Raw genomic sequence first — 110,756 nt, 5'->3', positions numbered from 1 at the left:
GAGGCAGCAATATCATTACAAAAAAGCCTCCACTTCTTGCATTTTCAATGGCACATTTCTGCAATCAACCAAACTCACACGACTGGAAATTGCCCATAGACCAGTGAATATCTCATTAAAAATAAAACCAGGACCACTTCAAAATGACTATGCATGTTTTTAAAGAGCACATTCTATTGTCTGCATTACATCATATTTATTGAGATGATGAACAGGCATTGGACTGCAACACTTGCTGTGCTCTAAACAAAACAAATTATTTGCGTGTGCTGAACGATTCCTGGCTGTAAGGTTCATTTTGTCCTGTTTCATGAGGTGCAGCTGTCCACAGGAGGCGATGCATTTCAGACATACAGTATCATCGCACTTCAGTTCAATCCAGTTCAACTCAATTAAATACTCTGTTCATACTCCGTTCTCATGTCCATCAAACAAGTCTTTGATGTAGCAAGCAAACAAGACTAAATAAAACAGTTACATAATAACAAGCAAATGGGCTCATTAAGCTTTTAAAAGTTGGCTCCTCAGAAAATTGGAGCATGAAGTGATTTTGCTGCAACAACCAGAGGAAGATAAAACTTAATGGGCTTTTTACACAAGGAAACTGGAATTTGTCTTTGTACAAGCCTCTCCTAGATACACACATACATCGACCCATATATATATACAGTATATATCTGGATTTCCTCACAGAGGTCAGAGTGCAGGGTCAGAGGCCGCGCTGCGCCCCTGGAGCAGTTTGGGATTCAGTTCCTTGTTTAAGGGTGTAGTTCAGCAGGGAGGGTGAACAATGTGGATGTAATTCCTGCCTCCCTCGGCCCCTCGTGCAGCCTGAACACTCCCACCATTGAAGCAGAAACCTTCTGGTTGGTGGTCTGTGTCTCTACCTCCAGGCCGACCTGCTGCACCAGAATGTCTATTCCCAGTAGTGACTCAGGCCCACTCTGACTTGCCCTTATTGAACACACTCTGTTATACATTTCACTTCCATGTGTTATACAATCAGCTCAGAAGAAAGCCACCTCTGCTTTCTTAGATCACTGGACTTTCATTCTATCTTCCCGCAATAACTTTGCTTCAACAGAGGACAATATTAACTTCCATCCTCTTACAGGATTGTTGACATTCTGCAAATGCAATGTCAGTAAAGCTGATTAAATGAGTACTTGTACCCTATTGTTTACACTTGTAAAATGGATTCGCACTGCACAGGAGAAAGATGGCAATGGAAAGATGTCAAGTTTGGCCGGTACAGCTAACCTCTGGAAATTATTGTTTTTAGTCCAAATCTTTCTGGCACAGTAAAATTTGCCTTTTTCTATGTATCCGCTCTCTCCCTCTCTCTCTGTATCAATCTCTCTCTCTCTCCCTCTCTGTATCAATCTCTCTCTCTCTGGTGGCACACAGGCTGCTCTCATTGTAGGTGTGGGACTCTTGGCACTGGTTGTGCTGAATCATGTGGATATCGAACAATGAGCGGCTGGACAAAATTGACAACTAATGGAATAACTTAGTGGGGTTGTGAGACCGGGGGGGCGAGCTGCACGGTGACCCCTCACTTCGGTCTGCTGGGCCTATTGCAGGCCGATCTGCAGGCTGGCTCGGACACAGGGGTCTGTTGGCAGAGTTTCCACCCCTGGGCGTCCTGTATATATTGAGCTCAGCATGCCATCGCAAACACACTGGCACAGACAGGTACTGGTAAGGGATTCATGTCCGTCACTCTCTATTTTATTTTATAAAGTATATACTTCGTAGTTTTATCAACATTTATTTGTTATCTTTTATTTGAGGTTTACTCTCTGTGCTCAGAGGGCTTCAAAAATCAGGAGCGTGTTTTGAAGGGAGAGGGATGGGCACTTTTGTTTACATGCATATGAGGAAAAAAAATTGAAAAAAAAAAATCTATAACAAAGGTATTAACAATAGCATGATTTTTACACACTTTAAAAAAAAAAAAAAAAAGTTTTATGTGGACATTCATAGATATTTCTCAGGTACTATATAATTATAATTAATCTCAGTTTTGATTTAGAGTTTTGTCTGTGTTTCCTTTCAGTTGCATCGTTACCCATCCATTCACTATGGCCACAGACCACCAGAACCCTGCATCCAAGCAGCAGCAGCCAGGGACCAGTGCGTTTAAGGTGAGAGGGAAAGAGCAACACAGACAAGCAAACACTGACTCACTACAATTTCCATCTTCCTCTCTAAAGTAAGCATTTGTGCACTCCCCACTTGAATTCTGCAGTATGGTTTGTGTAGAGATTGCATCTTCCAAATATCCAATGCTTTTCTCTGAAATTAAACCGTTGCTATGTTCTTGTTAAATTGTGGTCAATAGCCCAGAAAAGCAAACAATTTCACTTACAACTGAACCTGTTTAGCTGTCCTGAATACTCAAGTTCTTTTTCTTTCCTCCCGTTGACCCACAGCTAATCATCTATGAGCAGGAAAATTTCCAGGGACGCTGCCATGAGCTGACTGGTCCCTGTAACAACCTCCAGGAAGCAGGCGTGGAGAAAGTGGGCTCTATACTGGTGCTGTGTGGACCGTGAGTGTGGGCCAGGAACAGGCAGCACACTAGAGAGAGAGAACTATCGACACCTGACACAGAGAACTGAGAGAGAGAGCTAGTGACAGAGAGAGTGAGCGAGTGAGAGAGAGAGAGAGAGAGAGAGAGAGAGAGAGAGAGAAAGAGAGAGAGAGAGAGCGTGACTGACTGGCGCAGGGAGTGAGCAGGGGAGGGAAAGGAAGAGAAGGGGAGGAAGAAACATGTACATAGGAGAACAAACATCTCTGCGTAAATGATATGTGACAGAGCATTCAACCTTAATTCTGTCTCTATACCCCCCCCCTCCCCCTCCTCCTCCTCCTGTGCCCTCTCAGATGGGTGGGATATGAACAGGCCAACTGTAAGGGGGAGCAGTATGTGTTTGAGAAGGGGGAGTATCCTCGCTGGGATTCCTGGACCAACAGCCGGCGCAGTGACAACATCTTTGCATTCCGCCCCATTAAAGTGGTAACCAAGTGCACTTCACCCTTATACACCCCGCCCCCCCCCCTCTCCTCATTATCCAGTGATCGGTCGCTTACGTTTGGCAAGCCACCCACTGTATTATCATTTCTTTGCTCCTTTCTCAGGACAGCCAGGAGCACAAGATTGTCCTTTATGAAAACCCCAGCTTTGCGGGGAAGAAGATCGAGATCATAGATGACGACGTCCCCAGCTTCCACGCACACGGCTACCAAGAGAAGGTCTCCTCTGTCAGAGTTCAGAGCGGCACGTGAGTCAATCCTCCCAGCACATCTCTCATCAGTTTCATTTCTTGTTGCATGGCTGGCTCTCTCATCACCATCCCTCCACCTCTAAATGCCTCTCATTTTCCCCCCCTCCCTCCCCCTCACTGTGCTCCCTGTGCACCAGTTGGGTGGGCTATCAGTATCCAGGCTACAGAGGCTTTCAGTACCTGTTTGAAAAGGGGGAGTACAAGGACAGCTCTGAGTTTGGAGCCCAGATCCCTCAGATCCAGTCGGTTCGGCGCATCAGAGACATGCAGTGGCATCAGAGGGGCGCTTTCCACCCCACCACCTAAGCTTGTGACTCATTCCTCTAATTGAACCCTGACCTCTGCAACCTCGCTCCTTTCCAACACCCCTTTCCCCCTCATCTACATCAAACTGCATTTTGATACCTACTGCAGTTGTCGCAGTAGTGACATCCTTTGAAGCAAATTAATAAATCCTTATTGCTTACATTTCACTTGGTCATGTGATTCACTTCTGTCTTGCCCACTTCTCAAGTTCTTCCTCTGACTTCTAAGGACTGTTCACAGTTTCAATAAGGGACGTCACAAGTGGCTGACTAAAAGCAGGAATTAAAGTTATGTCAGTAATGCTGGATGACATAGATAGGCTATGAATGTATAGAATCCTGAGGAATAAGATCTGGACTGGCTCTAGCTACCCAATTACCACAGGAAATATTGCATACAACATACCTCAGAGTTATTTATTCCATGACTGACCGATAGGCAGCGCTATATAGGCTTCTATTAGTTGACGCCATTTCCGGTTTTGCAGTCGCTGGTGAAGAAGAGCAAGCAACACATGATAGAGCCAATATGCTACTTTATTATTATTAAACAAGTGAAGTTATGATTTAAAGGGGGTTCTACTGATCAACTTGAGTACTCCTTGACATCCAGGCATCGTGTACTTGGAACTTTTGGTATGAAAATGAGAATACATTGTGGGTGGATTTGACTAGCCTACCTAGCTTAGTAGCTAGCCACACTTGGAAACACGTTTTATAATGTTGGCCGTTTGATGTCTTATGTTGAGTTATATGGCAGCAACTCATCTTAACTGTCTGCTTAACTTGATAATTAACTGCAGTTTCTACTTGTGGCTGTAATAATAGAAAGTATAACGCTAGAGACCTCAGTGAAAAGTTTCAGTGGGTGTCCCAGTATCCAAATTAGCTCCGATATGTGCCGGTTACTTGAATAGAGAGAACGTCTCGACTAACTCCATTCAAAACTGTGGTAATTTAATGTCCCTTGCTCGTTGGCAAACGAACATACATGTTAGAAGATGATGTAAGACGTTTTATGAATCGTTAGGCTTAACTGTTCAATTCGGCATGCATCCTATAGAACAGTTTCAACCCAGTCCTCCTGTCCCCCCTGTCCTGCAAGTTTTTGTCCCAGCTCTGCTCTTGCACACCTGATCTAATTAAGGGTTACAAGCTGTCATGAGAGCCCTGTTCAGGTAGATCTGTTTCTACTGCTCAACCAATCAGCATTAAGCCCTTATTTGTATCAGGTGTGCAAGAGAGTAACGATGGTACAAAAACTTGCAGGATGGGGTAAAGGAGGACTGGGTTGGGAAATGCTGCAATACAGCAGTTGGTTCACCTCCTATACTCACTGCCTTCCTCCAAATACACCACAGTGGGCATGCTGGCATTTTATAGAAACAAGTGCTGCTTTGGGTATCGGATGTATGCAGAATTCGCCATTAGATCCTAAAGATTCAGAAGAGATCTGAAGTTATGTTTTACAAGATATGTATGTTTGTCCATGAGAAAAGCATTATCTAAACAGCCAGCCAACTGTATTAAATCATATAGAACAAACATCTTCTCACGTGGGGGTTTGTGGCTCAATGTGCATCTGTTTTGGAGGGCCTTGACATGAAAAGGTTTGGTAACTCCTGTTCTGATCTATAAGGGACTCCTACTGTTTTTATAATGTTCTTTTGTCTATTCAACAAACTGTTTCTCCAACAGTCAGGATGCCTGTCCTGTGCAGCAGTTGTGCTGTGAAGCGTGCCGTGCTAAAACGGCCAAAGACCGGCCACTCGCTGTGTAAGGAGTGCTTCTTCTGGGCCTTCGAGGAGGAGGTGCATCAGACGATCGTGACAGCGCAGCTCTTCAAACCCGGAGAGACCGTAGGGATCGGTGCCTCTGGGGGCAAGGACTCCACAGTGCTTGCACATGTAATGAAGGTCCTGAATGAGCGATACGACTATGGCCTTAAACTTATGCTGCTGTCCGTGGATGAGGGAATCACAGGCTACCGGGACGACTCCTTGGAGACCGTGAAGAGGAACCAGCAGCAGTATGAGCTGCCGCTGAAGATTGTGTCTTACGAGGAGCTGTACGGCTGGACTATGGATGCTATAGTGAAGCAGGTTGGGCTGAAAAACAACTGCACTTTCTGCGGAGTGTTCAGAAGGCAGGCGCTAGACAGAGGAGCCATGATGCTGAAAGTGGATAAGATATGTACAGGTAAGAAATATCAAAGTATGAATACATGAATTTCAACCATTAAGTATGATCAAGCAGCCTTGGTCTAATGGTAAAGAATGACGTGGTATTTTGTTATCATTTGTTACAATCGCTGTGATATGCGTTTGCACAGGTCACAACGCTGACGACGTGGCGGAGACGGTTTTGATGAACGTCTTGCGAGGGGACATCGCTCGCCTGCGCCGCTGCACCGCCATCTCCACGGCCAGCGAGGGGGAAGGGGTTGTGCCGCGCTGCAAGCCCCTCAAATATGCCTACGAAAAAGAGATTGTGCTCTATGCTTACTTCAAAAAGTTGGACTACTTTTCCACAGAGTGTATCTACTCCCCTAATGCCTATCGCGGCTACGCGCGGACCTTCCTAAAGGACCTGGAGAGCGTGCGGCCCAGCTCCATCATAGATGTGATCCACTCTGGGGAGAACCTGTCAGTGCGGGAGGGCGTGAAGATGCCTGTGCAGGGCAGCTGCAGCCGGTGTGGCTACATCTCCAGCCAGACACTCTGTAAATCCTGCGTGCTGCTGGAGGGGCTGAACCGAGGCCTGCCCAAGCTGGGCATCGGGAAACACCACCGCCTGCATGACAAAATCCTCTCCCAGCAGCCTCTTACCAAAGAGGAGGAGAGGAAGCTCAAACCTGTAGACTTCTGAGAATTATTAGGAATGTTTTTATTCACTATTCTGGGGAAATTATATTGAAATTTAAGAGTAAAATCAAATTTGTTGTCTTTGACACAGGGAAATGTAAAATCAGAGAGTTGCTAATTTTGAAATCAGAAAGTTGCTGAGACTTTAAGACATGAAATCTGGCACTGATTCAGTATTTATTTTGTAAGAACATGTTTCCCAAAGGTATTATGAACATTGTAGTTTCCTTAAGCTGCGATTCAATAATACCTAAATGTTAAATGTGCCTAGTTTTCTTTGTCATAATTGGCTGTCTATACAGCACACACAAAGACTCCCCATTTTTGGCAAAGTTTTGTATGAAATGTATTCATATTGTCCCAACATGAGGTTGCTAACATTCTGTTTATTACAGAGTTATTGGATCATGGGAGTTACAACATGTTTGGGTTTTAAAGTACTGCACACTGAGACACACACATGCCTACCTTTTGACCCTGTCTTAGTGACAAGATTATTTATTTTTTGATTTATTTTTTGCTACCTCTGCTGTCCCCAGATTTGGACAGCAGAGGTAGATAATTCTGTATTGTGTGCTATATATTATAATAAATATATTCCCCTGCATGTTACCGTGTTTTTTTTTCTTGATTTCCTTTATTCTGATGAGGAGTGGGTGAAAGTTTTTAGGTTTTGGTATGTATTTACTAACTAACTATTCTGAAGTTAGGCTCAGTGTTCTTGTGAAAGCAAGGGTTGTTACTATACCTGCATTACGTGTAAGTAAATTTGTTGCCAAATTATAAAGTTACCTCATGCAAATATGCATACTATGTGGGACCCATAGCAGGATAATGCAGGCATGGTTGTAAATCTGTTTTCCTTGTAACGTGCCAGTGACGTCATTGGCCGCTAGAGGTCGCTCATCACTGAGCTTCGGTCGGGATGCGCGCACTCGTGAAGTACACATGCACACATCGGCGCGCGTTCTCGAGAGCTACTCCTGACCAACTTCCAGAACAGCAGTGCGGTGAAGTTTGGAAAGGAAACCCCAGACTTTGAAAGCAGCCGAAAAGATTAAGAAAAACACATTTGGCACAGCCTAAAGCCAGTCCCCCATTATGGACGATTTAGGTAAGTAAGCTTTTTTTTTTAACCCATCTGTTTTTCTACAGCCCACAGTCAATAGCCGAAAGCAGGGTGGAGGAGTAAACGATACGACGAAGCTACAATTATGTTAAAAAGGCCGTTTCTGGTTCAGTTTAGTCACCTTGCTGCGGAACAGGTCGCCAAATTCTGCCATAAATGTTTCAGTACAGTGTAGTTGAGTGCACGTTGAATACGTTTGACATTTTACCCGCTTTGATTTACATAAGCATCAGCGTAGCAGCTGGAACTCGCTAGCCTGACTACCATCTCCTTTTAAACAGTTTCAGTCTGTCCATAATGAAACTCTTGATTAGAAACGCAGCCTGTTACAGCTTCTTATCAACTTCTTTTGAACAATGTGTGTACCAGAGGGTGAAAATGGTTAGCTGGCATTTTGACATCGAGCTTTAACGTTACCTCCTCAACTTTTGCCCCCAAGCTATTCATTCCAGCTTTGAAGTGGAAGACTCACAGGCCTCCTCAATTAGACTGCTCAATGCAGCACAATGTGGCTTGGTTGCCTTTCTAGTGTATTATGCTCTATAGTGTATTATGCTCTAACCTATATCTCCAGTCTAACAGGGAAGCCTACAGAGCATACTTTGTCAATGACACTAACGTACTGACCATACCATGCACTTGGTTGGCCTCATTTGTGATAGTAAGCCTTGATACACAGCCAAGGATGTGATTAGGGCAACACAAAAAACAGGAAATAGTGCTGGTAAGGGAAGCAGGAAAATGGGAATATCTGATTACACATGAATGGGGGTTGTGTGTCTGAATAAACTGAAATCCTGAAAAAATCACATCTCTAAGCAGACTGAACATCCCTCTGTGCCAATGGTGCTGACCACAGTTTGCCCTTAATGTGAAACAATAAGCCAGTAGTTACTGGTAGGCTCCGGACCCTGTGCTGTGATCCTGTTGATCCCTGCTACAGGACAAGTTGTTCTTAGGATACATACTAGATTGCTGTAGCTGTGATGGTCTATACAAAAGGCAAGGTCATTTTTTCCATTCCTTGTAATATTAATGACTGATCTTGAATCAGTGGAACATATGAAGCAGGGAATTCAAAACCTTCATGCTGCATAATGGCTTTGTTTATTATTATTGTACATAAACATTTAGAGGTGCCCTAAAACCACATAGATATGATGATAAGGCAAGAAACTAACTTTAATCCACCGGTAAATCTCACTTTCACTATTTAATCAGCTAGATGTTTGGACTAGAACATGATCTCCAAATCATTGCTGGTTACCTGCCAAAGTGGCAAGTAGAATAGACAAACTTACCAGCCACCACCAACATTTATAGAATGTTGGTGGTGGCTAGTTTTCATTTTCACTAATTTTTTTTAGTAGTGATTGATGTTAAAGTCAGTTTGCTATAATTTCTTACATGTTATGTGTGACTTGTGTTATGGGGGAAATTCTCATGTAGGCTACCAAAGACCCATTAGCCTGTTATCAGCCCGATATCCAATACTAGCATTGGTGTCAATTCATCCCTGTCTCCTACTAGATATGTGAAAAGTTGTGGTTCCATGCAGCCTTTCAGCCCTCAGTCTATTTTTTGTGCCTCACTAACTAGTCAACTCTTCAATTCACTGGCCCTTGACCTGTGGCACTGAACTTTGAACTCCTAATTTTGTTTTCACAGTTTTCATCAGCTGCTTGGTTTGCTATATTTGCCTCGGCTGCATAAAGCTACCTCTGAATAAATCACTGCCTTTGCTTCTATCAGTTATGTGTAGGAATGCTCCAGTTGCATGCTACAGATCTCCCAAAGAAGAAAGGCAATAAAATGGGTTTCTGAATTGTTTAAGTGGAGAGACGATGAGCCACATTTTGAGTTTGGCCCGCTCTGAGAATACCTCCAGGGCACATTAGATGCTGTAGCTGCCATGGGCCAGTGAAAGGGCTGATTGTTGGTGGAGAGGCAGCCTGCAGTCTCACTTAAGCAGAGCGAGCAGCAGGCTGAAGGAGGGGGCGAGGCTGCTGTGGAATGTCTAACATCACTGTGTGTCAGGGTCCAAGGCCAGATACTCACCGGGTCATGACTCACCTCCTACTACTACTCTCAGCCCCATGCACGCTGCCCCTGGAGCGAGCACTGTCAGTCACCGGGTCAAATAGTATATTCAAACACTTAGAGTTTGTTTTAATCTTCTCCAAGTACCAGATAGGCGGTGTTTTCACTGCACCTGGATAATTCACACAGTATCTTGTAAGTTGGCAATCACAGAAATGTGTACTTAACTGACTTTAAAATACTTTGCTTTGATTGTCTAAACCTTCTGGTGCACATCGTCCTATGTGGCAAATAGACAAAACAAACCATATTAAATATTTGCAAATACTTTTTGGCTGAGGTCGTCCATCCTTCCAGTAAACCCCCCAGCTATCCCGCCCCTGCAGGGTCCTGTCTCTAGGTTCACTGATGACTGGCAAGTCTACATAGAACTGTTTGGAAACCTGATCAGACCCCACAACGCTGATCCCATCCTCTCCTCTTCCTGTTCCAGTCTGCGTGTATTGATCCGCCCACATCGCTAACTACTCAAGAGGAAGGGAATTCCCTTGGAGCAGTATGGGAGCAGCTAGTCCAGTTGTTCCTCTGAGTCAGATTTTTCCAGAGGTTTTGTTTGATCAGTCGTTCACAGTGCAGACCAGGTGGCAGCCAGGCCTGGGCTCTCCATCATTATACTGGTGTGGCCTCGGGGCCGAGTCCTCTCCCAGATGTGGCTCTTAACCACATGTGCCACAGTGTCAGTGTCAGTTGGCCTGTTCTGCTGCTGTGTTTGATGTCTGTGGGGTGTGAAGCCACCGCTGTCCTCTCTGTGTAAATTTCTCAGGAGCTTGTGAGATTCAGGCAGACTCGGTGGTGACTGACCCCGCTGGGCTGTGGAGGCCCTGGTCCATGTCTTCAGGTTAACACTGAAGAAAAGGGATTACAGATATTAGAGTCACGGCCAAGTGAGACTAGCACTCAAGCTAGGTACAGACTTGTACATTCCCACCAAGCAGGCTGCTTGTAGATCACTGGTGAATCAAATCTCAACATTTTGTATGACATTAGTTAGGTCAGCTAGCTTTTACATATTTGTCTCCGTCCTCTGTCAACAGATTAATTAATATCATTATAATGCTAAGATGCATAAAGAGACTGATAGCAGTTAGCTCTACCTTGCAAGTACCCTGAGACCCAAGTGTAGGAAGTCGCTATGTGGGCTGAAAAAACAGCAAAGGAGACCACTGCTAACATCTGATTAACATGCCCTTCACAGACATACAGCAATCCTCTTTTAGATTTGAATGCATCAGTTGATCACCTTGCAGAGGATGGCCCTATTCCCCAGGCAGGAAGAAGACTGCGAGTTGAAGTGGAAGTGGCGTGGTCTTAAATGTTTACAGCGTTTGCACAGCATACCAAAAGATCTTAGAAAGTCTTCAGTGAGTTCTGTGTCTCAGTGTGTCGGCAGCACGGAGTTAGTGTTACTAGACTAGCTATCGTCACTCCTCGAGAGCTGCAGGGTTAGTGCATGCTTACCGCCCCTAACCCAGTGTGTAGCAGTGGGCTTGCCTGCTAGGCTGAAGGGAGGCTGCTAACTGTAAATCAGTCTTGTTTCTGAGCTCCACACCCATCCTGTTCTGGGACTGGGGAAGAGAGAGCTGCATGGCTGACCTCATCGCTTAGGCAACAGACCCTGCCCCACATCCTGAGGAAACAGAGGAGAAAAACAATGAGCAGAGTCAGTGTTGGAAGCCAGCAAACACGGGGGGGGGTCTGGGGCCTCAGTCTGTGATCCTGCTGTTGGGACGGTGTTTTCACCGTTAAAAGCTGCACCACACAGTTGCCTCACTTGCGGTGCCCTCCGCTCTCTTCCTTTTGCCATGCTGTTTCCACTCCTCCCTTGTTCTCTGGCCTTGTTTCTTGGATCAGAGAACAGTGCTGATTATTTTCCTGACGGGTCAGGGTAATGGAGTAGGAATCTGAGTCCCTGCTGGATTCTTCCCACATTACTCAAGCTGGGATACCCCAGGGCACGTTCAAAGGCCTCAGTGTGGACGACAGGCAGGGACACTGCTTGTCTATGACCAGGGCAGGAAACCCCCCCCACCAGCCACCAGCCACCGTGGCTGTTAAATCCCAAAATTCATACAGATTCACTATTTTACCAGAAACGTAGATTTTAGAATAGAAACTCCTGGTGTGTGGTTATGTGCCAAAGCAGGTGGTGCAGTAGATAAACTTAGCATCCCCAGCCAAAATGTAGCAGGAGGTGGTAATTTCCAACCCTCCTATAAGATGGCTGCCAGTTGGGAGGACGGGTGGGTGTTGTCAGTCGGTGTTTTTGCACAAAAGAGACAAGACGGCCCTTCTTTGAGCGTGTTCAGCACGTCCCTATTACACTCTCTTCTGGCACAATAGGCTACTCACTGACATACCCTCCTCACACATGCATGGGTGTGAGCGTGTCCTCAGTGACTGTGCGTTAGATGAGTCTTTAGACTTTCCCCTGTCATCTGATTTACTGGTCTGTGGGGAAGTGCTTTTATTTTGGTCCAGCGTTCTCTCGAGGGGAGTGTCATCTTTCGGATATGGGGCTGCTTGGGAGGGTATTTTTAGGTATGTTTATTTTGAAGTCATCGCCCCAAGATGCTTCTGTCTTTCTGATACTATGTTTTAACACTCATTCATCCTTTATGTGTGTGAAGGTCTATCTCGTTGGTTACTGTACACACAGGGAGCCTGTATCTTAGATCAAGCTTAACATTAATTTAAACTTTGCCCTCTCTCCCTCCCTTTCCTTGTTAGCTGTTTGTCCATCTTTCTCTCATTCCCTTGCACTCTTTAATTTTTCTGTCACTGGTTTCCACCCAGCCTTCCCTATCTGTCTCACTGGCATCTCACCCTCCACCCCTCTCCCTGGCCCCTTCCTCTCTTGTTTGATATAAATATCATGTCGGGGTGGCCTGATGGGGTAGGGTTTCGGCGTGGGGCTGCGGCCAGCTCTGCTCTTTTGCTCCCTAGCTATAAACAGGTGAGCTGTGGACCCTGGTGGCCCATCGCCATATCCCACATGTTAATAGAAAAGATTTAACAGCCCTGCTTGTGTCCCTGCCGGGGTTGCACTGCCTGCTCTCTGGGAACTGTGCAGTAAAAACATTGACATCTCCCTTATCCTGGAATTTAAAGCATGCTGTAGTTTGTGGAATGGGTCCTGTAATTGTCCACGCATTATTTTCATTTTCTGGACTGACAGATGGCGGTTTGTATTCAAGCACATTCCTCACTGGCTTTCTACCTAGAATCCTGTGGTATTGGTGGAATGTGTTCTGCTTGAGTAAATTTTATCACAACACATTGTTTTGAATGTTTTCTTTGTATGTTTGCCAGTTTCATGACAGGTTGGATGTTAAGTGATATGTTGCTTGCACCGGGTTAGGCCAGCCATACTTTCCCTTCCACCTCCATCTCATGTCCCCCCCTCCCCTATGCCACCTTCCTCATGTCCCTGCCTGGTTGCTTTCTTTCTCCGAGGCGGACAGAGGAATGTCTGGAATTCCCCATGCACCTTCCCGCCCATCAGATAAAGACTGCAGGACTGTGGCAGGGCCTGGAGGGGAGGGGGAACACAGGCAAGACTGTACATGTACCCACTGCCACAAGAATGTGTACAGTATCCACATAACTTCATAGTTGTTTATTGAACATCATGCATATTATTTTTGCCACAGATGCTTGCCCTGAAAGTGTAGGTTACTGTTACAGCCACATATTGTTTGCCTGTCAAAGAGCCACTAAGTCTGATGAATTTGTCTTTGAATTATTAGCGTAGAGGTCCGGTCATGTCCTTTTTGATGACAGTTTTATTCCTCTAAATATGGTATAATAGACCATTGAGTCAGGATGCTGTCAGAGCAGAACTGGACTTTGCCCCTCGCAGCTCCTACCCCCCGTCTGGAATGGAAAAGATTAGCCTGTTACTTGGCTTACAGTGCATGTTTGCATTCTTAATGCTTTTAACTCCCCATGGACCGAATTGCCTCAGACCACAGCCCCTCGTCCATCCTCATGTCAGACTCAACGCTGCCCTCCTCAGGCAAGCAAATCAGTCAGGAACATTTCAGTGCTATCTTCAATCTTCAGTCTTTATGCCCTGCAGTACATGATATCAAAGTGATGCACCTAATGTTCACCTAGAATGGTATGTGTTTAATTCAGGCTGCATAGTCAGAGCCACACAAGAATGTGAGGGATTCAGCAATACCACTTTTTCACTGTTTCTGATACCAGTTCTGAGTACTAAATGTAACTACACACAATATTTGACAATACTTTGACTGATATTTTATCTAGAAAACCATCATCAAAAAAGCCCCAAAATAAAGTCACTGCTTTGTTGTCTGACACATTGTACACATTGCTGGTACACATTGCTCTTTGTTCCAGCTCTTAGTATTGGGGAAATTTCCTGATGCCCAATTGAAGCCTATTATTATCTCAATCTATGATAAGCAGAACTGATGTTGGAGCATCCCCCGCTGTTATCCATATCCTCTTCAGGAACAGCAGTCTATTTCCCACCAAGGAATGAATACAGGCTTATTGCATTAGCCATTAATGGTTTGATTTAAACACTTAATCTGATTTTGATGGAAGTCCCCTGTAGACGTCTTATTCTGTCCATGGGCCTGTGCCTATGTCGCAGATGTAGTATCAGCAGGGGGGTCGGGGGGCTATAATGAGTGGAGAGATCCCACTATAGGAAGAGCAGGTTCTCAGAAACTTGGCTCTGTCTACAAGTGTTTTGGACAGGCTCAGGCAATACAGCTGTCCTCACTGTCAGGAGTAGGGCCATGAAGTAGCCTTCTTTCCAGGAATACATCACCATAATTAGTAAGTCTTGAGACATAATTTATTTTATAGCATTTGCCAAGATGAAGTGGGTCTAAATCTAAATTTAATATTTGATATGACTTACCTTTGTCCCAAAACAATTGTGGTATTTTTCTTTCTGGAGGCTTTGTTTTATGAGTGACAAAGTCAACTTTAGTAAGGCCTTGTTTAGCATGTCAGCACCAGGTGCAGATTATTTTGAGCTGGTCGTGATATTTCAGCACATTTGCACAGACTTGGGCTACTTGCTGAGCTTACAGCTTTAAATAGGCTTGTGCTCCCATGTGGGTTTATGTCAAACTGCATGACTTAAACATTTAGTAGAAGTAGAAGTAAGAATGTAATGATGTAGAAAGTTGTGACACACTAGTTTAATGGACACTTTTCTTGTAAAGATCAAAGCCTGCCCTGTACACTTATCTTATACTTGTCTTATTTGATTTGAACTTTCAAACTTTGGTCACATTTTTGTTTTAAAAATTGTCTTTCAGCAATTTAAGCTACCATCTCAAGATCGTTTAACAGATGAGATACAAGCCTGTTGGCTGTAGTCATATGGTAATGGGAATTTGTAGGGTGAAGGCACTTCACCCTAGTAGATGCTCAAGAGCTAGAATAGCCTAAGTGTCAGTGAGGTAGATTCCCAGTGAGTATGTTGTTAGATATTGGTACGTTGAAAGGAGTGAGTTCTTATATCGTCACCCAGGTTTCGCTCTCAGACCACACCCCCAACAGACTGGCAGCATGTTATCGCTCCCTGTCCCTCAAACTAGACCTTGTCTGTACTGCTGTCTGCTTCACACACACTCATACTTGCATACTGGCCAGTGGATACAGCTACGTCAGGTGGAATAATGTGAGTACAGACATTGGACTTTCTATGTAAAGACTGAATCCTGAATATTTTGAATGCTGAAAGTTTTTGGTCTAATTGTGATGTTAAGGGAACCTTGGTATCACTGTTATCAGAGTCTAGACACAGGCAAAGGAGCAACTTGTATAGTCTATCCCACGCCTAAACAGTGACTTGATTTACCAGATATTTTGTGTATTGTATTTATCGTTTACTGATCGTGATGAGGAAGCAGTGTCTACCATTTTCACCAAGTGATAAGGCGGCCTTAAGAGTAGTCCATACTGGCAGTTACAGAGGATCCTAGCCTCTAAGGATATGTGGACTGTACCTAACCTAAACGTAATCTCTTAGGCTGAGTCTCACATATATATTTACCTTGTTTCCGATTTAGGATTGATTGATAACTTATTGTTTGAACGAACAGTGGAGTATTTGGGGAAGCAGGATTACTCAGTTAGCCAGATGACTGTTAAAGCGATCATAAAAAGACTCAAGTCATTTTAGTGATCATGAATGAAGAACTTTAATCTGAACATTATTAGGCCTATTATTTTTATTCAACACGTCAATAATTTATTTCTTTTTCAGTCATTTTGCTTGTTGAAATACCTCCCGGCATTACAGGAAATAAAATTTTCATCCATTGGCGGATTCCAAAATTCTAGAGCCACTCTTTACTATTTTATAAATTGTGTTTTAGAATAGGTTAGGAATAAGTTGGGGGTAGAGTAGGCAACCTTCACATCTACAATGAAAATTCACATGCTTTTGATGGGCAGCTTGATCAAATTTCCACCCTGCTCTCTGGTCTCATGAGTTTAAAGGCGAAGTGTTTCCTTGAAACAGATTGTAATGGTTCCAAGCTACTGTAGTGTAACAGTATGCAGGCTGTCTCTGCAGGCTATTCTGGACTGGCTGAGGATGGATGGATTGTGTGATGTAAGAGTCTATTTTGTTCCTGCGTTCCAGTGGCCACTCAGCAGGGTAACACTGTACCCCCTCAACCCTGGACGGGACTCAGACATGCTCTGTCTGTCTGATTTCTGCCTGGCTGTCTGTGTGTTTGTTCTTATCAGTCTGTCTTGTTATGTTCACACTCATGCTCATGAAACAGAGATGTAACCAAAGAGATGAATGGATTCTTCACAGAGGTGAAAGACAACTAGAATGACAGATGGGGCCTATAGACAGGTAGCAACTTACTGACAGCAGAGTTGTATTTATAGAGGAGGACTGCTGGAAAATAAAGTTAGGGATTTCAAAGGGATATGTTAACCAGGCCTAATGGGTTTAGGCATGACAGTTGGGCTTAGTGTGCCACGCTGTGCCTTGCTGTGATGATGATAGAGCCTAACCTTGGTGTTGGAGCGTTTCTGTGACTGTACCCTGGGAAGAAAGCCTTTTTTGGTACGAGGAGGTTGAGTGACAGGTTGGAACGAGAGACTGACTCACACACACAGGCATTGTCAGTTTACAGACTGACATCGCGTTCAGCCGTCGCCTCAGAGCACCCAAAAACCCTGGCAAAGAATTTATAGGTCCCAAGCCAGCCATGTTTGCAGGTCACAGTTGAAACCTCTTGTAAAAACAGGTCAAGCATTTGTCTGTGATGTATTTGTTCTGATGGTAAGACATGACATGATATTAATGATGCTTGTTATTTAAAAGGAAGTGAAAGATTGCCAACTGCAGTGATCTGTTTTTTTTTTGTTTTTTTTACCAGGACCTGTTTTTTTGGACATACACCTCCCATTCATTTCTACAGGGAGATACCACTTTTCTCTTAGCTTTCTGTGCTCCCTGCAACTAATTGTAGTTAACTTGTATCTGTCAAATCTTCTCTTTCAGACGCGTTGTTGGCGGACCTGGAATCTACAACGTCGCACATCTCAAAGCGGCCGGTGTTCTTGCCCGACGAGACGCCCTACTCCATCCCTACCGGAGGACACTCCTACCAGGATGTGTCGGTCCCACCCCCGGTCCCTCCCCCTCCCTCAGCCGAGGCTCTGAACGGTTCCCTGATAGATACCCCGGACTCCCACCACTCCTCTCAGCAGGTAAGTCACATTAGATCTCTGTAGCACCACCATACACTCGCTTAACTCACCTTAGTCAAATTAAATTTCTCTGTGAAGCCCTTTAACAAACAGGTTTGTCATGAAGTGCTTTACAGAGTAAGTCAAAATCCACTTTGGGAATGTCCTGGCATGATCGGGTGTTAAAAGTCACATTAAGAAGCCAAGTGTCACTGCAGCAATAGATACTTATATTTCTTTATGTTTATTATGCTGTCTCTCAGTGGGTCAGTATGACTGATGTATGTATCCTCTGCAGTCTTTAGGTTCAGCCCAGAAGAGCTCATGGTCCAGAGACAGTAGCAGCCCTCCCTTGTCTCACATTGAAGAGGACCACGTCTACAGGTGAGCTGCCAGGAGACTCTCATATCATATAGTATTCAGCTGATCTCATCACCTGTCATTGTTTGGGTTTTTTTTACTGCAATTGCTACTGACATTTGTCTCTGTCTCTTTCTGTCTCTCCTTCAGTTTTCCAAACAAACAGAAGTCGTCAGACTCGTCTACGGCAGCCATGACCTCCGCCCTGGGCAGTAACCTATCAGAGCTGGACAGGCTGCTGCTGGAACTCAACGCGGTGCAACAAAACTCCCCTTCCTTCCCCACCACAGGTAGAAACAAGGCTTGCTGCCCTATCAGTGGCACTTGCATTGAGCAGAATTAGTGGCTTCATGTAGCAGGGCTTGTATCATCACACTTATATGTCACATAGCAGATATTGTGAACTGTGCACATTACAAGACAGATACAGTAGTAGTCCAAGCCATAAACGGCTACACAACTAGACACGCTTCCCATTTTTTTGCCATCTATCACTGTGCTGCTACAATCATCACTGCATCAGATAGCAACGTTAACTTTACAGTTTGATAATCACTGTCACATCAGTATGTTTTTTTCACTGTGTTAGTTCAAAACCTTTGTTAAAGGAGAACTGTTATGTGCCCTCAGAGGAGACGGCTCCACCCCTACCATCCTGCAGCATCACCCACTATGATAACGGCAGTGCTCCTGACATCATGGTGAGCCCTCCCCCTCTGGAGAAACCCAAGAGGAATGGAACGAGGCTGGATGAGGGCCGACCCACTGTGGAGAGTCTGCTGGATGAGCTGGAGGGCTCTGTGCCTTCACCCAGGTAAACACGGTCCATCCACCACAGCTGAGCTCTCAAAGAACATGCATTTATATGGAAGACCCTGGGGTTCTAGGACTCTTTGTAGCCTAAAAAGAAATAAGAGGTCTTTCACTGGGACTTAAGCTGATGAAAAGATTTTGCTACCCTTGTCATATGGGGAAACACCAGAACGGCACCTGCTATCTATTTTCGAGCCCAAATCATAGACTATAGACTGTTTGAGTCCCTCTGTTAGTAAGGTCTCAGTGGTTCACATGTGATTACATATCTTAATTTGTGTTTTCCAGCCCCACCCCCTCCGCTCTCCACAGTGATTTGGACACACCCTCTCAGCAACAAGCCAGAATTTCAGCTTCCTGTGCCACAAGAGAGCTTGATGAGCTCATGGCCTCTCTGTCTGACTTCAAGGTACCAAGCAGTATGTGTGAATGCTGAAAAAGGTTCACTTTATCAACACATCTCAAGCTAAGAGGTCTTCTCTAGCCTTTTCCTCTTGTTCTGTCTGTTTCCCTTATAAGCAGCTTCCTCTTGTTCTGTCTGTTTCCCCTATAATACTTTCATATTCTGGTCGTTTCTCTGCCCTCTTCCTGTGGTTTCTCTTACTCTGCCGTTTCTCTGTTTTCTAGCCCAGTTCTTTGGGCTCTCTACTAGACCCAGCAGGAGCCTCTTCCACCTCTCCTCATCCTCCAGTCTCTTCCTCCGTCACTCCTGTGGCTTCCCCCTTCCTTAGACTGTCCCACCCACCTGCCTGTGACTCTCCACTCTTCTCTCTGCCTGCTGGTCTGGAGCTGCACATAGACGAGGATGGAGGGGACAGTGGCATGTCACTGCCCCGTCCAAACCCTCTCCCACCCCACAGCCCTATATCCTCACTCTCTGCAGCCAGTGACCCAGACTTGGACTCTGTCATAGATGTCTCTGCCACCCTGCTGTCATCCCAACTCAAGTCTCTGATAGTCCTCTCTCATTCTGCTAGCCCTAACTCCAACCTGCTGAGAAATAGCCCAAGTCCTTCCAATACCACCACCCCCTCACTCACCTCAGTTAACACCGTCCTGGACCACAAGTCCTCCAAGTCCCCTAGTCCTTCGATAGAACGGGTTTCACCCTCACCTGCTGTTGGTAAACTCTCCTATGCACCTGAGACTATGGCCCTCAATTTGAATTTCTCCACTCCACCTTCTACCAAAAACCTCACTCCTCCTGTCTCTGCCCCTAAGACTCCTTCACCTCTGCCTGCTGCTGTCCCTATGTCTTCTTCCCCTGCTCTCGCTCCCTCAAAAACATCCTCACCATCCCCAGTCTCCTCAGCGAAGGCACCCTCTTCCCCGGCTTTCACCAGCCCCAGGATCTCCAGCAAAGAGCTACTGGAGCCGGCTCCCCCAGCCCAGAGAGCCAGCCCCTTCACTCGGCAGCATTCCCCCATGATGGAGCCCTCTCTGGATGAAGCTCTAGATAAGTTGCTGGCTATGAGTTTTGCGCAGAATAACACAACAGCACATGTGGAGGAACCACAGTTGAATATGGACGCCACGTGTCTGAGCAGAGAGGTGCAGGAGGAGCCCATCCTGCCTGTAGATAGATGCAGCATGCAGCCTGACACTTTTACCAGCACCACCAACACCACCACAGACGGCTCTGTGGACGGAGGCACCGACGGGAACGGGGATCTTGACTGGGCCGACGAGGAACTGTCCGTGTCCCTCCACGATGGACTGGATGGCACCATGACGCCTTACACTGAGAGGCCTTACACAGACGGCAGCATGACCCCGCTGACCGAAGCCAGCTGGATGGACGAGTCCATGACCCCGTCTTCATGCCCTGGGACCCCCGACATTGCCCTGGACCTGCCCCTTCTGCAGCCTGCCACATTGGACAGAGTCTCAGCATCTGGACATGTACGCATCTCCATTCCTTGGCCTGCTTGACACGGGATGGGGTTTCTTTGCTAGAGTTTTGCTTCTGCACCCTCTGGTTTATAAGATTGATGTTTTCTTGAGTCGAGCTGGCTATTAATCAAGCGTTTTTGCTTACACGCTATCACTTCAAAATAGTCACATTGTATATACAGTATTGCAGTATTGCAGCAACAAATGACTCACTGATTGGTCGTGTTGGTCTTCAGCATGTCATATGTTGTTAAAATTTGATTCTCAGCCAGAATCCCCCAACCCCTAATCACCTGTTGCACCAGTTTGGCATGATGCCCGTAAAGGACCCTAGAGGTCTTTACAGGCATCATGGTAGGCATGTCTGGAGGGGGTGGGGGGGTGGAAAGGGTTTGAAGCCTTTTGACCTAAGCATGTAAGCAGTGCATGGAGTGTGACTCTTAGCCCACTGACCCTCACAGGACATACCATAACCTTCCACTGCATTCTGGCCTGTCAATAATTTGGAAGTGATGGTTCATTGGGTAATGGTTGACAAGAACATATGATGAGGTGCTCACGGTTCCCTTTAGATAAAATCAGTCATTAGGCGCACGAAGGAGACTCCTAACGTGCATCCTATGTACCGAGATGGTCACCTGCGAAGGAAAATGGGCCCCATCATCGTCAATAAGACCAATTCCCAGGATCGCCTCATAGAGGAGCTGCAAGGCAAACTTGGGATCGGCCGCGCAGAGCGACGACGAAAACAGCCTGATGACTGGCTGACCGAGGGTGTCATCGTCATGTCCAAACCCCAGCGCTTCCGTCCCGAGGGGGCTGGCATTGAGGTCGACAAGGTTGGCTTCAGTATACAGCACAGTACTGAATCTTCCCAAATATTAATTTCTGATTCATTCATCTTTAGTGTTCTATTCTACACATTTCCTCTTCAGTGTCTCCTCCCTCTCTGTGTTTTTCTCTCCTCTTTCTTCCTCAGATCATAATTCCCCCAGAGTCGCCTGTCCCTCAGAGGAAGGTGCTCCCACCTCTTTCTCCTCCTCCCCCTCGCCGCCCCCCTATCATAGAAGAGCCTAAGAGGCCGCTCCCTATAAAGCAGCTCCCTATTCCCATACCGCCACCTCCTCCACCTCCTCCCTCTCCCCCTCGACTACCCCCCCATGTCCAGGAGCACATTCCCTCTCCACCTCGGCAGACTGTAAAACCTTCACCTCCACCAGCCCCAGTGCAGCAACCTCCTCCCCCCAAACCAGAGCCCCCTCCCCCCGTCCTCAAAGTCCCAACCCGGCCTCCACCAGTGGAGCCAATGCCACCAGTTGCCCCCAAAGTCCTGGTGTCAGTTGGCTGCCAAACAGAGTACGACCCCATCTTCCCTCCAATGCAGGCAGGAACCTCTGTCTCTTTTCCTTTCTGTTTCTCACACACCTAAAAACATTACCCTGTTTTCTGATTTTTTTTTTTTCTTTTTACCTCTTTTAGTGACCTCAGAGTTGAATATTATATAATCAGTAGTGCTTTTTGTGTTTTAAAATATTTCTGTGCAAGAGACTTTCAACACTTTCAACCCTTTTCATCGTTCAACCATTTGCAGATTATGGCCCAAGGGAAGGGTGGAGTTCCTGGTGGCCCCCCAACACAGGTCAACAAGCTGGACAACATGCTCGGTAGCCTGCAGTCTGATCTCAACAAGCTGGGTGTGCAGACGGTGGCCAAAGGAGTGTGTGGGGCCTGCTGTAAGCCCATTGTGGGGCAGGTGAGAGGCTAAGCTCCTTAAGCTCCTCTTAAGATCATATCTGTACAAATACAGTAGATTTGGGGGCAGAGATGGCCAAATGGTTTTAGAAGCAAGTCTTAGACTGTAAGATCACTGGTTTTGAACCCCAACTGGGCAAATCTGGGTGACGTTAACTGAATGACAAATGTTTCCCCTCCTTGAACTGCTGTTGATGTGCCCCTGAGCAAGGCACTTAATCCCCAGCTGCTCTAGTAGAGCTGTACAGTGGCCAGTAGTAGAAGAGTGTGGTAATACTGGGAAGCCCTGTGATTGTGTATGCATGTAACATCTCCCCAAGGCCGTTACAGTCTTTAAGAATGTCCTTTGAATCAACTTGCCTTGTTAAATAAGGGTTAAAAAAGATTCAGTTTCACACAGTTCTCGTATTTGCACGCCAAATGTACATACCATCTGTCTGTACATAAAGGTGGTGACTGCCATGGGACGCACATGGCACCCTGAGCACTTTGTGTGCACACACTGTCAAGAGGAGATAGGCTCCAGGAACTTCTTTGAGCGCGACGGACAGCCCTACTGTGAGAAAGACTACCATAACCTGTTCTCCCCACGATGCTACTACTGCAATGGACCTATACTGGATGTTAGTGAAACACATGAACACTTAGTATTCACATATTTTTTCTGCATAGTATAAATATTCTCTCTTGCTGTTTTACATATATAATTATGTCAATTATAGCTCACAGTCAGCCAGCACTAAATGTTCTCATGTTGTGTGTTCAGAAAGTTGTGACGGCGTTGGATAGGACATGGCATCCTGAACACTTCTTCTGCGCTCAGTGTGGATCCTTCTTCGGCCCAGAAGGTATTGTATTTTTCTGCATTAAGTATTTTTGCAATGACCCCTATATATACATACCAGGGTAGAGGTCAATTCACATTCAGTTGAGGAAGTGAAAACCTTGTGGCATTAGAAGGTTGCCACATCCAATCGATTAAGAGAGCATTAAAAATGAATTCCATCATTGTCTAATGAATTGTAGTTTCTATTTACATAGTGAATTAACCTCAACCTTAATACATACCCAATCTTCAGTAAAATAATCTTGTAACATTTCCATCATCTCATGGTGAACTCTTTCTCTCTCTCTTGTGTTTTTCGACGTGTCCTATGAAGGTTTCCATGAGAAGGATGGAAAAGCTTATTGCAGGAAGGATTACTTTGACATGTTTGCACCTAAATGTGGTGGCTGTGCCAGAGCCATTCTGGAGAACTACATCTCGGCGCTGAACTGCCTTTGGCATCCTGAGTGTTTTGTTTGCAGGGTCTGTATAGTGTATTTCTGTCATGCTGGTGTTCATATGTTGCATATGTTTTAGTGTCATATAGTCTAAAGGGTCTAAAGGGCCTTTCCATTCCATTAAGAGATATATTTATGGGGCAATATGTCCGTTCTGTACAAACAATCAGACACAGGACAGTTTTCACCTTCTCATCTCCCTCTGCTCTCCCTCTTCTGGGTCTGCAGGAGTGCTTCACCCCATTTGTGAATGGAAGTTTCTTCGAGCACGACGGCCAGCCCTACTGTGAAGTGCACTACCATGAGCGCCGTGGCTCCCTCTGCTCCGGCTGTCAGAAGCCCATCACTGGCCGCTGTATCACTGCCATGTCCAAGAAGTTCCACCCGGAGCACTTTGTCTGCGCCTTCTGCCTCAAGCAACTGAACAAAGGCACCTTCAAGGAGCAAAACGACAAGCCCTACTGCCAGGGCTGCTTTGTGAAGCTGTTCAGCTAGGGAGGGGCAGGGCTTGGATACGTGTCTGAGGTTAAAGCATCTTTAGCACAGCTAGAGTGGGAATCAGATGGATTGTGTTTGTATCTAAGAAGGTTGTCTGTATCTGATGACGACATTGGAAGTGTGTATGGTTTAAGTATGTGCATGTAGTTAAGGTAGCATACTGCTGTTGTCAGGATAATCCTGTATCTTCAAAAAGTAAACTCCTTCAGGAATTTGCAACAACGTCCCTATGTTCAGATTGACAACCATTTCTTTTTGAAACTCTTACGTGTTTTGAATGGGTTTATGGGCCCATGGGTGATGCAAATTGTTCAACCTTTGAAGGACCATGACAATCTGCAGTTCTAAAAACATGAAAATCACCAAAAATTGAAGCTACAAGGTTTATCCACAACAGCAGCGACATGCAGGAGATTAAGGTTTTCCCCCAATCCCTTAGAGTGTATTGGACATTTTCTACAGGCCAAAACCTGTCATCCTTTTCTGTGATTCTCAGAATATTGTGTTTTTAAAAATTATTAGTTTTATCTTTGCTTTATAGATGGGGGTAAAATCTTACTGAACACTGTAGGAACACATGAAATACTATGCGTGTTTGAGGTTGTTGCTCACTGGTTGAGTGTGTCTGTTGGTAACCATATTAAATTCAAAATAATATAGCAGGGAGCAGGTGACCTGTTGTTTTTTAACCATACAATGCAAAGCCTTTTTACAACTGGTGAAGGAGAAAGGCTTTGGAGACTTTTTTTTTTTTTCCATTGTGTAAAGCAGAACAGATGGATAAACTCATGATGTCATTGTAGCATTGACTGGAAATGGGCTGAGTCAGCATTCACATTTATTTTTGTACGTGTGAAGTTTATGGTGGTGTCTTCAGACTTTTATGGACTTAATCACTCATTCAGCCAAAAAAAAACAGTAAACACTCCCACATAAAGATTCTGTGTTTTAACAAATATTAATGCCAGCATGTCAGAGAGAAAGCCTACTAAAGCAAAGTTACTAATTACAGACAAACAAGTAGACTCACTGAAGTTACCTGTTTTTCTGAACCAAAGTATAACCATCCCCAAATACAGCAATAACATGCATGGATGGATGCATAATCTACAATGATGGCCATTGTAGAAATCCTTTATCATGTATCCATCCAGCATCAGTACTTCAGCCTTTTCTCTCTGCAGTGTTGTGAAGAGGAACTGAGTAGGCATATTGTTGAACAAACCTCACATTTCTAAGTGTTTCACTGCCAGATCATTCCTTGTCTTTTCACAGAAGAAAAGAGAACACAATCTGAATTTGCCAAACAGTTCCTTCTGGGTGCTGAGCAGCAGAGCAGCAGTCCATCACTGTCCATGAACTGTGCCTGCATGCAGCGCAAAGTGGAACTTGTAGTATCGCTACATCTTTATATGACATTGGGAGTGTATTGTGGTAAGAACCTCACAACAAGTACGCTAGCTTTACTGTTCCTGAGGTTCCCACCAGCATTATTCCCCACTGACTACATCCTGAAACCTTCTTGTAAATATTTGATGCAACCACATTGTAAGCAAAGCGCTGGTCAGTTCAAGTTCATGCTTAGCATGTGCATCTGTTTAATAACCACTCATTCAGAGAGGGAGGGGTCCTCTGGTTAGGCATAGCTAAGATACTTTGGTGTTTTTCAAGTCTGTGTCATTACTGTATTGAGAAGCTGATGAATGTTCATTATTTTTTAAAAGAGAAATACATAATGCACAAAGAAAACCCATAAAATGTGCATGTGTATGTGATATCCCAATAATACTATGCAATTGTGGATTAACAAAGTTCAACTTTGTATTTCAGCGTCTTTTTTTAAGTAACAGGCTGTCTGTGCCATTGTATCAATGCAATGTCTTTTAACACTGGCAAAACCAGCATAATACTGATGACAGATTAGTAGTCCAGGATTATCTTTTCATATTTGTAGTCTGTGAGTCCACTGAAAAATGTAGGCTGTTTAAATGAAAGCCTGGTGGTCTTTTAGAATAAATCCAAGGACTAAGATGACTCATTTCCCTCAGCATCTGAGTAGCACCTACTGTATGACCACCGGGGTTGGGTCTGTAGGCTTAGTACATTGTTAATCATGTAATGCAATAGATATTGGGCCTTTGTCTTGTTCAGGGAATTCCAGAGCCTTAAATCTTTTCTCGTTCTATTTAAGAAATCATGTAACAATTGTCTTTTCAAATCATTTTAGTAGAATGTTATTTAACCAAAGCCATACTTTCTTTAAATTGTTCTTTTTGTGTCCGTTCACATTTTTCTCTTTTCAGTTCAAATGTCTATAGTTATGAATAGTGAGCTTCCTCACTTCTAGTCTGATTACACAAATAAATTCTGTTTTGGTACCAAAGTGTCATTGATGGACTTCATTTGTGATCTGTGTTAATCCATTTTTGCACATTCAATCAGGCAGGGGTGTTGGTATGGGAGTGAACAACCCGGCTTAATTTGACCAGACAGCAGCCTTGTGCCAGAAAAGGCAGGCCAGTGGTTCTCAAAATTGGGTCTGGGGACCGCTACAGGTCCTTCAATGGGCTCCAGGGGGTCCTCAACAAAATGAGGAATAGTTAAATTCACTTGATCTGAATTCACTAGAAATTATCCCAATTAGATAATGCATACTAAAGACTTGTCCAACCATAGGTTTCAGTCTCACATCCATTCTCTCCCCATATACAGTGTGGACAGTTAAACAATTCAAAACTAAATCAACAACAAAAAATCTTCCCATATGGGGTCCATGGGACAAAATCTGTGACATGAAAATGTTTGAAAACCCCTGAGGTAGACAAGTTTAAGGAAGGCTAAATGGTACTGGCCATCAGGGATGTAGCTAGGAACTCTGGGCCCCCTGAAAGAATATTGCTCTGGGCCCCCTTTTTTATTAAATAAATGTAAGTATTTTTAAATAAAGGGCATATTTAATGCAGTGAATTAATACTCAGCATGAATATAGAGTTCAAACCCAGTTTCCTCACTGCTCAATCTGTCTTCTCCTTCCTTTTACACATGCTGCTCTGTAAATGACTAACAGCATAATGCTGTTCAAAATCAAGACGAGACATTATTCCATATCAATACAATTGGCAGGTTGCTAACTAACATCCCAAAAACTCAAACAAACCCAGACAGCCAACAATTAAAGTCCTCAATTTCATCTTCAGTAACACTGGATTATAAATTGAACTATCTCTATATTTATGATTCATGAATCAGATTCATCAATAACTGATAAAGAAATCCAGCAGGAGACATCAGGGTCTGCAGCAGATCCTACAGTGAATCTGGGATTTTCTCAAACTCATGCATGTTTTAAAGAGTAATTGATCTACAACAGGCTATTGTTACTGACATAACAGCAAGTGTCAAGGTAGCCCAAACTGCCTTATCAATGCCACAGCTGGCAGATAGTTGGAAAAGGCGACAGCTTTGAGAGCAATCAAGCTCTCAACACAATGAAGTCACGTCCCAAAACTGAATAAGTCACCAGAACAGCAGATACTGTCACACTGAGCAAAGAAAACACAAAGAGCAGCAGTCAATACTGTAGTGAGCCTTTGTGTTATATGGATCTGTGGTTGATAGTATAAAATATGTATACTGTAGATAATATACATATTTTACTTCTGCTTGTAAAACAGCATGGGACCTCTTGTTTTACTGTGTACTATACTGGAAGAAAGTTCTATACACTGAGTATTTGACTTTTTCACGTTCTACAGTGGACCCTTTTTTTTTTTGCAAAATTACAAGATACACAAAACAAAATAGTTATGGAAACAAAACTCTGTAACCAATGAAGACACACGTTGTCACATACAGAGAGAGAGAGAGAGATGCTGGTGACCGGAGTGTTTTCTATAAAATTCTAATTATCAAACTCGTTATTATTCATTATTATTCATAATTGTGTTATTCTCACTTTCATCCCTTAAATAGAGAAATACAGAACAAATCGTAGTCCATTTTGCCTCATTAAGGAACGCAACATCTTGCTCTTCATTAGTGATGATTCCATATCATACAGAAATACATACATACAGGGTGACAGCTGACAAGTTAGTTAAATTAGCAAACGTTAGCCAGCAGCCTAACCAGCCTGTCTTAGTTAGCCTCTGTCTGCTAATGTTGCTTGATAAACCCTTTCTTAGAAAAGAATGAGGTGATGAGCTCCAGCCCTGCACTGCTCCTGGCCTCCTTCCCCTTCCTTTCTTTTCTTTTTTCACTTCCCGATTTATGTTTTTTGCCTGACGATGCAGAGGACCGAACCAATTTTTTAAGCTACTTTGCCTATTGCATAATTTGTGGGTTTATTATTTTTTCACTGAAGTATCAAGTGCCTTTGCAGGATCTATAGAATACATTAATTCATGCATCCTGCTGGAGTTGCTGTGGCCCTCTCCAGCTGTGGCCCCTAGAATCGTCACCTTTCACCCCACTAGCGACGGCGCTGGTTGTCAGGCCGACTCTGCATCGCTCTGGAAGATTTCAGTCCTCAGCTCCTCCACCTTTGAAACGCTACAGCAATGTTCACTCTGGTTCTGAAAAGAAATCTATGTTTTTATTTATTTGTTTATTCCATCATTCTGAGCACTGTGAAGGCTCCCTGCAGAATACACTCACACTGTGTTCAGCCGCTCACTGCTGACCGTCACCAGGTCTTGGTGTCCTGCTTGTGCTTTTGTGCATTGGTAACTCCACTTCCTGGATAAAACCTGATTCTCACACTGCTGAGCAACCTGGGCTTTAGGTCCAGACTAGTCTCTGGCAGACAGGAGTCTGACTGAACATGTAGGAGTGATGGAAACTGATCTTTTTACATCTTCTCCATAGTTTCAACTTCCTCTAAGTACCTTTACTTAACAAACATATCTTTCTCCAGGGGGGATTTACTATAGTTCAGGTCTTGTAAAACTACAATTTTTACACAAAGAAATTATCATTTGACCATAAGTGAAATGAATACTGCAATCCAATGACAGGGAGTGCCATATGTTATGTATGTGTGTTGTATGCTCTATAATTCTGGGCACACACAGACACAAACACACACACACACACACACACACACACACACACACACTAAAAAGCAGTTACACAATTCAATGGATCCAGTGCCATTAGAGACATAAATGCATGTTGGTGGAAACATCCAAGTTTAAAAATCACACTGTAACAGGGACGATTATATGAAATCCCCATTCATTTTCTCCATAGAGAAATTATTATCTTTAGATATTGAAGGGCAAGGCTCACACCAAAGATGATGACATCACTGAGGACAAGAATCAGTCTGTAGGCCCTTTGAGGATGGAGCTGCTAAGGTTCTATATCTCACTATGAAGTCACAACAACAGACTCCTGGATAAGTGGACACTGAGTTGGAAACACGTTATTCCACCAACACATGAAGACCAACAAACATGGAAACTTCACGTATGGATGTCGGTACAAACACTGTTGACAACAACACACGGACCATGAGGAATCCACATGGAATCCAGCAGGACTTGGAAGACCAGAGCAGGACAGGTGAGTGAGACTTAACATACACATAGACATGTTCATAAACACACAGACACACACACACACACACACACACACACACACACACACCACAGTCTATATATAAATATTCTTACAACTGTTTGATGAAGTACAGAAGTACCAAGACTGTATTTTCTTGTTCAGCTTCTGTTGCCTCTTGTATTATTCTTTGGGAATGCTCCTCATTAAAATGCTCAGAGTATCTCCTGCATTTGATACATGTATCTACTTCATATAGTCTCAGACTGATAAGCAAGTATTTAAATTCAAGGCCATAATTAATGGTTTAGTTGTGTGTTTGTATGTGTTGTGTTGACTGCATGACTCTGAATGTAACGACTGCTTTTTACAAATATTCCCCCTGGGTTCACCAGTTCTCCCACAGGAGACACTCCTGACTCCACCTTCCTCTCTGGCTCCTGGGAACTTCCAGACCCCCCCTCTCCTCCCGGCACCTGAGGAATTCCAGGTAGTCCAGGGTGAAGTGCTGTCTAGCACTTCATGTGACTACCTGGTTCAGGTGTTCAGGGGAGAGGGGTGTTTTGGCAAAGTGGCCCAGTGCCTGAAGACGGACACGGCCACAACAGTGGCTGTGAAGGTCCTCAGGAGGGGGGCCGAAGCCCTGCAGGACTTCAACGAAGAGGTAGATCATTTTATTCTTTTCGATGATAACGTTCATGAAAGTTTTGGGTAACATGTTTCAAATATTGCTTGATCTATTAAAATGTGTATCATTAAGTGTTTATACCTAGCCAATGAACCTGGCTAACTTCTCATCTTCTCTCCCCAGCGGGCCATGCTGGAAACAATCCGCATCTTGGATGCAGACAAGTGTCACTTGGTGCAGTGGCACGAGTGTTTCCTGCACCGAGGACACCCCTGTCTAGTGTTCGAGATGCTGGACAAGAGCCTCCAGGCCTTCATGGAGGAGAGAAACCAGCCCCTGTCTCTCGTTGAAATCAGACCGGTCCTGAAGCAGCTGGCCCAGGCTTTTTCAGGCTTAAAGTCAATAGGGCTGATCCATGCAGACCTCAAGCCAGACAACATCATGCTGGTGAACTGTGTGGATCAGCCCTTCAGAGTCAAACTCATTGACTTTGGTCTAGCCACTCCTGCCTCCACAGTGAGGCCTGGAGAGATCTTCCAGTCTCTGTGGTACAGGTATGTTCTACTCAGAGTTTCCTAGCACTACTGTAAATGAATAGCTGAGGTTCCGTCATTCCTCTGTAGCTTCTAGGAAAAATTTTGAATTTGACTGTAATTCACAGTTGGTGTCAATGTTTAGTGCTGATATAGTGTAGTCCTGTGTCTGGATTGGTACCATGTCAGATGTTGTATTCTTGGTCTTCAAATTTCAGTAACATTTCTTATGTTTGGCTCTTGTCTTCCACCCTCAGGGCTCCAGAGGTCCTCTTGGGCCTGCCAGCCACAGAGGCTATTGACATGTGGGCCCTCGGGTGCATCGTGGCCTACATGTTCCTGGGTCATCACCTGTATATGTCTAACAATGAATATGATGCAGTAAGTAACATAATATACCTATATTTGATTTATCTACAGTTACTCTAAGGTGGTTTCCACCACAGACAAGTCCCCACACCCATGTGGAAATGTGATGTAGAATGTAGGCTAATGTGATGCTGTATTGTCTTTCCAGATCAGATTCATTGTAGAGGCACAGGGACTCCCAGACCAGCACCTGCTGGATGCTGGTCTCTACACCCGCTGGTTCTTCAGACGTGGCCGTGGAGGGGTCTGGAGGCTGAAGGTATTGTAACACCCTCCTGCTTTGGCTCTGTCTGGACAGGGTGTTTGTTTTTTTCCAGAAGATCCAACAATCCTTTTAAAATGATTAAAAAATGTGTGAAGAAGTATCTCATATATATTCTGTGTTTCTTTAGACACCAGAGGAGTTCAACTGTGAGATGGGCATTGAGTCCATCGAGAACAGGACGAACATGTTTGATCGGCTGGGTGAATTGCTACACGTAGGTGGTCCCTGTTTTCTTGTATAAAAAAGATTTCCTTTCTTCCTTCCTTTCATTTGGCACTTGACAAGTCTTGTAACATTTGCTATGATTACCAATTAGATAGATCAATAGATAGATAGATAATAGCACTAATTAACAGTGTTATTTGCTCTGTTTCCATGAGCTGTGAAGTGAATTTGACTGAACTGTCACTGTCTTTGTTTCTAAATCCAGCTCTACCCAGACGAGGCAGTTGAGTGTAAGGATGTGTGGGCGTTCGCAGGCCTCATGGGATGGATGATGGAGGTTGATGCTGAGCGGAGAGCCACGCCCGGCGACGCTCTGCAGCATCCCTTCCTCACCATGAGCCACCTGGAGGACTCCTACGCCACCAGCTCTCAGTAAGTGTGTGTGTCTGTGTGTGTGTTAGCAGACAAAGCAAGTGGTTGGACAGGTGCTTGATTGATGGATAGAGGGAAGGATGATAGGATTGATCGATTGATGTTTTGATTGATGGATTCATTGATTGACTGTCATACTTCTTGCAGTGTCCAAGCCTCCTTCCTGGCCATGAAGGCTTTCTCCCATGGCAGCACATCAGCCACAACTGAATCAGTCACTAGTGTCCCGGTTGACAAGGCATCCACCACCTCTGTCCCGGTTGACAAGACTACGACTACTATGACTACTACCACTGACCCGGTTGACAAGGCGTCTACCACCTCTGTCCCGGTTGATATGACTACTAATACTACGACTACTACGACTACTATGACGACTGCCACTGTCCCAGCTGACGGGACTTCCACTCCCACTGTCCCAGCTGCTGAGGCTTCGACCGCTGTCCCCACTGAGGTCAAGAAAAAAAGTAAGATACAAAGAAAGTCCAAATTTCATCTGTACAGGTGTATTATTTCTGATTCATATTATATTTCCTACTGTTGAGTGAAGAGTGATCATTTTACTAAACTTCACATTTTGTTTAACTTGCAGAGTTCAGACCTCTTAAAAAGATGCGGCGATTCCTCTCCCGACTGAGGAAGGCCTTCCATCGTTGCTTTCCCCATGCTGAGGAGTAACAGAGTAACAGTAATTTACACTGCTGCTGAAGTTCCAGTTCAGATTTTTCCCACCAAACATTCACATCTGAGCAAAACATCAGAACTCAGCACTAACACCTGCAGTGTGAATGTAGCAGCTTCATGAGGGCAAAATAATAATCATAAAAAAAAAAGTCTTTGCCCCTAACAAATGGTTTAATTGTGCTGTTTTCATTCTTGTATATGTAGATCTTGTATCTTTGCTTCGGATTCACTGCAACAAATACTAACAAGCACACCCACATTTAGGATACATCTATTACAAAATAGAAGTGGTGTTAAAAATACTATTCCTTTGATCAAACAGATTTGATCAAACTCTCACTTAGGTGAAGGGATGACAACATTGGGAAACACTTTAGAGCAGAAATTGACCTTTACCTGCTTGTAATGCAAAGTTTTCCTCCCATGTGGCTCCTTGAGAAGCCCATCATGTCGAGCCATTTCCAATGTTTTCTAAATTTCCAACCAATCGTAGCCACTGTTTCCCATTATTCCATTATTATTAACATCAAAAAATCAAGGTTCAGGTCCAGGAGGTGCCACCCTGCCAGCCAAGTGACAGCATATTTTCAGCCTGTATAAAGTTCATTAAACCAAAATTAAAGTCAGAGACTGATTGAAACTGAGACTGAGAAGGATGAGATACTATGAAATGTGATGGAAAAGATCCAGATGCCAAGACAGGTGAGGGTGAGTGAACCACAAGAGGAACCAGGTGTGGTAAACTGGTCTTGCTGAAAGGAACTAAGGCAGTCTGAGAGTAAGTAAGTTAAGTAAGTAAGCTTTATTTATATAGCACTTCTTAAAAACAAGTTACAAAGTGCTTTACAAAGATATAAAAAACAAGAGAAATTACCAGATAAAAAATAAAAGTAGAATTGATACAGTAATCATGACAAGCGAGGTATGGCTTACAAAACACAATAAAACAAATAAAATAAAACGGAAGAGTAGCCTAACCGATTCAAGAGAAAGCAATTCTGAAAATGTGCATTTTTAAGAGAGATTTGAAAGAAGAAACAGAGCTAGCCTGCCTGATCTCCTCCGGCAGGACGTCCCAGAGTCGCGGGACCGTGATTCAGCCTCCTCTGGTTTTTAGACATGACCTAGGGATTACTAACAGACCTCTGCCGCAGGATCTCAGGCTGCATTTAGGCTCGTAAAGGGTTAGTAAGTCAGAGATATAATCCGGGCCCAACCCAAATGTGCTTTAAAAGTAATCATTAAAACTTTAAAATCAATTCTAAAACGTACAGGTAACCAGTGTAGAAATGCTAAAATAGGCATTATGTGGTCTCTTCTATTGGATTTTGTGAGTAGTCACCTGCTGGTCAAAGTTAAGTTTGTTATCAAACATAACACCCAGATTTCTGCACTGGGGTTTGATGCAACAGGATAGAGAACCTAAGTGAGAGGAGAAATGCTCGCTGGAGGGGTCCGGACCTATGATAATGGCTTCTGATTTATCTGAGTTTAGCTGACGAAAGTTTTGAGAGAGCCAGTGAGAGAGAGATAGAGATGAGAAACACATCGGCTTCATAGATACAACAGAGGAGAGGCCCACTGACCACACAGCAAGCCAGAAGGGAGAAAATATATTCCACCTGAATAGAAAAGACTATCTACTGATATTGGACCAGCATTCAAACTACAGAGTTCACCATCTTATCAGACATGAGAACAAAGCAGGTGATCAAATTCACTAAACTGATTTTCCAGACATGGTATGCATAAGACAGTGATATCTGCTAATGGCATTCAACTGAGGAGTATCGAGCCTTCTCAGAGAAATATGAGTTCACACAAATGTAACTTCAAGCCTGGAGTTCCCACAGTCACATGATGCAGTGGAAAGAGGGAACAAACAGTGAAAAGCTGCTGAAAGTCCTGGAATATCATGGAATTTATAGAGGAGTATTCCAGACAGGGGAAGTCAGGGAATTTATTAAATTATCTGGGGAAGTTTTAGTTGTTAACATCACAATTTGCACTTACTAGATAGTCCTGTTAACGTAATACATTTCCAATTAAAGTAATATCAATTTGCAGTTTATTTAATCTAATAATGGTTACATACCATTAATGGAATAACCTTTTTCTTGTGAATGTAATAATTATGACATTATTGAGTTTTTTTTTATTACATTAACAGGAGGGTTGACATTTTTTGAAAAGTAAGATGTTTACAATAATCACTAAAGATCTCTTCTATACATATCCATCTCTTTTTAGATGTAATACCATAGTTAAAGCACCTGCAGGGACGTAGCTAGGAACTCTGGGCCCCCTGAAAGAATATTGCTCTGCCCCCCCCCTTTTTTTTTATAAAATAAATGTAAGTATTTTTAAATAAAGGACATATTTAATGCAGTGAATTAATACTCAGCTTGAATATAGAGGTCAAAGCTATTTTGCTCGCTGCTCAATCTGTCTTCTCCTTCCTTTTCCACATGCCACTCTCTTCTGGCTCTGCACATCACTAACAGCAGAATGCTGAAATACTTCTAGCACCAAATCAAGACAAGAGACATTATTCCATATCAATGCAATTGGCAGGTTGCTAACTAACATCCCAAAATCTCACAAACAAACCCACACAGCCAACAATTAAAGTCCTCAATTCCATCTTCAGTAACATTGGATTATAAATTGAACTATCTCTATATTCATGATTCATGAGTCAGATTCATGAATAACTGATAAAGAAAACCAGCAGGAGACATCAGGGTCTGCAGCAGATCCTACAGTGAATCTGGGATTTTCACTTGTATCTTGCTTTTGCATGTGGGCTTAAAACTCAAATGCATTACTATTGATACTGACATGACAGCAAGTGTCAAGGTAGCCCAAACTGCCTTATCAATGCCACAGCTGGCAGATAGTTGGAAAAGGTCACAGCTTTGAGAGCAATCAAGCTCTCAACACAATGAAGACACGTCCCAAAACTGAATAAGTCACCAGAACAGCAGATACTGTCACACTGAGCAAAGAAAACACAAAGAGCAGCAGTCAATACTGCAGTGAGCCTTTGTGTTATATGGATCTGTGGTTGATAGTATAAAATATGTATACTGTAGATAATATGCATATTTTACTTGTAAAACAGCATGGGACCTCTTGTTTTACTATGTACTATTCTGGAAGAAAGGGTTCTACACAATAGAAATACTGCAAACACTACAGAAAAGGCTTCAGAGTATTTGACTTTTTCACATTCTACAGTGGATCCATTTTTTTGCAAACTTACAAGAAACACAAAACAAAATAGTTATGGAAACAAAAGTTCCAATACTATCATAGGCAATACATTCACAACTCTGCAACCAATGCAGACACACACATACTGTCACACACACTGTCACACACAGAGGAGAGAGAGAGATTGGAAAATTAAAACTACTTTAATTGCATATTGCATAATTTGTGGGTTTATTATTTTTTCTCTGAAGTATCAAATGCCTGTGCAGGATCTATAGAATAAATTAATTTATACGTCCTGCTGCAGTTGTTGTCTGCTGTCGTCACCTTTCACCCCACTGGCGACGGCGCTGCTGGCCATTGTTTATCTCAAGTCTGTCTTTTTCTCTGATGTGATGCAAAAAGTAACAAAAACTGCACAGATAGATCGCTGCCTATCGTTGTGCATGTGCTCAGGATCAGGTGACTGTGTGATTACATCTTCGCCCTGGAGGAGAACATAAACCAGCATCCTTGGAGGCTGGTTTAGGAGGTGCGGGACAAGCCGGAGATGCAGGCAGGGTTCATCTTCTCCTGGCTGGAGTACAGAATCTTCTGTCCCTGAACAGCCATTTATGCATCATTTTACGCATGTGGTGTGAAGATATCTCCATAGGTTGTTTAAATAATCTTCTGAGGATTATATAAGTCACAAATAACATGTAGTGTGGTTCACAGTATTGATCTGTCCTTGACCACGGGACAGAATTCACAGACTTATCAATTTGTATCTGTGTTTTATCATTACGTGCCATAAAGCAAGACATCTATAGTAGCCAATGTCAGCTACAATGTTGTGTATATGAACAGCTCAGATGATCATTTAACAATTGTGTAATTAAAGCCAACTATTTGTGCCAATGTCTCAGGTTGATTAATTGTGTTAATTATGAATTACCTACAACACCAAGTCACCATGAGGAATCAGCAATAAATAGGCTATATGTTGCAAACAAATGTGATTCATCCATTGGCAAAATGCAAGCAACTGAAGGAAATTCTCCAAGCATTGGGGTACATTTAAATTCTCTGTACATTTTGGAAGTTTTCTGTTAACATAGTTGGAAGTATTGGAGAGCATTGTGTTTTATACAAAAATAGGGTCTTGGATTAATACATATGTAATTGATTGGATGTTACATGGATTAATATGTGTTATGTTAGTGATGGTAACCAGATAGAATGTCAAAGTTGAGGAGATAAAGCATTCAGTGAGGCCAGTTTGATCAAAGGATGGTTACCCAGTTGCTGATGACCCGGAAGTGACAACAACAAATCCTTCCTGCATCAAGACCGGCAAGATGGCAGCGGACACGCAGGTCTGTGTGGCTGGCTTTTTAAAATTGTATCTTATCCGTTTACAGAGTGGCAGCCAAGCGCTGTTGAAAGCCAGCTCATAGTATACCGAGTGCTGTCCTAGAAATAACTTCGCTGTGTTTCCGCGTTCAAAAAGAGGCTGCGGCTGAATTCCACAGCAGCGAGCTAGCTAGCTAGGAGCTAACACGGTGCTACGTCGCCCCAGCCTCTCATCACACTAACCAGCTGCTAGCTACCAGCTAGCTGGGAACTTGGGACTGACGGGAGGCTTGGTTTTTGATGACAGTAGAAGGCGATGTGAACATTTAGTTGGCTAGCTTCTTGTAACTAATTAAGCTATTCGTATTACATCAAGTTACTCTTGTTAAATTCAGTTACTCTGAGTACCTTAAGCTGGACAGCTAGTTTGACAGTTAGTTAGCTAAAATGTTGTTAATGTTTTTAAATGATCTCAGCCAACCTGTTAGATACTGACAAAGCCATGCTTACAGACACATTGTATGCTATTTTGAGTAACAGCTATCCTGTAATTCCTTTGTCTCCAACCTGTTGATTTCAAAACAAGACCTCTCCAGCCTTCACTATCATTTGCTTCACCAAAATAATTAGACCAGTGCTTCTAGTCTAAGAATGATTTTTATTCCAGGTTACGGACACGCTGAAGAAATTTGCTGCGAAGGTGACTACAGCCAGTGTGAAAGAGCGCAAGGAGGTTCTGGGAGAGTTGAAGCAATGTTTAAGTGGTAAAGGTGAAGAAATTTGACATTGTTTTATTTTCTACCCTCCCTATTTTCTGCTGCTTCAGAACCAATGCTGTGATCACCACTAACCGTTGTTAACATGTCCTGTTGTAGAATTGCCAGAGCCTGCCATCAAAGGACTGTGCAAGCTCTTCTGTCTCACGCCACACAGATATAGGTAGGTGCATGTGTTCACCATTTTCAGTCTCAAGAAAAACATTTTGGTCCAGCAAAATTGCTGTAATTTAGTGTTTGTTTTTTAGTCTTTAGAGTATTTAGATGGATGTGTGTGCTTTTCAGGGATGCTGCATCTCGGAGAGAGCTGCTTTCTGTCATCGCTCTGCTGGCTGAGAGTCAGCCGGACATCCTGGCTGCCACCCTCCTCCACTGCCTTCTCAACAGTGGAATCATCAGCAAAAGTGGAGAACCCAGGTAGTGCTTGGGGTTTTATATTGCAGTTTTTTAAGTCAAGTTTGTAGAAGTGCATTTTTGAAGTAGTAGTAGAAGAAGTAGTTTTAACTGTCACTTGTTGAAGAACAATGTAGGCTATTTCTTTAGCATTAAACAACACCACACGTAGCTCCATTGATGGTGGATGTGTCCAAAGTGTGTTTAGGAACATGTGGGTCATGCATCTTGGTTATCCCCCCTCTCTCATACGGGCTTTACTTATTGTGATTTCAGTAAGAGCACAGGCTCCGCAGCCTTCACCGGCCTGTCTTGGGCCTGCCTGTTAGTCCGCACTGTGTTCTCCACTCCAGAGAAAAGAGAAGACCCTATCTGGAAGAAAACAGTGAGTGAAATATCTGACTTGTTTAATTTAATCTCTTCTGTGTCTTCTCAGTCACATAGTTCTTGTTGATGTGTTAGAATTCAGTTACTCTACCCATCGTAAATTAGTTTACCATCAGGAAAACACCTGATTAGAGCTGCAATGATTAATCGATTAGTTGTCAACTGTTAAATTAATCGCCAACTAATTTGATAATCGATTAATTGGTTTGAGTAATTTTTTAAGAAAAATAAGTCAAAATTCTCTGATTCCAGCTTCTTAAATGTGAATATTTTCTGATTTCTTTACTCCTCTATGACAGTAAACTGAATATCTTTGGGTTGTGGACAAAACAAGACATTTGAGGACGTCATCCTGGGCTTTGGGAAACACTGATTGACATTTTTCACCATTTTCTGACATTTTATAGACCAAACAACTAATCGATTAATTGAGAAAATAATCGACAGATTAATCAACAATGAAAATAATCGTTAGTTGCAGCCCTACATCTGATGGTAAACTAATTTACGATGGATCCCAAAATTCACAGACTACTTTCACTGTTTTACCAGCTGAATATTGTTTTCAAAATGTGATTTCTGAGTGATGCCAGATTATCTGCCTAAGTGGCTGATGGAGTAGACAAACCTACCAAACGCAGTCAAACACTGTTTAGAGCCAATGTCCCAGCTTGGATGTTGGTGGTGTTGTATCACCAACTCTTGTTGTCTCCTCTTATAGGTGGAGACTCAGAGTCTTCTTCTGGCTGAGGTGGTGGGAGGAGCTCAGGCCACGGCTCTGAAGTCGATTCTGAAGAACTTCAGCCAACTCTGGAAGGAGGTGAGCATGGAACAGCAGTTTTACATTGGCAATGAAAGGCATACATTTATCTTGAGGAAAAGCACGAGGAACATGGAATAGCGGCACTCCAAAAATCAGAAAAACAGCAAGACCTGGTCTCAGTTTGCCATTTTTTTAAATTTTGGCATTATTTTAGTTTGGCTTAAGTGTTTCGTTGTAAAGCTGTGTCAGATAGGATCAGATATTATTAGATTTTATATACATGTTTATCTTGTCATGAAGGAGGATCTGATGGGCCACACCCGTGGTTCTCAAACAGTTTTGCAACTGGATCCAAAATTTACCTCAGCTGTTAAGTTGCAACACAGTATACTGGATAACACAATATCCATCTGTGTGATTTGTTTGCTGTCCGTTACCCTTTCAAAACATCTAGCGACCCTCATGGGTCTTAACCCACAAACTGACAACCACTGTGCAGAGGAATGGTGGGAAACTGTTTTGACATTTTGTTGTCTTCACCAGAACCCTGGCTTGGTGGATCAGTATATCAGCACCCTGTTGAGTCTAGACCAGAGTCCCACAACTCTGGCCTTGCTAGGGGTTTGTCTGGACTTCTGCTCGGCCCAGAGAGACATGGCTACCATAGAGAAGCATAAGGTGAGTCTTTTTAACAGTTTTGATTTGTCACCTCAGGAACACATGGCGCTAAAATGGCAGCAACGTCTCAATTGTGTCTGCTGTTTTCAGAGTGCCCTGCTGGACCTGTACATGAAGTCGGTCCTTATGAGCAAGATGAGACCACAACAACACATACTGGACAAAAGCGGCTCCTTACTGCGTCATATCTCCCACTCCGAGTTCAAGGAGCTGCTGCTCCCTGCCATGCAGAAGACCATGCTCCGCAGCCCCGAGAACGCTATGCAGAGTGAGATGCTTTCAATTTCTCATGATCATATTCAATGTTAATGAGGTTGTGCTCAGGCAGCTCTCTTACAGTTGGTGAAAACATTGTCTGGTTTCTTTCCAGCCGTTTCCTGCCTGCTGGCCACAGTGACTCTTGACCTCAGTCAGTATGCCATGGATATTGGAAAGGCCATAGCAAGTAAGACCTTTATGGATGCTAGATCTATTTAGATGTGTGTGTGTGTTTATTTGCCAACCTGCATATATGAAAGGTCAGAGAGTAGTTTTACATTTGTCACATAGGAAATAACAATGCCTGCTAGAAAGTTTAGATACTCAATTTAGTATTCTTTTCTGACAATTTAGCTGACACTGACTAGTCCTGATGTGGTAAACCCCACCCATCTGGTACATCATGTAGATCGAAACATATGCCGATAAGTTTTTGCAAATAGAGTTTAACACACGTCTGCCTATGTGTTTTCTTGGCCTGTGCATATTGAGGATACGCTCTGTGTTTCAGGCCAGCTGAAGGCGAACAACCCCCAGCTGATGGAGGAGGCGGTTCAGGCCATGCAGAACCTGAGCCAGCAGTGCAGTGATCCCACCGCCGTGCAGGACATCGTCACACACCTCTTCAAGATCCTCGGAGGTGACATAATACATTTTTCTGTTGGAAGAAAGTTTTGTCTGTATATTTGTATGTGACTGTTTTTGCTCAACTGAGACATACCATGTGTTTGACAACTACCATAATGTGCAATGTTTATGGTTACAGGGTCAGAGGGAAAGCTCACAGTTATCGCCCAGAAGATGAGTGTGTTGTCAGGTAAGAGGCTTTGCAAAAGCTCTAGTTATATAAAGTCTAGTTATGCCTAAAATAGAATTGCGAACTGTGATTTTTATTTTTATTTTTTTTGTTGACCTGACAAGTTTTGTTTTGTCGTTGTTGTAGGCATTGCCAGCTGCAGCCATCATGCTGTGTCAGGAACCTCCAGCCAGACTCTTAGCTCTGCCGTCGCTGTGATGTTCATCCCTTATTTGCAACAAGAAGGTATCATCGCTCTACCTTGTCTTCCTCCCCCTTTACCTAGGCAGCTTGACCAACTATGGGGCAGTTATCTTTCTTATATAAGTAGGGCCCATGATGTCACGTTATATCTCGGAAATACACGAGTGGCCACATTGTAATCCAATACTCCAATAATCCAGTCCAATACTTATTTTACTTTGCTTGTATTCTTCAGTCCATGAGGGCACCTTGGTGCATGCCGTGTCGGTGCTCTCCCAGTGGACAGGTCGCCTCACGGTGGAAATTCCCACTGCTCTGCTGGACTGGCTGAAGAAAGCCTTCACCCTCAAGACCTCCACCTCCCCGGTCCGACATGCCTACCTGCAGGCCATGCTGGGGGCCTTCAAAGGTCAGTCAGCCAAGGGCAGCTGTCTGTTGAATGTGCAGAACCTTGATTCTATCTCAAATGACAGCTTGTAATGAGCTGACCTATGACCTGTGATCCTACTAAGGTCTTAACCCCTCCCTTTCCCCGGTCTGTAGGTGACACTCTGGCCCAGGCCTCAGACCTGGTGCCCCTCCTCCTCCAAACGGTGGAGAAGGCTGCGGCCCAGAACTCCCAGCAGGCTCTGCTTGCAGAAGGTGTGGCAGCTTCTGTTCTCCTGAGTCGACTGGCTCTGTTGGATACACAGACAGGTGAGGCTCACACATTTGGTAATGACATAGCAATAGTGGGTTTCACTCGTTGTGGAGACTGTTATAGGTCTGGGGGCACACATGGGCAGGAGTTGATGTGGATCTTTTGTCTTTCTGTCTTTGCAGAGGCAAAATTCACCAACTTTTGGAACCTGGTCCTGGATGAGAAGAAGCCACTATTCACCACAGAGAAGTTCCTTTCCCAAGCCAACGAGGACAGTAAGGCAAATGTTAATATCTTCCCACCAGTAGGACAAAAGCTCATGAGTGATTTGAAATATGTCAAGACATGGAATGATGTGTTATTTCTCACTTGCACCCCATCTCTAGCTTTGTGCACAGTGCTGCTGTTGTGTGAGAGGCTCTTCCTGGACCATGCTCATAGGCTTAACACCAGCAAATCACAGTGAGTCTGTCTTTCCTGTTAACTTGTACAGAGTCTTTCCTGGCCCAGAAAAGGCCTTAAGTGGTAGCACACAATCAGGCTCCCTGTTTACCACAAGAGGTGGCATAGCATAGTGACGCATGGCTCTAAATTATCAGCATGGTTGGAACGCATCTTTTTATGAATCAGATTGTTTGGCTGAAACTACCTGATTTATAAGATAGACTTACTTGCAATTGCCATTTTTTGTGTTTTGTTTTAGTACATATGTCTATACTATGCATTATACAATACTTTATATTCCGGAAAAATCCTGACTCTTATCCTATTACATATCTGTGTCTGTGTCACATTTCACCATTGCTACTTGATTATGCTTTAATCACAAGCACATTTCCCCCATATTGTTGTTTTGGTAGGATGTACCACCGTGCCACAGTTGCGGTGCTGTTGTCCCGGGTGTGGCGCGTGAGGAAGCGGGCACAGCAGACCGTCAGGAAGCTGCTCTCCTCCCTGGGTGGAGCCAGCCTCGCCCACGGCCTCCTGGGAGAACTCCGCGTGGTTATCAACAAACACAAAGTATGAAAGTCATTCACCAAATGTTTTGAAAGCATATAGCTGTATCTACTGATAGACAGTGTAGAATTGCACATCTGAATGTTCAGTGAATGTCTTGCTTGCTAAGTTTTCACTGTGGCTGGTAAGATTGTTTACTGCACCAGCCACTTTTGCAGGTAAACAACCACCATTTTTAGAAGCATTTCTATTAATTTGTCTTGTGAAATGTTGAAAGTGGCTTGTGAATCCTGGGATCCTTCAGCCACTCTGATTACTGTGATTGTTACTGACTGTATGCCATTGACCGTCCGCAGGTTTTGCCCCAGGATGTCCTGGTGTCAGAGTCAGGAGAGCTGACTGAGCTGGGCCGCAGCTACAGTCCCCCGCGTGTCCTGCTGGAGGCGCTGTGTGTTGTCTGCTCTGCTGCCAGCCAGTGGGGCGACCCACCTGAGGCTGAGAACTTGGCCATGGAGATCCTCATCGTCACTCACCACCCCTCCATAGGTACGGGAGTCCACAATGAAACAATCTTCACACTGTAATAAGAACTCAGTCTTAGAGTAAATCTACTGATAACCTCAGTGATACACTCCATTCTTCATCGTGTCTCCTCCATTTATATCACTCTTTCTACCTTGCTTTCATCATCAACCACCTTCCTCATCATTCTCTGCCCCTCCATAGGTACAGGGATACACAGTTATGTCACACATTGTAATGTAAACTTGATCAGCTTAATTCAATAGAGTTGTAGTATCGCTAATCTCTCTTCCATGTGTCTTTCTACCTTGCTTTCCTCCTCCTGGGTGTTGTTTGCTTGGTGCAGTCCAAGCTCGCCCCGGCCTCTGGCCTCTTCTGCTGTCCACCATGAACATCAAAGCTGAGGAGTTCATAGAGAAAAACCTGGAGAGTATTCTGCCACGCCTACTGGAGGTCAACGCCGACAACCAGGTCTCACAATAATGCGCATATCCTCGTATTACATTTGCATGAAAATACAAAAATATAGATAACAAATGAGAAAATATCCAAATGACATTGAATATACAGGATATGCAAAATATGCGTCATATTCCCAATAAGAGGTTTACAGATAGATATTGGCTATTGATCTTGGTGATGTATTTTACACTGGGATGTTTAGTGGTCATGTGTTTTCCCCCAGGCGGTGAAGAACGCTGTCGGCGCCCTGTCCGGTCTCTCGCCCACCAAGCTGTTGCCGCGGGTTATGGATCACGTGACGGAGTGGCTTTCCCGGCCCGCTCTGCTTCAGGTCACCAGGGAGGAGTACGCCATCATGCTGACACCCGAGGGAGAGCTCTATGACAAGAGCATCATCCAGAGGTAGCAGACTGTCTTATCACTGTGGACTGCTGAGTTCAACAGCAAGCATCATCTAACCAACACCTACATCTGTATTTTCTATTATTATCTTAGTCTTTCTATTAATCTGTGTAGGGTACCAGATGGATGGGGTTTACCAAAGCAGGGCTGCTCAGATACTGTCATGTAGTTAATCATAGAAAGGTATACTAAATAGACATTCAGTTACTTTCCTGTGATTGGCTAAACTTTTTGGCAATTATTGTGTTGGCTTCTGTGTCTAACCCCACCCACCTATATAGTATAAAATAAACCATAACAACATTTGTTTCAAACTAGCAGGGTCAATCATCATTAGCCTGTTCTTGGCGAGACAATTGTGAGTTTAGAAATGATTGGGTAATACTGAGAACTATGATTAACCCAAAGTATAGGTGCAGGATGGTGTCGGTGATAGCTGCGTTTGGTGTTGAACAGATATGGAGGGGGTTGGTTCTTGGATGCCACAACATGGCCCCAAACATACCTGCTCTCACCCTTTTTCCTCTAACATCCAAGCCAGGTGTCTGCATAAGTACTCTTCCAAAATAGCACAAAGGATAGTTACATCAGATCCTGTGTATAGGGAAATTGCAAATACTATTTGACCCAGGTCTTATTTTTATTTATTTATTTTTTAAAAGCATGTGTATTTAGCATTCACTGACATCTCTGTCTTCCACCTCTACATTTGCTGCAGTGCCCAGCAGGAAAGCACCAAGAAAGGCAACATGAAGAGAGAGAACAAGGCCTACTCTTACAAGGAACAGATCATTGAGATGGAGCTCCAGGAGGTAGATTTAACATGACACCATCAGTATCTTTTTGTGGTGTTAATGTCTGGCAAACATTTTGAACGTGTTTTATCCTCTTCTATCTGATCTCCCAGGAGCTAAAGAAGAAAAAAGGCATCAAAGATGAGCTGCAGCTGACCAGCAAACAAAAGGAGATGATGCAGATCCAGCTTGAAAGGGAGGCATCTATTCGCAAGAGACTTCAAGGGGTATGATACCAAAATACTCCCCCAAACAGCTTTTCAAAACCTAAAGCAAGGTAATGGTGCTGAAGTGTGATATGGTTCCTTTCTATTTGCTGACCTGTGTCTCTCTTCATGTCACCAGTTGGACATGGAGTTGCAGTGTGCGGTGGGTCTGCTGGAAGCGGCTCTGATAGAGAGACCGCCTCAGATCTCCTGGCAGCTCCCTGGTGTCCTCCAGGTCCTAATACCCCTCCTTCACTCCCCTCTGGCCGCACCAAGCCTTCAACAGGTCTTCTTGGACATAGGAGTTTGCCTCATGCCCAAACACCTACACTATCTAGGTACATGGCCTGCCTCACTGGCAGCGACCCTCCCTCCCTCCCAATGATCAGCTCTGAAACTCCTTTATATGTTGAAGTGTAGCATATCATCCTCTCATTTTGTCTCTTCCAGCTCTGCTTGTGGGACACGTGACTTTGCGACTGCTGAAACCCGAGTGTGATCTGGACGAGGCCTGGGGACAGGAGGACCTGGACACAGCAACCCAACGCACTGTACTGCTGCTGCACAACCACACTGTCCCCCAGAGAGAGGTCAAGACTGGTGGTGAGGAAAGGCTCTTAAGTCATGGGAGAGGAAGTCATGGAAGTTTAAAATGCCGTTTCCAGGCCTGGAAACGTTCTGCACTGCAAAAATGTCCATCTTAAGTCATTTAATATAGTATGAGTCTTAAAGCAGGTAATTTTGACCTGGACCCCTTTTTACCATAATTTCCCATTATACTGAATAATTCTGATTAAATTCTCATCAATTGCTTCATATATAGAGCTACTTATGTCTTGCTTGCCAGGGTACGCAGCTCTCCCATACAATCCTATAGGGACGCTTAAAAAATCAACCTTTTTCAACATTGACAGCCACTGGCTCAATTTGCAAGAATTTTCTTGAATCAAGTGTCATTTTGTTGCCAATAATGGAGTTATCTGCGTTGTTTCAAGATATTTACACTTCTACAAAGTTGCTGAAAGTGCTTTGGAAACAAGTGGAATTATTTTTTTTTCACTGGTTTTAAGAATATGAGGTTATTTTTGCAGTGAGCAAATTGGACACTCAAGTCAGCTGTTCACCAACGCTTAACATTTGAACAGAGATGCTGACAACTATTGGTCATTGCACTGGAGCAGTAATTGAATGTGATTGGTGTAGGAACCATGTAAAAGGTGCACACACGAGTGACTCAAACTTTTTTTTTTTTTTTTTCCAGACACAGCTCCACTCTCTGCTCCAGCCTTCGCCTTCTGCTTCCCTCTCCTCAACGCCATGCTCAAGGAGTCCTCAGGCAGCACTGAGGAGACGGAGAGCCTGATGACCAGAGCCTTGCAAGTCGTCAACGAACACTCTCAGCTTCGGGCTGATACAGAGATTGCAGACACACTCATTGACGAGGTATGGGCAAACGCTTCCCTCTGGATCTTCGCATTTGCATGTTCTTTTGCCTGTGACCTACGCAGAAACACAAGCGATGAAATACTTTGTGCTTATGTCTTTGTGCAAAAACAAAATGCAGCCAGCAAGGTGCAGATGACTAGAAATCACTGAACAATAAAAGGGAAACATTTGTGTGCTCCTCTCTCCATTTGCCTCAGCATTTATTTACGCTCCAACAATTCATCCACTTTGCTTTCTTGGTTGTCAACACACCCTGTTGAAAGCTATTTAGCAGAGCCGTTGGTGCATAAGATAAATGGCGCAGCAAATGAAGAGAAGCGTACAAACACTTTCCCATTTATTTTACTGTTTAATGGCTTTGTGTAGTAACCATTGTGTGTTTCTGTCTCAGAACGGCCCAGAGCTGCTTCCACGTGTCAACATGCTGCTGCTTCTGACCAGGGTGATTTCCACATCAACCCCCAGACTCCAGGTAAACACATACTGAACTTGAAGATTGGGATTTTTCATTTCTAATTGGATTCTATTGCATATATCTATATAAGCCTCTATTCTTGTTTATATGCTATTTTTATGCCTCTGCGCCCACGATGGCCGTGGCTGGAGGCATTATGTTTTCGGGTTGTCTGTCCGTCCGTCCCATTCTCGTGAACGCGATATCTCAGGAACGCCTTGAGGGAATTTCTTCAAACGTCCACTTGGACTCAAGGATGAACTGGTTAGAATTTGGTGGTCAAAGGTCAAGGTCACTGTGACCTTACAAAAGACATTTTTGGCCATAACTCAATAATTAATACGCTAATTATGACAAAATTTCACACAAATGTCTAATAGGATAAAATGATGAAGTGATGGCATTTTATATCCAAAAGATCAATCCAAAATCCTTTAAATTGACCTAATAATCACATTAATTATATATGTTCAATAAATTTTACTGGACAACTATTTATGCTGTAGCCTAATTATTTAGAAAAGGAGAGTTGTGTTGGGATTACTGTGTTGACAGCTTTTATTTCGTTTATTTGGGAAAATTAGACGTGATTTTAAAAAATATAGGCTATATTGTTAGAAAAAATTGTAACATATTTATTGAACACAAACAGTCTGTCTTTCTATAGTTCAACCCTCCATCCGTTTTTTGTTATCTTTTGCATGGTTCTCAGCTGTTTGATCTCAACTTGTAAATATGTTTCAGTCATCAGCGGCCAAATTGAACACACATGTATGTCTTTTAACATGTTCAGGCACATGACTGTACAGTTTTCTAATTTAATTTGCAAATAAAAAAAATGACAAAACTGTATTGGCTGGCTGATTAGCTTTGCCAAGATGGCAAGATCCAGGCAGACAAACAAACCGTATGGCTTTAGCATACACTGATCCAGCCCAATCTAGATAACAACAACTAACAGCAACTAACATGATACATCTTACATAGTCTACACGTATTAACATAGTATTTTGCGCAAACATCCGTTAAGAACGACCATTAGATCCTTAATAAAAAATATTATTTAAGGGGAAGGCACATTAACCCTTTGCTTGGATGTCCCTAACCAAATAGACTACAGCCTAACCTACATATAATTATTTATTTTATGGCAAGCACAGCTTGTATTGTAAGATGTTTGGACATTGTCTGGCTTTTAGGAAAAAGAAACCTGTTGAAAAGACTGATTCATAGACTAACAGCTTGTTGAGACTGCTGACCTCCAAGCCTTGATGCCACCACCCCAGCACACCACCGCGAAGAACACAGCACTGGCTACTACTGACTGATAGGAGATCTGTAGGAGCCTGTTGCACACACTGAAGGATCTGAGTCTCCTCAGGAAGAACAGTCTGCTCTGTCCCTTCCTGAAGTGGGCTTCAGTGTTGTGAGTCCAGCCCAGTTTTTTATTGATTTGGACCCCAAGATACTTGTATGAGTCCACCCTCTTCACTTCCTCTCCCTGGATGACAACCAGGACAGGGGGCCTCCTGTTCCTCTGGTAGTCCACCACAAGCTCATTGGTTTTGCTGATATTGAGCTTCAGGTGATTGTCATTGCACCATGTGACGAAGCTCTCTATCAGTCCTCTGTACTGTAAACATAGTCTCTAAGTGAAGACAGCATGTTTCTCACTGGAAATTATTCACTGGAATCATACATGTCAATATAATGATAACTTCCATTTCACCAAAAAATACACTTAATAACTTTTATTAAATTCCTTCAAAGTCTTCACTACATATATTTTATGAGTCTGGACAGACATGGATGTAAACTGTAACTTGACTTATTGGCGGAGGCATACAACCGCAATGCGGTTATTTCTAGTTCTCTTTTTACTCTGTTTTTATATGGTCTATCCTGTTACTATTTGCAACCCCTTTTTTAAAACCAATTTCCCTATGGGGATCAAGTTTATGTTTTTTTTCTTAACTAAGCGAGTATCAAAATTCCTCGTCAGAAGAGGGATTCAAACCCTGCCTACATTCGAAGGCCAGAAACCCCGGTGCCTCAGATCACTCGGTCGTCCTGACAACTTGTGTTGGCGCGAAAAACAAGTGCTGTGATTCCAGACTTTTCACACACCATGTATTTTCGAAAAGCACAGAGGTCAGTTAATGCATACTGTTTGTGTTTCAGGTGTTGGCGTCGCAGTGCCTGACTGCGCTGTGTGTCAGTGCCGGAGGAGGGAAAGGCTGCACTGTGGCAGAGCAGGCAGAGATAGACGTCCTGCTGGACGCCCTGCTTTCACCCTGCTTCTCTGTCCGTGACGCTGCTCTCAGGGTGAGCTTTGAATCAATGAATTACATTTTATTTTTGTGTCATGGCAGATAAATTGCCCATCTCTCAGTAGAGTAAACACAGCTCCCACCGATCATGGAATTTCTGGCATATCGTGGAATTTAGAGAGGTGTTTTCCAGACAAGGAAAGCCAGCTAATATGATAAATTCTCTGGGGAAGTCAGGGAATATCGGTAATTTTACAAACAGGTCACTTCACAGGAATTTACCAGAATTCACCAGAATGCATGTTCCAACTTGTTTCACACATTCATTGCATTAGATGGTTTTCAGCTGTTTTTCTCTGCAGCAAACCCAACCAGAAACCAGACTGTTTACTGCTTTAGAGAAACATTAACAAACTATAAAGGAATAAAATGTTTAGGTCATGAAAGCAACATAATTTAGATGGAAAGTCACAGAAAAGTCATGGAATTTTACATCATGGCCACAGTGGGAAGTCTGAATAAATTACACATAATACAGCCTGTGTGTATGTGTGTGTACTAGGCCTGTTCTGTGTGTAAATATTAACACCCCATTTGTCTGTGCTCAGGGCCTGTTGGAGATGGAGTTTGCTCTGCCTACAGACAGCTCAGAAGCCAGTGGGCTGAGTTTGCTACGCAGACTGTGGGTTGCCAGGTTTGACGTTGAGGAGGAGGGCCGAGCCTTGGCTGAGAAGTATGTATTTTGGGCTTTGATATCTTTGTTTTTTCCCAGGGCTCCTTTCGTCCTCTAGTTATGAAAGTAGTGATCATATTTAGAATTAAAGTAATTTTACCTTTTCTCATGGGTCCTGTATAGACAAATTACCTCTCAGAGATGTGATTCATTCATTTCCAGTAGGATATTCCAGGTTTCCCATTTTTGTGAAATGGATATAAACTCAAAAGTCAAACTGATCTTGTGGCCGCTCTGTCCGCAGGCTCTGGGAGTCTCTGTGTCTGGAGCTGGTCCCTGAGATCTGCTCCCTGCTGATCGGGGACGTCACCCACCACGAGGAGGCCGTCCGCTCTGCCGGGGCCGAGGCTCTGTCCAGCGCCGTTTCCCAGTACAGAGACCAGTCTGCCACAGTCCTTGGCCAGCTCACTGAGCTCTACCACCAGAAACTCTATGTGAGTCCCTCCGCCCTGCCCAGCCCTGAATAGATTGTTTCTGAATAAAGTTGAGATCAGTAACCTAATGTCAGAGTGATGTGTTGTTTTCACAGAGACCACCTCCAGTGCTGGATGCCCTGGGCAGAGTCATCTCTGAAGCTCCACCTGACCAATGGGAGGCCAGGTAACAGAACCCAACAATGATGTCAACCAAACTTGGGTCTAGTAGTTTTATAAGTAATTCTTAATGGTTGTTTTAGCCTGCTGTGAGTACAGAAGGGTGGGGTTTACCACATCAGGACAATTCAGATACTGTCAGGTAAAAGCGTCAATCACAGAAAAGTATACTAAGTGGATTTCCAAATACTATCTTGTGATCGTCTAAATTTGCTTGTACTCTTCTTGTACGCATTTTCCAATGTTGTAAACCCCACTTAAATAGGCAATAGCCCCATTGGGACAGGATTAGTTAAACAGAAGGTGGTAGGATCCCAAAAAATAAAATCGATGAGAATAAAATAGAATAAAGTAGAAAGTGCTTGTCAGAGATCCAGTCCTTGTAGCCGCTTTGCCACTCTCAGCTGTGCAATTTTGAGACAGATTACAAAGTTCTCTCATTCTGTGCAAGTTGGTCATTGACCAATGTTATGCGCTCTTTTGTTAGGTGTGGTATCGCCCTGGCTCTGAACAAGCTGTCCCAGTACCTGGATGAATCTCAGGTCACCCCTCTCTTCCTCTTCTTTGTTCCTGACGCTCTGAACGACCGCCACACTGAGGTGCGACGCTGCATGTTGGACGCCGCCCTCTCAGCTCTCAACACACATGGAAAGGTACGGCTTACTGCTCACATTTTTCACTATATGAACACATCGATACCACTAAAACATGTGCTCCTTATCATGTGCCCCTGACACGTCTTACTCTGTACATAAGGTTTTGTTGTCCTTGTATGTGCGTCCATATGTACTGTGAAATGCTGCAAGTTGTCAATGCGTCTATACACCAATGTCACCAAAGCGAGTTCCTTTACCGTTAATGTAGTTGATGATTCTGATCCCCAGTAAATCAAAGTAGTTGACTGACTTCTGCCCTGCTTTATATTTCTAGGACAATGTGAGCTCCCTGCTGCCGGTGTTTGAAGAGTTCCTGAAGAACGCCCCCCAGGACGCCAGCTACGACTCTGTCCGTCAGAGCGTGGTCATCCTCATGGGCTCCTTGGCCAAACATCTGGACAAAAGTGACCCCAAGGTCAAGCCCATCGTGGCCAAACTCATCACCGCACTCTCCACACCTTCACAACAGGTAATCTACATATTCAGCTTCTTCACACATTTCCCACGTTGTTGTAAATGTCCATCTGGGGCTCTGTTGACAACATTCAAGAGACTGGCTTGGTTATTGTTTGTTTATTCAGATCCCTCTTAGCTGCTACCAAATTAACATTTCTCACTTGGGACAACACAGAAACGTAAACACACAGAATTGTTCCTTCAACCCTTCCTCAAGATATAAATGCAAAGTATAATGCAAACCTAGCAAGCCACTTAAAAATTGTGATGACAGAATAAAGTAGTTATAAAAAACAAACACATAAACAACATGAACCATACCCATACTGCACCCTGATGCTCCACCTCATGTGTCTTGTCATCCCACCATCAGGTCCAGGAGTCTGTGGCGGGCTGTTTACCTCCGCTGGTCCCCGCCATCAAGGAAGACGCTGCAGGGATCGTAAGGAATCTGCTGCAGCTGCTGCTGGAGAGCGACAAGTACGCCGAGAGGAAGGGAGCGGCCTACGGACTGGCCGGCCTGGTCAAAGGCCTCGGCATCCTGGCCCTCAAACAGCAGGACATCATGACCACGCTGACCGACGCCATCCAGGACAAGAAGAACTTCAGACGGAGGGAAGGTAAGTGAGGGTTGTCGAGCCACTGAACCGTAGGTGGCCCTCTTAGTGCTGTGAGCCATAGCAGGCTCAATCTGAGCTACAACTGCTGTTTGTCTTTCCAGGAGCGCTGTTTGCCTTTGAGATGCTGTGTAACATGTTGGGAAAGCTGTTTGAGCCCTATGTCGTCCACGTGCTGCCACACCTCCTGCTCTGCTTCGGAGACGGTAACCAGTACGTCAGAGAGGTGAGCGGGCAGATCATACCCTGTTAACCCACTCCATCCACTCCTTCAATATTTCATTCCCTACTCAAACAACACATATCTGTGACTCTTTCAAAAGTGCAGTGACATGTTTCTGTATGTCCACTCTGAAATGGGCTGGTTTTTCCAGCTTTGCTTGTTTTTATTTTGTTTATTAAAATGAAATTCAGTTCCAGATGGAATCAAAAGAGTTCTTAAAAAGTCTTACATTTGGCTTTCTGAAACCTGCTGATACCCTGAATAAGCCCTGCTTTCTTGTTGTGTGTTAGTTGTGTTTTTCAGATCTGGAAAAGTTAAGGAGAGCAATGTATATCTAAGATGTTTTAGGAATGTCTCAGAAATTTGTTGAAAAAATTAAATGTTAAGCTTGGCTGCTCGTAACCTAGATAACAAACTTCCTGATTATATAAGTCCTGAGGACAGCTGCAGCTAGCCAAAGCAAACGTGGAAAATTCAAATCAGCTATTCATCAAAACATGTAACATTTAAACATTCATAATGACAGATATTGGTTATGAACACTGTCAGATTACTTATGTCAGTAAAAACAGATTCCTGTATGATGTCTTTACACCCTGTCCTCTCTTCCCCCAGGCTGCAGATGACTGTGCCAAGGCTGTGATGAGGAACCTGAGCGCCCACGGAGTGAAGCTGGTGCTGCCCTCTCTGCTGGTCGCCCTGGAGGAAGAATCCTGGAGGACTAAAGCAGGTTAGGAGCCTCTACATGCACAAGGTTCCTTGACAGGTCTGGAAAGTCCTGAAAAGGATGGAACATGAATTTGATAATTTCCAGGCTTTTTGATATGTTTGGGGAAAAATCTATTACACATTTTATGTACTACGTATCCACTGTCTTTTCACATGTGATATTTGTTGTCGCGAAGAATAATCTTCAACTATAGACTGTTATGGCCTGGTTGATAAACAGACAGCTCAGACACTATTCAGGAAATTAAAATCCAGGAAAAGTATTGAATTTGAAAGGGAAAATGCAAGAAGCCTGTTGTGGATTTATAAAGGTCAGTCACTGATTACACACAATGATGATCACTCGGTTGTATATCAACCTCCCCTCCTCGTCTGCCCCTCTCTCACCCCTCCATATCCTCTCCCAGGTTCAGTGGAGTTGCTGGGCGCCATGGCTTTCTGCGCTCCCAAGCAGTTGTCCTCCTGCCTGCCCAGCATCGTGCCCAAGCTGACCGAGGTGCTGACCGACTCCCATGTGAAGGTGCAGAAGGCCGGCCAGCAGGCCCTCCGACAGATCGGCTCCGTCATCCGCAACCCTGAGATCCTGGGTAAGACTCTTTGTCATGGGACAGAGATGTCGTTAGAGCAGGCTATCCGTGTGTCCTTAAAAAGTCTGAAAAATGACCTAAATTTAGGGCCTTAAAGTATTACATTACTAAGTATTATTATTAAGTATTATTACACATGTGTATTAAATTAAGTAGTATATTGGAGGTCTTATTTTTTCTCCATGCAATAGTTTCTTTGTGCTGCATGTCCACTCCTATTTTTTTTGCTTTTTATTGTGTCTGCTTTACTAAACACAATGGGGCAAATCCCCTAACAATTAAGTTCATGTTATCCTTTTTCTCAAACTGTCCAGTTGTAGTTTCAGAACTTGAATTTAATATAGGAATATATTGAAATAGGCTGTTTGTTCCAGTCTGAAGAAGAACATTAAGTTGGTGGTAAATTAGTTGATGGGATCAGTGCAGTGTGTGGACTATTTTCTCAGTGTCTCTTTCATTAGTCCGGCACCTGTGTGAACTTGGATGTGTGTGCCTTCAGTGACTTCTATTGTTCCTTTCTCAGCCATAACCCCCATCCTGCTGGACGCTCTCACTGATCCTTCCCGGAAGACCCAGACCTGCCTGCAGACGCTGCTGGACACCAAGTTTGTCCACTTCATCGACGCCCCCTCCCTGGCCCTCATCATGCCCATCGTCCAGAGAGCCTTCCAGGATCGCTCCACTGACACTCGCAAGATGGCTGCTCAGATCATTGGCAACATGTACTCCCTCACGGACCAGAAGGTACCCAGATCCATTTATAAGTTAGAATGAAAACTAAATCTGCTCATCTCTTTATTCAGTGTTTCACTCAGTACCTGATTCTGTAGTACCTGATTCAAAATAGTAGTGAAAATGGGTAGGATGACATTCCGATGAAAAATGTATATTAATTATTTTGACCGGTAAAAATAATTCTTGCCAGGTAATCTTATTTTAGTTTACGAGCCCTTTGCAGATGAGCCATGAAGTTAATTTGGGATACTGCATTGTATGTAATACCCTCATGTATATGTGTGTTTTCTTACAGGACCTGTCCCCATACCTGCCTAGTGTCATTCCTGGACTCAAGACCTCTCTGCTGGACCCAGTGCCTGAGGTGCGTTTACTGGTGGTAAACTGAACCACAGTAATATGCTGTGTGTCTGTGTGTGGAGCTGATGCTGTAACTGCTCTCCCTCTCACCTCCAGGTGCGTACGGTCTCAGCCAAGGCCCTCGGTGCCATGGTGAAGGGGATGGGCGAGTCCTGCTATGATGACCTGCTGCCTTGGCTCATGGAGACGCTGGCTTCTGAACAGAGTTCTGTTGATCGCTCTGGAGCCGCCCAAGGTTCGTTCTCCCCCCGTCTGTCCCGCTGTAGGATAGAGTCTTTCTGACAAGCGCTTCATATCGTTCAGCAAATGAATTGCTGGATGGTTGATCTTAATTGGTACTAAAGGCCATTCTGTAGCTAAGTATAGCAGTGGAGAGGGTTATCTCTCCAGCTGATATATTAAAATGGTTTATATTAATAATTAAAAGTACTTTAGAGTCTGCCAGTTATGCCTCTAATCAGTGAGTGTCTTGTTTCAAATTTTCCAAATTTATTTCTGTTTAAAGTGCGTTTAGCAAGGATGTCGCACTATGCTTTACAGAGCAAGAACGGTAAAACAGCAGTACTAAAAGAGGATAAAATTGGAGCAATATTCATATTATGTACAGTAAGAGCAGTCAGTACACATATCAGGGTTTAGTGAATTGACGCCCCTGCTCTGGTCTCCCCAGGTCTGGCCGAGGTGATGGCTGGGCTGGGAGTGGAGAAGCTGGACAAGCTGATGCCAGACGTGGTGCAGACGGCCAGCAAGATAGACATCGCCTCCCATGTCAGAGATGGCTACATCATGATGTTCATCTACCTGCCGCTCACCTTTGGAGACAAGTTCACCCCCTACGTTGGGCCCATCATCCCCTGCATTCTCAAGGTATGGCTCCCCTGTTCTGGGATTTTATTATTTATTTATTTGCATTTAGCTCTCACTCTTATCCAGAGGAATTTACAAGGAGTGCAGCAGTAGAAGAAGCAAGCAAGCAAGAAGAAATTTCTAGGTTGGCAACATTACAAACACCCAGTAGTCAGGGTCAAAGCCGCAGCACCCAGACCCAGTAGATGTAACGGAAAACAAATATTTCCCTTTTTTTCCATTCTCTTGTAATTTAACACATAGGGACGAATACATTGGAGTTTGGCTATATATGTGAAGATTATTGGACACTGTCACCCAACCCTATTAAGTACTGTGAGCATTCTGCAGATCACTTGTCACTACAGCTCAGTGGCCCGCTTAGCCTCTCTGTCTTGTCTACTAGGCTTTGGCTGATGAGAACGAGTATGTGAGGGACACGGCGCTGCGGGCCGGCCAGCGAATCATCAGCATGTACGCTGAGACCGCCATCGCACTGCTGCTGCCCGAGCTGGAACAAGGCCTGTTTGATGACCTGTGGAGAATCAGGTCAGACATACACACACAGAAACGCTTAAAAGGATGAATCGGTGTCGCTCTTCTTGTGGCTAACTGAGCATCCGTGCTGTTGTCGGTTCACAGGTTCAGCTCTGTGCAGCTGCTTGGAGATCTGCTGTTCCATATCTCTGGAGTGACGGGAAAGATGACCACAGAGACCGCCTCAGAGGATGACAACTTTGGCACAGCAGCATCCAATAGGGTATGCTTCTGTAATTTGCATTTTTGTATTATCATAACTACAATTTGATTTCATAACTGTTAGTTTGTCAAGATATAATTATATGAAATAGTGAACTTTATTTACTTACTAGCACTTTTTAGTGCTAGTACAAAGTGTGTTACAAATGATAAATAATGATTTGGTCCTCTCTCCACCACCAGGCCATCATCGGGGCTCTTGGTGCTGAGCGGCGTAACCGCGTCCTGTCTGGTCTCTATATGGGCCGTTCCGACACCCAGCTGGTGGTGCGACAGGCTTCCCTCCATGTGTGGAAGATCGTGGTGTCCAACACGCCCCGAACCCTGCGAGAGATCCTCCCCACCCTCTTCACCCTGCTGCTGGGCTTCCTGGCCTCCACCTGCCCTGACAAGAGAACGGTACCACTCCTTTTCACTTTTTACTACAATACCACTTTGAGCAATGTGATTTTCTTCAGTTTTATTCAGTGTGTTATATGTTTTTGGACACAGCTTGTTTCCCGCTTTTATGTGTTCCGTAGCACATCCCCGTTTACAAGAAGACCGCTTTCTAACTCACTTTATTCTCTGGTTGTCATCTGTCTCCTCCTATTGCTCTGAAGATACTTGCACAGAGCCTTTGTTGAGCCCGTGTGTCTGTGTGGTTTCAGATCGCTGCTCGGACGCTGGGTGACCTGGTGAGGAAGCTGGGAGAGAAGATTCTCCCAGAGATCATTCCCATCCTGGAGGAGGGGCTGCGCTCTGACAAGAGCGACGAGAGGCAGGGTGTCTGCATCGGCCTCAGCGAGATCATGAAGTCCACCAGCAAAGATGCGGTCAGTCTTGCAACGCACTGTTAGACAGGCATTTGTCTGAGTCTATTTAATGCAAACATGCATATTGAAAGGTTTCTTTTACACAAGTCGATTTAATATAAACTTAGGTATGTTGCAAGACATCTATGTGGAGGCAAAGCAGATGGCTAGGTATTAGCCATGTTAGCACAGATCCCCATAGACATTACATCAAGGGGTTTTAGTATAAGCAGGCAACACACTAATCTTCTATATTAAAAATTACAAGGCTCTGTTGCGTTTACAATCAAAGCATATAAAGGTGGAAACTAAAATACCAATGCGTTTTTGTTGAATGAATAGTTGATTTTGCTGGTTACTATATCCATATGAGGGCGAAAAATTCTGATTTAATACGTTTTCATCTCAGGCCTCAGGGCAAATAAATAAATAAAATAAACATAGAAAAAAAAATAGAAAATTTGAAAGTGTGTAGATGTTTGATATCCTGGTCACTTTTGAAACTTCAAGAAAAACTTGAGCACTGTAGTCAGCTCCCTATTGATGGTGTTTGTACTGTAGGTGCTAGTCTTCTCCGAGTCGCTGGTCCCCACTGTGAGGAAGGCTCTCTGTGACCCCCTGGAGGAGGTACGAGAGGCTGCAGCCAAAACCTTTGAGCAGCTCCACGCTACCATCGGCCACCAGGCGCTGGATGACATCCTGCCTGCTCTGCTCAAACAGCTGGTGAGTGAGGAAGCAAGCATGTGCACAAACACTCAGAAGTTACAGTTCTACACTGTTGAATCATTAACGAGAAATAGAATGGAGCATATGACTCTTTACTGTCTCGTCTGTGTTATGCTGTGAGTGAAAGGTTAAACACAGCACATCCGCGGGTCCTTAAAACATCTGAAAAAGTCATAAATTGTCTAAATTTGAGTATTAAACTGTCTTATATGCACTTGTTAGTGGTCTTAACTTTTTTCACAATGTAATGAATGTTTATTGTTTAAGTAAGTGTCATTTTGATGCAAATACAAAATTAGACAGAGGTATTGACAGATATTTTATATTTGGTGATATTTAGTCACAGTTGGAAAGTAAGGCAAATGCCATGAATTGTGTTCCAGCAAAAGATAATAGCAGTAGTGTTGGTGTTATTTTCTTTTGTTGTATCACATTGCACTTACAGATGGTCACAGTCTTAAATATGGCTTTCTGAAACATATGCTTTAAAAACTGTCCACTAAAATGCACCAACTTTCTCTTCATAGGATGATGAGGAGACAGCCGAGTTTGCCTTGGATGGCCTGAAGCAAGTCATGGCAGTGAAGAGCCGTTCTGTGCTGCCTTACCTGGTTCCAAAGGTAAAGCATCAAGGCCAGCCTTCTCTTTTGAAGCCATGTCATTGTGTCTAATTGACTAAACTGGACGTCCTCTCTCCCCCTGCCAGCTGACTGCTCCTCCTGTGAACACCCGTGTGCTGGCCTTCCTATCCGCCGTGGCTGGAGACGCCCTGACACGCCACCTAGGGGTCATCCTGCCCGCCCTGCTCTCCTCCCTCAGAGACAAGCTGGACACAGAGGATGGAGCACAGGTAAAACCAGCATTCACCAGCCACAGTGGCTATAGGAGTTCATATGTACTGTTCAAGGGTTGTTCTGTTATGTTTGATAATACGTAGGGGTTTGATTTTTGCATTTAGAGGCAAATTCAGGTCAGTCAGGATGAGACACTCTATACCTGGACACTGTCATACTTCATCTTGGTGTATAGAAAATATTTGTCTATAGATCATGTCTGTTATTTATTGAGCAGTATCAAATTAATTAAAAGATGTAAAAGTTACAAATTTAACTTGAAGTGTGAGCCTATATTCACATCATTGCTACAAATGCACCTTAGGAATCTGTTCTTGTTCAGGATTTTTTGGACACACAACCCCTTTTATTTCTAATGTGATACTACCATTTTGCTACCTTTCCTTGTACTTTTTTACATTCCTGCACAAATCCCTGAATACCAATCATAAGGCGATGGAGCAGTATTCACAAATCTGTATCCATTCCCTTCAGGAGCTGTGCAGCTGTCAAACGGTGATCCTCTCGGTGGAGGATGAAGTGGGCCAGCGCATCATCATAGAGGACCTGTTGGAGTCCACCCGAGGCGCCGACCCCGGCCTGAGACAGGCTGCCGTCACCATGCTCAACGGCTACTTCGCCCGCACCCGTCTGGACTACAGCGCCCACACACGCACCCTGCTGTCAGGCCTCATCCGCCTGCTCAACGACTCCAACACTGAGGTCCTGGTCCAGAGCTGGGACACCATCAACTCCATTACCAAGGTGTGCTGAGATGAACATGAAAGCCACTTAAATCGTCTTGTACTCTAACTGTACAGGAATTTGTCTTGTCATGACGTTGGTATAAAGACATTTTGACAACTTTCACAGCACATACTAACACAACATGGTGCAAAGACAACAGCACTACGCTAATATCATTTGTTATTTCTGCATCAAAAGATAAAGCTGGACTCAGCCTTGTTTGTTTGTGTTGTACAGAAACTGGATGCGAGCAGCCAGCTGGCTCTGATCGATGATCTGCACCGAGACGTCAGATCAGCCGCTGCAGATGTCAAGGGACAGCACCTTCCTGGTTTCTGTCTGCCCAAGAAGGTAAGCAGGCTCCTCCTCCACAATAAGCACTGAGAAGTCGTTACAGAGTGATTTTCACATCCGTAGTCTTTACGTAATGTCTTTGTCTCCCTGTGGTCCTGTGTGGTTCAATAAATAGAATTTCCAGTGACACTGCTGGGGACAGGAGTTGATTCCCACCCGTCACACATATTAAAAAAATATAGGCAGTCAGTACTCTTAATTATTTGTCCTCACTGCAAGAAACTTGAGTAACCAGTAAATTCATGTCATTCATTTTGTACAAGACCAGAACAACATTGGTTGATGTTGATCACAGTCACAAAAGTCCTCGTTTTGTGGTGTTACCCATCAGTGACCAATCACACACCAGCTTTATTATGTCTGCTCATCCCTGCAGTACTGTTGGTGCAATAAAGAGCTAGCTCAAATTGGGCATTGGACAGTAATGTGATATGGTTGCTAGCTGTGTGAACACAGACTAAGACGCTTGGTACAAAAGAGTCTACCAAATTTCATATGCTATATTCATGTCCTGTTTTTCCACAGGGTGTGACCTGCATCCTGCCTGTCCTGAGAGAGGGCGTGCTGACTGGTAGCCCTGAGCAGAAGGAAGAGGCAGCCAAAGCACTGGGAGGAGTCATCAAACTGACCTCCCCCGAGGCGCTGCGGCCGTCCGTGGTCAACATCACAGGACCGCTCATTCGTATCCTAGGAGACCGCTTCGCCTGGACTGTGAAGACCGCTCTGCTGGAGACGCTCACCCTGCTGCTGGCAAAGGTCTGTATCTGCATCCCACCATCTGACGCTGAAACATACCAGTGCAGGTGTTTGCTAGGTCCTGAATTTTTTTTATTTAGTTTTTTTTTTTATTTATGTTAGTATAATTAGTTTGTGGTATTTTCTTTTTTTACTTTTTTGCATAAATGGATATATGTATTTTATCAATTATGTTCCCCATTATATTTTTATATAATTCTTTGTGTACATAATTTGTATTGTCTTTATTATCCCATGTTTTATCATACCATTGAAGGCACCATCATTTCTCATCATCATAATTTCTCCTAAAGTTGAGGGTTTTAGGTTTGGTCACATGGTCTGGCCCTAACCTTGCTGCATTCCCTCCTCCAGGTGGGCATTGCCCTGAAGCCCTTCCTGCCCCAGCTCCAGACCACCTTCCTGAAGGCCCTGCAGGACTCCAGCCGTGCGGTGAGGCTGAGGGCCGCCGAGGCTCTGGGTCAGCTGGTCTCCATCCACACCAAGGTGGACCCGCTCTTCACTGAGCAGCTGTCTGCCATCCGCAACGCCGAGGACTCCGGAGTCAGGTATGCAGTCTTACGATAGTCCTACTTTCCAGGAAAGTCATCGGCTGGAAGTGAAATGGCATGGATTGCTCAGTTCTGCTGTTGCTCTGTTCATACCATCCTTTTTCTTTTCTTTTTTTTTCTTTATGGGTGAATTGGCAAATGGCTGTCTAGAACTGGGGTTTTCATATCACCAATCCTCAAATAGACACTTTAGGCCAAGACCGAGATGGCCAAGAAGATGCACACAGACTTTTTCTGCCCCCTGTTTGATTTTAAGTAGTGTGCGGATTACTTGCCATTTCTCATGAAAACCCTTCAAGGACCCCAGTTTGTGACCCACTGGTATAATAGATGTGTGAATTTGGCAAACACATGCTTGTTCAATCATGGAAAAAACAGTTGTAGATATGAATAGCACACAGCTAAATGGACAGGCTCAAATATATGTGTGTGTGGTAGGTGTGAAAACAAGTGCACAAAACCAATGTACATTGTTTATCAGAGAAAGCAAACAAGTTAGAAAAAAGGCACACCACATATGCAGCACACCACAACAACATGAAACTGCTCAAAATGGGCATGTGGCTTGACATTTTCCATAGATACTAACACGGGTGACAAAGGTAGAGTGGTCATAAACCAATGGAACCTAGTTGTAATAACAAATTCAAATAGACTTTTTTTTCCTCAATTCAATCTCAATTTTGAATTCAAGTTTTTGGGGGTTTAGTATGACGTGAAATGAATTTCCCTGTCTCTGGCTCTCCACCCGCTCACAGGGAGACGATGCTCCAAGCCTTGAGGTTTGTCATCCAGGGGGCCGGGTCAAAGGTGGACCCAACCATCCGCAAGAACATCACCACCACATTACTTGGCATGCTGGGACATGATGAGGTATGACAGGAGGAGCAGATGCCTCGCAGCATCAAGTAGAGTGGAGAGGAGATGTATATCTTTGGGAACTCCCTCATTTTCAAATCCAATGCTCAGTGATAGTGACTGAATATATTCCCGTCACCTATATGTCAATGCATTTAAACAAACTAAATAAAATAAGGTAACTAAATGAAAAATGAGTGAGCTGAAGGCTTATCTTAAGCAGACACTGAGAAAGGATTTTACAGACAGTAGTGCAGTGTAGTTTCCTCTGTGATCACAATTGAAACACGGATGTGGGAGCAGGAGGATGTGGTTTCATGAAAGGTGCTTTTCGGGCCTCCTTGTCACTCCACTCAGTATGAAAATAAATGAAACTGTCTGTGTGTGTGCGTGTGCATGTAGGATGCAACCCGTATGTCCTCAGCCGGCTGCGTCGGTGAGCTGTGCGCCTTCCTGTCAGAGGAGGAGCTGAGGAGTGTGTTACTTCAGCACATCTTGGGTCAGTATTTATAGACAGTTACTGTCACATCGCTCCCTCCTTCTTATATATATATATATATATATATATATATATATATAGTGTGTATAATGGTGGGTTGGCATACCAGTTTCACTACATATTGTGGTTAAAAAAAACAAACTTGCAGTGCAGTGTTCCATGTACAGATTCAAATGCTATAAGATTTGAGTAGAACAAAAGCATTATTCAATATTCAGTGTTCTTTGATTAACATAAATGTGTTCAGGTTCATACAATGTAAATAATTGTAGCACTAATAGCAATTTTTCTGCTCATTTTGATTAATACTGTTGCAATAACACTTATCAGGGTGTTTTTGTCTAAGATAAGCGTATCAAGAAGGTTTGACTCTGGTCCCTGCCTGTATGTGCACTTCTCCTTTTTTTCCCCACTGCTCACTGTGCATCAGCGCTACAGTTCATACTATAAAGCAAGGAATCTCTGTCTGTATGTGTGTCCTTCGCATATCTCCAGAACCGTTCGTCCGATCTACTTCACACTTGGCGGGTGTATTGCTGGGGAGCCAAGGACGTGCAGTGTCGGATTGTACACGCGACACGTTTAATATTAATAAACTTTGAATAAACAAGCGAACAGCGCTCTGTGCAGCAGCAGGGCTCAAAGCAAGCGACTGGAAGCGCAGTGACGAGTGTGAAGTTGTTTGGATGAGCGGTTCTCGAGAAAGCTGCAAGCAGCAATACTGGAGGCCAAGCAATCGGCCCGTTCCAAACAGGCATGTTTTGAACGGGCACTGCACTGGTATAAGCTAATACAGATTTTTTTCCCATTTAGCGGACGTTTCTGGTGTGGACTGGATGGTGCGTCACGGTCGCAGCCTGGCCCTGGCCATCGCAGTCAAGTCGGCTCCGGAGCAGCTGTGTGCGGAGGAATACAGAGCCACGGTGGCAGAAGCTGTCCTGGCCAACGCCACTGCAGACAGGGTGAGGAGATGGAGCTTGTCAGATGTGTGTGGCTATGGCCCTTTTCTTATTCCTGGGTCATGGAGGCACTTCTTCCATCTCCCTGGAATGGAATAGGAATAGGGCTGCAATCAATATTCTATATACTTGAAAACGTTTTTATATACATTTTTTCAATAAATTTTGTCACACTAAAATGCTGAAAATAAGTGTTTTTGATTATAGATTATTCCAATATTCAATGTAAGATTTGATAGATTATTCAAAAATGAAAGTAATGATAATTGCAGCCCTTCTGTGGAATTTACATAGATATTGAATTGAGTCTATGTGCTACATTTCTATGAAAAGTGCTTTTTTTAGATGAATATTAATATTATGTCCTCCACTGTCCCTTTACACTGTATATAAGGTCCTGTTGCAATTTGTGTGTGTGTGTGTGTGTGTGTGTGTGTGTGTCAGTATGAACTTACTAGAAAGTGTGTAAGTCATTGATTTGTCTGTGCACTGATATTCCTGTATATTTGTACTGTACAGTGATCCTGTTGTGACGTTGTGTCCCATTTCTCCTCCAGATCCCCATCGCCACCAGTGGGATCAGAGCGATGGGATATCTGATGAGGCATCAGCTCAGAGTAGAGGGGAGCGCTGGTGTTTCCCAGCGCACCATCACACAGTTTGTCAAGGTGAGGCAGGAGCAGGCTCATTCAGCTGATGTCACAAGCTTTTTACTTCCCTTTGCTGTATTTGTATATGTCAGTGAATGCCAATAAGTCACATTGCTACGCAGAAACAGTATTCACTCTATTGCTTTCTGCACATTGTCTAGTGCAAAAAGCTTTAAAATTTCTCTTACTTTGGGTTTTTCTGGGTGCGATCTATGCAAAGCATTCTATCAATGTGAAAATGAAAAAACATAAACAAACAAAAACAAATATAGTTTCAATGTTTTGTTTCATTTGGGCTTAATGGTCATGAGGACAAACGGACAAATGGCTCAGCATTTCATACATGACTCACAACGTCCTCTTCAGGCTCTAGTAAGGGCTTTGAGAAATGTTTTCCTTTGAAAATTGTTCTAATTCCTTCTTACTGTATTGGCCAATGTTTGTTCAGCATGATGATATTTACGACGTAGGGTGAATTCTCCAACAGCTGACTTCAAACAGTGTAGAGTAAGTAGTTCACTAATGGATGGTATTCAAGTCCAGCTCTCACAGTTTCAAAGAAGAAATAAATCACCACCTTCCCACTGCCGTATCAGATTGTTATTCTCTGAAACCACAGGAAAGTGACTCGGATATCATCCACACTCCACACTGCTCCAGTCCACCTTATACCCTAAAATCTCATGAAGGGAGCTGATATCAGATTAGTCGACAAACAAGGCAGAATTACAAGGGAAGGAAGACAGATGAGTCCATAACTACAACCTCAAGATGAGCACCGCATAATGTTAGAAAATGTTGAATACATTTTTGCCATGAAGAGAGTTTACCCAAAATGAAAAAAGGCAGTGAAGACTTTTGCAAACTAGATTTTTCTTTTACATAAATTGTACACCTTCATATAAACCTCCAGAATTTCTTTCCAGTTCACCTTGTGTAGATCAAAAGAAAAATCAAATAAAAGCATTTTGAAATATCTTCTAGCACAAAATATGCTCAGAGGAGAGTGTCTAGAAAGATGAATCCTGTGCTGAGAGGCTGCATTAACAGCGTACAGTTGCCAGAGAGTTTGTCTTGTGACGCCTCGTCTCTGTTCGGCCCCGCAGTGTCTTCAGAATCAGTCCAGCGACATCAGACTGGTGGCGGAGCGGGTGCTGTGGTGGGTGTTCAGAGAGGCGGCCACGCCCTCCATGGAGGCCGCTCTCATCAAGCCGCTGCTGAAGAGTCTGCTGGACAACACCAAGGACAAGAACACCAGCGTCAGAGCCCAGAGCGAACACACCATCGTCAGCCTGCTGCGACTTCGCCAGGGGGAAGAAACCATGCAGGTGAGACTACAGACCGTCTGTCGCTCCCTCCACCTCACACACACACACACACAAAGTTTCTGGAAGAGAGACTTGTTACTGTTAGATTTGATCAGATGAAACTTAAACATCCTCATGGAGAAATTGTGCAGGACATGCAGTTGTGCGATGTCCGATAACACCATGTAAAATATACAGATGCAGGTAACGCACAGAAAGAAGTGTGTTTTTGTAATTTGTGCTTTTCCTCTCCCTGTAATTCAGAGTGTTACCGTCATCCTGGACTCTGCCAGTAACGACCTGCTGTCGGAGTGTCACCGCCGCTCTCTGAAGAAGATCTCCAGCCTGCCGGACTCCAGTGAAGAAATAGACGACACCATCCTAACGTGATGGGGCAGGACTGATTCACGCTTGTGTACTTAGAGAAGACCTCCGCAGAAATCAACAGAAGCTCGGCTGACAAGTCATACAAATGAATTCTCCGCTGTATGAGAACCCCAGACACACTCAACACACATGCCCATTTTGCCACTCACGGACCAAGGAAGAGTTGGACAGTGTATGGACTGGCTTTCCTTCATATTCTGCACCAAATTATTTTTTCCCCCCTCTCTTTTCCTCATTGTTTTAGTGGCCTTTGAACCCACAGTTATAACTTTTATTTTATCCCACAGTGTGCAAGTTAAAGACACTAGGCCAATTCTATTTTGACATTTAAATGTATTTTCAGTGTCTCACTTATTTTATTGAAATGATTTGAAGCATTACTGACACCATTGTAATGAAACCATAACCCTCCCCCCGCCCCCCTTTAGGTTTTATTTGGACTTTGTGTGTGAGAGTTGTTTCGGGGAAAACAACCTCTTATAAGAATACATTTACATTCTTATATCAGTGATACGGTTGTAAAAAGGCAATACAAATAAAAAAAAATGTTGATTTGATAAAGTCTTGTCTGAAATTTGAGAAACCTGTTTTTCTTAAGGGTGGATGGAGGACTATAGTTGGGGGTGTGGGGGGGCAGGGGTCACTGAGATGAAACTTTCATCACAAGTGTGTTCCCTTCTTGATGTTGTGCTGTCTGGCGAGTATTTCATCTTCCTAAGTTGTCAGTCCAGGTGAGGATAACTAGGGACTGTATGTACAGACAGCTTAATATAGGCAGGAGCACTGCTAGGAATGTCAAGGCCCCTGACAAGATGCATTTAGTACAGTATCACCTTGCTTATCTGAAGCGCCTTCTCTTGCTTGTGGCCCCAGGACATGACCAGGATCCCACCACCACTAGCGGCGCACCTGAATATAGGCCTAAATGAGGGAGAAATTAGGAGAAAATTGTTTTAAAATTGGATAATTAACCATGTCCTATTATTGTACAATGAGTCTAGTTAGTGTTATTCAGTTGGATCACGGGATGGATCTACTGGATGCTGTCGTACCGTGAGTGTAACGTTAGTTGGTGTTCATCAATGGGACGGGACGGATCCTCTGTCCTACTATCGTAGCAGGAGCCTGCGCAGTGAGGCCGGGTCAGAGTTGGGTGCAGCTCCACCAGAGAAGGAAGCGGAGTTTCCGGCTGTTTGCAGCGGAGGGAGAGGATTGCTGACGCCGCGAAACCCCGAGAAAAACGCCGCCGGCTCGGGGGGCTAGCAGTTGTAGCATCGGTAGTGGTCGTTTTCTTTCATACCGGGGGGTTTCGGGGCTGGTAAATTTACGGGCCAAGGGGGTCGGGCAGCGAACAGAGCAAAGAAGCGGCATCAGGCGGCGGTGAGCCACCAGCTACCGGCATGGCCAGGGACTACGATTACCTCTTCAAGCTGCTCATCATCGGTGACAGCGGTAAGCCGACGCCGGGGATGCGGGACGGGAAATGGGCCTTATCATGTTTTTTGTAAGGAGAGAAGCAGAAATGTCGCTCCAGTCCCACCGTGTGCTTTTCCGACACATTTAAAACTTAGTAGTTTTTATTTTCTGTATGGAAATTAGTTCTGTAATACACACATCCATGAGCATTTCGTAACGTTAGCGGTGACAGGGCGGAGGTTGTGTATCAGGGCTGGGCATGTCAGCCGATCAGGCCGGATATCGCCTGCAGATCAGGGTACGACTCTCTCTTGAAGATTTCTGGTCTTGTTTGCACACAGGGTGAAATTATTTTGAATTAGCCATACAACAACACACACAGTACGTTAATTAGCGTTAAGGGTGTTAACAGATTCCTCTAATTTGGTTTCTTGTTGGTATCTCATTAGCTAGCTAACTGGAAGTTAAGCTAACATAACATTTGCAAGTTTAGCCATGTAGCTAACTGTTTGCTAGCTGGCCTACGAAGCTGGCCTTCTTTGAAGTTGTGGACTATCTACACAAAAATAAAAATAGCTATAGTTGTGTTTACTGCACAGGGTTAAGTTAACTAAGTTAATAATGTCTATTTTGTTATTTAGCTGGTTAGCAACAGTTAAAAGGTGCTCCTTGATAAAATAGGAATGCTGCACTGCAGTCTTTGGTTTGCATCATTAGCTAGCCAAGCTAGGTATAGTTAAGTGTTTGACTGTTAGATTAATTAACAAGAGCCGTAACGTTAACGTTAGCTTCACTAAATCAAGTGCATGACTTGCATCTTGTGTAGCCATTCCGGATTGTTTTGATCCTAGCTGCTGAGGCTCAAAGTCATTAAGGACTATTGGACTGATTAGTTAACTTTTCCTAAGTTTATCTGTCCAGTATTACTAATATGTGGCTCATCTAGAGCACTGAATTGACCTGGACTGTAGCTGGTCTGTATAATGTTAAAATTAAAGGTAACAAATAGATGGGTTTATTGACTGAATGAAGATCACAATAACAGGTAGATGCATAATGGAAATGTGCTGATGATTAATAAGGACTGCTCTTTCATTCGTTCCTCTGTATTAAGGTGAAAACATGACTTTTTAATGGGACTCCACCCTCAGTAGATCCACATCCTGCGGGACCTCTTTGTGGGGAAAGATCTTTGCATTCATTGACCCTCCCGATCCTGGCACTACCCCATCAGCTGGCTGGTCACAATAGAGGGCAAGGCAGCACAGCAAGCCCTTCACTGCCACTCACACACAGGGGCCAGTGTCCCTCAGCTGCAGCATGGAAGCACCACTGTTTGCAGCGCTGCACTGAGATGATCTAGGCAAGATGCTCTAACCACTGCCTCTCCTCAGCTGCATTTCCTCATGTAGACACATCTACCGCCGACAATCAGCCGTTCCTCACGCATGTTTTTCAACCTGTAATGGGGCTGAGTTTTGTCATTTAGCCAAACTTGGTTAGCCTCTGGTCTACCACACTAGCGTTGCATATGACATACCTTCCCATGGAGAGTGGTATGAGACGCGCTCAGTTAGGTTACGCTAAAACAAAGACTGTAGTGTATTTCATTACACGGATCTGGCATCTGATTTTGCATGTCGTTGACCTGAATTGGTGTCATGCTGGTCGTGAGTGTGTTCTTGATCAGACAAGATGTTAATCACTAGTCCATTACAAGACCTACGGAGGGGCTAGGTGTGATACATATACAGTACTGTGCAAAAGTCTTAGGCACCCTAGCGTTTTTATATAAAATGTATCTTTGATGTTTATTTGTTTTCTGCATTGGTGTGTCAGTAGACTGCTCTTTATAGTACATTATATATGGATGGAGAAACTTTTCATTTCATTATTTTTGAAAGCATCTATACTTTGTGGATGTTTTTTACGTGTGCTTAAGACTTTTGCACAGTACTGTATGTATAGATACCAAATCTAGTACTGTCCGACAACATCTAGACAACAGTCTTCAATAGTTGAAAATGCAAATTGCAGGAATTGTTCTGTCACTGATAACCAAATGAGTGAAATTGTGTTTTTTGGACAGACAGCAGGGAGGCTTAGCATATTAAAGCTATAAGAACAAAAAGGAGACAATCTCTCTTCTGCTTTGCCACTTCTGTTATTGTTTGTTTGAAGAAAACTCTGTGGAGTGGAGACCGCAGGAATTTGAGAGCTTTTATGTCTGGGCCGATCAAACATGAGATGACAGTGACACAATAGGTACGCTAAGTAACAGTGGTGTAGGTAGAGACCCGCCCCAGTCTGGACAGCAGAGTCACTGCCTACCTGCCATCATAACCTGACAGCTAATCTACTCTAGAAGCTGCTCTGATCCCTCTGCCCCCTTCCTGCTACCTCCTAAATCACATTTCACTCTCCTCCGTCTTTCTCCTCTGCTTGACCCTGATCATGCTCCCGTCCTCGTATAAAAAAAACAAAAGACTTTTCTATCTTTTCTCTCTACAGCTCTTATATTTTTTACTGAATCTTGTCTATTGTACACAGTCATTTTAGGAACCCACTAGTATTTTTTCCATATATTGTCATGGTGCTGCAGCTTTGACCTTCGCCCTCCTGAGTATTGGTTGTTTGTAATGTTGGTGATCTATGAATTGAAGCTTATTCTACTGTTGCATTGATTGTAAATCTCTCTGGATATGAGCGTCAGCTAAATGCCTAAATTGTAAATGTAGATTGGAATCTTATTTACCTTGAATCCTGGGGAATTATACTCTACGAATGAAATCTATGGAACACAGAATGGCATTGAAATAGCTTACTCAAATGAATAAGCATGTATGCCCTTTGAAATGTTCTGAAAAGTCTTAATTACAGTGTGTTTTTGAAAAAATTACAACCATTTTACATAATAGAATATAGTTTTGTGTCACTCAGGTTCAGATAAACACAGCGGTCTGCTGTACTGGCAAGTCAACTTCTCTGCCTTGACAGTACATCCAGATATTTGGAGTTTCAGAACTTCTAATTCTTTTGCATCTTGTGTATTCAACCCTCAACGGATACAAGTGCAGCTTAGCCTCCAAGACCAATTCTTTATGTACACAAGGATTACACTAGCCGTTTAGGTTGACATCTTGTTTTTGGTTTACAGCGGTCACGTGTTGTTACTCTTCTTGGGTAACTAGGATATATGAAAAAAAAAAAACTCACTGGAAAGTTACTCACTCTTATGTGGTGCACAATGTGTTTACACATCAAAACCCCAAAATCCTCTCTCAACGTGCTTCTCCTCAGACAAATAGAGGATTTTGTTTGAAAGCCAATGTGAAGAAGTCATAAGGAATGCTTTGGTGTTCTCACAGTTTATTGTTGTACTTTAAAGCTCACTCTGTGCTGTTTCTTCCTCAGGAGTGGGGAAGAGCAGTCTCCTCCTGCGATTTGCAGACAACACGTTTTCAGGTAAGTAGTTTTACATCAGAGTGCATTGTAGAAATCTAGGGTTTCATGCTTTTTGGTTCTTGGTCATGAACCTGCTTTCTTCTGTGTGTGTTCTGCAGGTAGCTATATCACCACGATTGGAGTTGACTTTAAGATCCGGACAGTGGAGATCAATGGGGAGAAGGTGAAGCTACAGATCTGGGATACAGCAGGGCAGGAGCGATTCCGCACCATCACCTCCACGTGAGTAGATCAAACACACACACACGTACACACACACTCAGCACACAGTAGCACAGACCTTTAGGTGAAGGCACTTTATTATTTGAAGAGGCAGTTCATCGACAACTAGAATAAGTTAGCGCTGCACTTTGAAACTGGGTGGAATTCCCCACAGATCCTAATTACAGATGTCAGAGGGAGGCTCCTGGTCACATAGTACTACATGACGGCAGGGGCTGGGCGTCTTTTTAGCGTCCCCATCACCATAGCTTCACAATGATGTAGAGCAGGGCCTCTGAAACGCTTTAAGCCCACGACCCAAACTGAGTAGGTCTCACCCAGGAATTCAGGCATAATTAAGCACATTAGTACCCTTGTTATGTGGCGAGACACCACAGACGGCCCCGACTCATCGCTCAAGAAACACTGATGTCAAACACATGTGTCAGACACAAGGCCTGTGAGCTCAATCTGGCCACCCAGTGATTTTTGTTGTCTGTTCAGTTTAGCCCGCTGCTTCTCTGTGCCTCAGCTGACCCACAGACAAATCAAATGCACTCGCTGCATGCTAATAAAAACTCAAAAACACAAGCTCGCAAAGCACCTTGCCTCATTAGCCTCGACTCCAGCGGTGTTCTGCTGGCTGACAATGTGATGCTAATGAGTAAAACCAGATTACATCACATTCACATAAGTTTTTCATAGCTGGCCTACAGGAGAACATTTCATAGTCAGCTTTCTTTTGTGGGCAAGAATGGGTGGCTGCTGCAAAGTTATTGTAATAAAATATTGCAACAAACAAGTTACCATGAACCAGCATCTATAGCGGAAACGTTTTTTAAAATGATAAACTAAACAAGCAGTTAGGCCTCCGTTAGTAATAATACACATTTTTTATTTCTAGGATTACATTTGTGACCAGTTGGCTCTGTCATTGAGATTCTTCAATGTAGTTTTCCCTGTGATTGACTTTGAAACCCTAAATTGTAGGGGCGTAATGGGCTCCTATTTCTGCCAGCTGTCCTTTTTACCTGAGTGTCCCACAACCATTTACTCTTACTGTTATTACTTATGTGTACAGTGTCTGGCGCTACCGCCTGCTGTCAAATCGATCATTTCTTTTCCCTTGTAAAGTGCCGGCTGGAATATGGACTTACCGTTTCAATTATATTGCAATTTACATGGATAGGCTTGACAGTGCTTTCTGATTTATTTATTTATTTTTACATAAGTGGATATTTTCTATCTTGCAATGGTTGCCCCAGCCATAGGGCTTCAGAATTCACAACCACCCTCCTCCACGCATCTCTGTCCTGAATAAGAGCTCTGCCTGAATGACCGGTCGGTGTTGCTGGGTAAGAATGCTGCCTTACAGGACGGGGCTGTGGACTGCTGCTCTCTCTGTGTGAGGATATCTAGCTCTGATGCGCACAACATGGATGTGACTTAGGGGTCAGAAAGGGGTGAGCAGGTAAAATGACTGCAGTGTGTTTTGACACTGCAGTCATTTTACCTGCTCACCCCTTTCTGACTTTGACCGGGGCAGACGGAGATGGCACTTATCGGCCATTAAGCTGTCGCTGTCCCAGCAGTGCGGGTTGGGTCCGGAGCGAGGCCAATAGGGCATGTTCGATAGTTGTGGTTGTTATGCGCTTGCTCGGCTGCGGCGAGGAGGGCCTGAATGTCAAATTCATCCAGAAAGCTTGAAATGCTCTGCAGTGCTGACGCTTCAGCCCCTGAGGAGTACGACCGTCCTACTTTGGAAGCCCGGCTGCTGGCCGTTCTGCGGGAATCCCTCCGCCGCGCAGAGCCGGCCTGTTTAGGCCGATTGTTAATTGTGCTGAAGTAGAGTGGCGTGGTGCCTCATTAGGTCGTAAGTGAATTTCACCACAGAGATGGCTCGTTGGGAGAGCCCTGCTCAGTCAGACCAGCCGGGGTCGGTAGACCATATGTCCGACTCTCCGTCTGTCAGCCTGTCCTCCTCCCATGGCTGCCATATGTCTCTGGACTGGACATTAGCCTGGGGACATCTCAAAATGTCTTGAATTTGATTCCCTAAATTCAAGGCCTCAAAAGTCCTTGGATACTGTTGAATATAACCTTGAAGTCTCAATTTCAGTTTTTGAGGTTTTTAATAATGTGGTTTGTTGTTGCACTGTTTTTCTACTGGGAAATCAGCCCAGTGATGCAGACCTGTACTCTCATAGGACACTTATTTCATTTTCATGTTCATTTCAGTGACAAAATTGCTGTTGTATTTAATTCAAAAAGTCTTGGATTTACTTTAATGAAACTCGCAGACAGTATCCACCGACAGTGTCTCAAAGCCAGGTTTACACCAAGTATTTTTACATTTCAGCTGTAAACAAAAAAACACATAACGACTTCCTAGGAAAACATGTCCTGAAAATGGAGAAAAACGATCGTTGAAAGAGTTCCTCTGTCTGGAAGGCCTTGAATTTCTTTCAATAGTTGATTCATGGCATTCGAGTCAAAAGTCTAGTTTATTAACATTTTATTACCCTGTTCATTCAGCGTTTTTATTGCAGAAAAGGTGGCTGGAGTCTGGTCCCCCCCCCCCCCAATGCCTGCTGTGCGTCTGGTGGTTTGTGGTTCTCCATTCATGTGTGCAGAGCCCCCGCACACACACACACACACCCTGCTGCCTGGTGGCCCATTACTGCTGGACACTGGGGGGACATACTCAGACAGCACTGTATCCCCACGCTGTCACACCAGGCAGAAACACTGAGAGACACACACAGACACACACACAATAAGCCTGACAAAAGGTTCTTTGTGTTTGTGTTTGGCGCAGTGCAGTGCAGCTAGATTGGGGATGCTCCCTCTCTCTGGGGCCTGCTGGGACACTTTTTCAGGCCCCGGCTGCAGGTTTACAGGAGTGCCGGCCTGCTGTAGCTGTCGTCAAACTCCGCTGTACCCATCTGTCCGTGGCAGATTGGGATCCTCTAAGTTCTTTGGACTTTCTCCCTTGGTTCCCACCTGCAAGCAGCCCCTCCTTCTGTCCACACTACAGCGCTGCATTACTGTACCTTTTAATTGATTATACGACTATAGACCTTTGATCAAGTTTATTGGGTCAGTCCAAACAATTCTGTATTTTTGGCACTGTGTACCTTTTTACCTATTATTGGTAGAGCACCAAATGTTCAGTGCTGCTGAGCTTGTACAGACTGGAATCTGATGAGTCATATATTGTGGAATTTGTTGACAATTTAAAAATGATGTTGTGTCTCTTCCAAGTTGAGTTTTTCCAGGTTTGTCTCCCCCTGCTGGACGCCAGCTAACTGTCCTCCTCTCTCTGCACTCTCAGATACTACAGGGGGACGCACGGGGTCATAGTGGTATACGACGTCACGAGTGCTGAGTCCTTCGTTAACGTCAAACGATGGCTACATGAAATCAACCAGAACTGTGACGACGTGTGCCGGATATTAGGTGAGTCCGCTCCCTTTCAGTGTGCCTCCACCGCAGAGAAAGTCCAAGCGCTCCTGTCACCTTGGCTGCGCCTCGACTTTCTTTTCTTTAAAATAGATTCTACCCTTGATTCCAGTGCAGTTCTGTCTCCTCCACGTCACATTTACTCCTTGAAATTAAGTCCTAATTCACCGTGTTGGTAATATTTTACTTTCGCAGTGGGAAACAAGAACGACGACCCCAACTCCAAGGTGGTCGAGACGACTGACGCGCAGAAGTTTGCCGAGCAGATGGGCATCAACCTGTTTGAGACGAGTGCGAAAGAGAACATCAACGTGGAAGAGGTAGCTCATTGTTTCTCTCCCCGGCCGGGGAATGCGGCAGGCTGAAGTATTTGTCTAGACTGGTTTCTGGGACACGCCTGGTACTCAGAGACTGAGCTGTTGTGAGAGGAGGTCATTTGAAGGCTGGAAGTAGGCGGCGTGTCCGAATACTCTGTAATACCTGTCAGTAGGCTGAATTTGCAGTGGCTTAGTGCGTAAATATCTATGCAGTACAATGAAAATACCAGGATGCTAACTATTTTTCAGGTTTGGTTGAGTTCAGATTGGAAAAATCCAAGCTAGGAAATAATGAACAGATTTCAGCCACAACAAGGGATTGGTTTTGCATCATGGCAGCGGTCGCTTCCCATGCTGCAAGAGCCTGATCTGTATACTATTCACAAACTGCAGTGTTTGATGTGGCTCCTCCGGTTGACTTAATGCCTCACTCACCACTCTCTGTCGGTTTGTGCCTCTCCTCCAGATGTTCAACTGCATCACAGAGCTAGTGCTAAGAGCCAAGAAGGAGGTGCTCGCCAAGCAGCAGCAGCAGCAACAGAACGACGTGGTCAAACTCACCAGGAACAGTAAACGAAAGAAAAAGTGCTGCTAGCGAACTCAAAGCCGCCCCGCAGCAGGCCAGCAGCGTCTTCTTTTTTCCCTTCAGAGAACACACACGCATACACACACGATGGGACTCCAAGCATCTAAATTAAAGAGCAGTATAAAAGATTTAATAAATATACGACGAAAGAAAAACAATAAATAAATGGAAGAGAAAAAAAAATACGTCCCCTTTGGACAAACAAATCGTGAAGACTTTAAAAAATAATGTACAGATTTTATTAGAAGTCAGATGGAGTTTTATTTGGAATCCAGCAGATGGGCACTATTGACCAGAGGTCCTCCTTTCTCGAAGGACCTGCAAGCTGACAACTGACCGCCATAATGCTCAGATTTATATACACATATACCCATATTCTTACATCAGTATCTCGCCTCTCCTCATTCCACTTCACACGGGACATTATGAGTCAAGTGAAGCTCTGCCCCTGAGGAGGAGGAGTCATTTTTGTTTTTTGATTTATTTTTTCTTTATTTTTTTTGGGGGGGGGGTTGGGTGGGGGGGTAGAGAGCTGGTTATTGGAACAGGCGTCTAAGTGAGAAGCGAGGGTTCGCGACCTTTCTGCGTTTTCTTTCAGACACCTGCATCGCCACGGCTCACGCCAAGAGATCATGAACTGCTAGTTTTTGTTTTATTTGAATTGATGGGGAAAAAAAAATCACATGGATGATGAGAATGGTGATGATTGGTAGGCAAGCTTTAGCAACTAATCCAATGGACAGAACTGGTGACTTCTCAACCTTTTTTTTTTTTTTTGTTGTTTCTTGTCTATATTTTGCCAAGCTTCCTTCCTCTCCCCTCTAACCTCCAGTAGTGCTGAGCCAACAACCTGAATTTTTTTTTTTTTTTTTTTAAAGTGCTGCGGAGCAGTGAACCACTCCCAACGCTCTGGGACATGGGGCTTCTGACGGCACCATTCACTGCAGTCTTACCATGCTTTCAAAGAGTTTGCTTTTAAACTTTTTCTTCCATCTTGTGTGTTTTTTAAAACGATGATACTGCCAATATTATAGAAAAAAAAAATATTTAGGAGCTCAGTGGCGCCCCTTATTGGACTGTTGCCATAGCGGCCCCTGTCGGCCATGTGGAGGTAGGGTGAGTCGGGGTCTGATGAGACCCTGCTGAGTCCTCAGGGTGTGCTGCCCCCCCCCCCCCCCCCCCCCCCCCCCCCACACCGTAGCCCCTGGCCTCCCCTCTCCCAAGCACCTGACACCCCCACACATCAGCACCTCCACCTCTCACAGCGATGGACTCACCTCCTGCACTCGGGCTGATTTTCCACGGACTCGACCATCAGCGCGAGGCTCTTACTCTCTTTGTGCCTGGAAGACAGGAGCTGGAAACGGGCTTCTTGTAGTCGTTGCAGTGCCCCCCCCCCCCCCTAGCAAACTGGTTTATACCCTCGTTTTGTCTGTTGTTGAGCATGTAACACTTTGTTTGAAGGGGTATGTATAAGGTAATGCCTGACATGCATTTAGTAGTCAAACCTGTCAAGGATTTGTTTTCTCAGCTTGCGGAATATTCTTAACTGTTAACTAATGTTAAAGTCGGTGTCATATTCTTTCTTTTCTTTTCTCGATTACCTGTCGCAATCTCGTTACCCATTCAACTGAAGTGTTACCGTACAGTGTTTCGTCTTGACTATGGCAGACAGTGGGAGTGGTGTGTTAATAGAAAAGCTAATGGGGATGAACTGCAGCAGTGGGACGGAGCACCTCTCCCTCCCCATGTGGACGAGCCAGGGTTTCGCTGCAGAGGGTGAAGCATCGCAGGATGGCCACACAGAAATATGCTCTTTATTACTGACATTTGTCTTTGTTTGTATTGTTTTGTTTTTGGGAGAATAATTGACGGATACAGGCTGGAAACATTCAGATGCTTTCGTCCTCTGAGCAGACCCTGGCCGCCGGGTGGGGTGCGTTTGTGTTTGCGAGAAAATCTCCCGGGCGGGTGGTGCCACAACTCGAGGGGCCGAGGCAGCGGAGAGTTGGTATCAAATCTCAGACCGTATGATTTCTATTCATTATGTGTATGTATATATAAATATATTTGTGTGTTTATATTCAATATAGAACATACACACATAATTAGCACACGTAAGCGGCGCATGTGTGGACATGCCCTGTGTGCTATGGTTGAAACACACTTATCAGCTGTGGTTTGCTGTACACTGGAGAAAAGAGATGTACTATTCATTTTTCCCTACATGAATTTAATCAATAATAAACGTTTTAAAAGAATAAATATTTGACACATAATGACTGATCTTATTTGTCAGTGATTTCAGGCTCGGTCTTGCTTCGTTTGGAACCTATGTCTTTTTGCTTTCTGTGAATAAACTTGTATGGGAGGAATTGTGCGCTGTCTTTGGGAACCTGCTTATAAACACAATGAGCCTGCTTTGGCCTTATGTAGGGAATCATTTTGTTTTATCACATGAAGTTGAGATTTGTCCATAGCCCACAAGTGTTTTATTTCATGGAGAGGCAAGACAAAATAACGGTAGTCACTCACAGTCTGTTTCTGTCTTTATTTTCACACCGTCATCCCTCACTACCATCAGCTGTTAACCGTCAGCGAGGCAAATCCAGACATCCTGAACTAAAAGCTCCCCACACATCTTCAGTAACAACACATGTGGCTTGCTGATGCAGACAGGACAGGATATATGGATTTCACATCATCATGTCGAGCTCCTGGGTGGAGGCACCACTACATTCATTGCCATTCATTGCAGCCATTCCCTTGAAAACGAATATAAAAGCTCTCACCACTTAACATTGCTGATATCTTCCTCGTTATGAAAAATAGTTTGCTATGAATATAAAATCACTCCCTCTTAACAGTTATTACAGAAATATTCACCCTTTATGAAAGTATCGTAGGCATAGAAAACTCCACTTTACCATGTCATTATGTACAATATTATTTGAATGAATATGCATATCGAGGATGTGTAAATAGCATACATACTTACACATGCAGAACCGAGTCTTGTACATTTTTTTTAAGTGCATATTTCTTCACAAACTGAACTGGCTGCTTAGGACCCAGGGACTTTCTTCCAAGTGTTTGGGTTAAAATGTGTCCAGATTAATCAGCGTCACAGTGAACCATCTGCAGTGTGTATTAGACTCAGATGGCTGAGGCAGGTGTGTATAGAAGAGGGGGGCGGGGCAGGGGGGTGGTGGGGGGGGGACCCTACATTTACTTAATCACTCCAAACTCATGCTGTGATATTATTTGTCTGAGCCCCTTACTGATGGCCATTCAATTTGCTTGTTGATGCTTGTCCCAGTAATGCAGATGGTGACATTATGCACCGTGGCTGCACTCATGTAATAGAACTAGGCCACTTATTCATATTTCAGCAGAAAGTTTGCAGCCTGTTTCCAACATGTCTGCTTGTGAGGACCACAGGAAGAAAGGGTCTATACTCTGGGCCAAGTCAGGGGAGACGAGTGGACTGTGAAGAATTTATTATACAAAAAAAAAAAGAAAGAAATTCCCCCGAATTGCTAAGAAAATTGCATGATAAATATTTTGAATCTTTTTTAGGCATTCTGTCACCAAAACAGTGCGTTTAGTCAGCGGTGAATGGAAGCACTCATCCAGAGCACAATGAACCCACCAGCAGCACTGAATTCCACACAGCATATCTGACCAGTAGAGACACACAGCAGAGGACACACACACACACACACACACACACACACACACGCACACACTCAATGGCATGTCTGTCTTGTCGCTGCCACACGCTCGGCCCACAGCGTCGGGGTTGTTTACCACAAGAAGACACGGGAGACGGTGTTAAAAAAAAAAAAATGTTTTCAAATGGGAAGTGAGTCATTACAGTCTACAGCGTCACCGGGGCGACAGGCGTGAACAGCGCATACAGTAACACATGGGACAGAAAGAGTCAAGGGAACATACAGCGTGTGGGACACAAACAAAATGTGTGCCAGCATCGTTTCTCTAACATAAAAACGTGACATGAATATAGAAAAAAAATTACAATCCGGTTATGGCAGCAGAGTGGTTGGACTCATATTTAATCCAAGTGTGTTGAGGTGTAACAACTGAGTCCCATACTGCAAACACAGGGATGTGAGGTTTCAGTTATTCCTTCAATTTATTTCTAATTGAGGTATATAACAATTTTCCTGCTTCTTTTCTCCTTTTCTTGCAATTTTGTGTTTCTGATCACATCCCTCAAACTTAACAACATCCCAGCCTCCCAGTGGCGGCTATGGAAGAATTGTCACAGGACTGAATCGGGCGATGAATTCGCAGCCTGTTAAATGCACGCTCTTGGATTAAACTGTCTCGGGGCGGAATTGAGATTCATGAGCCTTCTCGCGCACTTTCCGGTAAATTACCCATCGTATTAGCGAATCGTTTCGCTGAGAGTCGGAAGCGCTCACGGATCTCGTTACACCCATCACACTCCTGCACCGTTATGACACACATGGGGGAAAAAAACATGACTACAAATAACGATGTACACGTAGTTTTCTTTCTAAAAAAAAAAGAGATTTTCATTCAAAAAGGTATGCATTGGTTTTTTTTATAAATATATTGATTTCATCCAAACCTATTCGACTCTTTATAAAAATCATTCTTTGGGTTGATCCTTCCCAACAACCAGCTGAGATGACAAGAAGACATCTGCATAGGTTTGCACAGGTGCTTTACACATGAGTTCAATCTCAGACAGACACCAGACACGGTGCCACACTACATCATCATTCACGCTCAGAGAGTTCAGCTCAACACATACTGCTGTACCAATGGAGTCACAGATGTGTCTAGCCTGAACGGAAGCCCGGCAGCCAGGAAATCAAAGTGCCCACGAAGGTTCAAAGCAATGACAATGGAGGTAGACTTTTACTATTAGTGTTTGCTATTAACTAATGCAGCTCAATTGAGAGAAAGTGGAATTTCTGTACGTCAACTCGCCTTTAAGGAGTTGAAATGCAACAGGTTAATGTTGCAGGACTGATTGTAGGACAACGTGAAGGGCTTTAAATTTGCCCATGTGCCCCGGAGCATTGGTGAGCATTGTATCTCCTCCATTGTATCTCAAGCTGATGTAAACAATTTTCAAAATTTGGTCAGCTAGGAAGATGATTGACATCACGAGGACAATGTCGGACGGTGCCTGTTCCTCCGAAGAATGGTGTTAAATGACATGAACTGGTAGGAAAAAAAAGACACACCGCCCGGACGGACGCTACCACCAACCTCAGCCACCCAGAGGTTTATTCAGATGTGGGAGATGAACATGAAGCCCAGTTAGAATTCACCACAGACCTGAGAGAGACGCAACAAAAAAAGTCAGATAGGCTGGTTTCTTATACATTCGCTCAATTTAATGGTCCCTTTCTGCTGCTCAGGCTGCATTCATTTTAACTGAGATATGTTGAATGAGTGCTGAACATTAACCTTGGTCTAATGTGTTGCTACTGTTGGGGAAAGTACAAGTGTCGTTTATGTGTTGAGTGAGTTTCATGAGCCACGGTTATATTTAAAAAAAAATGCATGGCTGTAAGTGAGAAAATACGCATTCTTTTCTTCATTCCTGATATGCTTTACTGTTGCAGAGGTTTTTGTGGTTTTTGTCCAACAACGGTGATATCTGCGCAAGTCTGATATTAAATGGAAAATGCAGTCGATGCTATGGTACTGTAGTGATAAATCCAGCTCAGTTGACTGGGACCGAGGCCTCATGGTGAACATCCCCTGAACAAATGAATAAACCTGAGAGATCATATGTGGGTTAGCTGTAGCAGCACTGCTCCCTACCCAGAGAACGGTCATTATCCCGCTAGAGCGCGTCCCGTCCTGCTATCCCTCATCTTTTCCCATGATCCCGCTCTGTCCCGAGTATCCACCGGTCCCTCCCCAGACTCCTTGGCCTGATAACCGGGATGCGTACAGCGGGAGCTTGCGCACGGTGTTCCCTCTCTATAGAGTTGGCAGTGGGGCAGTAGAGATGGTAGTAGGCACTACAAGGGAACCGTCCTCTGTGGAGGTAAACTGTGTGACCCTGTTCATGTGAGATTTCAATGAGAGGGGCTGAAGCCAAAGCCTCTGGGGACGTCCTATTCTTATGCAAGCTCCCTTTGTCGCTGTTCACCAGTATCAGTAAGGAGAGAGGAGTGATGGGACAGATAAAGTGCAAAATGACCCCCCCGGCCCTCATGAGCCCCTCCTGTCTGTAAGTGTGTGCCGCTGCCCATCTTTGGCTGTGCTGTTACCCCTGTACTGTGTTCTCTCTCTCCCTCTCTCTCTCTCTCTCCCTCACCTCGTCTGTCTCTGTCTGCCTGGTGTGTTCAGGGCCAGTCCAGTAGGGCTCAGTTCTTTTTGAAGAAAGAGAAAAGCCTCTTGTCCCGGTCGGAGATGCGGTGAGCTCGTCTAGAGGACTGACCGCCGTGGGCCCCCGACGACCCTGACAGGGAGTAAGGGGCGGCGCGCCACTCGTCCTGGTGCTTGTCCATCAGCTGCTGGTCAATCACTCTGTGCATATCATCCTGAAAGAGGGAGCGAAGGACAGAGAAGTGAAGGAGAGAAAGACAGGAGAGAAATGTCAGACAGAGAAGGTATATGGCAACTTAACACTTAAGTGATAAGAACATAAACACTAAAATCATCCTTGTGTGCCTGATAGAGCATTTGTTCCAGTGCATTATGTTGAGTGATAGTGGGGTACTAGCATTCTCTCGCAAAAATGAGAGCAAGTAATCTTAAATGATGTAAAGTCTGACAGTTTTGTGTAGGAGATTGGTAAAATGTTCACCAAATATGATATAAAACTAATGTACTGTTTTCCACTACCAGGGACTACTTTCTCTGTGAACGTGGTGGATGATGGGCAGTGTTGCCAAGGAAAGTAGCTATTGGCTGCTCAGAGAGTCGCTAGAAGGCGCCAGATGATGTGATACGCTAATTAGCATATGAAGATATTTGCTACAGCCCCCATTCTTAGCGGAGGTAGGGGTTACAGTGTGTACGGAAAGCGGTCTGGGGTCTGCAAAGTGGTCTGAAAAGTCACTAAATCTAGCAACAAAGTCCTAAATTTGGCAACAGTGGTGATGGGAGACTGTGTACCGCTAAAGATCACTGCCCAGTGGATGAATACATGGTTGTTTGCCTGAAATAGTTCCAAACATAAACCTGGCTAAAGCAGTTAAAGGAATAGTTCACCCAAAAATGGAAATTCTGTCATCATCTCCTCACCCTCATGCCAGTTGAAACACAGGTGAAGTTTGTCCATATAACACACAGGGAGGTTGCAGCACAACTCCATAGCAGCCTTCTCCAACACAACTGAAGTCAGTGGGGACCAGTTCTTCAGAGTTCCAAAAAGACCTACAGTATATTTACACCATCATTTAGTTCAAATCTTAACTACAGCTGATTGATTTGCAACAAATAATGGTGTATAGGTCTTTCTATTCACAGTATAGTTTTTGTGTTGGAACTCTAAAGAACAGGTCCCCACTGACTTCAGTTGTTTTGGAGAAGGCTGCTACCAAGTTGTGCTGGCAACCTCCCTGTGTGTTATATGGACTAACAAATTTCACCTGTGTTTCATTTGGCATGAGGGTGAGTAGATGATGACAGAATTTTCATTTTTGGGTGAACTATTCCTTTAAACTGAGTTACTGATATTTCATTTTTAACATTCATGAATCTAGAGGCCATTCAATACAACAACTTTTTATTACTAAAACTCAGTCTTCTTAGTTTGGATAATCCTAGTCTCCTACTGTCACTCTACAAAGAGTATGCTAAAGTGTTAGCATGGAGCGCCGCAGCAAATGGTCTACCGGGGACACATGGATGATTTTGGTGTCTGTGTTCTCATCACTTAACAGGTAAGTTGACCAACAGGCCAAACTCCCAAAACCTTGGTGTATTCCTTTTAAAGGAGCCACAGGAGTATGGAGAGGGGAGACAGAGGGAGACAGACTGGACGACAGTGGAGCGATGGTTCTCAGTGAGTGGTTAATGCTTTCAGAGAGACAGGCAGCCGGGATGGGCGTTTGTCCTGAGTCAGCTAACCGTAGCATGGAATGGCTCGGCATGGCGTGGTCGAATTAGTGCGGGGATGGAGGGGCGAGATGGCGCGCCTCAGCTCACCTCTAAGGCAGGAGGGGGGTACCACAGGGGAGAAAGGGTGGTACGGAAGCTGAGAAAGGCCACTAGATCAGAAACCACAAGAGCCACACAGTAAAGAGCCCTGAGGAGGCAAACTGTAGGCAGGGAAAGAGAGAGGAAAGAGCTGCTAGTTACAGATGAGGGAGGGGAGGGAGGGGACACACACACTCACACACACACACACACACTGAGTCCTCAATCTAACATGTTATATGTTTCCTTAGTGGCACCCACCACAGCAAACTGATTAACATACAACTGCATTTGTTTTTCAGTTGTTTTTCAGGAGTACATTGAGTGGCTCAGTGTATGTGCATATTGTAAAATTGTTAAAACAGAAATACACTAGACAGTAGTTACAGGAAAGGGATGGAAAAAGACAAACTATTTCAACAATTATTGTATATTCATTTGTATATAACTTATAACATGATGAAGAAGAAATGAAGAAGGAATCTTGCTATACATTATATATTAGTCTGCCTAATAATTACAATTTAAGTGGCACTAGCTAAATTCATACACAATCTAAATTTATAGTTGCTATACCTGACCAGCTTTATTTGTGTAACAACTTTCAAAAAAGGTGTTGTAAAACACTCTGCAATGATTAGCTATTAGATATAAGACATGAACCCCCGGCCTGTGACCTTTGACCCACCTGCCAGGCCTCCAGCTGCTGTGATAGGTTGAGCTTCTGCTGGATGGCGTCCAGCAGCTGGCTGTTCAGAGACATGATGTCTATCTTACACTTCGCCAGCTCCATCTCCACCGCTTTCTTCCTGGAAGACACACACAGACTGATGAGTGACGTCCTGCTAGCATGGAGGCTTGTTTTCATAAACCCTTTTACATGGTGATGAATGTAAAATGACTTCTTAGAGGAGAGCTGAGAAATGAAATTGTTATAATCTGTATCTATCTAATGAATAATGATGTAAACCTGTGTCATTATACTGATGAATTATGTTCAAGTCTACTCTATTTTGTACATTTTGTACAACTACAATTACACCTGAAGTGTTGGATAAATTACTAAACACAATACTTGATAAGTAATTATGTAAGCAATTCCTGACTGCTAAGCGTTGTCTCATGCTGTGTCCTACTTGGCTATGGCGTCGTCTCTGTCCCGTATAGCGCTCTGGAGCTGCTCGCTGGGCTCTCGCACTTCAGCCATCGCCCTGATCCGCTCATTCTCCTCCTGGACAGAGTGCATCTCTACAGACAGCAGCGCCATCTGCAGGACACACGGGGGAGGAACGACACGGGGGGGGGGATGCGTCACAGACACGGGCCTTATAAATTCAAGATCACAGCCAGTCTTCCTCGGCTGAATCGCATTGAGGAGTGCTTGTGTGTGAGAATGATGTTCAGTCGACCCGAAGGAGAAGTGACCAGAGATGTGGATTGATTTCATATTGTCTAGAACATGTAGGACAGTGTTTCAACCCCCCTGGGGAAGGTGAGCTGTCCTGGTGGGAGGAAAGACAAGGGGCTGAAGCGTTGTCCTCCATTATAAACAGCATCAAATAAATTCACGTTTGCTCACACACGCACACAAAAACCGGTCTGTACCACTTCTGTGTCATCGGTTCAACTAAATTACTTATTACTACTTATTCTTAGACATGAGCACCCTTGAGTGCAATGTTATTCAGCCAAGAAAGATTAGATGTGATCTTGAATTAATAAGAGCCGTGGCTGACGCATGTCTTGTCAGGACCCCAGTATGAAGATTCTCGCCTTTTGTTCAGATTTCAACCTCCATATCCATCACCTGATCTCTGCCAATTCTTGCCTTTTGTGTGTATGTGTGTGTTGCAGCAGCCCGTACCTGATTGTGTAGTTGCAGCTGCTCGTCTTCGTTGCTGCGTGTTTTGTCCTGCTCGGCCTCATACAGCTCTCGGACTTCCCGCAGCTCCTCTCCCAGCTTCCTCACCTGCTCCTCCAGAGCCTCCTCATCGCTACGCCGGGAGCCCTGCAACACACAACACACACCACATCACAACACACACACACAACTATATTCTCAAAAAATCATTATTCACTATCTCTAAAACAAGCCCATAGAGGATTCAGTCTGTAAAAGTGTTATGATTCTGTCAACCAAGGACTTAAAGTCACAAGGAAACGGCATTTTGATGGTGTCTTGCTACATTTGTACAATGTATCAAGGGCAGTAAGTGTACCAGAATACATGAATGCATGGTTGTTGATATGCATGATGCTACACAAGAGCATCATCTACAGTCCTCTCCTTTGGAACAGCCTGCCACAGGACCTGAGGGTGTCACACATCTGTCTGTCCACATCTTTAAATGTAATGTTGAGACCTACCTTTTTAGCCTGGTTTTACTCACTAATCTTAATCTTAATATCAAAGTAATCATTGTGGGTCATACTTTATAATAACTGTCCTTACTAAATGGAGAATTTAGCATTATTTAACACTAGGTAAGTATTAGTCTGTGGCATGTTTATTGTTAACTATCAAATAATTTGAACTAAACATTATTTACAGGATGAAACTAAAATGAACTCATGTTAAACAATGATAAATTCACCATTTGCTAAGCATGGGTATTATAAAGTGTTACCTCATTGTGTCTTATGCTGTAATTTGTCTTACACATTGTGTTTTAATCCTCCTATTCATCATTGTTTTAACTGCCTTCATGTTAAACACTTTGTATGTAAGGTGCTGTACAGCTAAAGCTCGACTGCCTGCTAGTGTGACGTTGGGTACCGTGGACTCGTTGCCGTCCAGCAGGTTCTGCGTGAGCCTCCGCAGCTCCAGCAGGCCGGTGTGGAGGCTCCCGGTAGGCACATCCTTGGCTGAGGACGTCTCCGAGGACTCGTCCATGGAAGAGTCGGTGGACAGCGCCGAGTCCGTGACGTCGTTTCCCCGCAGATGGGAGCAGAGCGACCGAACCTCGCAGTACGCCTCCCACAGCTGGAGGCGCAGCTGCACATGGGAGAGGGAGAGCGTTAATGTGTGTGTGTGTGTGTGTGTGTGTGAGAGAGAGAGTGAGAGAGAGAGAGAGAGAGAGAGAGAGAGAGACTACTGCTACTATTAATAATAATAATGCTACTACCACTACTCCTACTATTACTACTACTACTACTACTAAACAGATGGGGGGTTTGTCATTAGAAGATTCAATGAGCTAGTGGACTTTTCTGAGACTGACCACTTACCCGACACTAAACCCCACCCCTCTGGTGCTCAAAGCAGGTTAAAACAAACTCAAACTGGTATCTGCAGCCATACACAGTCATGCTACTTTACCTGCTCCCTCTCCTGCTCCTGCTCCTCCTGCTCCATGCTCTGCTCTATCTCACACAGCAGGCTGGAGGGGTGGGGGGTGAGGCCCTGCAGGCTGTGCTCCTCCGTCAGCTCCTCCAGCCGGGCGCTCAGCTGCCTGTGGGACACCTGAACCTCCTGCAGCTCCAGCTGGCTCTGTCGCAACTGATACAAACACAGCAGGCAATGCTGGGACTTAAAGGTGCAATAAGTACAATCTTTGCTGTCCAATAGTACATGAATCAGTAGGTGGCGCTCAGTAACATAAAACATAAAATCAGTAACAAATACCCAATGGGTATCTACAAAGATGGCTTTGTAGAAGGTAATTACCAAAAAGAGGACGTCCCTACCCTCAAAGGTATGAGATCTAATGGCTGTGTGACACCGTATGAAGCCCTTCATGCAGCCCTCATGCTCTCTACCTGTAGGTCCTTCTCATGGCACTGCTTCTCCAGCACCAGCGTCCTCTCCCTCAGGTCGTCCACTGTGTTCTGCAGCAGCTCGTTCTCCTCCAGCATGGCGTGAACCCGGCGCTCCAGCTCCATCTTCCTCTCCGACAGCATCTTAATCTGAAGGGTCAGAGCGCGGGTCAGACGTCACGGCGCGGAGAAACGGGCATTAAGAGCAGAAACTCAGGATGGTTTTCTTTTTCTGGCCGACGCGGGACAGACAGGCGGCCGCGGACTTAATTAAAAGCTCATTTTCTAAAGTTGTTGTTCTCCCAACTGCGAGGCAAGCCGCTCTTACACAAGATTAAAAGTACTCCCACCGGCCCAAAGAATGTTTGTTGCCTAGCACAGGCGTAGGCGTTGGTTGCCACCCTCGTCTTCAGGAATGTCTTGGTGAAAGGTTAGTGCCTCAACAAAACTTGATACCAGCTTATCCCTTCCCGTCCCTGTGTAACGGCCTTGAACTGAATTCTGTTGCTGCAACAATGCAACACATTTCTCATGGTGGGAGAATTGTTTTTCTGTGTCTTTGTAGCTTCCAGAGCAGCTTTCCCCATTAAACAAACATCAGTTCTTGTTCATTTTTACCCCCCCCCCCCCCCGCCCGCCTCCCCCTCTCCTCCCCACCATCACTGCTTTTGACCTACATCTGCTAACCTACTTCACAGTGCAGGAGCTTGACGTTTTGTGCCGCTCTGTGGCTTTTACTACCATATGAGAGTCTACATGGCCAGGTTCGGCACGTCCTTCAGATAGTTTGTCTTGCTATGATAGTCTCTGTGTGACAAAGATAGGGGTAAAAGCCATTAGTCATCAGCGCTTGTCATATTAACGCTGGAGTGGTGGGAGCACCCAGACATTGCAGCATCCGAGCTAAATATAGAGCGCTAGCTTTTTCTCCCAATTATAGCGCAGGCTCTGCAGTCGGGGTGTTTTCTCCCCGGCTTTGAAGAGGAGCCAGGAGTACGTCTGAACTGTTTACATTGTTACGCTCCCCACTTATCTCGCAGATATCATACATGAAGACACGGCTGGCTCGGTGACATCACAACACGTCTCATGCTCCGCTGACCAAGCATGTTATTCATGCTCAATCTCAGGAAACAGGGATTGCCATAGGGATAAGTGGGAAAATGTTATTAAATATATATAGTATATTTAATTATTTAACGATTATTTGCTAATTTGTTTTATTGATATGTAAATTGTTTTTTGGCTTAGATACCCTTTAATTTTGGTCAACAGTGGATGACAGCTGATATTCTTTAACACACCAAGACACCAACCATTTTGGGTTATGTACTATAGATGTAGCATTTTCAACTGTATTATGGTTATATAAGGTCAAAAAAATAATAAATGAATCCAATAAAAGATTCAATAATCTACCATAAGAAATAATAGTAATTTGCCCTAACTCATCATTTAGTTGGACACAGAGGGGATGACACACAATTCAAAAGTAAAAGCAAACTCTTAGTGCAATCCTTGTTTCTATGTTTTACAATAAGTCACATGCAGCATGCAGTCTGACCAACAGACAGCGATCGGTAACCACTCACTTCTAGCCCTTGCTGCTCCAACCGAGAGGAGGAATTCATTTGAGAGGAGGAGGAAGGGGGGGGGGGGAGAGAGACAGAGAGAGAGAGATGAGGGAAAAGATTAAAGAGCGAGAGGAAAAGATCAGGTGTGAGAAAGCCTGAGGAGCCCTGACAGGAAATTCCCTGGAAGAGGAGCATCATTCCTCAATGGCAGTAAATAAGGTAGGTAATAATAACAAACACCGCTCTCTGAAATGTGTGACAGTGTTTGTTCAAAGCAGTGTTTCACTTTTTTTCTCTTATTAGCACAGGAGCTGTCAACCTCCAACATCAGCTGCCCCGGGGATCTGTTGTCACCTCCGGCATTCAGGCTTTCCTCTCAGTACCAATAATTGCAAAAAGGCAAAATGACTTCTTGAGAAGCAGCACCCTCAACACAGAATAATCAATACCTGGCTCTACTTTTCTCTGTTAGCACTTTTAGGCTAGATGTTTGACGGTTGACTGCTCATGGACTCCTACAAAAAGTACCAATCAAAGAATCATCAGTCAAGCTGTCAATCAATCATCCAGCCAGTCAATCGATCAGCCACACGTTGTATAAAGTGATACATAAAGCAGAGATTGTGTTGATAGTAGCTCACCTCAGCCTGTAGACTCTCTAGTCGTGTCATGTGCTGGCTTGTAGACACACTCTTCTCCCTGAAGTCGTTCCGTAACGAATGGACCTGAGTGGACAGCTGCCTCTCCACCTCCGCAGCCTGGACACAGAGAGAGTGAGTGAGAGAGAGAGAGAGAGAGAGAGAGAGAGAGAGAGAGAGAGAGAGAGAGAGAGAGAGAGAGAGAGAGAGAGAGAGAGAGAGAGAGAGAGAGAGAGAGAGAGGAGAGAGGGAGGGCAAGAGAGAGAGAGAGAGCATAAGAGAGAGAGGGAGGGCAAGAGAGGGAGAGAGAGCATAAGAGAGAGAGGGAGGGCAAGAGAGGGAGAGCGAGAGAGAGAACAGTGTCAGTTAACTAGAGTCCACATTGCTAAGTGTGTGTGTTATGACAATAGCAGTGATTAATGTGTTGCTGTTGTGTTCACTGCTCCATTACATTAGAAAGATACAGACATGTACAGCAGCACTTTTATCAGTCTGTGTTGCTTTCCCAACATATTGAGGTGACTCATTTGAGTCTGATAAGGAACCGCAAGATACTCCTTGTTATTCACACACACACACACACACACACACACACACACACACACGCATGCACTAACACACTGATGTTCTTTCTGCAACTGACACAGTGTTAATTGTGAGTGAGTCACCCCCCTCCCTGCTCTGTTCCTGTAAATGCTGTATTTGATAGCTGTTCCTGCGAAAGCACAGTTTTAGCCAAATGTCACGGCCTTATTTTCTTTTTTTTAATCTGAAACAGTCCACTCCTCGGTCTCCGGTGCAGCAGACTGTGCTCATCAGCTGAGCTTATTGGACGGATGGGATCAGGCCACAGGGAGCCCGGCCGAACCTCATTAGCATAAAGCTGCACTCAGGAAGCTGCCATTCACATCATCGTCACTACCATGGCAACAGCACAATCCTGAAAAGCGCTCACTTACTACAGCCCACTGACGAGACAAAAATGATAGTAAATATGTCCAACAGTGTAAGATAAGCAGCAACTGATTTCCACACTGGCTACAGATTCCATTTTTATAATCATGACGAATGAGAATGGGCCACAGCTTCAAGGGAATAACATTTTATAATTGAATTGCTGTTTAAAAATGTAACAATTTCTGTTTAGTCACTAGGGGCTGAGTGCAAATCATGGTGTGTTTTTAAACTCAATAAGAACAGGAGTTACCAGTCACTGTATATCAGCCTGAAGTGCATTTAGGCCCAGGCTTGCCTCTAGGTGGCACTATGATGTTTATAAGAGCTCTTCACACACTGCTGCAGCTTTTTGAGAAGCTCTTAGGGAGATGTGAGGAAGCTCAACAGCTGGTCGCGTAAGATTAATTTCAGACTCACTTCAGTTCACTTTTGTCCTTAGGTAACACTGCTTGTAGTCTGCAGTTGTATTCTGCTGGGAGTCTCTGAAAAGGACGAGCTGTCAGAACGGCTCTGCTTCAGCTCCACTATGAACAGAAACTAATACTACACTCTGGCAACAGCGTGCCTTCTTTGCTGTGTTTGTAAATGTGTTAGAAGTATGATTTTAACAGTAATTTCAAATGTAAGTGAGTGAGCGGTGGTGACAAGAGCAGCCAAAACTGGAGATTCAAGGAATTCCTATAGAGGTATGCATGCTGAAAAGTGAAAATGTTCTATTGAAGTGAAATGACACAGCATGATAAGAAGGTATGGTACAGTAGGAGGTACACTTACAGTGTTTTGTAAGTACTGTCAATCAATCAGTCAGTCAATAAATCAATCAATCAATCAATCAGTCAATCAATCAATCAATCAATCAGTAACCCACTCACTCCTCTCCTTCAGCTCTACCCATCTCCATTCTGAACACACCCAATGCTATGTGTTGAGATCCCAGCATTATGTAGCGTTAATGTGAACAACACTGAAACTGTAACTTATGGCACTAACTGCTTAAGAATGAAATAAGTTAAAACATAACTATCCTTACGATAGTTAATGAAGGTGCTTAAATCATCTACAGCCAAACTACAATAGTATAATATCTGAGTCTATATGGATAATTCATTCCTACAATGACAAAAATACACTAAACTGACTGTGATGCAGTCCCCATCTGGCACTCCAGGCAGGTTAAACAAATGCTAAGAATAATTTGCAACTACAATCTGTCCCAGGTCTGAAGTTCATGTCATTACCTTGTCATATTATTGTCTGCTAATGACTCTTAGCCAGTATTCACTTCCAGTCACCAGATGTGCTTTTTGTCTTTACTGGGCCAGAATGACACACCACACAGCAGTTAATAGCTGCTGTGTGGAAAACCTCATAACTCCACTTTTAAGGATTTTCATATGTTTACTTGAACTGAAGGTTTAGCTGGACCTTTATAATGTAGCTTGAGTGATTTCACGACCAGAGTGAGGATGAAACACATTCAAAACAGCACTAGCATTCCCAGAATGCATAGCTGTTAATCTGAAAACATGGCCTGTTTTCTAAATGTGTGAAAATGTGACTTTTTAAAGATTAGGGGTTTTCCTCCGACAGCAGCGTGATCCTGTCTGCTTTGCGTGGGAGACTGATGTGCAATCAGCGGAGGTCAGTGCAGAGGCAGGTCACAGCGGTAATGTGACATCTGACCCAGTGGCCCACTGCGCTGACAGATTGAGATCACAGGGAAAAACAGGAGAGCTGACCGCAGACTGACGGATCTGCTGACATTCCTCTTAATCTGAGCATAAAGTCCTCAGATCTCAGATCAAGCATTATCGGCGCGACAGTACACACACACACACGCACACACACACACAGGGGCAAATGAGACTGCTGTGACAGAATCCAGGGCAGCAAAGTAGGGCTCAGTGGTGAGAGACATTCCCCTACAGTCTCTACTCTGACAGGCAGGAAGGTAGACATCACATGTTGACTCCATCACAGGCTATGATTAAACTCTATCTACGGCTGCAGAACATGACGTGGCAGACACGGGGGGCGGCAGGTGTGCCACAGGTCTTCTGTGTCGCAACCCCAGCATCACGCTGGCCGTACCCTTGCCATCGCGCAGCTCTGCAGAGAGCACATTCCCATGGTAACAACACATGGAGTTTCAATTCGCATGTCACTCTGGTTGTCATAGCAACCAGGGAGAGGCGCGATTGGCGGAGCTGTGACTTGCGGTCTTCTGGTATTTTCCTTAGTCATTTTCATAGAGCGCTGTCTAGTCTAGACTCGGGGAGGGTGGGCTACCCCACCTTGATTGCATAACAAATCCTCCGAGTGAGAGCAGGTGCCCGTTAGAAAGCCTTGATACCAACAGCCACAGTGGGCTGATGGGAGGCAGCGGCAGACGTTTTCTGCTCCAGTGACTGGATCTGAACTAAAGCTGATGGCTGGAGAGCTGCCCAGGGACCGTGTTCGACACAGACTGGAGGTTGTAAAAGGAGGAGTGGGATGGAGTCACGTGCAAAGAATGAATGTACTGTACTAAGGAGGCAGGGGACAGCATGGGACACAAGGTTTCTGCTCTTTTGTCATGTTTGAACACATTCTAAAATAGTACAGACATTACACCTGGGTTGTTAAATGGCGGTAGATGACTAATCAAAACAGAATCAAATCTCCGTCTCCATGGCCTCACTTTGATGAGTCACTGGAGGCTGCTGTGGACGTCTAATTAGGTAAATGCTGGCAGAAACCGGGGGGGTTGAAGGAGGCAGAACTGACCATGGCCATAAAGCATGCAGACACTTGTGCTGGAGTCAGTGCGTCCCTTCCCTTCTCTGTGCATGTGTGGTAATGTAATTAGAGAAATGTCCCCTCCCCCCCTGGTTCACTCTGATCAGATTAGGCCTCAGGAGATTGGCTGTCCTCACACCCCAGACCAGACCAGACCAGACCAGAGCAGCACACATCCTCAGCTCTATTCCCGGATCGATGTGTGCTTCGTTTCTTTGTGTGTGTATTGCATATAATGTGTAGTTTTATCAGCAATTATTGGAAAACTCGTGCAAATACACACAGACACACACACACACACACACACACACACACACTAAGCCTGGAATAACCACAGGGGGTCTTTGTGCTGGCCTAAGGCTAAGATGTGGCTTGGCTAAACTGTTAGATCTTCTTCAGCTAAAGATCTGAGTGGAGTTACCCTCCGTTATTAATTAAGTGCAGTATGGATCAGCGTTGTTGTGGCTCCTGATTGAATGCATATGGAAAGGCTATTACCACGGATTACAGTCTAATCCCCTCAGCGCTGCATCTTACCCTGTGACTTACATCACTTCCTGTGGAGTGCCCTGCCTCCTCAAGGTCGTCCCTACGGCAGACAATTAGGGAGTTTATTAAGAAATCACCTCTCCACAGGAGCCATTATAAGGGAGTTGCACTGTTTTTCCCTAAATATAATCTTTGGCTGGACTATTTGCTTTGATATGTGCCCTCTGAAGAGCCGTCAGTCATACCGTGGATCCGATTCTGACTGTGATGTAATGATGGCAGCCGCAAACTGATTAGCACTTTTATCGGCTCCTCCTGTTTGTGTGTTATTGTAAACCCCGGAGGCTGTGAACGTGACTGTGCTGTCAATTAACAGTCTGGTCCCCAATAGATGTGTCTGTTGTCCAGTCGCCGTACTCTGAAACATGATTTCCAGCAGGTGTGCCAGAGAACTACAATAACAAGCTCATAATCACTTGTTGGGCAGTGTGCCTCCTGGTGCTGTTCTGAAAAACCACGGAGAGGAACCAGCAATGTAGACATTGTTAGCTTGATGACTGAACATCAGTGTAAGTGTACACATGTACTGCATATAGGTCAACATGATGTTAGGGCCATAACGTGCTAATCCATAACTCTGGATGGGACTGAACACACACAAGCAGCAGGGCTCAGATAGACCTATTTACATCTTAACAAGAGCGCTGCTGTTGAAGGGGAGACTATGGGGAGAGTCTGGGGGGGCAGGGGGGGGCAGTTGAAAATAGCAGGCCTCTGGTGGCGTTACTACAGCAGGGTTTCCTCACGTTCCCTCCGTTCAATCAGAGCTGTACACAGTTAGTAAGACACACTATAAGCCCATTGCTTAGTAACAAGTAGAAACAGACTGGGAGAGAGAGAGAAGAGAGTAAGAAAGAGATAAAAAGAGAGAGAGAGAGCACTGTGGCTGACCTCATTTATTTTATTACCCAGCAGGTCTCTCCGCCTGCCCAATGCAGTGAATCATGAGACTCGGATCGATGTAGTCAATTAGGTCTCATGAATTCCACTGAGTCATAAACACCACAAGATATGCTCTCCCCCAAAACACGATACAGACCAATTTCAGGGAATATCCACATAGATTCCCATACCCAGGCTCTGATCAAATCAAATGCAGTTTAATTATGCTAAGTGCCCGCTCTCGCTAGGATCCATAGCAACTGGCCGGTCTAGGGCGCAGCACGGCCCTCGATGGCAGCGTGATGGCGGTGGGGCGAGACGGGGCGGGCGGTCGACTTAATCTGATCAGAGATGGAGATGAGAGAGGCAGAGCGCGTCTGCAGGATGGGGAGCAGACCTGCAGCGGCGACAGGAGTGCAGCTGGTGGGCTAAAACCAGAGAAAGACAGCCTCCTCCTCGCCGGGTTGGGGAGGCAGCCTGCGCCTGGCAGCAGATCTCATCTCCTCCCAGGAGGACGGACAGGCAGGCAGCACAGAACACAAGTGTGAGCGTCGCCATGGCTGTCACCAAGGCACCGCGACGGGCCTGTCAATCTCCACATATGAAGCTCCGGGGCTTTCTGTAGCGTGGCCCCCCCCCCCCGTCCCCACCTTGCACCCCCTACCAGCCCACCTGGCAGCAGTCGACACTGCGATGCCTCTGTTTGCAGGGTTAGCGGACTCCCTGGGGGTTTAGGTGTTAAAATGGGCTCATAGGTATAGGCTTATCCCTCTGACATGCAATGACACAGCTGAGCTTCCTGCTATGGAAAGCAAGCTCATCCCTGTGACATAAGAGTGGCAAAGTGAGGAGCGGTGTGTTGCTTTTCAGCCACACAGGTCTGGTCTGTGATTATCAACCACTCTATATGACTGTGGTGACCAGACCTCTGTCATTTCCCTGATGTGGGAGTTAAGCCAACCTGGAGGTAACTGACCATTCTGTCTGTCCCTCTTTTGATGCAGATTGAGTGGATTGAGGGGCTGTGGGTGCTGTTAGGGGAAGCTGCTTAGGGAGGTTTAATCAGGCGTAGCTACAACGCTGGCACTCTCAACTCCATCAATCTGCATCTACCGTAGAGCCGGATCAATCACAGTCTCTCCTGACCGATGCACACCACATCAACCAGGATACAGCCTCGAGTAACCTCTTAGCCCAGCCTTTTCTACTACTCTTTTCTTTTCTTTCACTATCTGCTGTGTGCATTTCACTCTCTTTCCCCCTTTCTATCTATCTATCTAATCTGTGTATCTATCTCTTGTGGGCCCTTTTCTACTCCGCCTGCCCAAATAACTCTACCTAAATTACCTATCAATATGCAGAGTGGTATTGCATAAGTGTGCAGTCCAATCCTTCTAAATTATTCAGCGTAAGACCAGGAAGCTCCACTTTCCTTTTGATGAGTTAGCATAATTCAGGTGAAGTTATAGAGAGAGACAAGTTGAAGGAGGGTAGACCTCCCCAGAGGGATGATGGATCCTCACTTGGTTGAGCACCTTATGTCATGTCAGCCAGGCAGACTTGAACTGAACTGAGTGGCCCCGAGGCCACACCAAGGAAACACACACACACACACATACACACCAGCATTTCCATAAGAGATGTGTCTTGGCGGGGTGGAAGGACCTTTAAAGCAGCATTTAGACCATATGACACAAAAACTCTCCATTGAAGCCAATACTAATTAAATTAAATTCTTCCATGCAGATTGGCCCAGCCTGCCTGAAGCACTGACACACACACACACACACACACACACACACACACGTACACCGCCCCTCACCCTACTGAGTTGCTCCAGCAGTCTATGGTTCTGTTCAGAGAGCTCGCTGATGGCCTTGGTCTTGTCCCTGTCAGCCTCTCTCAGCTGGACCTGGTGGCGCTCCAGCTCGCCCTGCAGCTGCTGGACGTCCGTCTCCAGCTCGGCCACGCGACCCTCCCACTCCCCCTCCCGACTTTCCAGACGCCGACGCAGCTCATGCTTCTCCTGCTCCAAGTGCTGCGTGTGGACAACGAGAGAGAGAGAGCATCGGGGTTAAAGCTTGATTGGACTGGATTTGTTTTATTGGCTGACTTGAATAGAGCATTAATTAAGCACAAATAAAATCATTGAAGATGTTACAATAAAGTCAGAGACTTATTTCCATTGTGGTGCTCATGATGTAAACATGCTATGACCAATACATTTAACATCAATCAGAAACAATATGGAGTTGAGGATGACCAGAGCTTGATTATTACGCCTTATACAAGATATCTACCTTTTGAAAGTGACACCTACTTCTACCAAAAATGATTGATAGCCCAAAAACAAACAAGTGTGGTGGGACTTTTTAAAGGGTAGTAGGCAATCTAAGCTTTAACTGTTGAAAAATGACACTTTTACACATTTGGTCTGCTGCAGCATTTGGGAAATGAACCCATCTAGCCTTAGTTCCTGGAGTGACAGCTCAGAGAACGGGATGCTGCTCTCTAGTCTCTAGATGGCAATGAAAGGTGGACAGATGCACTGCAGCACCAGAGGTTGCCAGAGTTTGGATGGGGGTTGTTATTATGGTTAAGCCCATGGCTGAAGCAGCTGGCATCTGGGTTGCCACTATTTTCATCTCTGGGTAAAGGCCTGAACAAAGGGAGGGATCAAAGCAGAATCAAAACAAGACCGCAAAACATCAGCCACAGGTTAGAATAGGATACCGGGAACCAAAACGACATAAATATGATTCTGGGAGTCTGATATGAGGAGGCAGCTTATTTCTCTGAGCTGTAACATGAGGCTGAATGTGGATAAGGGCCGAGCAGATGTACAGTAGATACAGTAGGCCCTGGATAGCCAGAGGATTAGTCTTTGTGGTTGTTCCCAGGCCACGTGTCGGCTTGTTTGAAGTTTTAAATACAACATGAACAAAAAGCTCTGCTGTACAGTATGTATGGCAAAGGCTATATGTGATACTTTGAGGACTCACTCACATCTACTTCACACAGCTTCCCTACACCTACACCTGTCTCAGATCCACTGCTGGTCAGTGTAAGAGAGAAGTGTAGCTGACATCAACATCACCTCAGACTGATGCTTACAGACAATAATATATAGGAATCATAAGAGACTAAACTTACTTTGATAGTTTAAATGTACTAGAGGCAGAATTTGTTTTGACCCTCATGAGTTTGTTTACATTGTGTAGGCCCACACTTCAGTTGACTTAGGCCTATTGCATACTGTGGACAAACCAGAAATAGGCCTGGGACAGAATTAAAACTAGGGTTCATGCAACCTATTATTCTTTCTATTTTTTTTTACCTCTAATTTCTCGTTGAGATCTTTGTTCATTTTCTCATATTGCTTGGTCAAGTCTTGGTTTCTCTCCAGCAGCGCCTTGCCGAGTTTAGCAGCTAAAACCAAGTCTTTTTCCTTTTGACGGAAGAGCGACAGCAAGTCTGCGTTTTGCCCCACCGCAGGCGCCTCTAGGGCCGACAACTCCTCCTCGTCGCCCCGCTCTCCGGTGAGCATGGCTAGTTCCTCTTCCAGGGCCATGCCGAGGCCTCCGGAGCCGGCGTGAAGCAGCGAGTGGCCCTGAAACCCGCCCGGCTCCTGGGCAGCGGGGGCGGCCCGGGGCTCCATGCAGTCGCTGTCCAGCTCCAGTGGTGCTGAAACCACGGCGGACGTCTGCAGGTCGAGGCAGAAAGCGGACATCGCCGCCCGGCGGAGAGAAAGCCAACAGATGAGAGCCCAGTGATTTTACTCCGGCTGAACCCACCCTGTGACTGGGTTGGGCTGACCAGACCGGCTGATAATCGACGATTCATCCATCGATGCAGCTCCTCGCAATTCCAACCTGGATCCACTTCGAATAAAAACAGCTGTCTTCCCAGTTTCCTCACGTCTCTCTCCTCTAGGTTAACCGACCAGCCACGGCTCTGGCTCTGATTGAATCCCAGCAAACACCGCTTCCTCTGCAGCTTACTGACTGGCTGTTTATTATTAGACACACAAACTGCTTTTATCTCCGTATTAACCGCCTTGACGAGCTCTCCGCAGCGGTCGGTCGGTCAGAGTCCATCCCGTTGCGGGGTCCCGGTCCCCCATAATGATCGGCCTGTTACACCGGAGGCATTTGCCAGCCAAATAGACTACACGGCAGAGCGCGATCCCGGTACCCCCCCCCCCCCCCTCAAATGCGCGCCCCCGCCACGCTGGTATCGTCAGCTGCAACCTGTTACAAACAGCCACCCCATTGGCTGAAAATGATAGCGCCATATTTTGGTGCTTCTCCTCAGACATATGGGTGACATCCAGTGATGTAGTGAAATGGGCAAATGAAGAGATAAAACAGAAATAGACTATTACCTAAATTACCTTTGATGCAATATCATTAGTAGGTTTTTTGTGTACTGTTTGTATAATAAAAAAAAACATCATGTGATGTAGTGGATGTAGTGTAATCATAAGGCAAACAACCACTAATGTCAACAAAAATCTATATTTTTAGTAAATCAATTATATCTGGGTGTTACAGTGATGCAATTATCCTTCTCATTGCAAGTAGTGTAACGAATTACTATTTCAGTGTAATTTATGACATTTGTTAATATTGTTGTCTAAATATAACATTGAAGTTGAATTTAAAAAAAAGTATGATTATCCCAATCCCCCAATTAAAAATAAAAGCTGACTTTCTCTGGGTGGAGGTATTCCCAGCACTTTGATTTTATCATGGAAAATAACGACAAAACAAGAGGAAACTGAGTTATCGCGATGTTTGAAGGTAAACGAGAACGCAAGCGGCAATTGGGAGTGAAACGTAAATATAACGACGAGTAACGTAACGAATTGCTGCTCCCAATGACTAACACTTACAGTAATGCCATTATGTTTGACTTGAGTAACAAATAATGCATTATTTTTATTGAGTAACGCGTCCAAAACTGTTAACGTCCATCAGTTTGATACTACTTCCTCAGACGTAGCGTTATATCAATTTGAGCTAGCGTTAGCGACATGAAGATTTATGTCAGACTTAAAAGGTGTGTAACTCCAAACTCAAATAAAAGGGTAAGTAAACTCAATGTATGTCCATTTACCCTCCACTACCTAGTGACAGTGCACAGTTTGTAGTCTTATCTCCATGTTGCTGAGCGAGGCAGTTGAAAAATGTACAAAAATGTCAATGAGTTCATCTCACAGTCACAGTCACATACAGGCCTCCAGGCCGGGTAATTTGGAGCAGCTGTTTGCATGCGCGACAGCTCTGCACGTAATACCATCTGAGGAGGATGGTCACACTCATGACTGGTGGCAGTAATTTTGCCTCAGCATCAAATAAAGGGCCCACAACATAACCCAAAGGCGCAGTAAAGGCTAATTCTGAAAAGCCCTAAGGACAATATCAAAAGCATTTTTGTCATGTGTCCGAGATGTCCAGGTTAGAGCTGTAGTCTACATGAAAGAGAACAATGGACACCCTCCAGCCATCAAATGGGAATATTCTCCCAGATCATGTGATAAACACATTACTGCCTGGTGAAGCATAAACAAAAACAGCAAAAAGCTGAAGCTTTTCTATGATGGTACGGCTCTAGGGCCTGCTTGAATCACAATGTTTTTATTTTTTATTTTACAATAGAGTACCCTATCAAAAAGCTGGTCCCCACTCATAGAGGGTTGTAATTTGACATCTCATCATGAAATCTCAATTTCTCCCTACTGAACTTTGGTGACAGAACACCGTTGTTGAGATGTGTGTGTGTTTGTGTGTGTGTGTGTGTGTGTTATTTTATTTCTATACTTATGGGGAGGATCTGTGGGCACAAAGATAGAAAGATGAGGAAAACCCTCCAATGTGAGGACCTTTTCCTCACTTCTGTTAGGGGCAAGGTTAGGGTTTGGGTTGAGGGTTAAAGTTAGAATTAGGTTTAGGTTAGGGTTAGGGTTAAGGATAGGCATGTAGTGGTGAGGGCTAAGGTTAGGGGTTAAGGAATGGATTTACCCAATGAAGGTCCTCACAAGCACGGTAATACAAACTGGTGCTATCCTGGGTGGAGGGGTGGGGGTGGGGGAGGGTAATGACGATGAATGATTACAAACAAAGCCTCTTGAGCCGATAAAGTAAAAGCACAAAAGAAATGGGTCACAGCCTGCCGGTCCCCTGCTTTACAGCTTCAGGGGCCGAGGGGGCCATACAATAGCTAATGGGTGATTTCCTCGGAGCACATCAAAACCTCACTGCTTTGATAAACCGCCAAGCTGAACGAACTTAGCAGCCCACATTATCCTTATTAGTGTAATGCCCCTGTTGTTGAATTGACAGCAAATACAGGGAAAAACAACAACAACTTTTGAGCTATAAATATAATCACATACTGTATTATGGCCTGATCGGTCAACACAGCGTTTTGATATTCATTATCATTTCCATGCCTAACAACATTAACAACAACAACTACGACAACAGAGAGCTTACAAATTTATGCTGTGTAGGGGATGTTAAAACAGGCTGATATATCAAGCACATTGATAGATATAGAAATCCCTTTTTTTGTAGTTAATTTATATAAAATAAATTTGTTTTATGTCAGCTTTTGAGAGGGTTTGTGAAGATTTCAGGAAGCTAAACGTTGCCAGGAATTTCAGTCAAAGAGACATATCAATCTTGCTTATTTATGATTTAGGCACATTGCCTTACTCTTTCTGAGTGGACATAAACATTAGAAACTCATCTGCATGGCTCCATAATATGGACTATAGCTCCCTCTGTGGAGAACATTTTATATCACACTCACATCCCCCCTAATGATGGGTAAACAAACAACAGCCTAACGTACACTGTATAGCTTTAAATAGCAGCACAGATCTGAGGAGTGTGCAGATTTTTGGGATGCTATGTTATAATGATCGATGTTAGAAGTCAATAATTTTACATGGTTACAATTGCAATGATTATACCATAGAAACTGTTTTCTTTTTAAATATATCTGTTTACAACAAATTGCTACTACAAACATTTTAGTGCATCAAAGAACATGAATAGCCTGCTTGTGTGTGACTGACAACATTTCTCCAACCCTTTTCCCCAGCGCTTTGTGACAGGACTGTTGTTTTCCAATCGAATGAGCTACCTTAAATGTATTTTTTTAATAATGTAAAACAGTGAATAATGAATTTAGTTCCCTATAATAGTGACAGTTTACAGTGCGTATCTGGAGGGGTGTCTTGTCAGCACTGAGTGTTCTGTACAGGGTGAAAACCACACTTATGTAACGTCAAACCTTAGTCATACAGGCCTGACTCTGCCATTTCTTTCAACCAATGCAAGGTTTAGCTCACTGTTATGTAACAAAACCTCACTCTCCAAACCTCTAGACTGCAGTATTTCTCTCTAACAGCCCTAACCTTATAGAGACAAGACAGTATACGCTGCATGCAGAAATGCAGCTGTATCAATGTTTTGCCAGCGGAGGGCAGTGTTTCTACACAGGTAACTAGTAGATCTACTGAAGAAGTCCTGCTCTCCTATCTCTTATTAGTGGAGCTTCCCCTGTTAATAGGCTATGCCATTATACTTGATATCTACTCATCTTGTTAATTTAGTAGCTGCTATTGCTGTGCTGGATCGGTTAACACATCTCAAACCTCTCGAAATTCACAAGGCCATACTTGCGCATTACATAATATTTGAATTGTCATCAGAATTTGAAGTGCTTCTTGTCCCCTGAGAAGAACTCCTCTCTCAAAAAATTGTCACGGTCCGAAACTCAGCGACTAGCGACTAGTGAAATGTACGACAAAAGAGACACACTGGAACCCTCCAAATGTTGGCAGATGCAGGTAGTGGATTGTAATTTTCTGTCTTTACTTCAGTATTAAGCTGGGATTGGCCTCAGGGACATACAATACCTTGTTGCTAGGTAACATCAGTAGGATGCCTCTGCCTCAACCCATTCCTCAGATTCACTGTGAAAAATTAAAACCTCTTCCATACTGATGTGTGTAAATCAAAATCAGTGAATGTTATATTGAATATATAGTCATCAAATCAACTTTATTGCTTTTGCATGTAAATCAGTGCAGTGCTTAGCATATTTTATGTGGCAATTCAGATTCACTGCAGACTGTAGAGAGATTAGTTTGATGTGAGGAACAGTAACCTGTAACAGCACTGCTTGTTTTACCATTATATGGCATCGCTGTTCCACAATCATGTTGTGTTTTACCACTATAGGATGTAGCTGTGACGGTTTAAAGAAGTGGCAGACTGCAAGCTTGGCCGTATAGATGGAAGCACAGCTATACTGCTATTGATCACATCCCTCTGACAACATGCTGCATTATGTAATACTGTAAGCCAAAACTAGGCTCTATTTATAAAACATCACAAATTCTTTCTCAGGGATCTTTAGAATTCGTAAGAATGCTTCTGTGAGCATATGCACTCTATGTCGGGTCTATGCACACACAAATGCTGGATTGCATAGATGTCCCTGTGAAAGGCTCAGGCCAGGCAATTGCGCTGTTTCTGTGGTAGGTGATGACCTCATGCTGGGTGTCTGTGTGGGGAAGTGTATAATTGAGGGCTCTTCCTGGATTTATGCTCTTCCAGGCACAGATTTCTCTTTAGATTAACAGAACTGCTTGTCTGAATCAAAGGAGTCTGAAGCAATTGAGGTCTTGTCCCTGAAGAGAAAACATGCCACTGATGTAGTGGATTAATATTGGAACAAACAGAGAGAACCAGTCCATTCCTCCTAGTATTTTTTTTACTGAAGCTGTAGGAACGCTGAGAGGTGGGATCTGATCCCAGGCCAGCAGGGGTACATGTGGTTGCAGAGGTCTTGGCACAGAAAAGCACCCCTTTCTTATACAACCGTAGGAATTGTTATTTACCATTCATGTGTTTTTATTTGTGCTACAGTCATTAAGATTGTCACATGAATGAGATTATCAACCACCGACCAGTATACATAATGTATTGCACTTATTCCCCTGTCAGCTCCTGACTGTCCTGACTCATTGATCGTACAGTACTGTACCTTCACCTTCTGCTGTACTGATGGAGTACTGCTTGCCAGGATAGGTTCTGCCATCTGTTCCTCTGTGTGTGTGTGTGTGTGTGTGTGTGTGTATGTGTGTGTTTGCGAGTCAGTATTATGATGAGGTGTCACTTGGCTCATATTAGCATAAAGTGAGTGCGACAGACTCTAGGGACCTTGTTAGGTTGTGACATGACATGTACAGTATTACAGTATAATAATAATATATAATAGTAAACTGGTACAGCTACAGATATGGGCACAACATGTTGACATTCAGGAGTGGAATTAATTGGGAGTTTTCACGGTGGAGATCTTGATGGTTTATGGTGTAACATGTATAGTATAATCTGTATAGTATTGCTTTGTTTACACACACACAAAGTGGAAGAACAATCAAGAGTTTGGTGCAAAAGGGCATAAGTGACATTTTGGTCAAAAATTAGTATTGGAAAGCTCTTGTTGAGCTCTGCCTGCTGGTCAAAAGAAGACATTGGTAACCATAAACAATATTAAAATAAAGGGGAAAATCCAAAAGACTTAACTGAAAACCTAAGATTAAATTTGGTGCTTAAAGGGTATAACTGCAGTTAATAGCTTTTTATAGAATATACATTTTCTGAATCTTAAATCTCTGTAAAAGTATAAATGGTTCCTATGTAATGCTATGTTTTTGAATAAAAAATGCAATTATTTAAAGGTTTGTTTTTCCTCTGCTATGAATTTAGGAAATGCGTGTTTATGGTTTACGTGTATAGAAAGCTGTGTACTTGTGCTGATTTCTCTCAAAAAATGAGAAACCATGTCTCTTTTTCATCACTGTCTGTTTTGTTTACTTGCAGATGAAAGCAGAATTTTAATAACATCCTTGCCCTGCCGGTTATTAAACAACAACACTGCTGCTTATTTAGATGGAATGTTTGGTGCGGGTCACTGTATTTAAAGTCACTAATGAGCTGGACTGTTTAGGAAGTCTTTTTACTGACATAGGTGTAGTTTGCAACTGTTGAGAGCCGACTGTTAAGGCAGTGTGTCAAGCTGCATGTATTACTGTGATTAGTGAAGGCTGCTGCAGTATGGGGAGAGGAGGAAAGAGTGGGGAGGAGAGAGAGAGAGAGAGAGAGAGAGAGAGAGTTAGGGTGAGAGAGAAGAGAGAGGGAGAGAGAGTGAGAGCTTCCTCCGGTTGTCTATGTGATCACCGGTCTGCTGCATTACTCTACAATGCAGTTTCTCTGTACTCCTCCACTCCCTCCCTCTCTCCTCCTCTCTTTCTCTCTGTAAGCACTAATCTCCCGTCGCTCTCGCTGCCTCGCAGCTCTCTGCCCTGCCACAGCGCATATCTCTCTCCCCTCGGCTGTACTCTCTCTCCCCAGCGAGGATGACATCCCCAAATTTGATGAACCAGCGAAGCGCTCGTACTGGCTGGTGGCTTCCGAGGGAGACCCCACATGATCGGGCTTACTGGACGAGGAGGTGCCCCTTCTAAGGAGCTTCGTAGAAAAACTGTCAGCACTGGCAGGCTCTGAGTAAGTACTGTACTGTTTTACTGACTGTACCTGTCAAAGATAATGTAGGGAGAGGGACGAGGAGGGCTTGATGACTGTGACGGGAAAAGAATGGAAACAGCTCTGAACTGCTATAGTGCATTGCTATTGTTTTCCTCAGCATGTCGGTACCATTGACTGATTGATTGATTGACACTACAACTGGGGGTTGAAGAGTGATGTGATAGCATTGGTAGCACTGAGTTTATACAGCTGCTGTATCTTCTCTATCAGGAGTGAGAGCTATTCATGGTCACGACATCGAAATGCTGTGTCTTTGTTTACCCATCTCTCCTCATCGCTGTGCTTACAGTAGCATCCACTCATATAGATGGCTATCACTCCCTGGGGGTGGGAGTCTAACTCCTCACTGTTGTGTGCTGTTTGTGTGTGGCTCTAATGAGACCGCTGCATGCTCTTTCAGACATTATTGTTGTATTCATCTAGACCCAGATCTGGGAAGTTGTGAGACAATGTTTATCTGGATGCTTATCGTGCAAGAATCTCCCAGATGATCTCAGCTCACTTTCAGCTTCCAATCGGTAAGGCGTTGTAGTAGCTGTGGTTGAGATTCAGTGCAAAAAGAAAGCTGAAAAGAGATGAAGTCAACGGGAAAAAGTCTCACATGATGAACACTGTGGTTGGAGGAAAGTATCTCTATGGTAACAGCAGGTTCCGCCAAGGGTAGAGGAGAGGTGAAGGAAGCTTGCTGCTTCTTTCTGGCGGCTATTCAGCTGGATCACAAATTACAGTACTGACAGTACTGTTGAGGCAGAACAAAACAGAATATTAATGAAGTAGAGTGAGGGATTTGCTCAGAGAGAAATGGATACAGTGGAAAAGAGATGAATCAAGATAGATAGTTAGATCGATAGATGGATCAATAGATAGATAGATAGATAGATAGATAGATAGATAGATAGATAACACATTTTGTGAGTATCCTGTAAGTATGATAGTATCATTTCATACTACCAATCAACAAACTTTCATATATCTTTGGATTACAGAAGTGGCAAACAATTTGAGTGATATGAAATTGATTGTATAGACAACACATAAAGTGTGTTGATAGTATGAAAATGTATACAGAATACAGATCATGTGGTTGATGGTAGTTGGGAGCAGACTTTACAATATGTTTAGAATAGATTAGAATATATTTTGTAGAAAAAAGGTTAAATGTCATGCTTTTACATTGTCAGGAGTATTGTGCAGCACTTTTGCTGGTGTTTGTTTATTGGAATATGTGTTTACCTGTTTCAGGAGGCAGGTCAAAGCGGTATTAGATGTCACAGGGAGAGAATGAGTGAGCAGACAGAGAGACTAACTCTCCAGCACAGATCTGTGTATGCTAATGTGAGTCGTGATGAGAGAGCTCTACTGCTCTAGCTCTCCCATATCCTCAAGTGTCATTTTCCCAAATGCCTCCTCAGAAGCCCACATTGATCCTCTTTGTCAGTTGGATTGGTGATAATGATGGATTGGATTTTTAAAGTGCTTTCCCAAGTGCTCAAGTGCTTTTATAGACAGTGATAGTCACTCACCTCGACCACCACCACCAGGGCTATGCATGGCTTCTAGGACATTAAAATGCCATTCATTCATTGAGTGCACCTTATAATACTATGAATGCATACACCTTAAGCATTGGTGGCCCCAGTGATAACTGAAACCTAGTTAGTGTTAGTGCCATGGTCTGCCCATTGAGTTATGTAGGACCACAGCAATCACTACGCATCAGCCTTCTCAATGGAGAGTTTAGGAACAATACAAGCCAGTTAGTGATTAAGGAACAATTGTGGCCATGGTTGACTGGGTTTACCATCCCTGCTCTTGCAACAGGTGTCAGAGGATCTTTAGTGAAGGGAAAAATCCACCGTCAGATACCCTTACACTGATATCATCAATTTGTGAAGTTCAATGCGTTCCAGGGGTTATTTTGTGATGAAGTGTTGTAATTTACTTTTTTGGTGTATCCACTTTCCCTCAACCTGCCTCATCTACTTCTACTTCAGTTAGTAATTTCCTACATTTCCCAGAATGCCTTTGGCAACCCCAACAGAAGGAGTTTCCCTGCACTCTGGCTGCATTGCATTCTGGCCTACTGAGGCTACTTTCAGTGGAGAAACTGACATCTCTGCCTCTTCTATGATGGATTTCTCCCTGGATGATTGTTGAATGTCGGTGCTAGTCTAGAAAGAAGACTTCGCTCTTTGATTCTGAGGGACTGACGCTAAAACCTGATGTTTACCACTGATGTTTTAAATAGCTGAAAAAAATTCTGCTATCAAACTCCATTGTAGCTGCGCTGGAAATATCTTGAGGTGATGTGAAGTCGTCTACGTTTGGCCAGTTATCCATGGGAATAAGAAAAATACACCACCAAACAACAAAATGGACCCAGAAATGCAAGGTACATGGCAAATAGCTGTTTTCCAACAGTATCAAAGTATTTTAGGGGGGATTTTTCCTTTATCGTCTCTCAAAACAAGGCCTTTATATCAGAGTGGCTGTTTGTATCCTGGGACATTGGAGTTTATAGTCACGCCAAAGGAATGATAATGTCCAGTACCACTACCAACACCATCTGGGCTCCATGCACAAATTTTGCACAGTTAATTCATATGTATTCAGATTTTCACATGCATGAATGGCACAAACTAATTTCTATTACTTCCAAATGCACTACGATGCACTGTCAGAAGAAAAGGTACAGAGGTGTACCTTTTATCATTGGGGCTGTACCTTTTTTTCTGAGAGTGTGCAAGTAGAAATATTGTTTGTATCTGTTGTGTTTTATCGTAATTCTTCAAGTGATCATTTGATGAAATCTAGGATGAAAATCAAGTTCAGATTGTCCAAGAATTGGTCAGGTTCAGCCCTCCTAAGCTTCAAAGCCTGTGGTGTTTTGCAGGGAGCTATGGAGCTGGCAAGCCATTTTTGAATCAGTGAGGTGCTTCTGTGGCAACAGCCTGAAGCACAGAATCTTACTTGCATGGCTGTGGTATTACTAATTTGCTGTTGGCGTGACAATAGGCATAAAATGTCTCTTATTATCTGTGGAGAGGATGAGCTGATGGATCAAACTAGATGGGAGTAGATGGGAGCAGGACAGTGAGCTTGTTGTTAGAGAAGAATCTGTGCCACTACACTGTTCTGTGATTCACCGCCGCCTACAGCCCATACAGTAGCACTGGCCCCTGGTCACCCTGCAGTCTGAATGTAGAGCAACACCATGACTGGGATGCAACCTCTCTCCGCTCTCCTCCTCTTCAACAGCTCTGACTCACTGCCCAGCACACATTGTTCAACCCACAGAAAAAGAGGTCCTTGACGAGTTAGAAGCCGATGTTCTTCATGGATTGTACAGTTCTCTTGTTGATGAGCTCTCATCAGTATTTGTATTTGTGCAACATGTCTGACTGCAGGTAATTATGTGGCTTGGATGGCCTTCAACAAGATTGTAAAACCTGGCAAAATGAAAGGATCATTGTGTGGACTGCAACATGAACACGTGAAGTCTTGGTGCTCAGTTACGAGAAGATAGAAATGTCAACAAACGCATAGAAAGTCCAGCTCAGTGGGCAAACTGTCATCCCCCTGGATGTAATGAGCTTTTAAAAGTATAGTTATTGGTAATTGCTTTCAGGGAGCTAATTATTGCAGAGGAGGAGCCCAGCTGCACAGTCTGTTAGCTCAGCTCATTATGGGCAGTCAGCTAGCACTTGCGTCTGGGAGGAAGACAGCCAGATCTGAATCCCATCTGGTGCTTCATGCTAGGATGGCACCCTGCAACCACCTACTGTACCACTGGCTTGCTGCTGAGGAAGCTGTACACATTGCTTAGGAAGTCTACAACACTTCAGTCACCATGTTACACACTGTTGTTATTGTTGTTATCAGGACTTTGCTTCTTAGCATTTCTGAGACACACATAGATGTATTTGAATTGAAATGTAGATGAATTTCATCAGAGAGGTCAGAGGTCAGGAGCAGCCAGGAGCCGTTAACCTGGGTAAGGTGGGGCTTCTGTGTCTTGCTCACTTTCACAGGGGTGAACACCTTTATTCTTGTGGGGATCAGACCTGCGACCCCTCGGTTAGGCTAGGATGGATTCTCTGACCACCAGGCGACCTTGCTGATATCAAACCGACATCTGGTACACATGCAGGACATGGCAACATCTCAGTGAACCGCAGGCTCCAGGAGCACGTGCTATTGACGGTTTGAGCTTACAGCCTGAAGACCAGCTGGTGCTAGAGGCAGCTCACCTCAGCTAACGCTTTGCTCACCCTGCTGCTCCACTGACTCGTCATCACTCATTACAAGCCACCTGCTCCTCCATCATGTCATGTCGATGATACTGAAATACCAGGCAGTATTTTCATGCAGCTTGGGCACATGCTGTGGCCCGTTGTGTTACAGAACAACCCACTCCCCAAATGAACCTTGAAGCATATGATTAGATCAGTCACATTTCTGGGCAAAGCCATGTTCCATGTGATGCATGATTATGTTAGTGAGTGCCGGAGGCTGCTCTCCAAAGACTCATAATATCCATTGTTCATCTGAGATGTCTAAGTCGTTCTTTTGTGTTGTGCCACACATGCTACTGCATGTGATCTCCAGTGCTTTACCAATATGATTGCAATATCTATGGGTTTAGACAATGAATTGCATGTATTTGCCTAAGGAGGCAAAGTACTAGAAAAATAAAGAGTGGTGAGCCATTTCTAATGTCAAAGTACACTATTTATTCAAGCAAAGGTGAAAATGCATACATAGGTCATGGCTGTAATATAACTATACAATATATACACACTTTAGGAAAAGTGGTTTGACTGGACACACTCTTCCTCAGGCAGCTTACCTCATCATTGCTACCTGATGAGAAGTGTATCCACTAAAAATGTGTTTCCTGAAGTCTGCATGTACTGTATTTACTGTTCCATAGCCTAAATATGCATTTTCATCTTCGGGATAGTTTGTTTTTTTTGAAAATGGTTTAAACCCATGAGCTTCTGGCTGCTGTTGAAGCAGTTGAGCATGTTGCTGTGGGGAGGAGTGGGAGTTGAGCCTATGCTTTTAATAGACACTCTTCTTT

At 44.2% G+C, this 110,756-nt stretch overlaps 6 protein-coding genes across 12 annotated transcripts; 5 read left to right on the top strand and 1 right to left on the bottom strand.

The window, feature by feature from the left end:
* The first annotated feature begins 2,063 nt into the window (after nucleotides 1-2,063).
* Nucleotides 2,064-3,596, top strand: crybb2 (crystallin, beta B2). 2 transcript variants are annotated; one of them, XM_071522083.1, is made up of 5 exons: nucleotides 2,064-2,147; nucleotides 2,436-2,554; nucleotides 2,890-3,022; nucleotides 3,145-3,287; nucleotides 3,428-3,596. In XM_071522083.1, exons 1-5 carry the CDS (start codon nucleotides 2,085-2,087, stop codon nucleotides 3,594-3,596), a joined length of 627 nt encoding a protein of 208 aa, XP_071378184.1. In that variant the 5' UTR covers nucleotides 2,064-2,084. The 2 variants fall into 2 exon arrangements, with proteins under 2 accessions (XP_071378184.1, XP_071378185.1); XM_071522084.1 differs by having other exon boundaries at nucleotides 2,085-2,127; nucleotides 2,425-2,554.
* Nucleotides 3,597-4,092: 496 nt separating this feature from the next.
* Nucleotides 4,093-7,066, top strand: ctu1 (cytosolic thiouridylase subunit 1 homolog (S. pombe)). The gene is made up of 3 exons (XM_071522088.1): nucleotides 4,093-4,231; nucleotides 5,294-5,794; nucleotides 5,928-7,066. The coding sequence occupies exons 2-3, from the start codon at nucleotides 5,299-5,301 to the stop codon at nucleotides 6,461-6,463; spliced, it is 1,032 nt and encodes a 343-aa protein (XP_071378189.1). The 5' UTR covers nucleotides 4,093-4,231; nucleotides 5,294-5,298; the 3' UTR covers nucleotides 6,464-7,066.
* A 370-nt stretch (nucleotides 7,067-7,436) lies between these two features.
* On the top strand, nucleotides 7,437-26,345 carry pxnb (paxillin b). Of its 2 annotated transcripts, XM_071522049.1 has the most exons (12): nucleotides 7,437-7,573; nucleotides 17,205-17,413; nucleotides 17,691-17,776; nucleotides 17,903-18,042; nucleotides 18,383-18,566; nucleotides 18,854-18,984; nucleotides 19,479-19,480; nucleotides 22,050-22,211; nucleotides 22,660-22,833; nucleotides 22,977-23,058; nucleotides 23,371-23,519; nucleotides 23,723-26,345. In XM_071522049.1, exons 1-12 carry the CDS (start codon nucleotides 7,561-7,563, stop codon nucleotides 23,987-23,989), a joined length of 1,599 nt encoding a protein of 532 aa, XP_071378150.1. In that variant the 5' UTR covers nucleotides 7,437-7,560; the 3' UTR covers nucleotides 23,990-26,345. The 2 variants fall into 2 exon arrangements, with proteins under 2 accessions (XP_071378150.1, XP_071378149.1); XM_071522048.1 differs by lacking the exon at nucleotides 19,479-19,480 and having other exon boundaries at nucleotides 18,854-18,974.
* A 10,806-nt stretch (nucleotides 26,346-37,151) lies between these two features.
* gcn1 (GCN1 activator of EIF2AK4) lies at nucleotides 37,152-66,831 on the top strand. 4 transcript variants are annotated; one of them, XM_071522070.1, is made up of 57 exons: nucleotides 37,152-37,201; nucleotides 37,846-37,948; nucleotides 38,054-38,117; nucleotides 38,240-38,371; nucleotides 38,624-38,732; nucleotides 39,456-39,554; nucleotides 40,041-40,175; nucleotides 40,266-40,443; nucleotides 40,546-40,620; nucleotides 40,945-41,073; nucleotides 41,200-41,250; nucleotides 41,377-41,475; nucleotides 41,669-41,842; nucleotides 41,977-42,129; nucleotides 42,256-42,348; nucleotides 42,460-42,535; nucleotides 42,934-43,093; nucleotides 43,387-43,576; nucleotides 43,899-44,023; nucleotides 44,238-44,416; nucleotides 45,135-45,228; nucleotides 45,324-45,437; nucleotides 45,556-45,754; nucleotides 45,867-46,019; nucleotides 46,684-46,859; nucleotides 47,254-47,334; nucleotides 49,498-49,641; nucleotides 50,195-50,319; nucleotides 50,564-50,753; nucleotides 50,849-50,919; nucleotides 51,400-51,565; nucleotides 51,843-52,037; nucleotides 52,398-52,644; nucleotides 52,746-52,867; nucleotides 53,480-53,594; nucleotides 54,001-54,180; nucleotides 54,704-54,924; nucleotides 55,211-55,279; nucleotides 55,372-55,510; nucleotides 55,946-56,142; nucleotides 56,528-56,670; nucleotides 56,764-56,881; nucleotides 57,064-57,279; nucleotides 57,531-57,695; nucleotides 58,236-58,397; nucleotides 58,928-59,020; nucleotides 59,107-59,250; nucleotides 59,729-59,998; nucleotides 60,218-60,331; nucleotides 60,860-61,090; nucleotides 61,445-61,638; nucleotides 62,400-62,514; nucleotides 62,902-62,998; nucleotides 63,812-63,960; nucleotides 64,515-64,625; nucleotides 65,714-65,935; nucleotides 66,179-66,831. In XM_071522070.1, the coding sequence occupies exons 1-57, from the start codon at nucleotides 37,184-37,186 to the stop codon at nucleotides 66,302-66,304; spliced, it is 8,010 nt and encodes a 2,669-aa protein (XP_071378171.1). In that variant the 5' UTR covers nucleotides 37,152-37,183; the 3' UTR covers nucleotides 66,305-66,831. The 4 variants fall into 4 exon arrangements, with proteins under 4 accessions (XP_071378171.1, XP_071378170.1, XP_071378168.1 ...); XM_071522069.1 differs by having other exon boundaries at nucleotides 37,176-37,201; nucleotides 45,867-46,016; nucleotides 46,678-46,859; XM_071522067.1 differs by having other exon boundaries at nucleotides 37,176-37,201; nucleotides 46,678-46,859.
* Nucleotides 66,832-67,465: 634 nt separating this feature from the next.
* Nucleotides 67,466-78,114, top strand: rab35b (RAB35, member RAS oncogene family b). 2 transcript variants are annotated; one of them, XM_071522065.1, is made up of 6 exons: nucleotides 67,466-67,753; nucleotides 71,132-71,182; nucleotides 71,281-71,404; nucleotides 74,718-74,842; nucleotides 75,041-75,165; nucleotides 75,629-78,114. In XM_071522065.1, the coding sequence occupies exons 1-6, from the start codon at nucleotides 67,702-67,704 to the stop codon at nucleotides 75,755-75,757; spliced, it is 606 nt and encodes a 201-aa protein (XP_071378166.1). In that variant the 5' UTR covers nucleotides 67,466-67,701; the 3' UTR covers nucleotides 75,758-78,114. The 2 variants fall into 2 exon arrangements, with proteins under 2 accessions (XP_071378166.1, XP_071378167.1); XM_071522066.1 differs by lacking the exon at nucleotides 75,041-75,165.
* Nucleotides 78,115-82,128: 4,014 nt separating this feature from the next.
* LOC139646158 (BICD family-like cargo adapter 1) lies at nucleotides 82,129-98,772 on the bottom strand. Its single transcript, XM_071522090.1, has 11 exons — nucleotides 98,380-98,772; nucleotides 96,865-97,080; nucleotides 89,880-89,996; nucleotides 89,257-89,268; nucleotides 87,668-87,814; nucleotides 87,228-87,407; nucleotides 86,685-86,903; nucleotides 85,773-85,916; nucleotides 85,045-85,175; nucleotides 84,597-84,717; nucleotides 82,129-82,305 (listed from the first exon to the last, which is right to left on the bottom strand). The coding sequence occupies exons 1-11, from the start codon at nucleotides 98,770-98,772 to the stop codon at nucleotides 82,129-82,131; spliced, it is 1,857 nt and encodes a 618-aa protein (XP_071378191.1).
* Between the last annotated feature and the right edge of the window lie 11,984 nt (nucleotides 98,773-110,756).

This window comes from Centroberyx affinis, unplaced genomic scaffold (genome assembly GCF_046629955.1).
Source record: "Centroberyx affinis isolate AG114_WGS23_722 - 3 ecotype Tasmania unplaced genomic scaffold, CSIRO-AGI_Caff_v1 ptg000950l_1, whole genome shotgun sequence".
NCBI classification, from domain to species: domain Eukaryota; kingdom Metazoa; phylum Chordata; class Actinopteri; order Beryciformes; family Berycidae; genus Centroberyx; species Centroberyx affinis.
Note: the sequence above shows the minus strand (reverse complement) of the source record. Positions and strands in the feature narration are given on the sequence as shown.

What these genes read in the sequence shown, in the direction of transcription:
- crybb2 (XM_071522083.1), top strand. Translation starts at nt 2,085, where the DNA reads ATGGCCACAGACCACCAGAACCCTGCATCCAAGCAGCAGCAGCCAGGG. An exon ending in CAGGGACCAGTGCGTTTAAG is followed by an intron (nt 2,148 to 2,435) that starts GTGAGAGGGAAA and finishes GTTGACCCACAG; the next exon opens with CTAATCATCTATGAGCAGGA. An exon ending in ATACTGGTGCTGTGTGGACC is followed by an intron (nt 2,555 to 2,889) that starts GTGAGTGTGGGC and finishes GTGCCCTCTCAG; the next exon opens with ATGGGTGGGATATGAACAGG.
- ctu1 (XM_071522088.1), top strand. Translation starts at nt 5,299, where the DNA reads ATGCCTGTCCTGTGCAGCAGTTGTGCTGTGAAGCGTGCCGTGCTAAAA. An exon ending in AGTGGATAAGATATGTACAG is followed by an intron (nt 5,795 to 5,927) that starts GTAAGAAATATC and finishes GCGTTTGCACAG; the next exon opens with GTCACAACGCTGACGACGTG.
- pxnb (XM_071522049.1), top strand. An exon ending in CCCACCACTCCTCTCAGCAG is followed by an intron (nt 17,414 to 17,690) that starts GTAAGTCACATT and finishes TATCCTCTGCAG; the next exon opens with TCTTTAGGTTCAGCCCAGAA. An exon ending in GCAATGGACCTATACTGGAT is followed by an intron (nt 22,834 to 22,976) that starts GTTAGTGAAACA and finishes TTGTGTGTTCAG; the next exon opens with AAAGTTGTGACGGCGTTGGA.
- gcn1 (XM_071522068.1), top strand. An exon ending in ACACAGAGGATGGAGCACAG is followed by an intron (nt 59,251 to 59,728) that starts GTAAAACCAGCA and finishes CATTCCCTTCAG; the next exon opens with GAGCTGTGCAGCTGTCAAAC. An exon ending in CCATCACACAGTTTGTCAAG is followed by an intron (nt 64,626 to 65,713) that starts GTGAGGCAGGAG and finishes TCGGCCCCGCAG; the next exon opens with TGTCTTCAGAATCAGTCCAG.
- rab35b (XM_071522065.1), top strand. Translation starts at nt 67,702, where the DNA reads ATGGCCAGGGACTACGATTACCTCTTCAAGCTGCTCATCATCGGTGAC. An exon ending in TGCAGACAACACGTTTTCAG is followed by an intron (nt 71,183 to 71,280) that starts GTAAGTAGTTTT and finishes TGTGTTCTGCAG; the next exon opens with GTAGCTATATCACCACGATT. An exon ending in TTCCGCACCATCACCTCCAC is followed by an intron (nt 71,405 to 74,717) that starts GTGAGTAGATCA and finishes CTGCACTCTCAG; the next exon opens with ATACTACAGGGGGACGCACG.
- LOC139646158 (XM_071522090.1), bottom strand. Translation starts at nt 98,772, where the DNA reads ATGTCCGCTTTCTGCCTCGACCTGCAGACGTCCGCCGTGGTTTCAGCA. An exon ending in TGGACGGCAACGAGTCCACG is followed by an intron (nt 85,917 to 86,684) that starts GTACCCAACGTC and finishes TGTGTGTTGCAG; the next exon opens with GGCTCCCGGCGTAGCGATGA. An exon ending in AGCAGCTGGAGGCCTGGCAG is followed by an intron (nt 82,306 to 84,596) that starts GTGGGTCAAAGG and finishes TCCCTCTTTCAG; the next exon opens with GATGATATGCACAGAGTGAT.